The following is a 144,179-nucleotide window of genomic DNA, read 5'->3' as shown; positions in this document are numbered from 1 at the left end:
TTTTTAGTAGAGACGGGGTTTCACCGTGTTAGCCAGGATGGTCTCAATTTCCTGACCTCGTGATCCGCCAGACTCGGCCTCCCAAAGTGCTAGGATTACAAGCGTGAGCCACCGCGCGCGCCTGCGTGCCTGCCTTCCTTCCTTTCTCCCTCTCTTTCTTTCTTTCTTTCTCCCTCTCTTTCTTTCTCTTTCTTTCTTTCTTTCTTTCTTTCTTTTTCTTTTTCTTTCTTTCTTTCTTTCTTTCTGTCTTTCCTTTCTCTCTCTCTCTCTTTCTTTCTTTCTTTTCTTTTCTTTCTCTCCCTCCCTCCTTCCCTCCCTCCCTCCCTCCTCCCTCCCTCCTTCCTTCCTTCCTTCCTTCCTTCCTTCCTTCCTTCCTTCCTTCTTTCCTTCCTTCCTTCTCTTCTTTTCCTTCTCCTTCTTCCTCTTCTTCCTCCTCCTCCTCTTATTCATCTTCTTTTTTTGAGATGGAGTCTCACTCTGTCACTCAGGATGGAGTGCAGTGGTGCTATCTCAGCTACTGCAACCTCCGCTTCCCGGGTTCAAGCGATTCTCCTTCTTCAGTCTCCTAAGTAGCTGGCACTATAGGCACATGCCACCATGCCTGGCTAATTTTAGTATTTTTAGTGGAGATGGGGTTTCATCATGTTGACCAGGCTGGTCTCGAAGTCCTGACCTCAGGTGATCCTCCCGCCTTGGCCTCCCAAAGTTCTGGGATTACAGGTGTGAGCCACCGCACCCGACCCTGAATGGTACCTTCTAAACCTTTAGAGACTCAGTTTTCTCATCTATAAAATGGGAATGATAACAATACCATCCCATTGGATTGTTAATTGAATTAACAATTATAGAATGCTTAGAACAGTGACTGGCACACAGCAGTTAAGCACCATATAAGCATTGGTCAAATATATTTTGCAAAGTTAAGTGTAACATAATGAACAAATTCTAGAACTTCTTTAAATAATTAATGGAATAATTCCCAAAGCCCACTTGACCAATTTCTCCATATTCTAACCTACTACTCTCTCAACCCTACTTCTAGGCTGCCCCTGAGCTTTGCATATAAGCTTCGTGCTTATTAACCCTGCAATGCAATTATTTGTTTATTGTCTGGCACAAGAAGGAGATCAACAAATGCTTATAAAGTAAATGAATAGATATTTGATTTATCATTATTTCCAAATCTTCCTCAAAGCCCAGAAATTTCTTTGTTTTTCTCATGCATTTTCCTCCTTGTATTGTTAAAGACCAGAATATGCCACCCCAAAGTATGACTATGAAGTGATTCAGGATGTGCCACCCAAAAATATGCCACTCTTTGATTATTTTAAGCTGAAGGCATTTGAAAAACAGCAAATTCAGGGAGAGGCTTTCTCTGAACTCCCCTTATCTGCTTAAAGACAGATCTTCCAAAAAGATCTCAATTGTCATAAATCCCCTCTCCAGGAAATTTTATCAATCAGAGAAGATTGACTCTTCTCACAGCAGAGGAGACTAGAAGTTGACACTAAATCCAGAAAAACGTTGTCCCAAATGATCATATCTCCCATTACTTCTTCTAAGGCCCCTCATCTTTCCTAAATATCATTTACTCTCCAAGTGACCTATATCTCCCTCTCCTTCCCCTTTTAAGATAGTATATAAGCTTTCAAATCTCACTGCTTTTCGAGTACTCACTTTCTTTTTCTGTGAAGACCCATGCATATAATATTTAGGATTCATACCTTTGTATATCTTTAAGAAATATTATTTTAGATTCAGGGGGTACATGTGCAGGTTTGTCACATGGATGTATTGCATAATGGTGAGGTTTGGGCTTCTAGTATACCCATCACTCAAATCTCAAATAGTGAACACTGTACACAATAGGTAATTATTATCACTCCCTTCCTGCTCTCCTTGCTTTCGGGGTCTGCAGCATCTATTATTTTCAGCTTTATATCCATGTATACCATTGTTTAGCTTCCTCTTATACGTGAGAACATGCAGTATTTGATTTTCCATTTCTGAGTCATTTCATTTAGGATAATGGCCTCCAGGTTCATTCATGTTGCTGTAAAGGACATTATTTCATTCTTTTTTATGGCTGTCTAGTATTCCATGGTGTACACATACACATTTTCTTTATCCACTTAACCATTGGTGGACACTCAGGTTGATTCCATGACTTTGCTACTGTGAATAGTACTGCAATAAACATATGAGTGTGGGTGTCTCTATATATAATGATTTGTTTTCCTTTGGGTAGATAACTAGCCATGGGGTTGCTGGGTAGAATGGTAGTTCTACTTTTAGTTCCTTGAGAAATCTCTATACTGTTTTCCATAGAGGTCGTACTGATTTAACATTTTTACCACAGTGTATAAGCATTCTCTTTTCTCTACATCCACACCAACATCTGTTGTTTCACTCTGGAAAAAAAATCCAAAAAAATTCAGGCATCTGAAAATAGGTATTGTTAAAGAAAAACATTATTCAATGACACCATGTCATAGCATAGTAAGGCAGACTTTATTCAGGTCCACTGCAACAGGTATAGGGGCCACAGCAATGAGGTATTGCAGTGAAGGAGAGAGACTGGGCTCAACTCCAAGTACAGCGTGGGCAAGTGGGACCTTAGAGCCAAGGAGCAGAGTGGGGTTCAGCAGATGGAAAAATTACTAAGAGGGAACCTCAGGGGTAAGGTGAATTCTGGCTAAACTGATTTAGCAAGGGTCTTGCAAAAACTGGATTTTACATGGAAGTGCACAGATGGGCCTAGAAGAATATTCAGAAGGCTGAGTAGAGTTTGGCCAAGCAAAGATTCTCTGTCTGTATCTATGAGGCCTCTAAAAAGGAAAGCAGAGTAAACTTGGAATAATTTTTAAATGATTCCAAAAAAATAGGTGCACGGAGACTAGATTTTTATAAAGGTCAACAGCTTTGAAAACTTCATTCTGTTAAAATCAAGATAATCAGTTTCCCAAGTGATCTCTAAGAATAATATAGGCAGTCATGGGGCTGAATAATAATAATAAAAATAGTAATAATAAGTGGTCACCCCCAAAAAGGAGGTCCATGGAGCTTGTACGTATCTTTTGTAAAGAGGTGGGAGTCACAGAAAAGAATGATATAAAAATTGTGAGATAGGCAGGAAGTTAGCACTCCTAGGTACTGAGGATGTTCTCTGCACTGGCACACCTTAGCAGACCTTCGGACAGACTTAACGGGGAAGCCAAAGAAGCTTATGCTCAGGGCCCCTCACTTTCACAGGGTACCTTACAAGGCCCTTGGAGAGGCTCTAGCAATTTTATATTCTTTTGAGGAGAGTAATTTTAGTGAAGTATGTTAACATTGTATAAAGAAAAATGGACAATTTTGCATTATTCTGTTATTGAGCAAATGGGCTCGTTGTTTGATGTGCTTAGAAGCCATACTGTGGCATCAGCTTTTGAGATAAAAAAGGATTTATTGAGAGGCTGAGCAGTAAGGATACAGGAGGTACGACTGAAATCTGTCTCCCAAATTTGAGTATGGGGCAAGTTTTAAGGGCTTGGAAGGTGGCAAGCGAAAGGATTTTGGTGTGGTAAGGTCTGATTGGAGAGCTTCAAATGTGATTATTTTTGGTAAGGTACACTGAGGCTGATTTTAGCCCTGGATCTTCCTGGCCATCAGGCCCCCTCACTTTTGAAATGGTTCTGATGTTCAGGTTCCGGTTGTGTCCTGGTCTTCCTGGTTCTATGGGGAGGAATTGTTGGTTTTGGGTGTCAGAGGTCAAATCTTTCCTATTGCACATGCCTGGGCCATAGATTTGCAGTCTTGGCTCTGTTATATCTACAAGGTACTTAGACATTCTATTATCAATAGAGTAGGCCCAGTTTGAGATGCTCCCGTGGTTACAGTTCTTCCTGGAGAGGACCGCTTTCCCCTCAGTTGTGTAAGTTTCCCACAAACCTGCATCAGCCTCGGCTGGATCGGGCTTCTGCAGAGAAACCCTTGTACTCCCTTCTCTCTCCCGCATCCTGGCTGTGAAAGCAAGTTCTGCTTACCAAAGTCCTCTGAGTTCTAAGTGGTTTTGGATTCCGGTTTTTTCTTTGATAAAGACATAAATGACATGACAATTGTTTCCTTGGGCTGGAATAATGAGCTCACATTCTCAACATTAAACTTAAAAGAAATAAATATTTAAAAAGCTAGCATTCATGTTACAAAATAAAAGGCATAAGATACGAGAAACTTGGCTACAGTAGCATCTGTGAAGAAAATAATTAAGTGTTTTGTTTCACTCTATACTTAGAGTGTCAATAGTGCTAATGAGGTTATTAAAAAGCTCTTGAGTTACCATGCATAGAGTCACCAGGCAAGCAGGAAGGATTCACTGCGTTCTGGGAATCCTGTTTCCTGAGGGTTAAAAGTATAATTTTCAAAAAGGTAAAATAACAAAAATAAAATAAATGTGTCAAATATTTTATTTAACTCATTAATTAAAATCCACTTAAAATGAGATTTTGATTTGCAGAGATTTGTATTCTCTGCCGGACAAAATTCATTTGCATTGTCATGTACGGGAATCATTTGCATTGCTATGGGCAGGAAACATTTGCATCGTTATTCATTTTCTATAACTTAAACCCTATTCCTACAGAGTTGTAAAATAGCCTAGTCAATCACAGGCAATTGAAAGTGGAATTAGAGAATCCCAGAGGGTCTGCTAACAATGTCCTGCCCTCCACTGAAAGGACACCAGGAATCACTTTGGTCTATTTCTAAGACTTGGACCATTTTTCCTACATGAGATATATTATGAAGAGAAGAATATTTATCCTAGTGTAACCAGCAGAGCAGAAGCTCTTGAAATCATGTATTAATATTATGTGGACACGTGATAGGACCAGGAATACTTTCAGCCTGGCAAAGATGAGATGCACTGTGGACAGTGATCCAAGTTCTAAATATTAAAGAACTGTCATGAAGCAAAGGGCTGTCCTTACTTTGTGTAGTTCCAGAGGTCAGAAACAGAGTAAATGGGGTTGGAGGCAGGGGTAGGAGGGGATAAGAAGCTACAGCAAAGCAGATCTAAACATATGAAAAACTTGTTAAGAAATGGAAGTTTTGGGCCAGGCATAGTGGCTCACGCCTGTAATCCCAACACTTTGGGAGGCTGAGATGGGCAGATCACTTGAGGTCAAGAGTTCAAGACCAGCTTGGCCAACACAGTGAAACCCTGTCTCTACTAAAACAAACAAACAAAAAAATTAGCCAGGTGTGGTGGCATGTACCTGTAATCCCAGCTATTTGGGAGGCAGGAGAATCACTTGAATCTGGGAGGCGGAGCTTGCAGTGAGCCTAGATCATGCTAAAACACTTCATCCTGGGCGACAGAGTGAGACTCTGTCTCAAAAAAGAAAAAGAAAAAATAAAAAGAAATAGAAGTTTTGATTTGTGGGTTCTCTGTCATTGAAAATGTTCAGGCAGAAGTTATATAATCCTTTATAGGAATGTGAAAGGAAAATATCTTGGGCCCATTATGGGAGGCAGGTAACTCCTTTATGAAGTTTAAGCTCACTTCCAACTGGGAAGATGAGTTGTTTGTTTGTTTGTTTGTTTCCTGCTTCTAGGATGGTAGAGAGCAGTCTTCAGCCTGAAACCCATTCCTAGATAAGTAACTGAATTGGGATTTGGCTTGGCTAAAGTTAAGATTAACAAACAACTGGTCTAAATGTCAGAGACATTTGAACCAGAGCAACTCCATCTTGAGTAGGGGCTGGGTAAAATGAGGCTGAGGGCTGAGACCAACTGGGCTGCATTTCCAGATGGTTGGGTATTCTAAGTCACAAGATGAGATGGGACGTCAGCACAAGACACAGGTCATAAAGGCCTTGCTGATAAAATAAGTTGCAGTAAACAAGCTTGCCAAATCCCACCAAAATCAAGATGGCAACGAAAGTGACCTCTGATTGTCCTCACTGCTACACTCACATCAGCACCATGACAGTTTATAAATGCCATGGCAATGTAAGGAAGTTACCCTATATGGTCTAAAAAGGGGAGGCATGAATAATCCACACTTTGTTTAGCATATAATCAAGAAATAACCATAGAAATGGGCAACCAGCAGCCCTCAGGGCTGCTCTGTTTATGGAGTAGGCATTCTTTTATTCTTTTCTTTTTTTTTTCTTTCTTTCTTTCTTTTTTTTTTTTTTTTTTGAGATAGAATCTCACTCTGTTGCCCAGGCTAGAGTGCAGTGGCATGATCTCAGCTCACTGCAATTTCTGCCTCCCTGATTCAAGCGAGTCTCCTGCCTCAGCCTCCCAAGCAGCTGAGACTACAGGCGCACGCCACCACACCCGGCTAATTTTTGTATTTTTAGTAGAGACAGAGTTTCCCCATATTGGCCAGGCTGGTCTCAAACTCCTGACCTCAGGTGATCTGCCCACCTTGGCCTCCCAAAGTGCTGGGATTATAGGCGTGAGCCACCATGCCTGGCCTACTCCTTTATTTTCTTAATAAACTTGCTTTTACTTTACTCTGTGGACTCACCCTGAATTCTTTCTTGCACGAGATCCAAGAACCTTGTCTTGGAGTCTGGATCTGGCCCCCTTTCCTGTAACATTAATTCCTCCTTACCATTAGCATGCTCAGTGATCATATTGCTGGGGTTTTGTTGTTTGTTCCCATTTGAAGTTGTTGTTTAAAGATCCTAATTCTAGTTTGGAGATGCATTCGAAAGGGTCTTCTCTATTGCTTTTTCTCCCAAATTTTTAATCTTAATTGAGTTTGTCTGTGTGCATTTGCATGAGGAACTAAACTGTTGTTTTCATATGTTAATGAGAGACTGAGGTTTCTTAGCCCTGAAGAGAAGGAACATTTTGCTCCTCCCAGCTGAAAGGCTCCCTTGGGTAACTGGGGGCCTCATGGGAGTGTCTGGGAGGTTGACCACCCCATGATGTGCAGTGGCCCTGCAAGGGAATCCCCAACAAAAATAAATTTAAAAATGGCTCATCTGGGTAACTCATGTAAGGGCTAATCATCTGGTATTTTGAGCCCTCTCTGAGGTCACAGACCTCTGGAGGGACAAACTGAGACATGTAAAAGGGCAGAAACTACTCAGTGGTGACACACTGTGGAGTCCTGCCCACAAACAGCACATGTTGATCCACCACACAAAAACTGTAGACCATAGCTCAGTTCCTCCTTTAAAAAAAAGAAAGAAAGAAAGAGAGTGAGAGACAGAAAGAAAGAAAGAAAGAAAGAAAGAAAGAAAGAAAGAAAGAAAAGTGGGAAACAATCAAAGAATGAGGAGAAAACAAGGAGAATGACCCCCTTTTGAGCAGTCCGTAGGTTTTATGGCACCTCTACTTGCCAAAGTTTATGTAAAACGGAAATAATATGGTCTTTGTGCACATTTACACTAAGGAAAAAAGAGCCCTTGGCTGGGTGTGGTGGCTCACCCCTGTAATCCAAGCACTTTGGGAGGCCAAGGTGGGGTGGATCACCTGAGGTCAGGAGTTCAAGACCACCCTGGCCAACATGGCAAAACCCCATCTCTACTAAAAATACAAAAATTATCTGAGCATGGTGGCTCACGCCTGTAATCCCGGCTACTCAGGAGGTGAGGAAAGACAATCTCTTGAACCTTGGAGGTGGAGGTTGCATTGAGCTGAGAACATGCCACTGCACTGCAGCCTGCACAAGAGTGAGATTCCATCTAAAAAAAAAAAAAAAAAAAAAAAGAAGAGCCCTAAAGAGCCCTAAGTATCCAGTCTCTGAGCCCAGGCTAAGCCATCATATCCCCTGTGACCTGCATGAATACATCCAGATGGCCTGAAGCAAGTGAAGAATCACAAAAGAAGTGAAAATGGCCAATTCCTGCCTTAACTGATAACATTCCACCATTGTGATTTGTTCCTGCCCCACCTTAACTGAGCATTAACCTTGTGAAATTTTCCTTCTCCTGGCTCAGAGGCTCCCCAACTGAGCACCTTGTGACCCCTGCGCCTGCCCGCAAGAGAAAACCCCCTTTGACTGTAATTTTCCACTACCCACCCAAATCCTACAAAATGGCCCCACACCATCTCCCTTCACTGACTCTCTTTTTGGACTCAGCCCACCTGCACCCAGGTGATTAAAAAGTTTTATTGCTCACACAAAGCCTGTTTGGTGGTCTCTTCACACAACTTGCAAACTAGAGAGTTTTAAGTCCTCATTTTCTCAATTTGTTTCTTTTTTGCCTGCTCTAAATCTGCTTATTTTTCTTTTCCTTTTGTTTTGTGCGTACCACCGTGCACAGCTAATTTTTGTATTTTTAGTAGAGACAGGTTTTCACCATGTTGACCAGGCTAGTCTCAATCTCCTGACCTTGTGATCCACCCACCTTGGCCTCCCAAAATGCTAGGATTACAGGCATGAGCCACTGTGCCCGGCCCTATTTTTCTATTAAGATAAAAACCATTGTTTAGATCCAACAAGTTCTTTTTGCAAGCTGGTAATTTGCAATTATCTTATGGCTAAAAGTTCTGAAGTAAAAGCTATAGGATCTGTGTGTGTGTATTTTTAAAAGACCTTTAAAATTTCTATAAATTTGTGTTTAATTGGCAATTAGATCCATTTTAATTTCCCTCTAGCCCAGGCAACTTTTCTCTCTGCACCTTGTAATGTAAATTTTGGTATTTGACTTTCACCTGAGTTGCTTCTTTTAATATGCAAATGTAAGGCTATATAGTTGACAACTGCCCAGGGTTGTAAAACGGGTTATCAAGAATCTGAAATTCTAAGAATGGAAGTAAAGGGTTTTTATGAATCCATCATTCTTTCAGCATGCCTATCTATTTATGTGTTGTGTACACAATGTTTCACTACTAAAAATATGTAAAAGAGCTCTAATTAATTGCTTAAAAAATAAAAGTGCTTAAATCAGATACTAAAAAGGAAAAGACTAGTCAAATACTTTTCCAAGTTTGTGTAACTTAAGTAAAATCTTTAACAAATAAGCTAGCTTTAAAATTTATATTTTAAAATCTATATTAAAAGTAATATTAGAAATGTCTTAAGAATTGCCAGCATACTTTTTTGTTGGCATTCATTAATCAAGCAAGCTCTCTCTCTTTGGCTGCTACCATCCATGTAAGACATGAATTGCTCCTCCTCGCCTTCCACCATGATTGTGAGGCATCCCCAGTCATATGGAACCTCTTTCTTTTGTAAATTGCCCAGTCTTGGGTATGTCTTTACCAGCAGCATGAAAATGGACTAATACATTGGTTATTTTCCAATACATATATAGTAGGAAAGCATTCTTGCTAAAGCAAAACAAAACAAAACTGTGCCCTTATTAAAAAAAAGTGAACAACTTTTGTCCAATTCAAAGCTTATTTAAAGGTTATATATAAAACAAGATAAAAGGAACCAGATAATAAAAGAGGTATTTTTTCGTTGTTGTTGAGGTAAGAAAGCTTAAAGATAAATACTTTTATATGAGAAAGAATCTTGTATGGTAAATTTAGTCCTAAAATAAAATTACTGGTTGTTTAAGAAGGAGGGATGTTCAGGACAAACCAGAAAGTCTGAGCATGTCATGAACAGTTGGTGTAAGTCATAGTAAGAGGATTTATATTAAAAAAAATCCAAAACTTTAATATGATCAAGTTATCATATTAAGTTTTGGTTTGCTTAGGAAGATAGAAACAGATAAAAAATTTAAGGTTATTCCATCCATGTATCTTCCTGTATGTGCTTTTAAAGTCCTTGTGACATTGAGTTACAGGGCTTTGACTCCTGGATCTGAAAAGGACACAAAGTCCTGCTGAATCTTAAACACTAATAGCAATTAAAGCCTCATCTTTGGGCCCTGTAGAAGATGACAAACAAAATAAACTGCGTTCCTGAGACACAGGAGAAGAAATTAAAACTATTCAACTCCTCAAGGCCCAGGGACTATCATGGAAGAGGTGGGCACATATGATTGTAAGGGCCAATTTTGAAAGATAAAGTAAGTTCAGTTTCTCTATAAATTAATCATTAATACCAAAGTCTCACTGATGGAAGACCAGCATATGGGCCCCTGTGAGTATTAAGGTTTTCTTGAAGCATTCACCAACTCCTTAATAAAGGTTAGAAATGTTATAAAAGACTTATGGAAGCTATATCTTATGGTCAAAATTAAAATTTTATAGATTGCTTATAAAATTTTGGAAAACAAATTTAATTGTCTTCATGCTGTTTTTAATACTGTTTGGAAAATGAACACTCCTCTCTCAAAAAATAAAAGTTTTCACCTTTTTAAAAAAATCTTTGAGTTATCCCTTCGGTTAAATGAATGACTTATTTTACAATGACCTGTGATCTTATTTTGTGATATTGAATGTTTGAAACCTTTGATATTTGACAAACTTTCCTAAATCAAATTATAAATTATGTTTTTGTTTCTGACCTAATTAATCCTTTAAGATATTAGGTTCCCTAAAGTCCAAAAAAAAAAAAAAAAGAAAAAACCATAATTTCTCTTATTTGGCACAAAAATTATACAGGAAGCATTGTCAAATATGAAATGGTGATGTGTTTTCTTTGGGCATATGGTATAACTATGTTGTTGGTATATGTTCCAAAATTATGGGAAACTCCTATAATTCTGATATAACTCAGTGTATGTTATCAGTAATAATCATAATTGCTATGTTAAAATTATTGTGTGCCAACAAATGTTTTTGTCAATTGTGTCTTTGACTACAGTTGCCCTAAAACTTTTTGTCATCCATGGACAATTGTTGTCTAGTTTTGGTCCTTTTTAGAAGGAGGTTTTATAATCAGCTGTACAACAGGTGCTCTTGAATGCAGGTTTCTGATAACTTTGGAGACAGTAACATCAGAATAGAGATGAAATTTTCAGGACTCGTGGAGACCTAAAAAGTTCATGAATATCAAGCAGAACAGGAATTAACTGCATGGACTAAACTAATCTTTTTGACTTTTGCTTAAAATGTTTGCTTATCCTTTGTCTATTTTTCAGAGTCTCACAACTTTTCTTTTGAGCTATTGATGGCTTTAACAATTTACTATACTCCCATGAACAAAATTTGGAGCATATTTGTTGCTCTCTACCTGATTTCTCCAGTATTTGGAAACTATTTGTGAGTATTCTTAAATTATGGCAATACAGTTATTTGCATGAGTGCAATAACAATCTGTTTTCTTTTGTAACAGGACACAACTGGAGAAACTGGTTATTTTGCCCAGGCTTTGACTGGAATGATGTACTTTCCTTTGAGGAATCAGACTTATGGAGCCAATAAAGCCTTTGGAAAAACTGGCCTCATATTTTGGGTACACAGTCCCTGTACAGGGTTTCTGATGTGTGGTTAGTAAAGAATGTCATTTACAGACAGGTCTAGAAGCCCCAGGTTATCTTGGAACCTCAAGAGAAGAGGAAATTCACCCAACTCATAGATATTTGATGGCACAAATCCATGGCTAGGTTCAGCTTTAGAAAGTCTTATCTGAGATTCCCTTTAGGGAATAAACTTCCATCAAAGCCAATTTGTCTCTCATCTACCAGTGACCTGGAAGCCCCCAGGGGTCAGGATGGAGGGGGTGGGGTGTTGTGAGGATTTCCTGTGGCTGTGTCACAGGCAAGTCCTCAACCTTGGCAAAATAAACTTTCTGAATTAACTGAGACCTGTCTCAGATTTTCTGGGTTCACAGGAATTTTGTGGAGGGAATTTTTATACTTTTAAGAGGTTTGCAATAGAGCAGTGTTTTCCCATAGAAATATAATGCAAGGCATATGTAACTGTAAATTTTCTTGTAGCCAGATAAAAAAAAAAGTAAAAAGAAATGGAATAAATTGATTTTAGTAATATACTTTGTATAACACCATATATCAATATGTAATCAATATAAAAACATTAATGGAATAGTTTACCTTCTTTTTTTCTGTACTAAGTTTCTGAAATCCAGTGTGTTTCTTACATTTGCCAACATGTTTCAATTTGGACTAGCCATGTTTCAAATATCCCATAAAGACATGTGGCTCCTGGTGACTGTCCTACTGGACAGCACAGATCTAGGTCCATGGTCCTAAACTTTAGCCTCCCCAGAGCTTCTGATTCCCTGGGTCTGGAATGGAGCCCAGGAATTTGCATTTCTAACAATTTCTCAGGTGATGCCTATGCTGCTCATCCAAGGACCACAGTTAAAAAACCCCTGGTTTAGACAAACAAAATGCTTCTTTTTACAATGGATATACACTTTTGATGTTTCTTATTCATTATTGTGAAACAATGGTCTTTGTGCAGTGAAGCTGAGACTTTCTGGATAGACTCCAAATGATCCTGATTTTCTCAGTCTTCATGCAATGTTTCCTCCACATCATTATCTCATTATTGGGCTCCTAATGTTTATTTGCATTTTTCTTTTTTAGGGGAAGAAAGGGTGTGATATATTTCCTCACCCATCGTGAGGGTCACTGCCCATACTCCTGTAACAAAAGACAGAGAGGTAAATGAGAGAAAAGCGTAACAAATTTATCAAAGTTTTATATGACACGTGAGCTTTCAGAATGAAGACCCAAAGACCTGGGGAAAACTCTATTTTTATGCTTGGGTTTGATGAAGAATGGGCAATGGTGTAGAAATGTGACTGGACAAAAGGGTATGACCTAATGGGAACAGACTGATGGGGAAACCCAGCAAAGCCTGTCTGTTCCAAGTCTTCTTGGCCTCTCTATGTAGCATTTCTTTCTCCTGGGTATGGGGCAGGACCTCTCTGGAATGAGTATCTTCCAGGGAGAAGACAGAGAGAGTGCCCTTTCTAGGTTTTATGGCTTCCTTTGGGGGATAGGGGTTCTAGTTTCTATGTGCCCCCTTGGGGAAGAGGAATTCTGGTTTCTACGACCCTTTTTTGGGGGAGAAAGAAGGACAGGAGACAAAAGGACAGGAGAAGGTCAGAGAGAAGCATTCCTTTGGAGGCTGCTTATGAGGCCTCTCAATCTCCTTTAGTTCAATGTACTCAGCAGGCCAAAGCATCATATCTTGGGGTACTATTTTCTGAGTCCCACTGCTTTCAACAAAGGTGCTTCTACAAATTTTACTGAGTGTACATAAATATTAATGTAAGAATAAATCAAAGGTGGTGTTTCAGATTCTTGTGTTATTATAAAGGACATTTTGTGATAGGACACAATTTCCCAATGTGTTAGATCTCAGAGGCATACATATCCTTACATTTTCCTTTTGCAGTGTATCCACTGGCTACTGAACTCATGAATGTATCTAAATCTTTCTTGAAACTATCCATTTGTCAACATGTGACATAATTTTTCTAAACGTATTAATTGCATAAAGTAGAACTTTTCATGTTTCTTAAAATTGCATCTTTTAATCTCCAAGAGGAGCTTTCTTAATTTTATTATTCCAGGATTTGGTAAACACATCTATATCTAATGTACAGACACTGCTAATTTGCCAACTAGAATGTGCCTGGATATCTCCTTGGAAACTTTAATTAGAGTCTGATTTCATTGATGTTTATCCATTGGATTTATCTAGCTATCTCCACAAGGGATTACTTTTCCAACTTACGCCATGAAAACTCACATTTTTTTGCACAAATTGGTTTGGTCCTGTAACAATCATCTGTTAGTACCAAAGCAGTTATGAAAAGAAAAAAAAGAGGGTGGGGGTGGAATTGCATTTCAGTCTGTTGGAAAAGGAGACAGGCCTGGATATTCTTGGAAGCCAAGAAGACAAAAGTTTCTTTTCAATAGACGCAAAGAAAGACAGTTCTTTATTTTTGTGTAACCAAGAAACAAAAGTTTCCCGTTGGTAAGATGTTCTGGAATGCAGCAGGGGCCATTTTCTCACAGTCATCCCCAAGGCACAAGGTTTCTATCAACCCCAAATACAGACGGGCTTGGATGTGTGTGCGAGTCAGGAACACAAGGTCTTCATCAGGCTTCCCTTACAGAAGGGAAGATTATCCAAGCTGGAGCAGTTCCCAAGGAGGACAAAATTAATGGTTTAAAAATATAACATATAAACAGTTTCAAAATGTAAATTAAAAATTTATGATGATGCTTTCCATAAAAAATAATGAATTCAGATCTTTTGTGGTTTAGAGATGGTCTGTAAGAATAGGACTTTGGACTTCAAAATGTGTAGCATATGAAACAATATATTTCAGTTATTTTTTTGCCTGAAAACCTTTTTTTTTTTTTTTCTTTGAGACAGAGTCTCACTCTGTCACCCAGGCTGGAGTGCAGTGGTGCAATCTTGACTCACTGCAACCTCCACCTCATGGGTTAAAGCAATTCTCCTTCCTCAGCTTCCCAAGTAACTGAGACTACAGGTGTGCGCCACCACAACAAGATAATTTTTGTATTTTTAGTAGAGACAGGGTTTTGCCATGTTGGCCAGGCTGGTCTGAAACTCCTGACCTCAAGGGATCCGCCTGCTGCGGCCTCCAAAGTGCTGGGATCACAGGTGTGAGCCACTGTGCCCGACCCTGAAAGCTTTCTAAATGATTCTCGGTAGACCCAGAATTTTCATTTTAGAGAGTCAAACATATGGAGTTTCCCAAACATTTGTTATCAGTTATTTTTTTAAATAGTAAGATCTAGTTACGTGAATTCGTCAATAAGCATTTGCTGAGTGCCTACTATGGGCCTGACTCTTACTAGGTCTTGGGGATTTAAAGATGAATAAAGTGTAGTCGCTGTCTTTGGGAAGTGTATACTCAAGTGCCAGAGAAAGACATATAAGCAATGATTATGAAGTGAATTTTTCAAGAATACCAAATGCTTTGTAAAGTGCGAGAATCAGGGAAGGCTTCATAAGGAGAAATAATTTGAGCAGTGTTTTGTAGGCAATGAGGGATGAAGGTAGGCTGAGGAGGGGAAGAATAGGAAGAGGAGTGAAAAGTGTCCTGCATTTGGGCTGAGGGAACAACATTCTAATTCACATAATTAAAAATAAACAGTTTATCTGGGGACCAGCAAGTTTCTGGCATTGGTTATTATAAGATGTTGGTTCAATCAACTGAGGTAGATCCTGGGTAGAGGGCATGGAAGTTTTGAGAGCATGGGATCTGGGGATGAAAAGAGTCTCAAGAGAGGAAGACAGGTTGGGAGGCAATTGCAATCGTCAAGAATAGAAATGATGAGGTTGAATGAGCTAGCATCCTCATTCTCTACTCAGTATATCAGCAGGGACTTGAAGCATTTTGAATGTCAAATTCATTTAAAAATATATTTTAGCTAGTCAGCAATCAACTGGCAGCTACTTATTGATTGTTCATCATGTTTCTGGAGTCACAACATTCTGTGATTGTAGTAATGGAAGTCACCCATCATTGAAGCTAGACATTTTGTGCATATTCTAATTTTGCCACTTACTGTTTCTGTCATGTTGGGAAAGTTACATAGACTCTCTGAGCCTCAGTTTCCTAATCTCTAAAATGGAGATAATGACATTTACATCACAGAGTTGTTCTGAGGGTTAAGTGAGTAAATAAGCCCAGCAGTACCTGTTGCTGATGTGCTCACCCCTGCACCTGCCCTAACCCCTTGCCATGCCTGGGTGTGAAGTGTGGTTTTTCTATGACTGTTTATAGGCTTTTCATTGAATTTATTTAAATAACCTTTAAAATTCTGTGGCATCTCTGGGGAAATGGGAAACATATGTGGGATGGTTTAGTTGAGGTTTGCTCTATCTAGTTCGTTGATTTCTAGCCCAATGACTCTTAGCCCTATTATATATTGACATCCTTTGGAAGAGCTTTTAAAAATTATGATTCTTCGCTCTCACCACCTCCCACAGCTTAGAATCACTTCTAATTCATTTAAAGAAATTCTTCTTAAGAGCACACTGATTTGGGGCCATTGTGTTAATTTTTCACAGAGACTACAGTCACTGATCTCAGAAAATCTGAATGAGGTCCACAAGATGCCCTTTCATAATCTGTGTTAAATTTGCAGGATCATGTTGAAAATTTGGAATAGCATTTAACTTGCCATTAGACTGTTCCCTCAATACCTTTTAGCCTAAGTCAGGTTCATTGTGAGAGGTTTCTTTTCTGGGTCATAAAATGAGCTAATTTTTTTTTTTTTGACAGAAATCACACACTACAATTATTTAATTTCGTTTACTTGCAATGACTTTAAGAGTTGGTATTGATTAGCTCCTGACCTCAGGTTATCCACCAGCCTCGGCCTCCCAAAGTGCTGGGATTACAGGCGTGAGCCACAATGCCCGGCTGAGATCACACCATTGCACTCCAGCATGGATGACAGAGCAAGACTCCATCTCAAAAAAAAAAAAAAAAGAATTAGTATAGATTAAAATACTCTGTATTTCTGGGCAAGACACAGCTCTGTAGATGTTAGTAAAACACGAGACTGTTAGAAAAACAGATAGTCAAGCTACCGTTATTGCTGGAAGTATTTGGATTTTTCTTTATGTTATAAACATCTAGGGTAGCTCCACAAATTATAAGAGAACTCTTATGGAGTCGCAGTGAAGAGTATCCAAGAAAGTGTATTGTCAGAATAAGCCTTGGAAACCCAGAGAGCATCAATTAGAAAAGGAAAGAAAACTTTGCCAAAATTCAAGGCTGGGAATTTCTAGTTAGGGAAATGCTGAATGGTTCTACAGAGAGTGGAAAAAATGTTAAGCATCAAAAAGAGACCTGAACCTGGTCTTTGTAGGGTCCAGCCCTACGGGGCTTAGCGGGTGTTCTCCCTGTGTGCGGAGATGATAGATTGTAATAAATAAAGACACAAGACAAAGAGATAAAGAGAAAACAGCTGGGCCCGGGGGGACCACTACCATCAAGAAGCAGAGACCAGTAGTGGCCCCGAACGGCTGGGTGTGCTGATATTTATTGCGTACAAGACAAGGCGGGCAGGGTAAGGAGGGTGAATCTTCTAAGTGATTGATAAGGTCAAGCAAGTCACATGATCATAGAACAGGAGGCCCTTCCCTTTGAGGTAGCCAAAGCAGAGAGAGAAGGCAGCATACGTCAGTGTTTTCTTCTATGCACTTATCAAAAAGATCAAAGACTTTTAAGACTTTCACTATTTCTTCTGCCACTATCTACTAAGAACTTCAAAGAGGAACCAGGAGTACGGAAGGAACATGAAAGTGGACAAGGAGCGTGACCACTGAAGCACAGCACCACAGGGAGGGGTTTAGGTCTCCAGATGACTGCAGGCAGGCCTGGATAATATCCAGCCTCCCACAAGAAGCTGGTGGAACAGAGTGTTATCTGACTCCTCCAAGGAAGGGAGATTCCCTTTTACAGTCTGCTAAGTAACGGATGCCTTCCCAGGCACTGGCATTACCGCTTGACCAAGGAGCCCTCAAGAAGCCCTTATGCGGGCATGACAGAAGTCTCACCTCTTGCTTTCTTGGTCACGTCTCACAATGTCCCTTTAGCACCTGATCCTATACCCGCTGGTTATTCCTTGGTTATATTAGTAATGCAACAAAGAGAAATATTAAAAGCTAATGATTAATAATGTCTATACTAATGATTGAAAATGTCCATGATCATCTCTATATCTAATTTGTTTTATGATTATTCTTATTCTAACTATTTTCTTTATTATACTGAAGCAGTTTGTGCCTTCAGTCTCTTGCCTTGGCTCCTGGGTAATCCTCCACCCACAGGTCTTGGCTTTCTACTGGGGTGTAAACTTGGGAAAATCACATGACTTTACTGAGCACTGCCTTTAAAATTAAGGTATCTTCAAGACCTCTTCTGTCAGTAAAAGTCATGATAGACATTTAAAGTAGGCAAAAGAGATGCTTGGGTGTTCTTTCAATAGGAAGTTGGGCATTGTCCAAGGGACCCTCCCAAGGTACTGTGATTCTTTTGGGGCTGTGAATCATTGATTGTCTTTGATCTATTTTGCAACTCTGTAGACATAGACAGAAAGGGTGCCTTCAAGTCATTAGTTTATAACTTTACTGAGTATCTACTACAGGCAGGAACCTACTAGATCTTGGGAATGCAAAGATAAATGATATGGGTTTCTGATCAGCTCCTACCCTAAAAGAGACACATTAATATTGAGTCTTCCTGCACTTATCCCCCTGCCATCCCCCTTCCTATCCAGGAAAAGGGAATGGATCAAAGAAGGAACATTATGCAAAAAGGCATGGTGGGCATGAAAAGAACCTTGGATATTTTGTAGTTAATAAGTCTTGTGTGGTTGGAGTTTTGAGTTACTTATAAAGACCAAATTTGATGAGGTTAAGTGGCAAGATTTGGCTATCGTTTTTTAAGGTCCTTATGTTCTGTACTCGGGGGAGGGGATCTTACATGGTGCATGCAGCAGGAAGTCAGCAGGGATTTTTCAGCAGGAAAGAGACATGATGTGAACTCTACCATTGATATCAAAGATGAGCAACAGAGGATGGAGTGTGGACACACTCATCCAGGTGAGAGTGGATAGATTTTTAACTATGGCAGTAACTGTGAGGATAACAAGAAAGGTAGGGGTTGAGCAACATGTTTTGAAATGGAATTAACAGGGTTGAATTAGAGAGAAACACTGGAGTTGTGAGAGAAAGAAGTACAGGCTGTTTCCATGCTTTCCAGACTGGATGAATGGTAGCTTCCCTAGCTGCAACAAAGAACATAAGAAAAGTAAGGGGTGAAGGCAAGTGGGGTGAGTTGGCAATGAGTTTAGTTTTAGACATGTGATTTGAGCAGCAACTTAGTTGTGAAACTAATTTGCGTTTGCATAATTATTTACAATGTTCAGGAACCCTCATATATATTTGACAGTTGTGAGTTGATGAAAGTGCTAATGTCTTAGTGCATGAATGTGGATGAAGCAACACGTGTTCAGTTCTCAGAATAAAGGCACACAGGTTGTTTTTTGATTTACAGTCAGGGCTTCTGTATATTAGGCTTTCCTTGTTGATGGCTCTGTTTGAAACCCAAAAGCTCCCCATCTATGAGACCTTTTCCAATGGTTATATATGATTTCTAAAGCCCGTTTCTCATGGTTATAACCTTGAGGCATTTCGAGTGTGGGTATACTATTTTCAAAGTTCTATGTTCCTTGAGCACAAAGACCAATTCTATTTATCATGGTATCCCAAGCCTTTAGGACAGTGTCTTTCAGAGTACCTAATCAATAAATATCATCTGGATGAATGGATGTATGATTGAGCATGCTGAAGTCAGTAAAGCTTAGGTAGAACAGTATAGTTGTAGTATTGACAGATTGCCCAGAAGAACCCCAGAACTTAAGTGTTTGTATTCTCATTGTGTCCTTCATTGTGCAGAAAGCTCACATCTCAAAAGATCTTCTTGCCTTCTTCCTATGACCTCAGCCCTGTGATGGACCCGCTGATTACCTCTGTCACTCTTGAAATGTAAATATCATCCCCTATTTATGTGATCATGGGTTAAGGAGGCTTATAGATAACTAGTCCTGAATGCATGTGGGTGTCTAAAACCAGACTACCTTGATGTCAAGTACCTGGAGCTACTGCTGATTACCAGCAGGTCCTGTTTTTATCTGTAGTCTCTAAGGGATATAGATATGTTACTAGGGCACTCAATATGTTTGAAATCCTTAAGTGATAAATGATTCTTGTATTGTCTTACACACTTTGAGCAATCTCACAAATGTATAAATCATCATGACATTCCTGAGTATGAATACAATAACAATATATGAACAGTACTCAAACTCATGATAATAAAAATTAACTCAAACATGAAATTATCTAATATACAGATAATATACGCCAACCATTTCTTATAATAGCTATAAAAATAATAATTACATTATCTTAGTACTTATAACATGCCAGAGACAGTCAGTTTTGCTATAATGTAACACACACTCCCGAAAACTACTGCACTATGCAAAATTGGCAATAACAATCACAAGGTTTATGGGGAAAATGGGTTTAGAGGCACAACAGTCAAAAACCTCACTAGTTACACATTAAAAACAACAACAAAAAAGGAGCATAATAAAATGGCAGTAGTTTGTTACACATGTTCGATGGTTAAGAAAGGCATAAATGCTGAAATAAGTATCCATTTTAACTTGGAAAACAACTGATGCTTGCCTGTGGAAGTGAGTATCACAAGCTGTACCTTGTGAGTTACTGTGAAGGGATAGAAGGAGGGTTAGCTAAAATGTGACGGGAAGTTGTAGCACCTGATGAGGATGGGGGATGGCTCACAGCACACAGTCAACTGAGGTAGTTGGTAGGTGTTTGAGATGTGTGCATGTGTGCATTTTGTGCATTCTCTGCATGACCCAGTTCAACTGGCTGCAGTTTACTATGTTTCCAGCAAATGAAGGTGGCATCAACAAGCATGGAAGTCTCATTGTGCCCAAATTGTTCCCTAATATATCAATCTCATTAGAACAAATTTGCATTTTCAAAACAAGCATTCTAGTAGAACTGATTGTTCTAGTTCAAGTGCTTTATCTATATTCATTCGTGTAATCCTCCCAACAGTTATTTTGGTTTGGTACTATTATGGCCCTCATTTAATTGATGAGGAAATTAAGACAAAGAGAGGTTAAATAACTTGATCAAGATAAAAACTAAGTGACAAAACCAGTGTGCTACTCTGCCTTCCAACATATTGTATTATGCTAATGACATTAATACACTTAATAAGATAAGTGCTTCTCCCAGACTTTTGAAGTTAGATTTATTTTGGAGAGGTTCACTTTAAGTAATTCTTAATATCTGATAATTATCTTACTTAAATCTCTGATGTAGTTTTAGCACATTTTTCTGTTGTTATCTCCACTGTCAAGGTGGGAAATATCAAGCTATCATGTCGTGTTAATGCCCCTTAAATAACTGAGGACCAGTTGAAAGCAGTGTAGTCAGTCTTGTTTAGTGCTCAGCATGTACTCAGCACCAAGCTTGACTGTCTCTTTCATCATTGATAATTATGCTAAAAGTTACATTCGGTGAAGTCTAATCAATGGGGTTCCAATCATAATGTAAACATGCTGTGCTCCATTAGCATTAGAAATGTTTATTGCCTTGTGTATTTCATTAGTGTCCCTGGTTCCTCCTCATTACACAAACTCTTTATGGAATAGAAATATTTAACATAAAACATCTCGAATGCTTTCTGTTTTTGAGGAGTAGCTTTTTAGATTGCTAAGTAGGCACTTAACCATTCATATCCCATGGAGAGTTGGTTGCACATGTGAATGGATGAATAACTAATGATACTTTGAATGGGAGTTTTGGCACAATAGTGAGTAAAAACTGACTGTGAGGTGCCATGTGGGAAATGGTTATGGATCTCTGGCTTTAGAGCTGGTTAGACCTAGGTTCAAATCTTATCTCCTCCATTTGTTAGCTGTGTGATCATGGGAAAAACATTTCTCTGGGTTTCAATTTCATCTATAAATACCTTTATGGTATTGTGAATTAATTAGCTAAATTATGTTACACACATAATATATAACAGGTAATTGGTAAATCAACCCCCTATAAGAGAGGACTCTGCAACCTATCAACAGACTCAATTCCTGGGTTGTTGGTCTGAGCGGTACAAGCCTGAGGTTGAAGGTAAGTGGTGGACAGGTGAGACTCAAGGCAGCAAAGCTAGCGAATGGGCTAAAACTGGCAGGGGCTGCAAGGACTGGCAGGGAGAGGCCAGACTTGTAGCATGCAGAGATCAGCTAAGGTGTGCTGGACAGGAGGGCTAGATTAGGAGCAAATCTCTCCAACATGGGATTCCAGCCACTGATTCTCTTTTCTGTACCTGTGCATAAAATGTACAACACAGGATGGTCTCAATCGCCTGACCTCGTGATTCGCCTGCCTTGACCTCCCAAAGTGCTGGGATTACAGGAATGACCAACATGGTGAAACCCCATTTCTACTAAAATACAAAAAAATTAGCCAGGCGTGGTGGCGCGCACCTGTAGTCTTGGGAGGTTGAGGCAGGAGAATCACTTGAACCCAGGAGGCAGAGGTTGCAGTGAGCCAAGCTTGCACCACTCCACTCCAGTCTGGCGACACAGAGTGAGACTCTGTCTCAAAAAAAAAAAAAAAAAAAAAAAAAAAGATGTACAACACAAACAGTGATCCTTAATGTAAGCTATGGACTTCGGTTAATAATAATGTATAAATATTTGTTATATCAGTTGTAACAAATGTATCACACTAATGTTAATAATAGGGGAAATGGGTGAGGTGAGGGGGTGTATGAGAACTCTGTACTTTCCATTCAATTTTTCTTTAATAAGAAGCTGCTCAAAAAAAAGAAAGTTTGCTGGGCACAGTGGCTCATGCCTGTAATCCCAGCACTTTGGGAGGCCAAGGCGGGTGGATTACTTGAGATCAGGAGTTCTAGACCAGTCTGGCCAACATTGTGAAACCTGTCTCTACTAAAAATATAAAAATTAGCTGGATGTGGTGGCGGGTGCCTGTAATCCCAGCTACTCGGGAGGCTGAGACAGGAGAATCGCTTGAATCCAGGAGTCAGAGGTTACAGTGAGCCGAGATCGCACCCAACGTGGGTGACAGGGCAAGACTCTGTCTAAAAAAAAAAAAAAAAAAAAAGAATAAGAAACTCTGCCAGTTAAAAAAAAAGTTCTCTTGTAGTTTTCCAATCTAGCTTCCTTTATTCCTCCTTTCTGGACCCTTCTAACCATAGCAGCCAAGACTTGTCCAACATATCTCATGGTTTACCCAGGAAGGATGCAATTGGACTGCAGTGTGCTTGTGAGTTGGTGTTTGATTCCCAACAGCATCTGGCAGAGATGGAGCGCACTGGCTGAATTCACCCTCTCTGAAGGCAGTAGGGTTTGGTGGCCAGGAACCCAGATTCTGGAGTGAGACAGACCTCTTAGACCACTCACTGCCTCTACCTATGGTGGTGGACACATCTAAACCTTCATTTTCTCATCTGAATACAGCATGAGATTATTGAGCCTCTTATGAGAATTAAAGACAATAATCTGTGGGAAGCGTGTGGCATAATATCTGGTTCATAGTAAGTGTTGCTTCCTTTATTTATGCTGCGTAATAAGCCACTCCAAAGCTTAGTGACTTAAAACACTGATTTATTATTTCTCATGATTCTGTGGGCCAGGAATTCAGGCAGTACTCTGATGGACATTTTATCTGATCCACATAGTGTCAGCTGCATTCAGCTAGTGGCTAAACTGGGTTGGAAGATCTGAGAGAGCTTTACTCACGTGACTGTGCCTCCACGTTCCTCCTCATGTCTTCTCACTCCCTGTGGCTGGCTTAGGTTGGGTTTCCTCACAGTATAGTGATCTCAGGATTTCTTACATGTTGACTGATTTTTGCGAGCAAAGAGAAATTGTCCAGCCCTCTTAAAGGCTCAGCCCCAAACTGGCATAGTGTCACTCTACGACAGTCCAATGGAGATGAAACAAGTCATAAAACCAGCTGTGATTCCACTTCAAGGGGAAATAGTCACCCCTGTAAATGGGAGGAACAGCACATGCCTACTGAGGGCAGGAAATAGGGCAGCCATCTTTGGAGGTGACCACAGCACTCAAGTTTTTATTTTCCTGTGCTTTGGTTTGCTGTCTTGCCTATCAGGCATAGCAGCATCTTTGACAGCCAACAGCATGCTGTAGGGCAGAGTGAGCTGTGGGAACTAAGGTATAGATGTGACCTTGAGGCTATTCTAACTTGGCACCTTCTCTTAAAGTCAACAAGGTCCAACACATTTTCTCTTCAAGTCAACAAGGGTCCAATACATTTTCAGTATTGCCGTTCTGCCAACAACAGGCACTGACTTAAGCATTCCATCTGCTTTGTATTTTATCTCATGTCATTATTGTTTTGAAACATGTTTTAAAAAAACACTAAAACAAACATAGACATACGATTTCAATATGTTGTTTTCCCTTTTATTAATACCATGGAAAAAAGAAAATTAACTTGATCAAAAGAGTGAACCCACACTGGCTTCTATATGTGAGCTTTTGTTCTTTGTTTTTATTGGAATGCCTTTCTTTTTTTCCTTCTTTTTTCTTATCAGTCTACATCATGCTTTGAGGAATGTGTTTTTTTACCTCCTCCCCTTCCCTTTCTGAGGGTAAAGCAGCACTGATTTATCTTCCAAGGCCCAGCTTCCATGTCACTTCCTTTATGAAGCCCCTATTGACACATCTGCCATGAGGTAAACTTGATCACTCCCCTTTTTTGTGGCTCTACTGTGCCTTGAAAGCTTCCACCTTAGTAACCACAATTTTTATTGCACTAATATATTTATCCAGGCTAATCAGGTCACTGTATGGTTGATGGCACAGGGAAACAAATTCCTAAGTGCCTACCGTGTGCTACATGGGGGCACACAAAGCAGCATCGTTGTTCACACCTGGAATATTATTTGCTCACATGCCACCCACTCAAACTCTACCCTTTCCTTTAGTTTGCCTCAAATGCCATCTTTTCCAAGAAACTTTTCTGAATCATTCACATTAGTATGAAAATCCCATCTTCCTTAAATGTAGTGGTACCTGCATTTCTATTTAACATATTTCTTGCATTATCATTATTTACTTGTATTATAGTTATAATTATTTACTTGTATTATAGCTATAATAATTAAAATTATTTACTCCTCCTCCCACAGAGAACTGTGAATTTCTTGAGTGCAGAAGCAGTATTTTATTCTTTTTTTTTTTTTGGTTCTCGCGCAGTGTCTAGTGCCTTGCTCTTTGGGAGTTCATTGTTTAGAGGAGAAGGTCATAAAATACATATTAAAATATAATCTTAATTTCAGGTTTAGAGATCTATACAGGGCATCATGAAAGCACTAAGAAGAGGTAACTTTAACCTCTGTGGCTTAAACACATAAGGGGTTTTGTTTGGCAGAAGGTGCCCTAGTGCTTTTGGTGACTTAGGAGTCACCAATGTAATAACATTGTAATAACATCTTAAACATTCCTATATCAGCATAAGTCATTTTGGTGCTGAATTGATGTAGGGCCTCAGGCATAACTGGTATGGTCTGAGAGAGGGGAAGAGAGCTGCGGTCCATGTTTCTTAGAGAAGATCGGGATTTTCTATGGATAAGGGCTTTCTCATTCTGCCATGAAGTTGTCAGGGCCCTAGGGCGTCTAAGAAATTTGCAAGGTGAAGATAAGGGCACACTCGGTACTAGACTATTTGGTTTCTTTGCAGGCCAGAGAGGTACTTTTTTTTTTCTTTGAAGAAAAAGATGAAGGCAAACACAGCATTTGAGCAAATAAAAATTACCCTTGAACTTACTTTACCTGATGGGCTACTATGTCTGCTTTTGATAACGCCTAAATCTTTCTTCTAGGAAATGGCGCATGCCACCTCTACTCATATTTAATTGGTCAAAGAAGTCACATGGTCAAGCAGTGAAAGGGCAGCAAATGATAGAGACAATGATGTCATCTCCAATGACTACATGGAGCCCTAGTCATTTGTTTCTGAAGATAAAAGACCAAGAAGAGGTCAAACAAAAAGGAGGCTTGTAAATGTATCTTTAAGCAGGTGAAATAAAAGATTAATCAGTTGAAAAAGTTAATTTAAAAGGAAGAATTAAATTTTTTTATCAACAAAGTTTGAAATCTTCAGAAATCAAAATATATATAATGAAGAAAATTTTGCTGTCTTTTCTGACAGAAGAAAAACTAGACATAAGGAATTAAACAACCATAGGAAAAAGTGCCTTACTTGAGACATAAGTCTAGAGAAGTCATATTTTTAGTGTACCCGAATTGGTTTTGGCAGTCACAGATGGTATTTAAGGGAGCAAATAGATCTGCAATGAGCACTTACATGATTTGGCATCATTATTCACACCTGGAATGTTATTTGCTCACATACTGCCCACCCAAACTCCACCCATTTCCTCTAGTTTGCCCCAAATGCCATCTTGTCCAAGAAACTTTTCTAAATCATTCCCATTAGTATGAAAATTCCATCTTCCTTAGATGTAGTGGTACCTGCATTTCTATTTAACATATTAATATTGCATATTGCCTTGTATTATAGTTATTTACTCCTCTCCTCCCCCCAGAGAACTATGAGTTCCTTGAGAGCAGAAAAGTATTTCATTTTTATTTTTGGTTCTCCCACAGTGCCTAGTGCAGAACAGGGCACATGAAGGAACCCAATTCATTGCTGTTGAAGTTTATGAATTACAGTTTGTATAGGAGCCATGTGACATGCATATGTTAGTTGTACCCTTGAGGTGATCCCAGAGCATAAGGTGCACATGAGAGGAGGTCATATTTATGACTATAGGGCCTAGACTCACTGCCACAATAAGAAAGCTTTGGTACGGTAGACAAGCAGTGAGGAAAGATAGGAGAGGGCTGTCTAGGTTCCGGACTCTGGGAAGCGACCTTAGTACTTCGGTTCCTCTGACATCTAGATTAGTTTGTCCCTTTTAGATATTTCCATTTATATTCTCTTAGTATCAAATGGTAGTTAGTTACATAGGTCTTAGTTTTAATAAATTGTTCTACTAATATAGTTTGGCCTTAGTTATGCAAGCACTAAAAGTGAGCAATATAAAGTTAATTTAAGGGATCAAATATAATATTAGGCTGAAAGCCTATTAAAAATCATAGAGGACTATATGGAGGACTTATATTCATAATACAGAGTATGAATATTTTTAGATTCTCTGGTATTGGATTTAGATTTGCTTGTTCTATTTTGTAAAACAAAGAATTGGCCTATATCTTTGATCTGTGTGTCTAGATTTTTTTTTAGTGACAGACACCTTATAATAACTAGAAATAGAAATTCCATCTTTGGTGGTTATATAGTGCAGGGACCTGAGAAGAGAAGGTCTTAAGGTGCTGTTAATTAGCAAAAATCTGAACCCCATAGTCTCAAAGCAATTAAGGCTATTAATTGAATATTTGGATGCTCAGAGGATTGGCTCATATGTGGCTGGACAGGGAACCCTAGGCTTGCATACAGGAGTTACATTCTACAAATAATCCTGAACAATTCAGAAAGAGCAAATATAGGCCAGTGTATGTTTGTCTAGTAGTCAATTGCATATTTGAATAGTAATACATTGCTATTTATATGCAAAATTGTCTTTTTACTGTAAAGTAAACACTAACAATTCAATCGTTCAGCCTATGTTTTGTAAATATGGCACACTATTGATTCACAGAAAATTCCGTTTTTACCGTGGTGATTGTACCATCCTCTGGTTTGATAAACATCTCTATGATTCACCTGAAACTTTAAACACAGTTGGTGGTCACACAATGGCTACAATGTCACACTTAGGCACATTTGGGGGACAGAGGAGAAAGGCCATTGCTGATGAGCTCAGAGTGGCAGTGCTTTTATTATCCAAGTCCTTCATAGCCTTTGTATGGTCTTCCTTAGCTGTGGCATTTGATTAACATGTGAACATACTTTTAAAAAGAAACTTAAATAGAAGATTATAAAAAAGTTTTCAAGAAAGGAAAAATAAATGTTCCTTTTAGGAGACCTGCAGTGAAAAGTAGTTAATATTTTCGATAGTGCTTATTATTTTTAATAGCTCTGGCTTTGGGGTAGGTTTCTGCGTCTGCCAGACCCAGGCTTGCAAAGATGCAAACGAGTGTCCACTAAAGAACACCCAGAATGCAGTGAGTCAAGAATGAATTTAGTTTCTCACACTGGTTCAGTCCTTTGCACAGTTAAGGAAAAGAGAAATTATATGAATGCTTAAAATCCACGGGTTATCCTCCAAGCTAATGTTGGCCAGTAGCTTTCCATCTATTTGGTTAAACCTTCCAGAAAGTGGCAGAATTGAGTGAGTTGAGGGTTCCCCCAACTTCTTTCCATCTCAGTGTACTTTCTGGAGCAGTCTGTAATAGCTTTTTTTTTTAAACGCTATGAGGTGTTTTTTTAAAAAGTGGAGGTGCTTAGCAGGCAGTAAAGGATATGAGCACAGAACCTAAACATTCCCAAACAAATCATTTCCATCCTTATTTGAGGAATTATGCATTCATAAGGTTGGTGTGATTTAGGAACAGGCCATTCAAACTGCAAATAGACATCTTCATGAATGACCAGAGCATATAAAAAACAAATTGTACTTAAGGTCCTAACCCGATTTTACTGTGCACATATATCTTCTAAAAATGTGGAGTTAACTTACTTAGGGGTTACTGACCAGGGCTTCCAAAAGGCGCAGGAACAGAGGGCTGAAGTCACTAGACTGGGAAGCACGTTTAAGAGTAACAATGCCACCTCTTTGGATCAGAAGAGTTCCTGTTTGTTATGCAATGTGTGCACTTCATTATTTACACAATTTCACTAGGTGACTGGGAGCTGTGCACACAGCCAGGTGAGCCTGCAGCAGCGCCCCAGACTCTGACACCGAACACCCTCTGTCTACTGCCTTCTGCTAGCCCTGCCTTTGAAATAATACCCTTTTCTGAAGAAAAAAAAAAAAAAAAAAGGAAATCCCTAAATCATATTTTACTTCTCCAGATTACAACCATTTTTTTTTCCTTAAACGTTTTTAGGAATTAATAGAACTTTCTTGGAAAAATTTCCATACTCGTTTCCACTATGCTGAACGGACGATTTAAAAAGTAAATACTCCGAAAATACTAAGATTCCGCTGGAGAGCCTCTTTTTATCGTGTTATGGGGTCTCCCAGCCCTCTCCTTTCTCCTACCCATGGCAGCCCATCTCCCTCCTCCAGGACCCCTTCTTTTTGGTATCCTGGAGTACGGATGAAACTAAATAGGTGAGCAGCCTCTGGGCCAGGCCAGGCACACAGGTGTCCCGAGGGCTGACCTTGGGAGACTTGCGGGCTTCTGGAAGGAAGGCGTGGGAGGCCGGGCAGGAGTCGCCGCTGCGAGGAAGCGCCAGGGGCGACCCCGGGGGAAGGGCGAACGGGGATCCGTCGACGTTTCCGTGACTAGGGACTGGTCGCCCAAGGCCCATTCTAACTGTCGGCTCCCGGGCCCCCGCGGCCACAGAGAGAAGGGGGCGGATCCCCGCGTGCCAGACACGCCCCGGCCGGGTATAAAATTCGCCAGGCACTCGCTCCCCAGGCCACTGCGGCTCCCTCACTCCCCAGGCCACCGCGGCTCCCTCGCTCCGCTGGGGCCTCCGGACGCGCTCCCAGCGCGGGTCTCTGGAACACTCGGGCCGAACGCAAGACCGCTTGCACTCACACTGCAGTTCACACCCGTAGGCGCGCTCGCACCCACATTGCGGCTCACGCGCGCTCACACTCCCCCACGCGCGCTCCACTCCCGCTCCAGCCCCGAGCCCCGCGAAGGCGCAGGCACCGCCGCCGAGAGCGCCGAGGGGCCCCGCGGCCTTCCCATGGCGGACCTGAGCTTCATCGAAGATACGGTCGCCTTTCCCGAGAAGGAAGAGGATGAGGAGGAAGAGGAGGAGGGTGTGGAGTGGGGCTACGAGGAAGGTAAGCGGCCACGAGTCGGGGTGTCCAGAGTCCCGCGGCGGCGTCAGTGTCTCGCCGAGCGCGGGACTCGAGTCCTGCTGCTGCCGCGCGCTCCGAGCACTTCCACGTCCCCTCTTTCCCACGGGGGTCTCTGCCACTTTCCCACTCCCCTGGCGCGTTTCGGGCTTGAGGTGTTCCAGGGAGGCGTGCTCGCCGCCTGCCTTCTCCCGCCGCCTGCCTTCTCCCGCCGCCTTAGCTGTGGCCCGGGAGCCTTCCGCAGGGCCGGCGTTCGCACCTGCTGCGGTCCGGAGGGCGGGCTAGCTTCCAAGCCCTGGCTGTACCTTTTATGTCTTCTGAGTAGTCAAGAAGAGCAGCGGTACATTTTACTTAACACCTGAGGAAGACAGTGTTAGTGTTAAGAATTCTTTTTTGACTTGAAGACTTTGGGGAGAAAATGTTTCTGCCTCTGGTCTTTTCGTGAAGCCTGCTAGTAACGCTCGTCTTTCTAAAATACGTCGTGAATTTCAGACTGAGTAATTGGGTTTGTCGAGAAGCGGTTGACTCTGAAAAACTAGAGTTTCCTAGATTTATTAAAGACCTAGGGCTCCTATTAGAGCCAACCAGTAGTGCTGATGTTTACTGCATATGTTGAAACCAATATAGAATACATAATTTTAATTATAAAAAATTTGGAAAGAGTATGGGAATATATATGTACATAGATATATACGTATGCACACTTTAAAATACTACACTTGCATTTCTGATAAGGGGCGTCTATTTACTAGCATGAGAGTTAGGGTTTTTGACTGTCACAAAGTATGTTTAAAGTTACAGCTATTTCCCAAGTACTGAATGTAATTGAACTAATGAGCAGAAGAAATTGTTCTGGTATTCTTTTTTTCTAATCACTTAAAGATGACCCACATTTCCTAGAGTCATAAATTATTATGTCTTTGTTGACAAATACAAATAGAATATTTTGTTAGTCCGGGATTTTGTATATGGTATTTGATAATATCAGATCATTCAAATAATGAATGCAAAAACAGAATTACCATATTTCATCTGTATAGTGATGGTGTCATTACTCTCTTCATAATATCAAGGATTCTAAGTGTTTAGTTTTTACATGTTAAATTTTACTGTAACTTATTTTTTAACCTGTTTTTAATCTATTTCATTTTGTTCTTAGGTGTTGAGTGGGGTCTGGTGTTTCCTGATGCTAATGGGGAATACCAGTCACCTATTAACCTAAACTCAAGAGAGGCTAGGTATGACCCCTCACTGCTGGATGTCCGCCTCTCCCCAAATTATGTGGTCTGCCGAGACTGTGAAGTCACCAATGATGGACATACCATTCAGGTTATCCTGAAGTCAAAATCAGGTATTTTAGAAAATGTGTTTGTGTGGTCTTTTAAACTAGAAGTCAGCATGGAGTTATCGAACTGTGATTTAACTTGCACAATTTAAAAAGTACAACTGACATATCTCTATTTTCAGGATACCTTTATATTATAATATAAAGCATTTTTGGGAATTACCTTCTGAAACAATTTTGAAAGGATAAAAGGGTGAAATTATGAAGATTATTAGTCGGTTGTTCTGCGTCTTACGATGTTACTGGAACAACGTTGGTTTGATCACCTTATACCTTGTGAAATATGAGGACAGGTACATGCGGGTGCACTGATCTACATTTTGTCCAACATTGTTGGTTAGCTTAAATCACTTAGATAATCATAATTCTGTTTTGCTACTTTATGAAACCAAAGATTAGGATTTATTGACGTAATGTGGCTTCGGGGTAGACTTCTCAGGTTAATTTTCTCTACTGTATTAATTTGCCGAAAATAATTTTAACTAGTAACAGTAAAAAAAACCCTTTAAACTCAGTCAGAGATTTAAATGGTAAACAAACCTCTTGCTTTTATTTATTTATTTATTTAAGTTACATCCCATGAAACCTCCCCCACCCCTTGCAAACCTATTTGAGATGGATCTGAAATGTTCTGTGGAAAAGGTGTTAGGTAATTACCAAGGAAATCAGTTTTTGGCTTTATTGTAGGAAAGAGGAAATCAGATTTTTAAAAAATGTAGCATTAATAGCATGCATTTCATAGTGAGTAATAACTATCTTTTTCTTTTGGGAAAAATTAAAGTATGTTGAAATATTAGGATGTGCTTGATAAATAGAGACTGTGCTCAAACATTAATTCCAAGTCAATAAAGTTGATACCTCAAACCATAAAATCTTTAGGTTTGTTATTAATCAAGGCAGCTGTTGATTTCCAACTATGGATTTATTTTATTCATTGTAAATATTTCTAAGCTTTAATTTAGAATCCATGAGATAGTCATAGATTCATGTCGTCTTCCTTGCTGTTGTGAGTTTAGTCAGCATGTGAGCATTGCCCAAAAGAGTTTCTGGGCTTCATATGTACTTAGAGTCAGTTTAAGATGTAAATTTCAACTTTAATTACAATTTTTTTGGGGGTGTGCTTTTAGCTTTGATGGGACATTATGTATTTTTTTGAAAGGATATTGTAAAATTATTGAATGCTGGCTGTTCTGGCATATAGAAAGCAATTTAAAGAAGTACATGTGTGTGGATATGTTGAGATGCTTTGAACTTCTGGAAATGAATGTTTATGTATCTACAAAACAAAAATACATTTCATGTCAGGTGCCATGATGAATATTGGTTGCATATAAATGGATAAGACAGTTCTTGAGGATTTGTAGCCTAGTGAAAACCCAGTTCTTTAAAGTGCTAGTGTACACATGATGTGGCAAGTGTTACAAAGGGTTGTGGGAGCAGAGAGGAATGACTAAGCACATGTACTCCACTGCATCTGTGTGTGACTAGTCTTGCTCTGAGATCAAATTCACTTCATCAAGTTGAATTTACCATTTTCTTCTGCTACCTTCTCAAACACTCACAATTTTCTTTAATCTTCTGCCTCACTCTAAAACAGAGACTGTGGACCAATATCTGGGCCCTCTCACCATGAAGTGTGTTTCTTCCTCACTTAGCATTTTGTGCTTTTCTCTTCCTCCTTTCACCCCTGCCTGCTGAAGAAGAACTGTCTGCATTTCTGTCTAGGCCTGATTTGGACACTCATGATCCAGAGCCCTTTTTTCCTGCCTCCCTGGAGACCTTCCTCTTTCAGATTCCTCTTCTCCTCTCTGTCATGGTAATAATTTCCTCCTTATTGTTCCTTCCCTTCTAATATTTCTGCAAACTCAAGAAAAGTAACCAAAATACCATGTCTTGAGTAGTTGCTTTTTCCCCTAGGATATTTAAGCTCCTCAGAGGAATCGTTTGTAAGCTCTAAATACCCTGTCATTCACTTATTTAAATAATATTTTATCTTTATTGAAATAGAATATAAAAAAAATAGTTAAATAGGCCGGGTGTGATGGCTGACACCTGTAATCCTAGCACTTTGGGAGGCCGAGGTGGGCAGATCACTGGAGATCAGGAGTTCAACACCACCCTGACCAACATGGTGAAACCCCACCTCTACTAAAAATACAAAAAAGAATAAAAAAATAAAAAATAATTTTAAAAAGCTGCTTGCGGGGCTGAGGCAGGAGAATCGCTTGAACCTGGGAGGCGGAGGTTGCAGTGAGCCGAGATTGCGCCATTGCACTCTAGCCTGGGTGACAAAAGCAAAACTGTGTCTCAAAAAAAAAAAAGTTGAATAATACTCTTTCTGCCTGTGGTTATACCCTACTGTTCCCCACCTACAGTTGCTGTTCCCTAGTGACAACTACTTTGAAACTTTCTAGCTGTTTCTTTTGTGGTTACCTCCAAGAATGTAAGAATGTAATAATGCTGTTATGCTTTGATACGTAAGCTATGTGTGAACTCTCTACTGTGGAAGATGAGGCCAATTTTCCTTCTTTCTTTCTTTTTTTTTTTTTTTTTGAGACAGAGTCTCGCTCTGTCACCCAGGCTGGAGTGCAATGGTGTAATCTTGACTCACTGCAATCTCCGCCTCCTGGGTTCAATTGATTCTCTTGCCTCAGCCTCCTAAGTAGCTTGAATTACAGGCGCCTGCCACCACACCCAGCTAATTTTTTTTTTGTATTTTTAGTAGAGACGGGGTTTCACCATGTTGGTCAGGGTGGTCTCGAACTCCTGACCTCAGGTGATCCGCCCACCTCGGCCTCCCAAAGTGCTGGGATTACAGGTGTGAGCCACAGCGCTTGGACGAGGCCAGTTTTCTTATTGTCCTCTTTCTTATGATTTCACTTTCATTATCACAGTGTACTTAATTTTAAAAATCTGTTTAGATTTAAGGGGTACAAGTGCAGTTTTGTTTCTTGGATATATTGCATAGTGGTGGAGTCTGGGCTTTTAGTGTAACTGTCACCCAAATAGTGTACAGTAATTTCTCATGCCTCATTCCCCTGGAGTCTACTTAAATTCATTTTCATTTAAATTAATACTCAGTGTTTTTATTATTACAACTGCAACTATTGTTTCCAGCTGAGATTATATTTTGTCTCACTTATTAAACAATGTTTTGTATTTTCCTGGAGTTAATGCATTTTTGTTAATTGAATTTTTTATCTGTCAGTAATTAATTTCCAAACTCTCAGACATATGACAGATCTTCTCTTAGGACATTTACCTGCATCAGGTTGTCTTCCCTCCCTTGATCCTCCTCGTCCTTTCTTTTTCCCTGTGGAGGTTGCTTTTCCTTTCTGCTCTCCAGGCCTCTCTTACAGCCTCTTCCTGCAGCTCCGTGGACCTCACACCTGGGAGGTCCCCTCATTTGTCTCCTGTGTTAGATCGGATGTTTCCTGGATGCCGTGGAAGTCCCCTCATTTGTCTCCTGTATTAGATTGAATGTTCCTGGAATGCTGTGCCATCCTCTTTTTTGAGTTGCTCCCTCATCTCAGGGAATTTCTTGGTTTATTCGCTTCTACAGTTCATGTTCCAGGAACTTCCTGTGAAAAGGAGCAAGTGAGGGCTACATGCTTGGATGCCTAGGTGTCTATAAGTGTCTTTATTATACTTCACACTTGATTGGAGTTAGGCTGGAGTAGCAGTCTGGGTTAGAAGTATTCTTGATGTCGTTTTATGTTTGACATCATGGTTACAATGCTTCCAGCTTCCAGCGTTGAGGTTGAAAGATCTAGCGCCATTCTGCTTCTCAACCCCCTCTGTGTATCTTTTCTCTTTTTTCCTTTCTGGAACCTTTTACAGTGTTTTCTTTACTGCTGTTGTTTTGAAGTGTTACAACCATATGCCTTGGTGGGATTGTTTCTGCACTATATGCTGGGCACTTGGTAGGATTTTTCAGTCAAGATAATTGTGTCTTTTATTTACCAGAAATTTTCTTGTATTTCTCATATTATTTCATTGGTAAATTTTGTATTTTCGTTTTTTCCTCTTCTTTCGGTAACTCCCACTTTCTTCTTCCTGTTCTCTTCTACTTTCTAGTAGATTTCTGCAATTTTTAATCGTTTAGTCTTTTGATTGACTCTTACTTTTTGCTTTCTTGTTTTTAATTTCAAAACATGGAACTTATGCTGCAATTAAAAACCTTTTTTTAAAAAAATACAACATCCAGTATTTATTTCATGAATTTATGATCTTTCTTCATTCTTTTCTATATTGCTTCTTTTCTATCCCTGCCTGTCTCTGTTTACTCTGGGTTTCTTTTTCTATTTATATTGGTATCCCTCTTTTATTTCGGAGGTTCTCCTCAAATGCCAGTGATCTTTGGCTCTTTGTTCATATTTAAGAATGAGTCTAGGAAGCAGATCAGAAGCTCTGTGCACCTGGGCAGGGGTTTAGGGCTGTTGGGCTTCACAGTACCATGATCAAGAAAGGACCTGGCCATGTTGTTGGAAGAGTCTTTGTAGCTTATATCAGTTTAACTGGAATATGCTTGTTTCCTGTTTGTGTTTTTGTTTTGGGGTTGGGAATGGCTTAAGTTGGCCACCAGCTTTCTGGTTGTTGGCACAGACAGGAGACTATCACCATTTAGCAAGTCCACATTTCCTTCATCTTCTGCCAGGGATCTCATCATCATATCATGCCTGACCATGCATGATGAGGTTTAACTGCTCCTTTTAAAAACTTTAAATCGGTTTTTCTGTTTTCAGTTTCCTACTCTGCACTGCCACATTCAGAAGTATCTCTACTGCTCCCACCTCCTGAGTCCTTTCTGATGTCTTAGTCTGTTTGGCTACTATACTAAAATATTGTGGAGTTATGGGTAATTTATAAATAATAGAAATTTATTTCTCCTGGTTCTGGAGACTCAGAAGTCCATGATCGAGGTGCTGACAGATTCAGTGTCTGGTGAGGGGTCTTCCTCTGCTCTGCACATGGTGCTTCGGTGCTATGTCCTCACATGATGTGAGGCAGAAGGGTCAAACAGGCTCCCTGGAGCCCTTTTATAAGAGCCTCATCCCATTCTTAGAGCAGAGCTCTCATCCCATTTACCCAATCACCTCCTGGACATCTTATACTGTTGCATTGGGTATTCAGTTTCAACATGGATTTTGGAGGGGGATGCAGGCATTCAAACCATAGCATCTGGGTTCTGTGGTAGGAATTGCCTGCCTCTTGTGGCCTTCTTCCTGTACTTACTTAGCTTTTAGCTTTCTCTGTTTTGCTGAATCACTCATTACCTTTCAGTCTGCTTTCCAGCACCACCCCCCACCGCCACCCAATTTTTTGGGCATTCCTCTTTTGCTGTTGTTCTCCAGTCTTGTTGATGTTGCTCTGGCAAGTTGTGCCCTTTCCATTTAGTGAGAATTAAGGAGGGAGGGCGGATAAATATTTGAGTGCAATCTTCCTTGTCTAACTGGAGGTACTCCCTGCAAATACAGCATGCTGTCTTCTTAAATTAAAAAAAAAAAAAAATCCACACAAGAAGCACAGTTCTTTTTAGAAATTAAAGCTGACTTCATAAAACCACTGTGCTAAAACCTCAGCCCTCCCTGAGGCTGTCTTTGACCTGGGTTATTTTGTTTTATTTTTTTATTTTTGCTCTGTTTGTATTAACAAATCATAAAGAATGGCCAAAAAGGTTTAAAACAGTTGTATAATTTAAATGCTTAGACTTATCAAACTAAAACGTTTAACATAATCGTCATGACATTGTTCCTGTATATATAATCCCATCTGGAGTTACTGCCTTAATATAAATTTAAGGCTTTTCAGGGACGTGAGCCCCTGCCCCCATCCCTCTCTGCTGGAACTTCTCAAGCCAAGGTCACTGATGAACTCATCATCATCCCCTAAATCCAATGGGCATTTTTTTTTTTTTTTTTTTTTTTTTTTTTTTGGAGACGGAGTCTCGCTCTGTCGCCCAGGCTGGAGTGCAGTGGCCGATCTCAGCTCACTGCAAGCTCCGCCTCCCGGGTTTACGCCATTCTCCTGCCTCAGCCTCCCGAGTAGCTGGGACTACAGGCGCCCGCCACCTCGCCCGGCTAGGTTTTTTTTAGTAGAGATGGGGTTTCACCGTGTTAGCCAGGATGGTCTCGATCTCCTGACCTCGTGATCCGCCCGTCTCGGCCTCCCAAAGTGCTGGGATTACAGGCTTGAGCCACCGCGCCCGGCCCAATGGGCATTTTTTATTCTTACAGGACTTTAACTTTGCTGCACTGGAAATGGAAATTTTGGAAGTTCTCTCTCCTGTTAGTCTCTGGACCACACAGTTGCCTGACGCTTCTTCCTAATTTTGACTGCCTTTTTTCTGCTGGTGCTTCATGTTCCACTGTGCTTCAGTAACAGGGTTTCTTAAGGTTTCCTCCTGAACCATCTTCTCTTGCATGTACCCCATGAGCAGTGCATCTGCATAGACTGTGTGCTGCTTTGTTCGTCTTCTGTGTTCCATAAGACAGCAAAGGAGCTTAGAAAAGGGGCTGCAGCGACAGGCTCTCGGAGTGGCATGGGCCAGTGCAGCCTCCCATCTCAGACCCCCTGGCAAGTGGGTGGGCAGCTTGAATAGCTCAGGGAAGGAAATCCGTTTCTCACAAGAAAACCCATTTTGCTTTTGAGCAATTCCAAAATTCAGAAAGTTCTATTTTCTCAGCCATTGTTTCTCTTTTAGGTCTCTGGACCTACTTAGAACAAATATAATTATACTTCCACATTGACATCCTTTCAGATACTACAGTGATAACATGCAGTTGCCATTTTTCTTTTCAGACATTCTTAGTTCTTTCAGCTGTTGCTCACATGACAGTCTTTCGTTCCTCAATACTTATTTTATTGAAACTTTACTATGGGAGTTATAGACTCAGTTGTCTTTTAGACCCAGGCATATATAATACTATACATGAGAGCAACCAGGAGAGCAAGAGATTGTAAATAGCTACTGACCCTCTGCTTCATCTGCAGTGTCAGCAGACAAGACAGTAGGGGCTGATGGGGACTGCAGGAACTGGCAAGCTGCAGAGAGCAGGCCTAGTTTGCCAGATGTTTAATCTGTTAGGAGAAGCTGGAGATGTGCACCTGTGAACTCAACGTACATGTTCACTGGTTTCATCTGGCCTGCAGGGTGCGGTTGGTAATCTTTGTTTCATCTTTTGCAAATAGTTACATGCTTTGGATAAGGTAAGTATAAATCAGATCCAAAGCCTGCCCTCAAGGAGGATACAATGGTAGGTCATAGAATATATTATAGCTATACAGGGAGAGATTATTTTTGGTGGAAATTTTTAGGGAAGGATTTGTGGAGGAAAGAGCATTTGAAATAATCCTTGAAGGATGAATAGCATTTGTATATGGGGAGCCTGGGGTGTGTGGGAAGAAGGGACAGCTTGCAAAAAGGACACAGATATAGGAAGTTCTAGAGGTTTGTACAAGGAAAGGTAATCCTTCAGTATGTCTGGAAGAGAAGATTTTGTTCATGATAAAAGTGGTTAACAGGAAGTAGAATAGAGAGGGTATTTTGGAGCAAATTCATGAGGGACCCTGCACAGAGAAGAGTAGAACCTTTCTTTTTTTTTTTTTTTTTTGTAGGATAAAGTCATAATTAGAACATTGCTTTAAGAAAATCAAGCTGGCAGCACTTAATGAGATGGGATCTGGGAGACAGTGTGAGCCAGTTTGAAGGTTAGTACAAAAGACTCAACCAAAACCACAGGTATTGGAGTCAGTGGAAAAAGAGGGGAAGACACAGGAGTGATCTCTGCAATGCAGTCTAGAGAATGTCATGGGTTGGTTATGTGGAGCAAGGGAGTGGAGGAGATCAGTGGAGAGAGATGGCTGGGATGCAGCCCCCAGTTTCGGATCCTGTCACTATTCTTCTACCTCTACTCTGGGCAAATTTCAAGGTAGCAGAGTCCCTCCCTCCTAACACGGAGTCGAAGCAAGCATTGCATTCCAGGGTGATCTGACCAGACTATTGGTTCTGATATCTCCTGGAGTATGGAGAATTTTATTAATGCTGCCACATGTATCATTTAGCTTCTCAGCAGGACAAATGGGTCACTGTCAGGAATCTTAACATTTAGGGTACACAGGCAAATTAAAATTAAACATCTTTGCAGTGGTATAAAGAGGATTGTAAGCATAAAAATTAATTACAGATTTCAGCCCGGTGCGGTGGCTCACACCTGTAATCCCAGCACTTTGGGAGGCTGAGGCGGGCAGATCACGAGGTCAGGAGATAGAGACTATCCTTGCTAACACGGTGAAACCCCGTCGCTATAAAAATACAAAAAATTAGCCAAGCATGGTGTCAGGTGCCTATAGTCCCAGCTACTGGGGAGGCTGAGGCAGGAGAATGGCGTGAACCCGGGAGGTGGAGCCTGGAGTGAGCGGAGATCGTGCCACTGCACTCCAGCCTGGGTGACAGAGTGAGACTCTGTCTCAAAAAAAAAAAAAAAAAATAAATAAATAAAATAAAAACAAATAAATAAAAAATAAAATAGTAATAATAATAATTACAGATTTCTAGCTTGAGTGGTTCGATACTTAAGTAGTGAGAAAATGTGTGAGACTGCCCACACCACTTGTGCAGTAGTGTCACTCCAGCTGACTACAAGCAATGTCTTAAGGGTAATGACATTTTTAATGGACCATCATTATGGGAGAAATTGCTAATCAAGACAGGTCATTTGTGCCCTTCACTGTTACTTATTATAGAAACTTTAATTAGAATATTTTACTTCTGGGTCTCTTATAATTCTCAATACTAATTTTAGGATAGATGGTGATGATTATTAATCCTACTTTTCCCCCACAAACATGACAACTTTTTACAGTGTTTCTTAGCAACCTTGCTGATTTAAAGATGAAATTGTCAAAAATATCTTAAATATTATTTTCACTGAAGAAGAGGCTCCGTATTTTTTGTTTAGTCAGGGCTGACTTTCTTTTTCCTTCTTTCTTTTCTTTTCTCTTTTCTTTTTTTTTTTGACAAGGTCTCATTCTGTTGCCCAGGCTGGAGTACAATTATAGCTCACTGCAGCCTCCAAGTCCCAGGCTCAAGCAATCTGCCCATCTCAGCTTTTCTGGTAGCTGAGACTACAGGCCTGCCACCATGCCCAGATAATTTTTAAATTTTTGGTAGAGGCAGGGGTCTTGCTATGTTACCCAGGCTGGTCATGAACTCCTGGATTCAAGTGATCCTCTCGCATTGGTTTCCCTTAGAACTGGGATTACAGGTGTGAGCTACTGTACCTGGCTGGACTAATTACTGTATTTATTATTGGATAACTTCGGTTCATTTGAATTACCTGGTTAGTTGGTGTCATCTGCATCACTTTGCATGTGCTTCACTTTGCCCGGCCTGCTCTCCGTGCTATTGTTATGATCTTTACCCTTAAGAGCTGAAGATATTTAATAGAGCTATAGGTTAACAGCCAAGGACAGTTTAAAAATATTGAAAAATTTTTGCTTTTAAGGCCTCAAATGCTAAAAAAAGAGCTAAATATTACTATTTTGGGGAAGTTTTAGAGATAAAATTGGAATTTCTTAAAAGTTACTCTGAGGTTATAAAGTCTTTAAACCCATTACGAATGAACCCTTTGGGGCTGGGCATGGTGACTCATGCCTATAATCCCAGCACTTTGGGAGGCCAAGGCAGGTGGCTCACTTGAGGTCAGGAGTTCAAGACCAGTCTGGCCAACATGGTGAAACCCTGTCTCTAACTAAAAATACAAAAATTAGCCAGGCGTGGTGATACACACCTATAATCTCTGCTACTAAGGAGACTGAGGCAGGAGAATCACTTGAACCTGGGAGGCGGAGGTTGCAGTGAGCTGAGATCATACCACTGGACTCCAGCCTGGATGACAGAGCAAGACTCCATCTCAAAAATAAGTAAGTAAGTAAATAAATAAATAAATAAGAATGAATCCTTTGGATCCTTCAGGTGGTGTACCAGGGACCCACTGGTGTGGGGCTTCCTCTGTGCTGGAGGTATGGCTCTGTATGCTTCTCTATCTCCTGGCCTCACCTTCTGTGATTGGGCATGATAGCAGCTTTCTAACTGGGTAGGCTTACCGTTTGTTATTCTGTCATCTGCAGATACTGCATGAATAATACTTCAAATTGCAAAAATGACCATGTTAGTCCCCTGATTAAAAGCCCTCGATGGTTCCGGACAGGAGAAACCCCCGCTCCTAAGCATAGGCTACACGTCTCCTCCTCATGCCTGCCTTGACTGTTGCTAACTTTTGATTTTATTCCCTTGAACACACTTAAACTGCTTCATGTCTAAGATTATTTCTTAGGCTCTTTGCTCTACTCTGCATGCACTTTTCACCTGTTAGCTTATTCAAGACTCAGATGAACTGGTATCTTCTTGGGAACATCTTCCCTGACTTTATGATTCATGCTTGTTACTGGCTTGTCCCTTGCTGGATGCCCTCCTGCTACTCTTTCCTGCTCTTAATATGTTCTATTTAGACTATTCAGTTTACTCTTTCAACCACTGAGACTGCCCAGTCAACACCAAGGCTGGATCTTCCTCGCTTTGTACACTCAGTGGTCAGCACAGGGCCAGGCGTCGAGTTGATCTCAAAACTTAGCATTGAAGTCAAATGAAGAGAAGGAATAAGGCTTGAGTGCTAGCCTTTGAATTATCTGGTAAATTGGTTTTCAGCAAAGGATTGTAGAAGCTTAGATAGATTTAGATAAATGTATATACATCACATCTTTATAGGGTTTTCAAATCTTACAGAAACTTTCTCAGGGAGCTCTTGTTTATGTCTTATAAATGTAATTGCCAAGCATATTAAAGAGCATTAAAGAAAATGGAGGCAATGGCATCAGTTTATTTTATATTCTTTTTATAAGTTCCTTTTCTAAAAATATTCAACATGTCATCAGTAGGAGTTTCATGGTTTTTCATTGTAACTTTATTGAACCAGCTGACATCATAACTAATAAACCTGCCGTGTAGTGACCCAATATCACTCAGCAAAATTTGATTTTGATAAATGTAGGAAAAGGCTACCCCTTCTGAGATGATTTGTTTCTTTATTTAAAAAAATGTAAGCAGTAAAAAGGAAGAATAATGCTGGAAGAGGATGTTACCAGATGGATAAAACAGAGCTGCTATTTATTTTTAGTCCATAAACACAATCATTCTTGGGGGATGAACAGGTAATGCTCTTACCTGGCACCTCATAATACCCTGAATTCAGAGTTTTGTCATTTTTTATGGCATTGTGTGGCTATGTGACTTTAAGGTGGTTTAACTTTGGATTATTCATCTGCAGCAACAGTGAAAAGTACCCAGAGCCTGGTTCCTGGCTGACAGCCACCTCTTTGTCACCTCTCCCTGGAGAACCAGGCTGGGGCAAAACACTTCCCTTCTCAGTGTTCCTTTCATACCATAGAATATAACTACTTTATTGTAATTGTATTGAGTATCATGACATGACAGTTAATAAACCTGCGATGTAGTAACCAGATAGGACTCAGAAAAAATACGATCTTGAAAAATATATGAATTTACACTTCAGCACGATAGAATGTAAGATCTGCAAGGCCAGGGAAGTTTGTCTGTTTTGTCAAAATCAATGTATTGTAAATACTTAATACAGTACCTGGTACAATGTAGTAGATGATCAAAAAAATACCTGTTGGAAGGATGAGTAAACTTCCCTGGATTTTGAAGTTCTCCCTATCAAAACATGGGTCTATGCAGTTTGAATTTCCACAGTGTTTCACTTAAACTGTCTCCAAGTTTAAGTGAAAGGCTTCATTGCTGTTAAGGAAGTTTTGAGCATTGGTCATGCAGGGAATGTGTTTTTGAAGCGTGGATCTCTTTATGGTCCCCTGAAATCACTGTCAAGACTAGCTACAAGCTGTATCATTCATTTCCATATGACAGTACTAGTAGACTGCTGTTTACTAGTAGAACTAGTAAACTGCTCTGTAACAGAACAGTTTTAGAAATACCATGTGTACCCCTGACGACCCTAAGCCGGCGAGCCAAGGGCAGCAACTGCCTAACTGTGGGCTTTTGTTCATGGGAGTGGGGGAAGAATAAGCCCCAGTGTGATTATGCCACTCTAAAACATGGCTTTCGGCTGGGCACAGTGGCTCACGACTGTCATCCCAGCGCTTCGGGAGGCCGAGGCGGGCAGATCACCTGAGGTCAGGAGTTCAAGACCAGCCTGACCAACATGGAGGCACCCCGTCTCTACTAAAAATACAAAATTAGCCGGGTGTAGTTGCACACGCCTGTAATCCCAGCTACTCATGGGGGCGAAGCAAGAGAATCACTTGAACCCAGAAGGTGGAGGTTGCAGTAAGCCGAGAGCAAGCTGTTGCACTCCAACCTGGGCAACGAGAGCAAAAGTGTCTCAAAAAAAAGCAAAATATAACTTGTTTCTCACAGCCAAGAGTTCCTGATACAGCTCTGCCTTAAAGAACTGGCAAATTAGTATGCATTTGTGTGTCAATTTCAAATAAAATATTTAAGGCAAAAAAAAAAAAAAAAAAATAGAAATACCATGTTGCCTTTGTGTGTGTGTGTGTGTGTGTGTGTGTTCTGAGTGTATGTGATAAAGGGGTTTTGGGGAAGGAGTTTTAAAAATCCTCTTTCCCATTTCACATGTGCTTCATTTCATGACGCTCCTCTTTCTTCTTCCTTAGCCATGTGGAGCTGAGCCTTTTCTAGAACAGTTTTATCGCTTTGTTTTAGAAGTGGTGTTATAGAGCTCACCCGCTGAGGCCTTGGGTCCCACTGTTGCTGGGGGTGGCGAGGGGTGTATTTTCTCATTCTCTTTTTCCTTTTTGGTGTGAGAGTTGGGGTACACAGTGGGTAGACTCCTAGTCTCAGTCCTGGTTTTTCTTAAGACCAAATTTGGACAGCCAAGAGAAAGGAATGAGTTGTGAGGTTATTTAGAAAACATTTCATATGTTCTTAAATCCACAGAATGGATGTTTATTGGAGAGGAAGGTGAAGTGAGCTTGCACTGTGGTTCTGAGTATCTACAAACCTTTCTGATCCGTGTATTAAAAGTTTTTAGATTATTCTGGGAAATAGGATGAGGTGCAGTTCTCCAAGGAGCAGCTTCAGTTTATAAATCTAGGCTTAGATAAGTCATTGTTTTTTAGTTCATGCTCACAGATACTGACATTTGGGTTTCCCTATCCCTGCCTCACCCCTGGAATGTGGGTCAGAAGATTCGAGTTCCAGGTCCTGTCCTGGAGCCTGCTAGGTGGCTGACTGTGGCAGGTTACACTTAGCCCCTCTCATCCCACTTTTCTGCCCTGTCTGTGGGGTTGATGATAACACTATCCCCTTGGATTTGTTGTGTGACGTAAGTCAGACCAGTTTTGAGGACAAACACTAAAATCTAAAATCATGCATGACAGTGTGATCCTAAAGGCCATGAATCTCACTTCCCTTCTCCTTGATGTGAAGTGTATCCACTCAAAAAATTAAAGTTAGTTCTTGCTCTGGATGTTGCTTGTCTTTGTTGTTTGAGCTGGTAGAAAGCTTGGGAGCAGATTTGTGGGGCACCTTTATCAAGGACTCCATGACCTCCATTGTGTCTGATAGCCTCATTTCTCCATCTGTTTTCTGCCTCTTTCTTTGCTTCCCCTTGTTCTTTTTCCTAATTTATGCTGTCTGACTGTATTGTATGTACCTTGACATAAGCAGCCTTAAATCCTTTTTGGAACAAGTCATTAAATGAAGAACCAACCAAACAAGTAAATATTGTTGCACCAATTTGCTTTCTTCTCCTTTGAGTTTTAGGATAAGGATGAATGACAGAACTCTTTCTCAAGAGAGGTGTGGAATCTGTTATGTCCTCCTCAGAGGCAACCCAAGTGTGAAGGATGATCTGTTTCAAAAAGTCTATTTCTAGGAAAGGGAAGGTGTTGAATTTTGTTAGCTAAATAACCTAAAATTCTTAGCTGATACTGTTCAGAATTGGGAGTTGCTAGAGGAAAAATGCCCTGAGTTAAACAACTTTTATTTGTATTGAAATTGACCATTTGTTTGTAGGAAACTTTATTTCAAGTTTGTACGTATGCTGTCAGGGAGTTTTTAACTAAAGAATTTTATTGTTTTAAGACAGGTTCTCATGCAAATGTATTTTTCATTATCCTTTAGTGTGCCCTTGTTGGGGACAAAGGTCTTGATCATATCCAACAATAAGAAAAAGAGACATTATCTTGTGGGACTGATGTTAACATTTTGAGTATTGTTAATATTTTGAGTATTGTTAATATTTTATTGCAGTTTTATTTTGTGTCATTTGTGGTAATGAATGTCCATCAGCTATTAAAGTGCAATTTCATTATCGATTGACTTAATGCTAATCAATCCTCTTCATGGATAATTTTGTTAGTCCACGATTGTTCTCTAAATTGGAAGCCTCCTACTACAAGTGGATGATCTGCAAATGTGGTTTAATTTATTTAGATGTCTACAGAATATTGGTCAGTCTGAGAGTTAAACCATATTTTTTGTCTCTTGATCAGTGCTAAGCTTAAATCTCTAAGAGAGGAATTTGTTTTCCTTGTCTACTTCTAGACTTAAAACACATAGGAAATTAAAATATACATATCATTACGAGTTTTTCAGAGGTTTTGAACTTCTACTATGTCTGAATGACCAAGACAAGAATTTCAGCCAAGCCTAGATAGTTTAAATTCACCTCACAGTTGTGGTAAATTTCTCATTTTGGCTTTGTGAATTTAATCTGTAGAACCCATGAAAGCATTTTGGTGAAAAAAAAAAGTCTCTAATGTTTATAATGCTGAGGTAAATGTGTGATGTAATTCAGTAACATATTTTCTTTTTCAGTTCTTTCGGGAGGACCATTGCCTCAAGGGCATGAATTTGAACTGTATGAAGTGAGATTTCACTGGGGAAGAGAAAACCAGCGTGGTTCTGAGCACACGGTTAATTTCAAAGCTTTTCCCATGGAGGTAAGAGGAACGAATCATCTTGTAAAAATCTTGTTTTCTGAATAAAGTATTCAGCGATTTACTGAAAATGATTTAGTTTAAAAGTAGATGCGTAGCTCTTGAATTTTATCAGTTTATACTAAAATTTTAAAAATGCTTAATGCAACAGAAGCCTAGGGCAGCACATGAAGCTTCCCATCTACTCTTGTGGCTTGGCATGTGCCATGAGCATGTGGCCAGAAAGGCAATCTACAGTATTAAATTTGACCCTAGTGTTACTATTCTTGTAAAAATTCTGCCTCTGCAAATTCACTTTTGTGGATGCTATGAATGGGTGATGAGCTGAAGACAAACAACCATTGGAGAAACCCCAACAGTAATGAAAAGTCTAGGTTAGCTAGTTTAAAATTGGTGGATTGGTTTTATTCACCCTAAGCCACTGGGGGAGGGAGGGAGAAAAAGAGATTTTTCGAGAGTGATTCTTTGGTCCAAAGAATTCTTCCCCGACTTACATTCTTAGTTAACTCCTGCTCTTTCTTTGATAGCCATTTGAAATCTTATGTCTTCTGTGGGACTTTTCTCTAGTTTCTTCTCTAGGCAGAATTCATCTGTCTCTCTATGCTCCCTGTATGCTTGATAGGGCACTGCCATGGCGCTGGCCCCATGGGTTGTACCATTTAGTCTTCACAGTGTCTTTCTCACTGCCTGTGAGCTCCTGAGGAACCGAACTCCCTCTTGCCCCCCTTTTACTCCCATCATTTGCCCACTGCCAGGCACAGTGGAGACAGACAGTCCACACTGGTGAAAGTGAGGGGATGTTGGATTCAGTCCAGGTCTTGATGATATTTCTAGAAGGAACCTCAGTTTACCCCAGAAAATAGCCCTTTGGTGTCATGTAAGAGTATGTTTTGGGGGCTGCTGGTCTTCCAGTCTTTTCTCTGACATTCCCAACTGTGCGTGTGCTTAATATTAAATATAAAATTGTTCATGACCAGACACGATATCCAGTGCCACTTCAGAGGCTGGAAATCATGGCTGTATAATTTTATGTCAGTGATACATGTATGTTAGAAGATACTGTTGAAGTATTTTGCAGCATTACTTTAATTATAATTAAAAAATCTCTGGAAGCTCAGGATATCTCTTTCATTATAAATAAAAGACGTGAACTTTAGAAGTGAAATGTTCCATGTTTTAAGACTGGAGAGAAAAAACCCAAACCAGCATATTGAAGAGTGGAGGAGGTGTGCAGTGGTGTGGACAGTAAGGAGAAGCACTTTCTCAAAGGCCTTGATGGGGAAGGCCCTCAGAGCTTACCTGTCTAGGAGCTGTTTGCTCAGTGCCTATAGATATCCTCTCCTTTCTACTGCCTGTGACACTTCTGTGTCACCTCTGGCTCCTGTCCCATCCTTAGCCAACCTGACAAGGAAAAATTCACACCAGAATGCATCAGAAAGGAAAGAAGACACAAAACAATCCAAGACAGTTAACCCCACTGGGTCGTGTGTCACAAAGTGAGGGGCAGGACCACCCTGGACTGTCAAGGTCTTTGCCCTGCCTCCTTTGGGCTTGAAAGGCCATTTATTCATTTCGTCTCAGCCCTCAAAGACAGACTCGAGTAACAAAAGTTCTGGGGAGAGGTAGCTGTAAATGGGGAGGCAAGAACTTCTGGTTGAGAATTCCATAGCTCTGCTCGTGACATGAAGAAGTTAAAAGCTGTGGGAAGCATAATTAGCAAGCTGCGCTCTTTGCTCTGTACTCAGATAGCATTTCTGGACCGAATATCCAGACTGGTTCGGTTACTTGATGGCGTTTCAACAGCTCCGGTCCGTTAAACACAGGTAATGGTTTGTTTTGAATGAAGATTAAATCCTGGTAGTGAGGCTTTGTTTCTGCAGAAATATTTGTATTTCTGTATTTAATATCCTAAATACATTTGTATTTGTATTTAGGATAATGGAATTGCTGACTATGATTTTTCCAAAATACGTGGCGAATAATATTTATATTCTTTTTTAATCCCAGATTATCCCTGATCCAATTCCAGAGAAAACACTTGTATCAGTCATCCAGTGTTCACTTAGTGCTCTATCCTGTTGAGTGCGTAAATGCTGTGGTTATGCAGAACTAGGAGGAGATCTCTGCAAGCCAGGATTGTTTATTGATTTATTTTTGTGGAGACTGTGAAAACTGAGGTGGGTTCTGAGGAGGGTTCTGAGGAGAGTGCTCTTGTGTTATGGTGAAAGAGAGGAGAGAGAGTTTCCATGTGGAAGAATGTCCTGGGAGTGGAGATGAGTTGGCTCATACAGATTTAGGTATGAGTTGGCTCATACAGGGGACTATAGGTCCCCTGGTTCTGAACTGCCACCAAGAGCCACCTCAAGCACAGGGACGTGGCCAACCGCACAGTGTAGAGTAAGACCAGGTACGCTTTTGGGAACGTGTTTTTTTTTCGTGTGTGTGTGTGTGTGTGTGTGTGTGTTTTAAAGGTCACTTTCCATATTTTACTTACATTTTAAGACTTTTTTTTTTTTCTCAAAATCACATATCCACGCACCTTTTTCTTTTTTGTTGATTTCATTGAAAATTAAATGGCTGGCTTGTTAAACAGATAGACACTGTAAGCAAATACTCTGTCTGTTACATGGAACACACAGGAGTGACTTTTTTTTTTTTTTTTTTGAGAGGGAGTCTTGCCCTGTCACCCAGGCTAGAGTGCAACGGCACAGTCTCAGCTCATTGCAGCCTCCGCCTCCCAGTTTCAGGCCATTCTGTGCCTCAGCCTCCATGGTAGCTGGGATAATAGGTGCATGCCATCACGCATTATCTACTAAAAATACAAACATTTTTGTATTTTTAGTAAAGAAGGGGTTTCACCATGTTGACCAGGCTGGTCTCGAACTCCTGACCTCGGGTGATCCGCCCGTCTCAGCCTCCCAAAGTGCTGGGATTACTGGCGTGAGCCACCTCGCCTGGCCAGGAACAGCTTTTAATAGAAATCCATCTAGCTGTCTTCCCTCACCGTTTAGAAATTATAAATATAACAACAGCCCTAAAGAGATTTTTGATACTCCCAGTAGTCAGCACTGACACGGTTTCAAAAATTAACACAGTTTGGGACTTTAAACGGTTTAAACTGCAGCTCTACACTAAACAAGATGTATTTATGTTTTTCCTTCTTGATACCTGTAGGTTTCAGAAACACATATCTTTCCACAGCCATCTGACACTGCTTATCATGCTCTCATCTGGTAAATCTGAATTCTATTGTGAATACTCCAGGTTTATACTTAAATGACAGTGCCTTATAACAAGAGAATGATATAATCATGCTGCATTTTTCCTCCTGTTACCTGAAAGGGTCTCACTATGTTGCCCAAGGTACATTTGAGCTGGTCTCAAGGGACCCTCCTGCCTCAGCTTCCTGAGTAGCTGGGACTATCCGTGTGTGCCACTGCACCCAGCGGTGCTGGAATCCTTTTCCGTATGTGTGCGTGTTTTGCATTGTGATATTCAGTCAAGACAGTAATGTGAGTAGGAGATTATTGATTTAAGACAAGTCTGAGTTCAACTAAAATTAATTCTTGTGTGTTTGTTCTGGTGGCTGTGGAAGCTCCTTATTTTCTTTGAACTTTGTTAGATGTCTTAGCTTGTGAAGTCCAACTTTAATGCTATATGATTTTTTTTTTTGCCATTTTGCTAACACACTAGTTAGCAAAATGCATTCACTCTGTGCATTCACCATTCCACTGGAACTGTTTATTCCCTTCACATTAACTTCTGTTACAGATTTAAGGCTCCTGGGTATTTAGGCTCACAGGTTCACATTCTACATTCAGGCTGTATATTCTATGTGTGTCATTTGTCTGTGGACACTGCCATCTTTGCTGCTTCAAAGTAGCCTAACTCTGTGGTCTGTGTAATTTTTGGTAAATTATGGTGAATTTTTATACATGAATAGCTACTCTCATAATTCCAGGGAAGAGAGCTTCTCAGGCATTTAGATTTTTCTGGATCAATACAATTTACAAAAAAGTGGGGCTGGGCGTGGTGGTTCACACCTGTAATCCCAGCACTTTGGGAGGCTGAGGCGAGTGGATCACGAGGTCGGGAGATCGAGACCATTAACATGGTGGAACCCCGTCTTTACTAAAAATGCAAAAAATTAGCCAGGCGTGGTTGTGGGCACCTGTAGTCCCAGCTGCTTGGGAGGCTGAGGCAGGAGAATGGCGTGAACCCGAGAGGCGGAGCTTGCAGTGAGCTGAGATCGCACCACTGTGCTCCAGCCCGGGTGAAAGTGATGGGGAGACCCACAGTGTGTCAAGTTTTAATTTTTCCAATTAAGAACATTGATGTCTGCTGTCCTCATCATTTTATAAAGAGAGGATCTTTAATAGCCAAATGTAGGAAGGATGTGATCTCAAAATAAGTCATGGACCCATAAATTGAATAGATTTAGGTTTTTAAAAATGTACATTATTTCAGTTTTTCTTGCATCACTACAGATGAATGATAATTTTGTCAGGGATAGGCACTGATCCTGCCCACAGACTAGCAAGAGATCGTGTATAGTGAGCCTGACTTTCTTGCCTTTCGGGCCTAAAAGCCTATGATTGAAGAGTGAATTGCCAAGAAGGAGGTCTAGCCATATTGTATGCTGGACCCTTATCTTTCTTTATATTGTATTTAAAGAGTAGCTGCTGCTCTGTGTACTCTGAAGGGACTTAGTGACGATAGTGCCACATACCAGCTATTGATGGAAAGTTGGGTGCATTAGGTAAATAGAAAAAAAATTCATTGTACAGAGCAGGATGCTTTAATTGTGAAGAGTCCAGGCCTTGGTTGCAAAATAGGCCAACAAAAATATTCTGAAGACTTTATCTCATAATATAGCACTAATCCTTAAACTACATTTGCCCCCGTACCAGGTCACCAGATATCCCACATTTCTTCTTCTCTTTCCAGGTGGCACATGGTAGCGTCTAGTATTTAGTGTTCTCATAGTAAAAGTGAATGGTCTTTAAGATTGCTGCTCCCCAAGTCATTTGCATGTCCACCTCACAGAAAGATTTATTTTTATTCATGTATTTTGCTATTCTAAGGAGATCCCAGGAAGAGTTTGCCTGGTTAATAGTGAAATTATGACCTTTCAAGTTATTTTACTTTCAGGAACATCTCAAATAGAGCTTCATGTTTATTGAACCTTTTCTAAAATAGGGGTTTCCATTGATTTTCCAAGGAAATGTAATGGGATGACTTTAGTTTGAGAGTGAACATTCTGAAGATTAGATACAAGATGTATCACTAAAGAAATACAGATTTAAAAGGAACTTTCACGGTCATCTAGTCCAAACTCCTATCTAGCATAGAAGAAATCTAAGAATTCAAAAGATTAAATTGCACAGGATCATTTGTAGGAAACCATATGTATGGCCTGGATGAAGAAGAGTATCATCTGGTTAATGAAATATTCCATGTAAGGATTATCCTCTACTGGTGCTCTTTTTGCTTATGGTTTAGTTGCAGAGAGACAACACAATGGGCTTTGTCCTTGCACCCCCTACCAATATAAGGAGCTTTGATGTCTGTAAGCACCCCACATTCAGAGGGGAACTGCTTTCACCTTCTACAGGAGGGTGGTAGTGAGGCTGTGGCACCCTGCCCCTGTCTTATAGGCTGTGAAGTTAGAGTGGCTTTGTGACAGCAGAAGAGGGGTGTGTGTTGCAAAGGTCGAATCCCTGCTACCTCCAAGAGTGGTGTTGAGGGAGTGATGGATTTAGCCTACTTCTGCCCACTTTACAGAGGTGTTCATTGAGGTCTGTGGAGGAGGGAGGTTAGCTCAGGGCCACAACCTCAGAAATGGCCTATGAACTGACTTCTGCTCTAGGCGGTGCTTTTTTTCACCTTCCACCGCCAGTTATTACCAGGAAAATCAACTCTAGTTTGAGATTTTATTTTGCAGCTGTAGTTAATACTTTGGATTGAGGTTGCTTTGGCAGTAAAAAGAAAGGTTTGTATTAAGAGGAGTTAGGACTGACACTAAAGGAAATAATTTGAAATTTGAATGTTGAGCTTTTCTGGCAAGTCTTATTATTTTGGTCGACCAGAAAAAAGGAACAACTTGTCTCTAAATGTAATAATTATTACGATGATGATTATTTGGTATCCTGGAATCTCCCATAGAGCTACCAGATTGAGCCTGTGTATAAACAGATGAAGGCGTTAGAGCCTTGTGCAGTGGCCTCTCCAGAAGTCATGATTACAGAATCTCCCTCTCACATCTTGGCAAAAAAAAAAAAAAAAAAAGCAAACAAATTTCATGTTTCCTGAATTCTAATGAACACTTGCATTTTTACTTCATAAAAATCATGGTTTCTGCTTTGATTCAGCATATTTGTTTTTACATTTCATGGAGAAACCTCACAGTTTACTGAGTAGAAAATAAATTACAATGTTGAACAAACAGAAATGTTCTTTTAGCTGTATTCCCACTCAGAAGTGAATAAGGCCAACTTGAACTTTGAGAAGCCAGTTTGAAGCTACCTTTGATTTTATACTTGTTAGTATTTCTTTTAGTAGTTCATTCTTTGCCATTGTTTGAGGATGTACAAAAGGTTGTTTTGGCAAACTAAATTTGCTAAAAAGCATTTATGTTATAGCTGATTTTATGATAGAAGGCAACTTTGTAGAAAAACTAAAAATTAGTTCCTATAAATGAGTATAATATGTAATTAATGTATGGGTAAGGTTATAGATACTGCAGGTAGAAAATATTTTCAATTGGGTTCTGACAGACCTAAATTCTGCAGTAAAATACATTTCCTGTCAATGTGTTTTCAGATAATAAGTACCCTCTGATTTGAATATATAGTCCATAACCGGGTGGCCATCTAAATCACTCATATCCATCCATTCATTCTTTTATTTGTCCATCCATCCATCCATCCATCCATCCATCCATCCAAAGTATGTCATGTTCAGGCCCTGGACTAAGTGCTAAGGAGACAGCTATGAGTACAATAGACAACTCAGGGAGTTTTTCATACAGTGGGAAAGTTCGAATGCAGTTTGTGATTTTTCTCCTACTTGCTTTTTATCTAAATGGGTGAGTCTTTAGAACAGAGGTCCTCAAGTCCTGGGCCATGGACTGGTACCTGGCCTATTAGGAACCTGACTGCACAGCAGGAGGTGAGTAGTGGGCCAGTGAGCCTTACCTCCTGAGTCCACCTCCTGTTGGATCAGCAGTGGCATTAAATTTTCATAGGAGCATGAACCCTAATGTAAACTGTGCATGCGAGGGATCTACGTTGCACACTCCTGATGAGAATCTAATGTCTGATGATCTGTTACTGTCTCCCATCACCCCCAGATGGGACCATCTAGTTGCAGGAAAACAAGCTCAGGCTCTCACTGATTCTACGTTACGGTGAGTTGTATAATTATTTATTTATATATTACTATGTAATAATAATAGAAATATAGTGCACAATAAATGTAATGTGCTTGAATCATCCCAAAACCATCCCCTGCCCCCAGTCTGTGGAAAAACTGTCTTCCATGAAACTGGTCCCTGGTGCCAAAATGGTTGGGCACTGCTGCTTTAGAAGATGCAGTAGTCCCCGCTTCACTCTGGAGAATACATTTCAAGACCCCCAGTAGGTGCTTGAAACTGTAGCTAGTACCAAACCTATGTATATTAATACTTCGTTTTTTCCTGTACATACATATCTGTGATAAAGTTTAATTTAGGCCGGGCGCGGTGGCTCAAGCCTGTAATCCCAGCACTTTGGGAGGCCGAGACGGGCGGATCACGAGGTCAGGAGATCGAGACCATCCTGGCTAACACGGTGAAACCCCGTCTCTACTAAAAAAATATAAAAAATTAGCCAGGCGAGATGGCGGGCGCCTGTAGTCCCAGCTACTCGGGAGGCTGAGGCAGGAGAATGGCGTAAACCCGGGAGGCGGAGCTTGCAGGGAGCTGAGATCCGGCCACTGCACTCCATCCTGGGTGACAGAGTGAGACTCCGTCTCAAAAAAAAAAAAGTTTAATTTATATACTAGGCACAGTAGGAGATTAACAAGAACCAATAATAAAATAGAACAATTATAACAATATGCCAACATCACTACTTTTACACTTTAGTACCATTATTAAGTAAAATAAGGATTACTTGAACATGAGCACTGCAGTACCATGACAGTGAATCTGATCTCCGAGAAGACTCTTAACTGGCTGATGGGCAGGGAGCGTGCACAGTGTGGAGATGCTGGACGGAGGAAGGATTCACACCTTGGGTGAGATGTAGCTGCATGATGTGCGATTTCATCACACTACTCAGAATTTAAAACATATGAACTGTTTGTTTCTGCAATTTTCCATTTAATATTTTTGGACCACAGTTAACTGAAACCACAGAAAGCAAAATTGTGTTTTTGTAACATTGAAAAGACCTCACTCCCCTAACCTGTCTCTGCAGTATGCAAATTTAGGTCATCAGAAGCTCATTAGAGGAAGATTTTGAAGACATTTCTTCGAATACAAATATGTTGTTTGAGATGTGAATACGTCTGCAGTAAAATACATTTCCTGTCAATATGTTTTCAGATAATAAGTACCCTCTGATTTGAATATATAGTCCATAATTGGGTAGCCATCTGAATAACTCATATCTGTCCATTCATTCTTTTATTTGTCCATCCATCCATCCATCCATCCATCCATCCAAAGTATGTCATGTTCAGTCCCTGGACTAAGTGCTAAGGAGACAGCTATGAGTACAATAGACAACTCAGGGAGTTTTTCATACAGTGGGGGAGTTCGAATGCAGTTTGTGATTTTTCTCCTACTTGCTTTTTTTCTAAATGGGCGAGTCTTTAGAACAGGGGTCCTCAAGTCCTGGGCCATGGACTGGTACCTGGCCTGTTAGTTGGTACACAAAATATTCACTAACTACTGTGTGAAAGGTATTGTGCTAGATATAACCAGTCATGGGTCATTATAGGCTAGGCTAACTTCTGTTACCCATCAAAATGAGAATCAGTGAGACACAGTAGGAAAATGTTCTTGATGGGGAAGAGTTAAGAAAGGTGTAGGTTCTGAAAAGTCACTAGAGAACCTGGGACCCCTGTGGCTTCCTCCCTGAGGACTCTGTGGCAGTGTGGGAGGAAGTCTGAATGATGTAGTTGGCGAATTCAGGCTCCAAAGTTGAAAAAAACCTAGATTTACATCTAACCTCTGCAATCTCAGGCCAGCTAGTAAACCTCTTCCAACCTGTCTGTAAAACTCATTTATGAAAAAGGGCTAGACATTAGTTCAGAGGTCAGCGAAGAGTAAACCCTGCTTTGTTTCTTATTTTTAGGAAGAGACGGGGAACATCAAAGGTGGGATTGTGATTGTGTTGATAAAAATCTTCTCAAAACATCTTGAGGGAGATGCAAAAAGCTTTTTGTGCTGGACGCAGTGGCTCATGCCTTTAATCCCAGCACTTTGGGAGGCTGAAGCAGGCAGATTACCTGAGGTCAGGAGTTCGAGACCAGCCTGGCCAAAATGGCAAAATCCTGTCTCTGCTAAAAATACAAAAATTAGCTGGGCATGGTGGCGGGCGCCTGTAGTCCCAGCTACTGGAGACTAAGGCATGAGAATCGCTTGAACTAGGAAGCGGAGGTTGCAGTGAGCCGAGATTGCACCACTGTACTCCAGGCTGGGTGACAGAGCAAGACTCTATGTCTGAAAAAAAGAAAAAAAAAGGGCAGAGTATGAGTGGAGAAAATAATGTAAAGTCTTCTTTTTTCTTTAAAACTTCTTCCCTGTTTAGTTGAATATATTGTATTTTTTTTATAAGTCTAACCAAAGGACATTTCCAGGTCATTTTTCCTGACACACTTTTTTATTATGATGATTATGCATGCATATCCAGTAAAATTTATATTATCACTGTATTTTGCGAGGAAAATAAATATTGCCTTGAGAAGGATAATTGGGCAACAGTATGATAAAACTTCTAGTTGAGTCAAATGATAGGAGATTTTAACTCTGTAAGTTTTTAACCTGTATAGAAACCATATGTTTTGCTTTTGTTGTTTTTTCTGGTATTTAAGATTGACAGCTTAAAATGGTGCAGGGATGTTAGTAAGATAATTGTGCCCTTGCTACTGCTTTGCTGTACTTGAATACATTTTCGCTTTTAGCTTTGTAGGGCTCCACACAACAAAAATTCATTACGGAAGCCTAGAACAACATACTGTGAGTCCTCCGAGACACTGGATCTTTTTGTGACATAGTTCCCTAGGCAGCAGCCTACTCTGGCAATGTAAATTCTTAGTCAGGGAGAGTGGCATTTTGCTGCAGTTCACCATGACATTTGTTTTCTGACTGTTTAACCTCAATTCCTTCATTAGTACATAAGGATAATAAAATTCTACCTACCCTTATACAACTCAGGAAGAGACTGTAAAAATTAATAGTTTAGGCCTAGTGTGGTGGCTCATGCCTGTAATCCAAGCACTTTGGGAGGCTGAGGTGGGCGGATCACCTGAGGTCAGGAGTTCAAAACCAGCCTGACCAACATGGTGAAACCCTGTCTCTACTAAAAGATGCAAAAAACTAGCCAGGTGTATAGGCACGTGCCTATAATCCCAACTACTAGGGAAGCCGAGGCAGAAGATTTGCTTGAACCTGGGAGGCAGAGGTTGCAGTCGCCTGAGATCGCGCCATTGTACTCCAGCTTGGACAACAAGCACGAAACTCTGTCTCAAAAAAACAAAACAAAACAAAAAATTAATAGTGTAATGTTGGAAGCACCTTGGACTGAATTTCTCATGTAGTGGTGAAAAATGTTAAATAAAAGCCGATATTCACTTGAAGTGCTTTCTAAAAACATTTTAAGAGCAGTATTAGGTATATTGGATGTAATGTTATACCATAGGGGAATATAGTTTTGTTCTTTAAGAAACTGAAATGAATAGAAGAACTTGAGTTTAAGTTGTTGAAATATAAACATTAAGTATAGAAAGAAGACATTTATTCTAAGGCCTGACAAATGAAAGGTAGACCCTTTTTCATCAATTAATGTCTTCACTTGGGAACCCAAAGGCAAGTAAATTCTCCAAACTCAGCTTAATGAATCACTTAAACCTCTGGATGAGAGTTTATTCAGTGCAACCAATGTATTTGGCTCCAGAGTTAATGCATTTTCCGGGAATATTCCTTGGGAACTATAAATTGGTGAGTTCTCAGAGGAGATCCAATAGAGAGATCCCTTCTCCCTAGCCTGAGTTCTGAACAAATTGGGAAAGAAGGTATTTTTAGAGTCATCAGATGAAGAACAAAACATCACCTCTATTGTGGCCAAAACGATACTGGAGACATAGCTTAATTCCAGAGAAGAGTGTCTGCCCAGAATTAGGCAGGGGTGGGGAAGGTAGGGCGGTGGGGGGCGGGGGGTGTTCCAGGTAGGATTTATGAGTCTGCTCCCTAACAGTAGCTCAGATTTCACAACAGTTAAAACAGAAAAAAGGAGGAGGAGTTGGCTGAAGGAGCGGAGAGGAGAGCCAGCTTTGTTCAGGGAAAACTCCTTCTTATAGAAACCAGGAATAGGGAAGTAGCATTCCCGTTAGTAAGACTGACGACTCTCTCAAATTCTGCCACTTACCCCTTAAAGCTCATTGGCACTGGACACTAGCAAGAATCTTGAACAAAGCGCTGAGAATCAGTAAAGGAAAGGTTTCCTTTCACTGCAGGTTTGTTCATTTTAGCCATCTGGGATTATGTACACCCCTTTTTGCTTGCTACATTGTATTTAAGAGTAACATAGTTATCTACTTTCTAAAAGGATTTAGGAGTAGAGTTTGGTAAAGAGGGATTTTGAATCATCCAGGGCTTATTCGTTTTTTCTTTTCTAATTTACTTGGGTGGCTTTTTGTGCAATTTACCATCTTGGCCTGAGCTGATCACCGTTTGAACCATGGATATAACTGAGGGTGGTTTATGGATGATTCACTTTTCAAAGACTGTGACCCTGGTCCAGGGCTTAACTCACTAATCCTCTTTCAAATTTGGGTTGTACAGCACTGGAAATATTTTGCAGTGATTTTTAAAAACAAGTATCACTTATCCAACTTGTTATGGAGAACAAACATTGCAGATTTCTATCAGTGGGCATTATTCCTAATCAGCTTACCAGCCCTGACGTGATTTGTTTAACTGTGTTCCCAATCTTGCCGTTTTCTGTTCTAGCTGATCTAGAGCCTGACTGTATTAAAGGGGTCTACCTACAGGCAGTGGCATGGGTCATAGCGGAATCAAGGCTGTACCGTTGGCCATGGTCTGTCACCTTCTCCTCATCTGAGCTGCGATGGGATGTTCTGTGGTAACTCTTTGTCTTCCAAGGGCTGTTTACTGAGTTTTGAGCCTGTTAGGGAGGGAGATGGTAGAGTGGCATATACCATTCAGCAAACAAGTGTTTAAGTGCCTGTATTTAAAGCCAAACCCTGTGAGAAATATAGAATGTAAAAAAACCCAGCATTTGTGTTTAATGATTCTACGGTCTGGTTTAGAGAGGTAGAAGACAGAAACATGTGAAAAGATAACAACTAAAGATTAAGTGACAATGTAAGTCAGTTCAAAACACACTCAGGAAGCCACTGCTGTGTGTTTGCCACTGTGACTGGTGCTGCGGGTATGAGCGTGAGAGATAATCTGGGCCAGCAGTTCACATTCCCATGGTGTGGCAGGCCTATTCAAAAACTACTGTGGCTGCTATATATGAAAAAAGCTCTAGGGAATGGGATATAAAGAACACAGATCAGAGAACAACTGATTTTTACTGGGCTCAGAGAATATTCTAGAAAGGAATGAATGTTGGAGCTGGGCCTCGGTGACTGAGTAGGAGTTCGCTGGGTAAACAAGGCTGGGGAGTCCCATTTCAGAATGGGAAAGTAGCATGAGGCAGGGCAGAAATGCTGGGCTCCTCACGGTGTGTGGGAAAGGGCACTAGAGGGCTTTGATGACTGAGTAGAAGTTCGCTGGGTAAACAATTCTGGGGAGTCCATTTCAGGATGGGAAAGTAGCATGAGGCAGAGCAGAAATGCTGGGCTTCTCACGCTGTGTGGGAAAGGGCACTAGAGGTAATCCCAGAGGGTTCTGGAGTCAAGTTGAGGAGGGCCTAACTCCTTCCTGAGAATGAGATGCTACCTTCATGAGGCAACCGAGAACTACTAGCACTTTTAAGCAGGTAGATGATGTCAGCGAGTGGAGTAGGGTGGTGGAAGGCGAATAGGAAAAAAAGATGTGGATGGCAAAAGAAGAGGGTGTGAGAGATGCCATTGAGGATAAAAGGATTCGGCTTGAGGAGAATTCAGAAAAAGCCAAAAGGATGCTGAGAAATGAAACTTGAGAAATGGAATATTATTGGAATGAAATTATTGGAATAATCATGGTACACTTAATAGGAAAAAAGGGAGTTGGAAAGTGAGGTACCATTATGAAGGAAACTGATGAATTTTAACTATTTTAACAATAGTGTCACTTTCATTACTATCCATATTGCTTTTATTTTTATTTATTTTTTTGAAATAGGGTCGTACTCTATCACTCAGACTGGAGTGCAGTGAAGTGATCTTGGCTCACTGCAGCCTCCACCTGTTGGGCTGAAGCCATCCTCAGACATCAGTCTCCTGAGTAGCTGGGACTATAGGTGTGTGCCACTATGCATGGCTAATTTTTTTTATTTTTGTGTGGAGATGGGATTTTGCCATGTTGCCCAGGCTGGTCTCAAACTCCTGACCTCAAGTGACATGCCTCCCTCAGCCTCCCAAAGTGCTGGGATTATAGGTGTGTACCACCACCGTGGGCCATGTTGCTTTTAATTCCATCCACTTTCAAGTTAGTTAAAGAACCATATAGGTTGAATATCCCTTATTTGCAATGCTTGGGACCAGAAGTGTTTTGGATTTTGAATGTTTTTTTTCAGAGTTTGGAATATTTGCAATATATTCATATATTCACTAGTTCAGCATCCCAAATCTGAATATCTGAACTCTAGAAAGCTTCCAAATCTGAAACTTTTTAGTACCAACATGATACTCAAAAGAAATGCTCACCGGAATATTTTGGATAGAGAATTTTGGATTGGGGATGCTCAACCTGTAGTAGTTGGGGTCACAGTTCCTTGAAAAGTTATAGAGATGTCCTTAGCTCTAGGGAGGGTGAGGAGATCACAATGTTTGAAGCTATACTACACCTTATATAATTTGAGTCCTACTCAGAACAGTGCTGATCTCCTGTCCCACAACAGGAGAGTGAGTTAAACTAAGGATTAGTAGATTTTAGCTTGTATTTATTGCTAATTGGAGTTGGTTTGTATTCTCAAGGAAAAGAATTCAGCTTTGGAATTTCTATCCCCATTTAAAGTCCGATGGTCTTAACGTATTGATTTTCACAGGGTAATATATGCCTCTGCCTGAGTTTGTTAGGCAACACCAGCAGAACTTCCCCTTTTGGGATGTCTTTTTGAGGGACTTTGTCTTGATATCTGTACTCCTTGGAATCGCTACAGCTTGCTGTTGTCAATTGATGGTCCTGAAATCTCTCCCTTTCTGTCACACCGTTCTCGTTGTTCATGCTATTTTTCAAAGTAGATGTACATATCCCATCAGTGCACCTGGGGACACTTATAACTTTCTATATCTTTATAAATTTTAAAAAATAGAATATAAAGATAAGGAATATTGAGTATGAAACCCATAAATGAAGATGCATCAAATTACATGGATATTTTACATTTACCCGTATCTAAATTTGAAGAGACTTAACTTTGACATTGATGTGATAGCCAGTATTGTCTAAGCACTACATAATTCTAATTTAGACTATTAGGATTTGTCCTACTGGCATTACTGATGTGAAGGGAGCTAAAAAGCCTTGGGACAACTAGACTTTTGTTTCTTGATTCCATTTAAATTTGAGCCTTCCTTGTAGGAAGAATTATACTTGATTGCTCTAGTCTAATTTCAGAAGCATTTTGAATGCGTTTTTGTATAATTATTGAGTTTTATGGCGGGCGGGGGTATTGGGCAAAGATTTGAAAAATGGCAGATGACTTTGCCCTTCTCTTCTAACCTTCTTCTTTGGGGTATGGACAAAGATAGGAGGTATGAAATTGGGCTGACCAAATACGATATTATTTTTCAGAATAATATTCGGTGAGCATGTACACAGTGTTAGGCAGGAACTAAGATTTTGAGCATGAGGCTCAGGAGACCCATCTATTGTTAAATGACATGGCAGTGCCAGGAGGGGAAGGGAATTGGGAGAAAGTTGTCCAGGTCAAATATGGTCATGCTGAATGTGTGAGTGGTTGAGGTTTTTATGTAATTAAACTCAAAGCTACATTCTAGGAATTTTATATTTGAAAGTTTGACTTGTAATAGAATTTTAGTTCCTGGCATATAGTGGGCTATACATAAGGTGGGCAAAAGAATAAAGCTTCTAGGCATAGTGACAGGTGTTGAGGATGTAAAGAGGGCAGAGACGTCCTTCTCCCACCTAGGGAACTTTGCCTTTGCTGTGTCCTGTGTCTGGAAGATTGCCTCCTCCTACCTTGCCCCCAGATAGCCACATGGCTTGCTTCTTTAGCATCTTTATATCTCTGTTCAAATTCCAGATAATCTGTGAGGCCAACCTAAACTTTCCTTAATCTACTTGGAACCTGTGTCAGCCTTCTCTAATTTGTTTTTCTCCATAGCATTTTATAGTAATTTAATGGCATATAAATATATATAGAGCTATTATTACATATATAATATATATGTATAAAATTAAATATAACTGTTTTATAAGTCTATTTTGGCTGGAGTTTGGAGAATCTAGAAATTTGTTAGAGATAAATTTAGAATGGTAGGTTGGGGACAAAGAATGGAAGCTCTTGAATGAAGTTGGTCAGATGTATGATGTCCATGTGTTATTTGACCAAGAGCAGTGGAGCATCACTGTTCAACATTGCACAGTTATGAAATTTATTTTATTCACTAAATATTTATTGAGCACCTTCTGTGTATGCTCTAGGCAGTTTTAGGTATTAGGATAACACAGTGAAAAAAATATGCAGAAACCACTTCCCTTACAAACTTTTCCTTCTAATGAAGTGAAATGTAATCAATTACTTTGGTCATAAGAAGTTGATGCCCTTTAGGAAATCATGACTAAAAATCAGATCTGATGTTCAGATAACCTGAAATGGGATGATGGCCTTGACAAAAAGAAAAAGAACGAGTGTTAGAACCAGCATGGGGAGAGAAGAATGTTGAGAGCTTACTGAGCTTTGATAGTTTGTTTGGAGATCAGGGAAAAGAGGAGCTTTTGGTTCCTCTAAGATTTGAGTCTTGGTAACTGAAAGGATGGCAGAGCTCCTAAGGGTTGTCAGAAGTGGGGACTGTTTTGTTGGGAAACTGGTATATAATTTGATATGTTTTGAATTTGACAGTTGCCATTTATCTTGTGGAAATGCCCAGGAAAGGGCTGGAAAAGTGCATCTGTAACTCAGAAGAGAGGTCAGAGAATGGGATTTATTGCAGTAGCTGATATTTACTTATTTATCTATTTAAAAATAGTCTAGCTCTAAGTAAATGAGTTAATAGAAGAACACACAGTATCTGTTCTTTGTTCAATGTCATGGGGTACAGTTGCAATTTTAATTTGGTATCTTATCATCAATGCTTACAGGTGTCACAGGAATATGTAATATTTCTGAGCAAGTCTAATCATGCAGCACTCCACCAAAGGGAAATTATATTTCTGATGCTAGGTAATGGCTATTTTATGCCCCCACTTTGCATATTATGATTGTAGCTAAAATAGTAGCATATGTTGTCCTTATCCACATCAATAATCAATCCATTCTTGAAACTTATTAAGCTACTCACAATAATAAACTACTACTAATAAGATCTGCTGCTTGATTATTAGGAAATATTGATGTGAATATAAAAGATTTGAGATTACATTTAGACTCTTAAAATTGCTTTAGTTGATAATACATTTTATGGTCATTCATAGCAGTTTATATTCTTCATGTCTTTATTTTTGGGGATACTATAAAATGATACAGAAAATACCTTTTAGATTTTCCTGTGTGAAAAATCTCTATATCAGAGCACAAAGCTCAATTTACTTATCCTTAGACACAATTTTATTTTTAAGAAATACTACATTTCTGTCAGAAGCCAACATTTGGATTGTAATGAAAATGCACAATGAAAATGTTATTTTATTTATTTATGTTTGCTATGCATACACCTAAAGGATTTGATATAAGTAACCAATGGAGTGTTTTTGCTCAGCATCCTATTTCTCTGTTGTATGAGTGCATTGGTTTTAGGTAAACAATGGAAGACACAACTAAGAAATAATAGGAAATATTTCCTCTCACATTACAGGAACTACTGAATGGTGGTACCACTGTTGGTTTATGTGGCCAATCAGCCATATTTCCACGGGCCAATTTCTTTCTGTTTTTCTGCTAAGCTATTTCAGCATTTTAGCTTTTCCTCTTTGCTTTGTTTACTCATGATTGCCAGATGGCTACATTACCTCTAAGCATCAGATTCTCACAAATTAATGGTTAAATGTAAGGGAGGGATTTTACTCTCTTGCATTAAAAAAATAGCTTTATTCAGATGTAATTTGCCATAACAGTTATTCATTTAAAGTAAGCTAGTCATTGGGCCAAATCTTGAATAAACTCCCATTCACAATTGCTACAAAGAGAATAAAATAGCTGGGAATACAACTAACAAGGGAAGTGAAGGACCTCTTCAAGGAGAACTACAAACCACTGCTCAAGGAAATAAGAGAGGACACAAACAAATGGAAAAACACTCCATGTTCATGGATTGGAAGAATCAATATCGTGAAAATGGCTATACTGCCCAAAGTAATTTATAGATTAAATGCTATTCCCATTAAACTACCATTGACATTCTTCTCAGAATTAGAAAAAACTACTTTAAATTTCATATGGAACCAAAAAAGAGCCCATATAGACAAGACAATTCTAAGCCAAAAGAAAAAAGCTGGAGACATCACGCTACCTGACTTCAAACTGTACTACAAGACTACAGTAATCAAAACAGTATGGTACTGGTACCAAACCAGACATATAGATTGATGGAGCAGAACAGAGATCTCAGAAACAACACCACACATCTACAGCCACCTGACCTTTGACACATCTGACAAAGACAAGCAATAGGGAAAGGATCCCCTGTTTAATAAATGGTGCTGGGAAAACTGGCTAGCCATATGCAGAAAACTGAAACTGGACCCCTTCCTTAAACTTTATACAAAAATTAGCTCAAGATGGATTAAAGGCTTAAATGTAAAACTGAAAACAATAAAATCCATAGAAGAAAACCTAGGCAGTACCATTCAGGACATAGGCAAGGGCAAAGATTTCATGACGAAAACACCAAAAGCAATTGCAACAAAAGCAAAAATTGACAAATGGTATCTAATTAAACTAAAGAGCTTCTGTACAGGAAAAGAAACTATCATCAGAGTGAACAGGCAGCCTACAGAAATGGGAGAAAATTTGTGAAATCTACACATCCGACAAAGGTCTAATATCCACAATCTACAAGGAACTTTGTTGGGGTCCATGTGTTTCCTAAACAAAGGAATGAACACACAAGATAACACAAGACAAGACAAACATGGCGCCCGCCTCGAATGGTGTGCTCTGCTTTATTTTATACAGTCGTTTGTGGAATGTTGCCGAGTCACAAGACACATTGTTGTTTTTCTGACCTTTCCCTGACTTTCTGGATTTTCAAGATGTTTACACATAAACAAGCCCCCAGGGTCTGCTGTTAGCAGCTGGCTCCTTTGTCCTCCCTGTTTGTGGGGAAGGAACGCCCTGCTTTGTTTGCAAGAGCAGGACTTATTGGGAACGTCTTGTTTGGGAGCACGTAGTCCTCTACAAACTTAAACAAATTTACAAGAAAAAAAAATCAAAAAGTGGGCAAAGTATATGAACAGACACTTCTCAAAAGAAGACAGTTTTCTGACTAACAAACATATGAAAAAAAACTTGACAGCACTGATCATTAGAGAAAGCAAATCAAAAACATAATGAGATACCATCTCACATCAGTCAGAATGGCAATTATTAAAAAGTCAAGAAACAATAGATGTTGGCGAGGCTGTGGAGAAACGGGAATGCTTTTATACTGTTGGTGGGAATGTAAATTAGTTCAACCACTGTGGAAGACAGTGCGGCGATTCCTCAAGGATATAGAACCGGAAATACCGTTTGACATGGCAGTCCCATTACTGGGTATATACCTAAAGGAATATAAATCATTCGACTATCAAGATACATGCACATGTATGTTTATTACAGCATTATTCACAATGGCAAAGACATGAAATCAACCCAAATGCCCATCAATGAAAGACTGGATAAAGAAAATGTGGTACATATACACCATGGAACACTATGCAACCATAAAAAAGAGTGAGAACATGTCCTCTGCAGGGACATGGATGAAGCTAGAAACCATTATTCTCAGCAAACTAACACAGGAACAGAAAACCAAACACCGCATGTTCTCACTCATAAGTGGAAGTTGAATGATGAGAACACATGGACACAGGGAGGGGAACAACACACACTGTTGGGGGGTGGAGAGGAAGGGGAGGGAGAGCATTAGAACAGATACCTAATGCATGTGGGGCTTAAAACCTAGATTATGGGTTGATAGGTGCAGCAAACCACCATGGCATATGTATACCTATGTAACAATCCTGCACATTCTGCGTATATATCCGGTAACTTAAAAGAAAAAAGAAAATATGCCGTGAAGTGATCACTGTAAAGTGGTTATTATTTTTACACAGAAACAATGTTTTTATTGCACATTCTATCCTTTTAAAGGCTGAACAGGAAATTAATTAAAAATATCGAATAGTTTTATCTAAAAGCAAAGATAATGACTGTACCTCTGTAATAACTTTACATAGTAAAATTTTCTTCTGAGTTACACTATGTACAGCAAAGATGGTGCTTGGCATTTTTAAGAGGCATTTCTCAGTAAGTACATATACATATACAAATAAAGTTTTAAAATTGATATTATTTCTATCACAAATGTGTGGCTGGGCACAGTGGCTCACATCTGCAATCCCAGCATTTTGGGAGGCCAGAGCAGGTGGATCACTTGAGGAGTTCGAGACCATCCTGAGCAACATGGCAAAACCCATCTCTACTAAAAGTACAAAAAAAAAAAAAAAAAAAAGCCAGACATGGTGGCGCACACCTGTAATCCCAGCTACTCAGGTGCCCGAGGCACAAGAATCTCTTGAACCTGAGATGCGGAGGTTACAGTGAGCCGAGATCATGCAGTGCATTCTGGCCTGAGCAACAGAGTAAGACTGTCTCAAAACAAAACAAAGCAAACCCAAAACCCCCCAGAAATACGTTATTCATAATAAAAACTTTGAGAAAAAATAATTTTGTTTTTGTTATTTGAATTTACATAGGTTTTTGAGAATGCTTTGGATGGCTAGGATGATAAAGACATTGAGCAGTACAGTGTTTGTACTTGTTAGGCACCTGTGACTATGCAGACCAGGGGAATGAGCAGTGCTGGGAAGTCAAGTCTCTAGTCAGTCTTGGAGAAAGAGGCTCACGGTTAGGTAAGATTGGGTGTAAGGGAAGTCCTCACTGCCTAACTGGAGCTCCCATATCTGCTCTCAGCATTTAAAAGCACTCTGACCATTGAAGATTGTTCACTTTGGATTATGTTCAAAATGTAATAATCTTGTTTTAAAAATCCCACTCCCTCCTGACCCAGCCCAGTCAGAATGAGCTGTACTGAACTGAAGTGCATTTCCATGTAAACATAGGTAAAATTTCCTATCTGAATTGTTGCGCTTTTTTGGTTCACACCCATTGATGCCTTTCCTGTTCCTAATTGACCTTTTTACAAAACTCACAAGCTGTTTTGGTACAAGTTCCACCTCAGTCAAGGAAAGTGATACTTCACCTTGTTACAACATTGAAAGGGAACTTGGGCTCTGTATTTCAGGTCACTAGTGTGTTAAAAGTTCTAGAATGTCCTTTAAAATAAGTTGATTGCCTATAGCACTGTTATTGTATTAACAGGAGAGTCTTACACAAATCTCAGCGAAGCATAATTCCCTTTAATTAACACTAGAAATAATGTGGTTTATGATGAGTTTGCTAAAGAATGGTTCTTTGTGCAACTCCATTGTGCAACAAGTGAGTTGGATTAGTTTGTTATGATTTTAAAGTAAATTACAAAACTTATATAAATAAGGAAGTACTTTGGGGGAAAAGCATAGGTGTAGATTTTCACAGGGCTGTTTGTCTTTCAGATTAGGGCAGTTTCATTTAGTTGTAGAGCAAGAAAAATTCCTCCACTTCAGAGAATTTTTTTTGTAGAATTCTGGTTATATGTGTCTCTATGTATATATTTGTTTTTTTTTAGCGTGTCAAAATTTACTTTTCTCACAGTAGTTTGAAGATATAGGGTGTTTATATTGTTGGAAAGTTTTGTATTCTTTGCATTTTCTTATGGCCATGGAGTTAATACAAGATGCATTGTATCATAATCCCCAGGGAATGGTGGGAATGCTTATGAAGACTCTCTGTTTGCCAGACACATGCCATATCTTATTTCATCATTAAAATATTCCTTAGAAATAGATGTTATATCTGTTTTTCAGCTGAATAATCAGGTCATGAGACATTAGTTGCTCAAGGTCACTTAGGTAATGACTGAGACTTGGACCAGCTACCATTCTCTTCCCTATACACTGTATGCCTTCCCCTATTTCTAATAAACAGGTTCTGATTTTGGCTTTAGATAATTGCTTTTCAAAAAGTGAAAGACCCTGAGTAAGCAGTGTTAACAGACAAGTACCTTTCCAGGTGTAGTGGGAATTAAAATAGAGTGATTTTAAAAAACACTTTCAGATAAATGCATTTTATTGTAAATTGTAGTATTTTGAATTGTAATTGGATTTAAAAAATACTCTTTCTGAAAACTAGGTTATTAGACAATCTATTAGCTATGTAAAGTTGGAATGTGCAAATTGACAGTGGTATTTCACAGAGAAATGAAAGAGAAATGAAATAGTGCTGAATTTTAAACCCAATTAAAATTGCTGTATGTGCATGCTTATTACTAAAAAGACCTTATTACTCTAATCTCACCAACACACCTGAAATAGTTAATACATAATAAACCAAATTTGCCATACTTACCAAGATTGTAAAACGATATATTCATTTAGTGAGTGCATTGCATGTGAAGGAGGATGAACTATACCCCGTGCATAGTAAGGAGCACCTGAGGAGCAGGCTTGCAGTGTATAATTGCAGGGTAGAGAATGAATCGAAGCCAGCTTTGGAGGCATGGAGACAGTTAAGAGATGGGCATAAGTCTAGCAATAGATTATGGATCTTGAAATGAAGGCACTGGTGATGGGAATCAGCCAAGTGGATGCATTTGGGAGATTTTTCGAGAGGTGAGAATAGCAAGACATAGCGCTTGGTTGTTTGTAAGGGAAGAGGATAATGGAAGCGATTTCTGGCTTGGGTTCCATCACCAGAGGTGGGAAATGAAGACAAAGACACTGTCCGAGGGGCGGTGGAGGGAACTCAGCTGTTAAATGCTAACTTTAAAATATCCCACAGGAGATATTTCACTGGGCAGTTTAATAAAGGGATATAGTCTCAGGACAGAGATTTTGATTTAAAATGCTGATTTTGGAGTCATGAGCATTCAGGTGAGGATTGACAACATGTGAGTAGGTAAGAACAGCCATCAAGAACATGCTCAGAGAGAAGAGATGTTAGGGTGGAACCCTGTCATGGGGAGAGAACCAGTAACGGAACCTGCAGTGGAACCACCGTCAAAGAAGAAGGAGACCAGGAGAGTGTGGCACTGCGAAACCCATGGGAAGGGGCCGTGTGAGAAGTACAGGCAAGGCTATCAGCTGCTGCAGAGCAGGTGATCTGGTCTCCCAGGCCAAAAACGTGATTTAGTGGGAAACGTGGTGAGCAGTTTCACTAAACTGATGGGACGCGAGACAGATTTCAGTAGATTGCAGAGGAAATGGGCAGGGAGGAGGTGGTGATGGGAGTGGAGATAAGTTTTTGAAACAGTTTACTGTAAAGATAAAGTAAGAGGATATGTGAGGTCAAGCGATTTTTTTTTTTTAAGAGGAGAAAAATCTATGCATATTTAAATAGTGTTAAGAAGGAGCTAAGGAGAGAGAGGTTAAAGGCTCAGAAAAGAGCTGGTGGATGAAAACCCTTGAGTGGTGGTGGCAGAAAGGAGCAGATGTTTACTCTTGGAAAAGAGGCGGCGGGAGGAAAGACTGGCAGGAAGTCCCAGCAGGAAGCAGAGACAGTTCCTTCTGACGGTTTTACCTTTTCTGGGAGGCAGGTGACCTTGGCGTTAGAATATTAATGATGTGTATGCAGGGATGCTGACTGGTGGGCCTTTGGGCTGGATTTAAGGACAGCTCCAGCTGGCACTGTGTTTCGTAAATTGTGGAGTTTAAACACATGGAGGCATGGCCCCAATGATTCAGTTTTTCGCAGCTCTGCTGTCCTCACTTCTGGAGACATTTGAGGTTGCGTCTCTGTGGCGGTGATCTGGCCTTCTATAATGGAACGCATTATTAGTTTTCTTTAAACTGTAAGAAAGTAAGTGGGTGAGTTCAGGCGGCATAATGAGAAGATAGCCCTGCTGAAGGTAAGTGACCATACTTGTGTTTTCCAAAGTGGGGCGCTAGACCTTTCAGCACTGCCGACCTTTCTGTCATCACCTCCCGCTTCTCTGACTCGGATTCTGCTCTGGCCAGCGCTTACTCTGTATTTTCTAAAACCTTTCCAGAGACGATTCCTTGCCCTTGTAGGAGCATCACACGATAGACAGTCTGGTCTCCCTTTTACAGAGGAGACTCAGCTCAGGTAGCTTTCCCAGGAGCTGGAGTGAGAGTGCTCACTAACACCAGGTGTGCGGCTGGTGTGCCAGCAGTGTCTTGGGTTGCACACTCTCGCTTCCTTTCCCTGGTTTTTCTTGTCTCTGCAGAGAATGTTGCCATTCTTCCATGCTTTGTGTGAATACTCACACTGTGCATTCTACCCCGCTCAGTCTTCTCCACGCCCCCCTCTTGGGATCAGAGGTGGCATAGGTGGTGGAGCCACACTCCCTGTGTCCACAGTTTGGCTGTGTCACTTGTTTGCTATGTAATCCTGGACAGGTTACTGTGCCTCCATTTCCTTCTTGTTAAACTGGGGTGTTGATGATGGTCATAGAATCTACCATTATAAAGATGCTAATGAGGATGGAATGAAGTAATATTTGTAAAGAACAGTGCTTGGCAGAAAATGTAACATCAGTGCCTATTAAATCAACAAAAATACCCACAGCATCCTTTAACATTTTTATTGTGCACTAATTGTTTTCACTCATCCTTTTCTTCTATTGGGCTACAAATTTCATATTTTTATTTATTTACACCCTGGATTCTTTTACAACAAGATTTGAGGTCTTTGCATTTCCAGTGTCAGAAGCAGTGAACACAAACCCTAGATACTGTCTGTACTCAATAAATGTTGAGATGAATGCTGCCATTATTTCAGAACTCGTTCATTATCGTGGCTCTCATTCAGGGATGAGCAGGGAGAGGATTGCAGCCATTAGTCACTGATTCACTGTATAGAATGAACAGATCCAATCTATAAATGACTTACATTCTATAACAAGACCCATTGACAGTCTCTTTGCTTTCTTTATTTTATAAAATAGTAAATGAAGTAGGGAAGTTATAACAATTTAATTGCAGCTATAGCCTACAATTCAGGATTTTGTTTGTTTTGTTTTGTTTTGTTTTTTAAGAAAATAAAATGTAGGATATTTCCTGGAAATGAAGAAACCAGTGTTAAAGAATCAGTTTTCATTGCTTCTGATTTTACATTAAGTATAAAACATAAAAATGATGCAGTTTTTCTTTCTTTGATGCATGACTGTGCCAACAAGCTTTTCCCAACCTTTTGTAGTGAATTTCATAAAGGAAGCTTCATTTCTGGGAGAGGAGTCCAATGGTGTTATGATGCCCTGTTCCTAAGGCGGCAGGAAATCAGTCAGTATTTAAAGAGGCAGTCATTCTGCTTTGAAATAAGATCTTCTTTTTATAAATTACATAGCACCAGTGCCTTTTAAATGGAAGATTCTGAATCCTAAGAACACTGTAAATACCTTTTGATATTAATGTCTTCATGGGGGAAGTTGGTCTGAAGCCCTCTGTCACATTCTCCTATTTCTCTTCTACCTATCTGTGTAAGACAAGACATAGTTAGGTTTCGGCAGACATAACAAGTAGGTGATAGCTAGAGATAGAATTTCAAATGATTTATGTTCCATTCCATGCTTTACAGTATTTTGTCACTGTTATATCTGTCTATACCTTGAATGTCCTTCTCTGAATAATAGCCGCATAATATATTGACAATGATGACTTAAAGCGTAACAGCGTCTGAAAATAATACACACTAAACCTTGATTTATCTGCTGATGAATGGGCTGCTTAATATAATTATGAGTGGATCTAGAGAGAGATGGTGCTTTCTCTGTTAACTATTTTTCAGTTATTTAATAACCTATTTTGTGACTCAAATGTTTCACTTCCCATTTCTTTTCCCCCTTTTTCCTTTTTTTTCCAGTGCTTACTATCTTCTTTCTTTCAATTTCCAGTATCATAAGAACAGCTGAGATATAACCCTTGTTTTTTTCTTTTTCAAAATTTTATAGCCCCCTCTGAGTGCTCTGAGAAGGGCTGTTTTGAGTGTGGTAGAGTATGGGTGGATGAGATACTTGGCTTCTGGAACTCAGAATCTATTGGGACCTGCTACCGTTTTCTGTAGTTGGATTTTTTGGGGGCTGAGGAAGGCAATTAAGCAAAATCAAGATACAGAAATGAACATCTGTGCTTGATGATTTTTTCCCTCTGTGAAGCTATACTCTATAGCGTCTTAGCTCAGAGGAAAGTTCTTAACCACTATACATTGGGTAGAAAGTGGTTTTCAGGTCCAGTTGCATCTGAGTTCATGGGCTGCATTGAATGTTTATTATTTGTCAAAACTTAACAGCAACCTGTTATTTCTCTCCAGTTTTACTTTTAACCATTAAGAAAATAGATAGGAATATTAAAAAGTCAAAGGTGAACTTTGCTCACTCTCAAACAGTGATTTCAGCTGACTTCTAATGTTTGTTTTCTGATAATCCTGCCCACCTTATAGGCTGATTGGCCTTGCTCCACTTGTTTTATCCTGATGTCTCTGTGTTCTGCCTTTTTGCCTTTCACTGTCTGGAAACTGCCATCTCAGTAACCTAAAAAACAGTAAGTCCAAAGTATCTTTCTGTCCTCATCTTTCCTTGTTTCTTTGCAGCTGTCATAGCTTTGCTGCTAGTATCTCATTGACACTATTGATGCCCACACTGTCTTCTAGAAAGTCTGTTCTCTTTTAATGGCACTTTGGAATTTTCTGAGTTCCCCCTGCGTATTTGATAGTCCCTCTTTCATTATCTCACCATTTTCCAAAGCTCAGTCTTTGGCCCCCCATCAGTTTCTCTCAAGACTTGATCCATGTATTAGTCTGTTTTCATGCTGCTGATAAAGACATAGCCAACACTGGGTAATTTATAAAGAAAAAGAGGTTTAATGGACTCCCAGTTCCACATGGCTGAGGAGGCCTCACAGTCGTAGTGGAAGGTGAAAGGCACATCTTACATGGCAGCAGGCAAGAGAGAGAATGAGAGCCAAGTGAAAGGAGAAACACCTTGTAAAACCATCAGATCTTGTGAGATTTGTTCACTACCACAAGGACAGTATGGGGGGAACTGCCCCCAAGATTTGATTATCTTCCACAGAGTCCCTCCCACAACATGGGAGAATTACGGAAGCTGCAATTCAAAATGAGATTTGGGTGGGTACACAGCCAAACCATATTAGTACATGAGTGAACCAACTGTACAAGGTCACATTTCTCCAGGGCAGGCTTGTTCAACCCATGGCCCATGGGCCACATGCAGCCCAGGATGGCTTTGAATGCGGCCCAACACAAATTTGTAAATTTTCTTAAAACTTTATGAGATTTTCTTGCAATTTTTTTTTTTCTCATCAGCTATTATTAGTGTTAGTATATTTTATGTGTGGCCTAAGACAATTCTTCTTCTTCCATTGTGGCCCAGGGAAGCCAAAAGATTGAACACTCCTGCTCTAGGGGTATCTGCTCCCTGTACCTTTAGCCCTTTCTCAAGGCAGCAGGAGTTCTGCATCTCTCACTAATGGGGCACTAGTTTGATGGTTCTGAAGTGGTTGTACACTCATATCTAAAACTGAATTCAGTTGTGGCTCACATCTATAATGCTAGCTCCTCTGGAGGCTGAGGTGGATCGTCTGAGCCCAGGAGTTCATGGCTGCGGTGAGCTGTGATTTTGTCACTGCACTGTAGCCTGGATGAGAGCAAGACCAAACCCTCAAAACACCCCTGAATTTATCTCCCTTTCGATAAAATGATTCTAGTGAAAATCCCGGTTTTCTCCCCTCTTTCTCTTCCTTTTTCTTCCTGTCTGTTGGTTGAAGTTACCGTCTCTGTCTCCCTTCCCACTGTACCCCCTCCTCCCTGCACCCTTTATTTCTGCATCTCCAGCCTCCACCTTTCTGTCAAATGCCCATCTGTGCCTAGGAGGACAGGTAGGATTCTGGTGGGTATCAGGGCAGATTGGGGAAAGGCATTCCAGGTGAGTGGGCATAAGCAGAATGGGGAGGCTGTTGTGAGGAGTCAGGGTCACGCTTGGTTTGAGCGTGTGGGGAGAGTTAGGGTGGGGAAGGATGTGGTTTGAGACATGTAAGCCTGATATGGATAGGAAATAAAGGAAATCAGAGATTTTCAACAGAGGAAATGTGGTGAAAGTTGTGTTAAAAGAGATTAGTTGGGCTTTGTAATGTAAATACCAGGGCCCGGAGAGGTCTAGATGAGCTCTGGAGATAAAGGCTCAGGGGTCCCAGGTCTCAAACCCGGCAAGCGGGGTGGAAGGGGGACTTCTATGAAGAGTGTGTGGGTGGGAAGCTCCTTTGAAGAAAGTCAATGTCAGTTGTAGAAATGTTCATGTTAAGGTGGCAAGAAGACATCTGAAAGGAAAGGTCCCTGCATTTGCAGTTAGGAGATGTCACAGAATTTGTATGAGCGCCCAGGGCTGGGGAAAAGGAAATTTGTGAGTCATAATTGCCTTTTCAGTGTTTACTACTTTTTCCATTCCTCCTGATTCATTCTTTGGTACTTTACTGCCATCGTGTTATTTATGCTAATAATAAATCTCATTTATCGTGAAGATAGCTTTCTGTTAAGCCGCCATGAAATCTTCAAACTTATTTTTCTCAGTGACAAATGATGATAAGGCTGTGGCATGTTGCAGTTTCATAACTTTGGACAAATTTATCTATTCTGTGAGTTAAGTACATTAAGATGAATGTTTGAACATTTCACAGGTGCTAATGGTAAGGCAGCATAATCAGTTGGGGGAATATGAAGTTTTGAGTCCTGTAGCAAAAGCTTGGTCCAAGATTTTCCCTGAAGCTGTAAAAGGATGCTTTATGGTTGTTTTCCTGTGGTCCGATTTTTTAACAGAAGACATAGTGGTCATGATGCTGCCAGAGTAATAATGGATCTTGGCTGTTTTATGTCTTTGTAACCCTGCCTCCTTTTGATGGGGTGGGGGGAAGAGTTATAAGGAGTGAGGAAGGACTCAGCTTTGATTGTTACAGAAAACCACTTTCTTCTACCCTGATGTGCGCAAGCATAGGAGGAGGCCAAACCTTTTGCCTTTTGAGGGAGAATGGCTAAAGGGAGCCTCGAGGCAGATTCTTTCGGTAGGAGGAATTCTGCTATTGTTGTTGGTAGCCATAGTAGGCTTTGGGTTCAGGCTGCAAGAGGCAGCCCCTCAGCCACCTGCTGTGCAGTGTGTTTACCAGGCAGAGCAGGTCCAGGTTCTTGCAGGCCTATGGGGCAGGGTACTGTCTGGGGTCATCTTTAGTCCAGTGGACCCTTGAGGAGTAAGTGACCCTATGCAGTAGCCCGTCTATCTCTAAACAACAGATGCAGTGCTAATGCCGCCAACCCTTGCTCTCCTTAGAAATGGTAAGTGACATTTACATACTTGGTCTATACTATAATCCAGTTGGCTGCTCTTCATTGTCAAAATCCATCATCCTGCTTCCCTTCCTTTGCTGGCTATATATAACTAATGCTAATAACAGTAAAACATGATAAGCATATAGGAAAAATAGTACTATGGGAAGATAAAGGCGTGAATAATCCAGGCTTTTAAGATACAGTCTACTGTGTTACAGAGACTGATGCTGAAAGAAGTTAGTGACTAGTGAAGTTCACAGAGCTAAAGTTGTAGAACTGAAACAAGAATCTTAAGACGAGATTCCTAGCTGAGGTCTTTTATGAGAGCACATTGCCTCTCAGAATTTATCAATGGAGTTGGAGAAGTGCACAGGGTTGCTGCCTCTGTATCCTGCCCTCTCCATAGACCAGACACACCCCAGAGCATATCCGGGCTCTTAGGCTTTGAAGTGAGTCTTGTGTGTCCTCTCTGCTGCTAATAGCTGTCTACTTGGACTTTAATAAGACAGTTCATAAGATGTACTGCGGGCTGTTTCATTATTTCTTGAGCCATATCTGTAGTATCATATGCTTTTCCATTCAAACCTGTTTGTTTCCAGATGTCTTTAGCCACTGCATTAGAACAAACTTTGGAGCATGTATCCGTAATATGTGTATATTTGTTAATAAATTATATTCATGTACTGATATGTATTTATATTATATATTTTATGAAGCATAGAAAAAGTTGCAATAAAAAGCCATTCAATAAAAATAAATATAAGTAGAAGTTATAATATGTTATTTCTGATCATCAGAGGATTGTTTAGTCACTTCATCCCCCCTCCCCAAGGGGACTATGTTTTGTCTTAGAAGAATAAATCCCAAATGTTGTCATGGCTGAATGTTAGGGCCATTTTTCTTTATTCCCATTGGCATTAGTCATCATCAGATTTAAACTTCTATTGGTTACCATACTTTTTTTTTTTGTTTGCATGATCCGTATTAGGGTTCTCCAGAGAAACAGGGAAAGGGAGAAAGAGAGAGAAACTAGAGGGAGAAAGAAGCGATTGGGATTTAATTTAAGGGATTGGTTCATGTGGTTGTGGGGGCTGGCAAATCTGAAATCTGCAAGGTAGGCTGAAAGCTGGAAATTCATCTAAGAGTTGATGTTGCAGCTTGAGTTTGAAGGCTGGAAACTCAGGCCAATTTTTATCCAGAGCACTGGGAGGCAGAATTTCTTCTCCCTTGGGGGACCTCAGTCTGTGCTCTTAAGCGCTTTAACTGATTGTATGGCAGAGGCCTGCTCATATAGTGGAGGGCATTCAGCTTTACTCAAAGTCTGTTGATTTAAATGTCAATCACATCTAAAGAGCACCTTCACTGCAACATCTCTACTGGTGTTTGATCAAACAGTTGGGCACCATAGCCTAGCCAGGTTGACACATAAAATTAACTGTCCTGCATTCCTGTCATCATTTTTTAGCTGGGACTTTTGTGGTATCCTCCTAGCTTATATTCCAGCTTTCAATGTCTGCTACTTCCAATCCAGCCCCTGTACTATCAAAAAGACCTTTGAAAGAAAGAGGTTATTATGGGGGAGTTTGATTCCAGACTGCATACATAATATTCATTGAAATAATATATTGGTTTAGTGTTTTCCAGAATACAGCTATGATAACATTTAAAACTCTGTGCAGTCTGACCCCTCTAGCTCTCTAGCCTCAACTGTTGTCATTGCCAGACTTATGTACCCTCTAGCTACCCACCAAGGTACCGTTAGTCCTTTAAATGCACTTATAATTTTCCTGCCTCTGTGGCTTTGCTTTGTGAAACAGAACCAGCACTAATTAATATAAGGCACAATATGATAATATTATTGGAATAAAGAAGGGGCAGTGGCAGAACAGATGTCAATGTGAATAATTCAAGCTTTTCAGATTTGAAAAGACTTTCTTAAGGTGAGCAGAAAGCAAAGGGTGAGATAGCTGGTATCATGGGCAGAATTGTGGCTCTGCCAAATTCATGTTGAAATGCCAATTACTAGCACATCAGACTGACCGTATTTGGACATAGGGTCATTGCAGAAATAAATAGGTTAAAAGGAAGTCATTAGGCAGGCCCTTATCCACTATGACTGGTATCCTTACAAGAAGAGGAAATTTGGACAAGACTCCTAGAGAGGCAAGACCATGTGAAGACAAAGGGAAAAGGTGGCCATCTATAAGCCAAGGAGACAGTGCTCAAAAGGAACCAGCCCTGCCCACACCTTGATCTCAGACTTCCACCCTCCAGAAATGTGAGAACATAAATGTTTAAGCCACCCAGTCAGTGCCACCTTGTGATGACAACCTTAGCAGACTCATACAGATGGAGAGGAAAGGCGTGTGGGGAGCAGAGCGAGCTAACTTGAGAGGCAACGCAGGTGCAGAGTGCTGTGCCTGTGGGCCACGCATCTAGGTTACCACTACTAGGTTACAGCCGAAGGTTGGCTGAGTTCCAGAACGGGGTGGACATTTGCCTGGTACTTGAGTTAGCCGACCTCTACTGGTGTAGAAAGGGCGTCTGTCGTGATTTGTTTGGTCTGAAAATGAGAGAAAGGACCTTTAAGAGAAGGTTTATCAGAAGCAGGACAGAGCTTTGTTTTTTAAAGCTTGGGTCCCTTGTTATTGTGAAGGGAGAATCTCTCCTGCCCTGGAACCGCCAAGACTCAGGTGATTATTGAAGACACAGAAGGTAGAGTGAAGGATGTGTGGGAGAGCTGCTGTTGCTGCTTTCATTTTGTGTTATTTTGCTAGACATGCGGGGGTCATAGCAACCTTCTGTTATCCTTGTTAGCTTGGGTTGACTGAAGTGCCAACATTTCTCTTAATTTTTGTCTTTTGTTAAAAAGAATATTTTTTAGAGCAGTTTAACATTTATAGGAAAATTATAAAGACAGTACAGAAATTCCCATGTACTCCAATCCAGTTTCTTCTATTAGTAACATTTTACATTAGCATGGTTACATTTGTTACAATTAATGGACCAATACTGATATGTTACTAATCCATATTTTATTTAGGTTTCCTTAGTGTTTACCTAATGTCCTTCTTCTGTTCTGGGATCTCACCTATGACACCATATTGCATTTAGTTCTCATGTCTTCTTAGACTTCTTTTGGCTGTGACATTTTTCTCAGGCTTTCCTTGTTTCTGATGACCTTGACAGTTCTGAGGAGTACTTACTGGTGAGGTATTTTGTGGAGTGTCTGTCACTGAGATTTGTCTGATGTTTTTCTTGTGGCTAGATTGGGTTATGGGTCATTGAGAGAAAACATAGCAGTAAAGTGCCATTTTCTTCACATATAAGGATACATACACCCTATCAACATGACTAACCACTGTTGATGTTGACCTTGATCATATAGTGTTTATTAGGTTTATCTACTGTAAAGTCACTATTTTTATCCCCGTTCCATACTTTACTGTTTGAAACAAAGTCATCACCCACGGTGCACACTTAAGGAGTGGGGACCCTTAGCTTTTTAAACACACAAAAAATGTGCAGCAACTTTTGAAGGGCAGGTGTGAGTGATGATGTTGCTGAATTGTGGGGAGTAGGGAAAAAGAAAAACCCATGCTTTTGTGGTTTATTCATGTTTTGTTTAAAAAAAGTCCCAAAATATTGCTGTGAGAAGTAAGAAAAATGTCAGTTGGAATTTTGCAATTTGTGGAATAAAAATTTATTTTAACCTTGGGCCTAGACCTGCTTTGTTGGTGGTTTAATTAAGGCAATCAGTTCTTACCTCTACCACTAGGACTCCTATGCTGTTGTTGCAGCCAGAGAAGGGAAGATTAAAATTGTCTTTTATTATTGAGAGATTATAGAACATGGTTTTCTTAAAAGCAGTGCCTTTCAGTTGCATTTACTGGATAGTCACAGCCTCTGTGGGTTTTTCACAGCCTCACAGCCTGACCTGGCTGAGTGAGCCATGGGGCAGGCAGTCTTTTCCTAGTTACCTGTTCTATTATTGGTAGAGGATTTCATTACCTCCCTCTAGTGGTCAGTTTTATAATATCAGATTCTACTTGGATTAATTCAGCAGTGGTCCAATTTGTGGCCATCTTTATGATAGTTTTCTTGAATATTTTAATATAAATGCTAAAATAAATAGTGGTTGAATTTTAAGTATGTCTTTTGGTATTAGAACTAATTTTAAAATGAGGCAATGTTGTAAGGCGGTAATTATAACTTGATGAAAAGCTGTAGTGATGAAGGTAACATTTACCTACTATTATACTAAGCAGTATTTAGTATACTAAATACTTCGTATACTAAAGGTTTACCTACCTACTATTAGACTAAGAGCCTCAGTGGACATTTGGTTTTTAATCAGGAATTGACTTTGGCTTCTTGCAAGTGTTTTATCAGTGCTGTAGGAGCAAGTGCTTATTCTAGATAAGGTTGAAAGCTGCAAAGCTTTATGAGGCTAGGAGTGAGGGAGGCCTCTGAGCATTGTTTGTCATTTCTTCACAGATAAAATTTTATCTCCAGTGCAGGAAATAGCCTTCTTTTAGAGATTTACATCAGCATTTATTATTTTACCATGACTTTAAATATGCAGCTTTTTTGTTCTTTTCTCCAGGATGCTATCTCTGGATATTCTTAGAAAGTTAAAATAATTTACTAGAACTACAGACTGGCTTTGTACATTTCCTGATGGAAATACTGGGTGATGTAGGATTTGATTATGCAGGTATTCAGCCTTTGAATCAGTTCTAGTGTTTGTGCCCAGACTGGGAGTTTTCTTTCATGGAGATTCAAAAGGATGACATCCCAGGAAAGGTAACTGAATCCATGTGAAGTCTGTGAGTCCCTTTAGTCATCTTCCTCCTCATCAGGACGAAAACTGGACTTAAGAGGCAGCGATCCACTAAGCACTGCTTCTGCTCAGAAATAATAAGGAAGGAATTCATACAGAGAACTCGTATTAAGCCAGTAGTTTATTTGTGTCTACTTGTGATCCTCTTGCTGTGTGTGATACCATATAGAAATTGTAAAGAAATGGCTATATCTTTGCTTTTATGACTAGAAGTAGCACATTAAATGATGTCGTCTGTCTGTTGCCACTCACCCAGCTCCATCTGATCCACTGGAACTCCACTCTGTTTGGCAGCATTGATGAGGCTGTGGGGAAGCCGCACGGGATCGCCATCATTGCTCTGTTTGTTCAGGTAAACTCTCTGCTGTGATTATCGTATTGTTTAGAGATGCTAATCTCTAAATCATTTTGTAAAATACTTTTTATTCTCAATTTTATTGCTTAGAGATGAAATTACACACATACAGAGAACACATGATAAAAATAGAAAACTTGATCCTTGTGGTTCATCAGAATTCAGCCATATTCGTTGGTAGAAAATAGTTCCTTTATTTAAAGTTAGAAATTTTCTTCAGAGAAGCATTCAGGATCTTTGGAGAAATGATTGAGAAAATGACTCCTGAAGGTAGATTTTATTTTATGAAAAAGGTTTTCAGAAAATGTCTTTAGACCTTGGTTTACAGAAAAATCTAAAAAAAAAAAAAAAAAAAAAAAAAAACCTTTGCAGATATAGTCAATATAACGTTTAGATTTGAGCACTGTGGTAGGCAAAGGATAGTATATACAATGTACCTAAACATATGAAAGCAGGTCTTGTGCTTTCAGAGGTGAAAACTTAATTCAGTTTTTAAGGTGAATCTTCTAAATTTTGTCTTAATACCTATTTGACATCGTAAAAGATTTAGAGGTGAAAGATTACTTGGAAATTTTAGCTTTAAAGCTGCCATTAGGACCAGAAACCAGAGTTCCTGCTCTGCGTGGCTCTGGGCTGCCTGTTGGATAACCTGGGATTAGAGCATGTTAGCACAGTGTTCTTCAAAAACTTAATTTTCCAAAGAGAGTTCGATAATGGGCCCTTTTAAACTTGTTTTTTATGGCATATATATCACAAATTAATTACAATAATTTTTAATACATATCTCCTAGATGTTTCTTTATTGATGTTTGAAGGTAGCCATCCAGTTTAGGCTCTTAATATTTTAAAATCAGCATCTTGCAAATATGACACATCGTAGAAATTTAAAGGAAATCCTTACATTTTTCAGTGAGTCCTCTTACTATTTATTTCACAGCTTTGTCACAGGTGGGACCTACATTCCTTGTGTTTTATAATTGCATTATATAACTAGAAAGAAATCATAAAATATTAATGAAAAAAATTTTTTCATTATAGAAATATATTTTGATAATTTTTAGTATATTGAAGTAATAATTATGAAAGACTACTCTTATAACCCAAAAAAGTTAAAGTATCCAAATCTGAGAAATTCAGACAGTAGAAGGTACTAAAAGTGAGAATAAAAAATAGTAAAATAAAAATAAGAATGCAAATAACCGTATAGTCATACATAGAAGGGAAAGGAACATGTCAGTTTCATCTTTGGAATTGGTACTCAAATTTTTGTGGATGGAATTAGGTGTGATAACTTAGTATTTTCACTTCCTGATTCTTACCATGTAACAGGTGACCTGGATTTGTAGAGCCCTGGACTGAAAACCCAGCCCCTTAGAACTAATGCGAGTATTTCCAAGAACAAGCTGCATTATTGCAGGCAAGAGAAAGCCTGGAGAGCAAGTACACTTTTTCTAACTTTTTATAAGTTTCTGTGAGGAAAAATTCAGGTTATCTGTGTGCAAATTCTCAGGAGAGAGTAAAATTGCAAAACTGAGAGCAAAATTTCAGGAAGGAGGGAAGGAGAGGGGAAGGGAAGGATGGGCTGAAATCCATCCAGGGAGTCTGGCCCTCGGGCTGGAGGAAAGAAATTTGGTGGGAGGGAAGTTGAAGGCATTGAGTAGACTTTCCTTCCAAGAAGTTTGGCCAAAGAAAGGAAGGAAGGACAGATGGGCAATAACTAGCGATGATGTCCAGTGAATCTTTTGAGATTTGAGATCTGCCTGTAGTTTTTGTTCTTGTTTTTTTTTCCCTGAGCAATAAGAGCTATTGCAGAGATAGAGATTAAAAATGCTGGAAAGAGAGGGTGTCACTGATGTGGAAAAGTCCTGGAGGAGGCAAGAGGGCATGGGACGGAGAGCTTATGCAGTGGACTAATCTCAGATAGGAGCAGACCCACCCCTTCTCCAAAATAGAGGGCCAGGAGGAAAGGGTGGGCACACATGGGGCCGATTTGTAGGTGGAGAAAGGCAGGACATTAAGGGAGTTCATGCCTGATGACCTTCATTATCTCTGAGACACACAAAGCATAACTATTTATAGAACAAAGAAAACGTGGGTGTGGGATTGAGTCTTGAAATAGACCAGAAGGGGATGATAATAGACTTGGCAGTCACTGAAGGATTGGACCCCTTTGGGATTGGACACTCCAGATCATAAGGACAGGGTATGATGGGTTGTTCTTTATCCAGGTAAAGGAGTAGAGAGTTCTAGTAAGTTGTTGTGTTGATCCATCACAGAGCAGATGATTTAGGAGGTAAAAGGATCAAAGAATGGAGAGTGGTTGGAGAGACATCATTCTGTCTAACCAGTCCCACACCATGTCTAGGCAGGACGGGGAAGGAGAAGAAGCCACAGGGACCTCCCAGCCTTGGCTCCTGGTGATCAGTGAAGGGGAGAAAGGAAAGAGCAGGAGAGCTGGATGACCCAGGGCATCTGGTCAGAGAGGCTAGTCTTTCAGGATTGAAGTTTTCGGAATGAGAGCACGGGGTTGGTTTGCTGAGGTGGAATGGGGCAGAAGGCCACAGACTGAAGGGTGAAAAGACTTAGGCCAGGGAGGGGCCTCCACCCCTGGGTGGAGCATCCACCCCTGGATGCTGAAGCTGTCCAGGGTGGTGGCAGGAGGTGATGCCTGGGAGAGATTGTCTAGTGGGTCAGTAAGGGAGAAAGAAGGAGGCCTTGATAGCCTTAGAGGATGGTTCCCTCGGGAGGATGACTTGAGCACGTGGGTCAGAGAGTTCCACACTGAAGGGAGCAAGAGTGACTGGATCCCAGTCTGTCTCCCTGAGGGACTGCATGGCGTCTACTCAAAGGGCCTGCAAAAGAGCCGTGCCCTTGGGCAGACCCAAGGGGTTCAGGTAGATCAGGAAGTGGTGGGAGATGTTGGCAGAAATGCAGAGTTGTTCTGTTCTAGAGAGTGCAGTGGAAGATAAGGAGAGATTGAGTTAGAAGTGAAAAAATCAGGTGATTCAGGGCTGAGATGCCAGGCAAAGAGAACGGACCAAAGTGGTTTGCATATCCAGTGGTGGTGAAAGAAGGCAAAGGTGAGAGCTGAGATATGAGTTTTTTTCAAGGTTCCTAGTGGGCTCTTCGTACCAGGTTGTGTTATCTGAACAGTTGCTTACACGGTTTTAGCAGTTGGGGTGTGGAGATTATCATCAGTACCTTTTTGCTGGTCATCATTTCTTCATACAAAAATTTGGCAAGGAAGGAAAAGAAAGAGATAGCGTAATAACAGAGTTTATAGAATTTGCAAGATATAAAGTTTTGCCCATAAAGTAGAGTCTTTATGGGCAAATAGTAGAGTCTATAGATAGAAGGAGTTAGTAATAGTTCTTAAGTGCTACTGTATGGAAAAACTATATTTGATGCTGTAGGGCATCCAGATTAAGAATAATAATGGACATTAAGTGAATTATGATGACCCAAACCTGTTCTACAGTTTTTGTTTGATTTAATCTTATCTACAAACCTATCATTTTTATCCTCCTCAGCAAATAGCTGAGGAAGTGGAATGATGTAGAGGTTAAGTACACTTGCTTAAGGCCACACAGCTAAGAGGTGGCAGAGTCAGGATTGGAATCCCGGCAGTCCATTGCAAAGTGAGCCTGCTCCTGAGCTGCCACATTGAGTGGCCTTAGTGTTCATATGTGGACTCTTCAAAGAGTTTACAACCCGACAGGAGATGCCTGAGATGAAAGCAGACACCAAGTGCAGATGTAGGCCTTCCAGTGCTATAGCAAGGTTAAACCAGTAAGACAAAGAGAGGTCCATTTCTCCTGAAGAATGGATAATGATTTCTGCCTAAAAATTCAGGCTGCTGTACCCACAGGTACAAATGCATTAGGTTTTAATTTTTTGTTTGTTTGTTTTTAACTTTAGAAAATTTACTTTCTGTTTTTAGAGCCTATCTCAGGAATAATTGTAGACTCTTGGAAAGTAGTTCACATCTTGATTGTTTAGAGCTGACTGGCCTACCTTAGGTGGAGCATTTCTTGTATCTCTCCTGTCCCTTTGGATGCTCTTTCATCTGCATGTTTTGCAGTTGGTTAACATTGGGAGAAACAGAGAATGTGAACATATCGACAGCTACTCTTGCTTCTCTTAGGTCATTCTCCAAATATCTATGTAGAAGGAGAAAAGCTGACAAAAGCAGTGATTGTTTATTTGAGGTTCTAAATGACCTCCATTACTCTCCTCCATTATCATGGACCATTGGAAATTGGTCAGATTTCACTTAAAGGTTTTAAAGCCAAAGTCAAGAATATTAAGTGTTAGAATTTTTTTGTCTCAATTTTTTGGGGAGCATTTTATACACTAATAATATATGGTGATATGTTTTTAAAAATAAGGCTATAAAAAGCACATTCTTATTTATTTAAAAATTGGTAGTTATAAAATTGTGTCTAGTAGTAATCAAGAAGGGTCTTGATTTTGGTGAATTTAACATACAAAATCACATACCTGCTTTTCTAAGTTAATATAATTTTTCAGTATTGTTAAAATCTTTATAGCAATGACCTATAGATGCCAGAGTTAAACATGGAAGGGTTTGAACATGTACTGAGTAGTTTTAATTCAAAAATATCCTTTATATTTTTATGTAACAGTATTTTATAATTTGATATATTATATGTAGCAAAATGAGTGATTCCTATACATAGTAAGAAGAATTTAGAATGATAGAATGAGTTCTTGGACATTTACATATCTAATACTTTATTATACTAGCTTCATTACAACTTTAATTACCTTTAGTAGACATTGACCTAGTTATTAATAAAAGGCCATTTAAGTGTTCCTCCAAAAGGACATTCAGATGGACTGGAACCGAGTTCTGTTAGTTTTTTTTTTTTTTTTTTGGAGGTAGAGTCTCACACTGTCACCCAGGCTGGAGTGCAGTGGCATGATCTTGGCTCACTGCAACCTCTCTGCCTTCTGGGATCAAGTGATTCTTCTTCCTCAGCCTCCTGAGTAGCTGGGACTATAGGTGCGTGCCACCACACCCAGCTAATTTTTTGTATTTTTAGTAAAGACAGGGTTTCACTGTGTTAACCAGAATGGCCTGGATCTCCTAACCTCATGATCCACCCAACTCGGCATCCCAAAGTGCTGGGATTAGAGGCATGAGCCAGTACTCTCGGCCCTGTTAGTTTTTTTTTGAGTTAAAGCTAAACACTGAAAAATGTTGTGGTTGTGGTTTATGCTTTATATTTTTCAGATAGGAAAGGAACATGTTGGCTTGAAGGCTGTGACTGAAATCCTCCAGGATATTCAGTATAAGGTAAGTCATTATTTAAAATAATACAGAAATACTGGTTGTGTAGGAGGTCCCTGTGACCACCTGCAGGCTCGATGCTTTGTTAGAAGGACTCACAGATCTCAGAAAGGCTGTTATCCTTGTGGTTATGGTTTATTACAGTGAAAAGAAACAGATCAAAAAGCAGAGGGAAAAGGTGCACGGAATGAAGTCCAGGGGAAACCAGGCACAAGCTTCCAGGTTTCCCCTCCCAGTGGAGTCATGTGAGGAGGCCCCTAATTCTCCTAGCAATGATGTGTCATAACATGTGTGAAGTGTTGACAACTACAGAAGCTCACTCTAGCCTTAGTGTCCAAAGATTTATTAGGGGTCAGTCATTGAAGCACAAAATGCCTGCAACATAACTGTCCTCAGCTACTCACTCTCTAGCAGCAACCCTCTCCCTGCCCTCTTCACCATAAGTCACATTGTTAGCATCAGCTTATCTGTTGCAATTGGTACAGTATATCTGAAGGCCTCAGACATAACAACAGGAGTTCACCATAAATACAGCATGGCCCAAGGCTGCAGGCACACAGAAACACTCTTATCAGGTAGAATATTCCAAGCTCAGAGTTTATATCCCAGGAGCCAAGAGTTAGTCCTAAAGGCAGGCGTTTATATGGGATGTGCAGGATTTGAGCAACTCAGACCTGCTGAGTTAACCCTTTCCTACCTGCATGCTATTGGAAAGTTGTATAAATGAAGCAAATAAAAACTTGGGGACTCATATTTCAAAGTATTTACGTTAAATAAATTTAAAGAAAGAAAACAAGTACACATATGCGGTAAGATAACATCCAAGAGAAGGTGATCAACATGACCCTGCAATGATACGGCCTAGCATTGCTAGGAAGCCAATGCCACCACCAGGCTCAGCTAATTTTTGTATTTTTAGTAGAGACAGGGTTTCACCATGTTGGCCAGGGTGGTCTTGATCTCTTGACCTCGTGATCCACCTGCCTCCGCCTCCCAAAGTGCTGGGACTACAGGCGTGAGCCACCGCGCCCGGCCCAATGCCAGTCTCTCTTATAAGCAGTGCCTTCTTGGCTCACTCTTAGTCAGTTGAATGTGAGTGGCCTGGGGGAGGGGAAGTAGTCCAGTCTTGTAGGGCTGCTGGAGATACAGAACAAGAGTTGAACTGTTTAATTACAGGAGATCCAGAGACCCAAAGCCAGTTTTAAGAAAGATCAATTTGGGAATCAAGTTTGATTAGGTTTATACTAGCACAGCCCAGGGTATCCTGAACCAGGCAGAATCTCCACTGAAGATCTCCTGAGTAGGTTTGGAATGAACCCAGCTTCCAAGGGAAGCCCAGTCCAGACAAAAGAAGCTGATAAAAAGACGGTGAGGGCACATTTTTGACTTATATTTGTACAACTGCAATGGGCTGTGGGCTGTGAAAGTTTCCTTTATTTCATCACCTCATAGGACACCAGTCATTATGGAATTCAGGAGGATTGGGGAGGCAAGTAAGCTAGATTCTTTAATGTATAAAATAGTCCCAGGAAGTCAGGAAGGGACTTGGAGGTTATGCAATAACTTTCCCTATTGCATCTGTATCGATAAAGAAAAATCTTTTAAGAAACATCTGATTCACATGACAGAATTATTTGCCTCTAAAGTCTAAATAATTTAAATGACATGATTTAAAATGATGATCTTAAATGTGAATTGTTGAATAAGGGCACAAATGATTCCCTTGAAATTTAAATCTAGCTTTGATAAACACTGATTGGAACAGAATATTTCCATCTGTTTCAGATCTCCCTTTCCAGATGAGGAGAGCATCTAATATAGATCCCAGAGCTGAATTACCAAATCCAAATAGGACAAAACAAGAAGTTGCAAGCCAGGTTGTAGTGCCGAAAAGGTTAGGAGCTGAAATGAAAGCAAGCAGGAGGAAAGGCATTTTGAAAATTCCCCCATCCAGGGTTCAGGCATTTTACAATGAGAATTTAGCCCAAGTCTCTGGTATGAATGTTCTCAGAGCAGAAAAAGTAACTGACATGGGGCAGATGGGACCCCATGTGTAGGTTCCACACCAGGACTTACAGGGAGAATTGAACTGTGGTATCAAAGAAAATAGCCATAGAATTAAAGCAGGAACCAGACAATGTTACTCCAGTGAGAAGGTGGAAGGAGATACCCACAAGTCTGTGGGACCTGATGAGGCCATTCAGAAAAGACTTCATTCTAATTTTTTAGTTCTAATAGATATTTATTCTAAAATCTAGAAATATTACATTAACAGTGGGTAAACATTTTTTCTTTTCAGGGGAAGTCCAAAACAATACCTTGCTTTAATCCTAACACTTTATTACCAGGTGAGTATTTATCTGATTGCATAAAATGAATTTTAACAGTGGCTATAGTCACATTGTTTTCTTCAGACTATGTAAAACTATATATTGTTAATTAATAAAATTTATTTGCAATTTATATTCTCTTTAGCAGATATAATTTCCATGGAATATGGAAGTAAACCTTTTAAAATAATAAAGAGACACTTTGCCACTAGTTCCATTGATCCACGAAGAGCTTTCATAGGATTGTCATTTGTAAAAGTTGCTACCTCTGTGTAAAGCACCAGTATAATAAAATAACTTTGGCCGGGTGTGGTGGCTCACGCCTGTAATTCCAGCTACTCAGGAGGCTGAAGCAGGAGAATCGCTTGAACTCAGGAGATGGAGGTTGCAGTGAGCCGAGATCATGTGACTGCACTCAGCCTGGGTGACAGAGTGAAACTGTCTCAAACAAACAAACAAACAAACAAACAGAAAAAACCTTGATGTACCTCTAAGACTGATCAGTGGAGTTCTTAATCCTTAGAGTAGAATAGACTTTGTATCTAATTTTATAAGGTTACTTCTCTGTAGTAATACTATTATTATATATTACTCTAATTGTATTTGTGTAGAGGTAACAATTATACATCAAATACTCAGAATATGATTTAAAGGTTGTTGTATATAAAATTTTGATCTTCACATTTCTCTGCACAAATTATGTGCTGTCTCTTAGTGTTTTAAACAAAACCAAACAGTTGGTGCATTGTATCTTCTGTTTTCTACATTTAATTAATCTACAACAAACCAATTTCTATCATATGTTAAACATTTATCCATCATATTAATCATAAATTCCTCTAATGCAGAGCTAAAGGATTTCATAAGAATGACCCATTTTGTTCTATTGTAATATTTTAATATTTTGCTGTTGCAGAAGCAGTATAGTAGTAGCTAGAACTGAATGGTTAAAAATACAGGCTTTCAGACAGACGTGGTGGCTCACACCTATGTAATCCCAACACTTTGGGAGGCAGATGTGAGAGGATTGCTTGTGACCAAGAGTTTGAGACTAGCCATAGCCAGACCTCGCTCTCAAAATAAGAAGAAATAATTGCTGGCTGTGGTGGTGTGCACCCATAGTCCTAGCCACTTGGGAGGCTGAGGTGAGATGATTGCTTGAGCCCAGGAGTTTGAGGCTGCAGTGATTCATGATCACATCACCACACTCCAGCAGCCTGGGTGATAGAGCCAGACCCTGTCTCTTAAAAACGATAATACGGGTTATGAAGCCAGACTGCCTGAATTCGAATCCTGTCTCTGCCAATGATTATTAGCTGAGTGACCTTCGGCAAACTACTACTCTTTTGAGATTCAGTTTCCCCATCTGAAAAATAATGTTAATATTACTACCTATCTCACCGGTTTGTTGTGAAGGTTAAATGAATTAAAGTAAATTGCTGGCATGTCATAAGCATTCAATAAATATTAGATATGAAATAGTCAGGTAAGTCCTTTAGTAAAGTGAAAAAACCCAAAATATAGATACACTTCTAAAGTGATTAAACTTAACAGGTATGTCTAGTAATCCATTGATAGAAATCACTGTAAATAATAGAGAATTCATCATGTTTTTTATCAATTATTTTTTCCACAATGAGTACTGTAAGAATGTGGAGCTCTAGTTTAAAAATGACGTCCATCTTAGAAGCATCATTTGGACAGTTTGTAATTTTGAAAATTGTTGTTGGAGTCATCAGGATTGTTATTAATTCACTTGCCTTTTCCATGACATATCCATGTGGCTGTGCAGACCCTCTACTGCGGGATTACTGGGTGTATGAAGGCTCTCTCACCATCCCACCTTGCAGTGAAGGTGTCACCTGGATATTATTCCGATACCCTTTAACTATATCCCAGCTACAGGTGAGTGTGCTGCTTTGAATCTTTCAGAGTAAAGTTACGAGTTAAACATTGTTTCTGAGAAAGGAAAGCATCTGTTTTATGTTTTAGCTCCTTTTAGATCAGTCATACCTCTTAAGATGAAAGTTAAGTGGCTTGAACTAGTGAAAGTGATTGAAAGGTCAAGGATGGACAGAGCCCAACACTAATTTATGGTCTGTATTTTAAATGTTAGTTTTTAGAGAGTTAATCGAGATCACTGAAAGGCAAAACTTTTTATTAGTTATTTCCTTATGTGAATTTCCCCAGGTGTGGAGAATAGAAAGTCTGGAAGTAAAGTGGGGATGCTGGTTATTTCTGTAAGTCACTCATAGGCTTTGAAATCGTTTTGCCTTGGTGTGTACAGGAAAATTCTGCATGTGTGGGGTGAAGGACCCAGAAGGAGTGCCCTAGAAAATTCTGGATTGTTTGCTAGCTCCACTTTTGGTCACCCACCCCCGGCCTTGGGCTCTTCATAGGTGCCCTAAATGCTACTGCACAGTGGGTGGGAGCACCCAAGTGAATTGTCACTGGGATGTTAGCTGGTGGAACATGAGGCAGTATCACTCGAATCTATTTAAACCATGATTTTGATATTACAAAAGGGGGCTTTAAATATCTCCTGTCTTTCAGGGATCTGTCTAAGGGATGGATATGTTCTGGAAAGCTGTATTGTTTCTTCATGATCAACCTCAAAATACTTGGGAAATACTCTCAGCAAACCCAAGTTTTCTTTGGTAGCTTTTAAATATTCGCCATTATTTCTTGAAGTTAAAAAGCTCAAGTTCACTAACTTCTCAGTAAAGCTTTCTTTAGTTTGTCCTTAAATCTTAAAAAAATCCTTCTTCCAACATTTAATAATTTTATTTATTTATGTTTTGCTAGGGATTAATTTAATAATTTCCCCACTCAGCCTCTCTTCCCCATACCCTTCATTATTTTATGAACTTTGATCATATCACTTTTGAATCTTATATTTTTACGACAAATTCTAATTCCTATATTTAGTCATTCATGTATTTGTTTTTATAATAGACTCTTCTGCACATGATTAGACTAGGGGTATGGGTTTGAGAAAAACAACTGTGGAGGTGAAGGGCTCTTCTCATCACACTGAACAGGGGTATAAGTATATGCCAGCACTCACTTATCACTGGTGATGTGTTCTTGTTTTTTAGTACCACTAAATGCACTTTGCTTTTAATTTAAAAATGAAGAACAAAAAGAAACCGTTCCTGAATGCCAACTGGACACAGAGGATGATGAGATTAAAACAGTTTTTACTCTCAAAAAGTTCACCAAAGAGTTGGGGAGGCAGATGACTAAACAATTAATGTGATAATAAGTAAGGTGCTCTGGAAACACATGTGGAAGAAACCCAACCCAGTCCAAGAGGTTTAGGGAATAATTTCTGCAAAATATTAGAAATTAGTCCAGTGAAGGACAGGAAAGAAGTTAGAAATTTGGGTCCAATGTTAAGCCTAGAGTTTTGGACTCACGATATCTAGATTTGGTACTTAACAGCGAAGATGACGGCTGCTACAACAGATAAACCTCAAATGTCAGTGGCTTAACACAGTAGAAATTTATTTCATACTCACATAAAATCCAACATATGTGTTTCTGATTCGCAGTGAAGGCTTTTCTCTGTGTAGTCATTCAGGGAACCAGGTTGAAAGAAACACTTCCATCTTCTCTGCCCTCCTCCCACAGTCGCCCTCAATGAGAATAGGGTGAAGGATCTCAACAGAGGTCTTTTGAGGGCCAGTGGTATAAACAGGGAGCTCCACTTGTACTTACTTTCTGTTAGCTAGAACTGGTCACATAACTACCCTAACTGCAGGGGAAGCTGAGAAGTGCATTCTAGCTTTATGCCCAAGAAGAAGAAAAAAACAGATTCGGTGATCAGATGAGCAAGAATTCCTGGCACCGTAGCTCAAGCTGAGTAGGAAGACAAGAAGATAGCTCCCACTCTATGCAACCCCGCAGTGCAGATGGGGGAGATGATGCCTCCTTAGGAACTAAGGACCAGGGGTCTTGAGAAGAATAGGGAGGGAGAGTTGCCAAGATGTGGAGGAGGAGGGGATTAATACTGAGAAATGCTGCGGACAAGTGCTGCCAACCCTAGCATCAAATAACTACAGCACCTTTTAAAAATGGGCCCGGGCCAGGCACGGTGGCTCATGCCTGTAATCGCAGCACTTTGGGAGGCTGAGGCGGGCGGATCACAAGGTCGGGAGATCAAGACCTTCCTGGCTAACACAGTGAAACCCCATCTCTACTAAAAATACAAAAAATTAGCCGGATGTGGTGGCGGGGGCCTGTAGTCCCAGCTACTTGGGAGGCTGAGGCAGGAGAATGGCGTGAACCTGGGAGGTGGAGCTTGCAGTGAGCCGAGACCGCCCACTGCACTCCAGCCTGGGCGACAGAGCAAGACTGCGTCTCAAAAAAAAAAAAAAAAAAAAAAATTGGCCCAGGTGCTTGGAGTTCTGAACTTCTGGCTTCCATCTGGCTTACATTCTGGATCTCAACTTGTTCTTGTCCTTTGATACGTAACTCTTTCCCTGGCCAGGCATGCTCACTGCTTGATTCTGGTTTTAGTATCCTCCTTTGTTGCTGAGTTTTGGCTTCCCTTCTCCAATACGATTCCTCCTCCATCCCTTCCACTGCGCTGTTTCTGGTTCCTCTAGGTAAGGAAACACCTTAGCCCATCTAAGCAGTTTGCCGTGAGGCCCCTACCATGATGAAAGCCTTCTTTTCTTTTCTGATTTGCCTCATCATTGCAAACAAGATGCATGAACAGGAGCTCTAACCGCCAGTTAGGCCATTGTTAACCCAAAGGAGATGTTTCTGTAGAATGTTGAGCTAAACGTAGAGGGACCAAGCATAAATATGGACCGTATATAGACCATCTTTCCAGAAGTTTTATGGGAAAGGCAAGGAGGGATTTAGGGACAATGTTTAGAGAATAGTCAAGTATTTTTTGTTTTGTTTTGTTTTTTTAAGTTAAGATTTAGGAACCACTAGAGGTTTTGTAGGCATATTGAAAATAATCTGTGAATAGAACAGTTGATTCCTTGATGTGGTGACTGCTGTTATCATTCCCAGGTTTCAGATGAGGTGACTGAGGCCTGTGGAGATTAAGAAACCTTTGCCTGATTGACACAGGTAGTACGGGTAGATTTGGGGATCCAGCCAGTCATGTGTGATGTCAGTGCTCGGTGCTTAACTACTGCCCCTTTTGGTGTGCCCTCTTCAATACTGCAGTTCGTTTGAGACCTTCTTTCTGCATGAGGCCTTGTCAGGAAGCCCACAGCAGTGTTAGAGGAGGTTTCTGCCTTTTCTGTGTTATGCTCTGTATCCCCAGTTGGAGGAGTTTTGTTTCTCTCAGGCAGTTGGAAACACATAACAAGAACTTCGGAGGCTGAGGCCTAACGTGCATATTTAGGGATCTTTAGCATCAAAAAAAGAGTAGAATAGGCCGGGCGCGGTGGCTCACGCCTGTAATCCCAGTACTTTGGGAGGCCCAGGCGGGCAGATCATGAGGTTGGGAGTTCGAGACTAGGCTGGCCAATATGGTGAAACCTCATCTCTACTAAAAATACAAAAATTAGCCGGGTGTGGTGGTGGGCGCCTATAATCCAAGCTACTCAGGAGGCTGAGGCAGGAGAATTGCTTGAACCCGGAAGGTGGAGGTTGCAGTGAGCCAAGATTGTGCCACTGCACTCCAGGCTGGGCAGTGGAGCAAGACTCCATCTCAAAAAAAAAAAAAAAAAAAACAGAATAACAAAACAAACGAGACACCCAAGAAAAGAATATGAACAGAGGAGAATCAAGTAGTGAGGATGGGAGGAGGAGATAGTCCCCTGAGGTCCTGAGGTACTTTCCTGAGGCTGATACTTCCTGGGGTATCCTTCCTAAGACTCTTCTAAACTGGGAGGACCCTGTGTGATTCACTCTTTTCCGTTTGCCATCTGGTTGCTCCAGGTCCCTTCTCTTGCTGACTTTGTATTTCTGAAGCAGAGAAGGGGTCTGGGGTTAGCAGGTGTGTGAGGGCCATGCTCACTGCCGGTTGCCCTATCCAGGTCAAACTCAGGGATTGCAACCCGAGCAGGGGCCATGGGTCATACAGTCACTGTTGTTCTATGAATGGCACATGTAAAACATCAAACTTGCCTCTGCATTTACTTTTCTTACAATTTGACTTGAGGATACATATGCATTTCTTTGTTGTTGTTGCAGATAGCCCAAAATCTTAGATGCCCAAATTTCAAAGCCCTAAGGCTTAACATACAGCTTGTTTTATGATACTGGGATGCATTCATTTGCTTTTACTTGTCATTGACCCTGTTAATACAAGCAGTGTATTGATATGGTAAGGTAATTATTGCATAGTCCTAGCTTCCTTTTCTTTATCTTTCTCATAGGCAGTTTTTAGCATGCAAAATTGCTCCTTTGAGGCTGATGTGGAGTCTGAAGGAATGCATGCATTCATTCCTTCATTTATTTGGCAGTTATTTGACATTTGCTATGTGCCAGTTACTGTAATCAGCACTGACAAGGGGAGAGCCAGTAAGACACTCTCAAAGAATTCACTATCTAGGAGGAAAGGCCAGCTGATACATAGGTGTACATTTAAAAACAAACAAACAAACAAAAACCCAGTCATTTGCTGTGTCCAGCGCTATGGGATGGTATGGACATAGTCTTGAGGTAGCACATAGGAAAGGTGCCTGGATGAGAGTTAGTTATCTAGAAGGCCTTCCCCAAACCAGGTCAAGAGGTGTTGCCTGAGTATTTGTGAGAATTGCCAACGGGAAAAGTGTATGTATGCTTGTGTCTGGCAGGGAGGCCAGAGAACAGGGTGCATTTGGGGAAAGCTTGTGGTAAGTGTGGAGAGCCTATGATATGAGGGGGTTGGAGAGGGGAGCAGGAGACTTCCTCATTGAGCCTCAGGGCTGTGCCATGGAGATTGGTTTTTTTCCTGAAGGTGGCAAAGAATCACGGAAATGTTGTAAGGAGGAGGGAGATATGACCAAGTTTGAATTCAAGAAGCGTACTCTGTAGCTGCAGTATGAAGATGTAGGTCACATGGCAATGAGATGGAGGGAAGGGAGTAACTTTAGAAATAATAAAGAAGCAGAAGCAGAACCTGGTGGCTGATGACATAGGAAGGATTTTGGGAAGGAAAGACCCCCTTGTCACTGGACCTCCCCTGGATTTGGCTTGGTTGACTGGCAAGTGTAAGGTGTTGCTTTCTGCCATGACAGGGAATCAAGGAGGAAGAGCAGCCTTCATGGAGAAGATGCCAAGTTTATGGTTACATATTGACAGTTTGAGATGCCTTTAAACATCCAAGAAAGGAGTATGGTGGGTGAAGCTGTTAGTGTAGAAGAGGAGATCATTCAGGGAGAGAAAAGAAGTGATTCAGAGAACAAGGGATGTGTAACCAGGGGTGTGTACTGTAAGAGTGTCCCCAGGGAATGGCTTGAGAAGTGGAAAAAGTCAGGAGACTCATGTGATGGTTAGAGAAGCCATGGGAGAGGCAAGTTTCAAGGAGTAGAGAGATCATGAGTGTCAGATTCTGTACACACATTCAGTTAAGGACTAAACAGTGTTAACTGGATTTAGCCACAAGGAGAGATTATAGACCAGAGAACAAAGTAGATGAGCTGAGTGTCTATAGTCACATTTGTTCAGCATTACTTTATCGAGGGTAATTTCCTAAAAGTAGATCAGATCTTTTAGTGAAACTTTTTTTTCTCGGCCAGATGCGGTGGTTCATGCCTGTAATCCAAGCACTGCGGGAGGCTGAGGTGGACGGATCACCTGAGGTCAGGAGTTTGAGACCAGCCTGGCCAACATGGTGAAACCCTGTCTCTACTAAAGATACAAAAATTAGCCAGGTGTGGTGGCAGGTGCCTGTAGTTCCAGCTACTTGGGAGGCTGAGGCAGGAGAATCACTTGAACCCAGGAGGCGGAGATTGCGGTGAGCCGAGGTTGCACCACTGCACTCCAGCCTGGGCAGCAAGAACGAAACTCCATCTAAAAAAAAAAAAAAATTCTTTATAATCACAACAAATCTTAATTTATTGAAAGGTTTATTGGGCCTTGTTGAGTGCCCAATATTCCCATTTCCACCTAGAATTCCTTTAAGGATTCCCTTGCCAGCATTCACAATATTAATGCTGAACTATATTGAGAATGTTAACTGATCCTGTAGATAAGATACAATATTTTACTACTATACTGGCCAGTGTGTTATGCTAAAATCCAGAGACAGACCATTGTGCCTTAGGCTCTCTGGCTTCAAAGGGAACCTAGCTTTGTATTTTTCCTTGAAATAGGCCAGTGACAAAGTCTAACCCTAACCTACTAAAGTCATGCTCCCTGATTATTGGGAGATAAACCATCTCTTACCACAGGGGAGCCAAAGCTGAATGAATGCATATTGGAAGGAATAATCTCGGCTGCCCTTGAAAATAAATGACTTTTCAATTAGCTGTACTTCTCAAGGAGAAGATTTAGGTGCTACTAGCACAGAGCTCCATCACAGCATCTGTTCAGAGGGCAGCAGAGTTAAAATGTAGACACACACAGACACACATTTACGTATATTATAATGCTATTTAGAGTGATTTAGAAAAAAATTATAATCTTAGGGGAATATAAATCAGTCTGAATGTTTTACTTGGTGCTGCTCATAGAATTTCACAGGAAGCAGAGCAAAAATGGAAAAGGTCCAAAGAAGGCAGCAAAAGTGAGAGGAATCAAAGGAAGAGGATGTGATTCTAGGAGTTAGACCAAGAAAAATTGAGAAGCCTCAAAAATTGAAAAGGGGAGGAGAGAGATGCTTGACATATAAAATAGCAAAAGGAACAATGAATGGCAGGTGGAGTTTCCACATAGCTGATTATATTGAGAAATTTAAAAATTTGCATTAAATTAAAGAATGTTTTCTATATCATAAGGTTTATGTATGCAATTAAGCTGCTGAATATTATTATGCAAAGAATTGGTATCTTGACATGCATCACCTGCCACAGGATAATAGTATTGGCACCAGCAACATTGAAGAAGTTCTAAATCATAATGGTTTCCTATTAAATGCATAGTAGCTATGATTCAGGGAGGTGTAGACTTCAGCTGAAGTGTAGTGTGGGCTGTTAAGCCCATCATACATTGTCCTGAGTACTATTAATTGGAATTCTAGAATATGGGTCTGGAAGCCCTTTCTTAGTTGAATTTTTCGTATTATTCCTGGTTAGCATGCCTTATGTAGGGAGAAAAAAAACAATTGGATGGATCTGAATGAGTATATATTTCCTTTTAAAAGCGATCTCTATCTCTAACCATTAAAAAACTTTATTAAATTTTTTTTATTTCCATAGGTTTTTAGGGAACAGGTGGTATTTGGTTACACGAGTAAGTCCTTTAGTGGTGATTTGTGAGATTTTGGTGCACCGATCACCCTGGCAGTATACACTGAACCCAATTTGTAGTCTTTTATCCCTCACCCCCTTCCCACCCTTTCCCCCTGGGTCCCCAAAGTGGGGACTCAGTGTGTGTGCATGTGTATACACATATATAAATATATAACACACATATATACACACACACATATATATATACACACACACACGCACACACATACCACAGTTTCTTTATCCACTCATTGATTATGGGCATTTTAACCATTAAATAACTTTAATATAAATGATGGTCTAAGCATTCGGAAGCCAAAGTAAAAGAAAAAATTTTTTTTCAGCTGGATTGTCATGTTTGGAAATGAGATTCCAAGAACAGAATACAAATACCAAAACATTACCAAATCTAACAACAGAAATTTTAAGACATATTCTGATTTCACAGAGTCATTAAAATGTGAATACATATTAATCTTAGAACTGATAAAACAGGGCATTATGGTATAGTGGCATCTGTGCAAATATGTATGTACACATACAGAAATGGGTTGATAATTAAGTTTTACTGTCCTTTTCCTGCCCTTTTCTTCCTCCTTTTTCTGCATTCCCTCCCTACTTACCTATTTCTTAGCTTATCTACATTTTCATATTAAATGTCTTTGTTTTTTCCTTTCTCTTTCAACTTAAAGTAACACCAGTGAAATGAAAGAATATGAACGTGTTTATTGTTTTTTCACCCTGTGGATACATGACATGTCTTCTAGAATATTGAAAACTGCTTTAAACATTCTTTTCTTCAGTCTTTCCTCCTCTTCATTCCTTCTGCATTCCATGTTTCCTATGGGTTGGAAAGTAGGACTCTTTACATCCTGACAGCCCGAGTTAGTGCCTGGCATGTGCTCAGCCTGTGGGATCTAGAAGCACATCTGGCCCTGGACAATCAAGGAAGTCTGACCCCATTCACGAAGCAGCAAGCCTTTCTCAGGGGTCTTCATGCTCCCTATGGAATCAAAGGGGCTGTTTCCCTGAAGTCCAGGTTGCCATAGGGCCACAGCATGGTTATGTTTCAAAATAACTTCAAATGATTGGGGACATTTGTTGTAGGTTTTCAGTGATTGGGAACATTTGTTGTAGATTTTCTTCTATCCCCATCGCTGTGGTTTCAATGTGTCCCCTCCAAAATTCGGGTGCTGCCAATGTGATGTATTAAGAGGTAGGACCTTTAAGAGGTGTTTAGGCCATGAGGGCCCTTCCCTTGTTAATGGATTAAGACCCTTAAGAAAAAGGCTTCACACAGCATTTTTTCTTGTTGGCTCGCTTGTCCTTCTGCCTTCTGCTACATAAGGACGTATCAAGAATGCCTTCACCAAATACCAAATGTCTTGATTCTGGGCTTCCAGCCTCCAGAACTGTGAGAAAATACATTTCTGTTCTTTATGTATTATCCAGTCTCAGGTATCCTGTTATAGCAGCACAAAACAGATGAAGACATCCATGGTTCTCAGACTTGAGCATGTGTCAGATCTCCTGGAAGGCTTGTTAAAGCACACCTTGCTGGGTTCCACCCCTATGTTGCTGATTCAGTAGATCTAGGGTAGTTGCTGACAACTTACACTTTTATTCTGGGAGGATACTTTGAGAACCACTGTTTCATATGTACCTGCATTCGTCTCTACATGTAACTGACATCAGCGCTCTAACCGGAGAAGGCTGAGGTCCTGAAGGTTAGTGTGAAGGGCAGCACTAGGCGAGCCCTGTCCAGTGGGAACATGATGTGAGCTACATATTAAACTTTCTAGTAGCCATGGTAAAAAAAAAAAAAAAAGAAAAGAAAAAAAAGTCAAAAGAAACAGGTGAAATTAAGGAATTAATTCAAATAGTGTATGTAACCCAGTACTTGCAAAATACTGTCATTTTAGTGTGTAGTCAAGGTAAGAAGTCATTGATGAGATTTCTCCCATTCTTATTTTCATACTGAGTCTTTGGCTTGCAGTGTATATTCTGCACTTCTGGCATGTCTCAGATTGGACAAACCACATTTCAAGTGCTTGTTGGCCATGTGGGGCAGGTGGCTGCCATCCTGGACAGTGCAAATCGAGGATCTTCTCTCTGGGGAGACACTTTCTTCACTTTCTTAAAATGTGTCATTTTTAATTGCTTGTAGATATTTTTATATGTATTTTCTCAGTGTCTTAAGTGATAGGCAGCACTTTCCCTGTGGTTGTGAGCTCTCTAATCTTTAATTCTTGAGTATGTTTAAATCTGTGTGGCTCAGAAGCTCTCTCGACAGTGGTCGAGGCTGGGGCTCCTTTAGGCTGGGGATGGCATCAGGATGGTTGACGTTGGTGTTACCAGGGAGTGAATGTTCTTCCTATTCTCTTACTCAAAAAAATTGAAAAGATCGATTAAGGAGTTATGACAGAGTGAGAGATGGTTTATGAATGAGAGGTTGGTAAGGAGGAGGGAGCATTGATTTTAGATGGAACATTTTATAATGGGGTAGAAGAGAAACGAGGCAAAAACAAGGCTGCAGTACTTGAAAGGTGGAAAGTCCTCTCTCTATGTTTGTCTATATCTGTCTTTGTATACATATATGGACGTTTAAGTACAATTTGCTTTTAATTTTTTAATTTGATTAGTACCATGTGGAATTATGTTATTCTGACTCTTGTATTGTTATTGATAATAAAAGAAAATGAGAGCACTAACTTTGATAAAGAACCATTTTATCAAGGTCGTAAAATATCTGTCACCTCCCAAAGTTTCCTCCCATGTACTTTGTTGTTATAATATTTTGCTGGGTCAGAACACTTAACATAAGATCTACCATCTTAGCAATTTGAAGTATACAATTCAGTATTGTTAACTATAGGCACTGTGCTGTATAGGAGACCTCGAGGACTTATTTATCTTGCATAACTGAGACTTTGTACCCTGTAACTATTATATCCCCATTTCTGCTTCCTGCCAGCTGCCATTCTTCTCTCTGCTTCTAAGAGTTTGATTGTTTTAGATTCCACATATAAGTGAGTTCATACAATACTTGTGTTTCCATGTCTGGCTGATTTCCACTTGTGGATACAGATTGAAAGGAATTGAAGTCAGTATCTTGAAGAGATATCTGCACTCCCGTGTTCATGACAGCCAAGACAGGGAAACCACATGAATGTCCATAGATGGGTTAATGGATGGAGCATACCGACTTTTACGTGTTGTATTTCTCTTTTAACATGATGACACATGAAATGCAAGTCAAAATAAATCTATTAGAACTTAGTAACTCCTGAAAGTTAACTAGCACTAAACCGCAAACCCTGGAAATTAGCTCTTTGAATCCATTAATAAAGAAGCAATTTTAAAGCTGAACTTTTAGTGGATAATTTGGTTTGTGAGGCAGTGAAGATTGGAATAAACGTCTTAGACCAATTGGAGTGCATATGTAGTTCAAAGAACAGTGGCTGTTGAATCTAATACCTTCAGAAGATGGAGACTTCTCCATGAAATGTTCAATGTTGGTGCCGCACATTCAGTTTTCTCTTAAATTGGTTAAAAACAAATACCATGTTTAAGTAGAGTAGCATTAAAAATACATGCAGTCATACATTCAGATATATGTGATGATAGTGGTCCTGGAAGGCCCTGACATTTGAGTTTCATTAAAGATTTCTATCCTGAAATATTATTCTATTATTCTGTTCATTTATCACAATCTCTCATTTCAGTGTGGCTGACTCAGTATGCACTTGAAACCATTTGAAGTGACTAAAGGGTTTGGGGGTGGTTGCTTTAGAAAAATTGGCATTGCAGTAAGACACATTTTCCCCTCCATCTCTGTTGATGTTTGAAGTCTTCAGAGTGTTGCTGTGATCAGAGAAAAACATTTCTTGTGAAATAATTTTCTCTGAGAGTACAGTGATTTGAGACTGGCTGGCTGTTGATTCAGATCATCTCTTCTGGAAGAAGTTGTTTTCACAGAATGTGCTTTAGGGTGAGGCCTGGGGCTTGAAAGATTTTTCTCCAGTTCAGAATACATAAATATAAAATTAACCCAGCTTTAAAATAATCTTCAAAGTCAATAAAAAATGGAGTCTTTCATATGTTGAGGCAGTAAAGTTCCTAGCCCACATTGCTCCTCAGTGACCTGTGCATGCTTCATAGGTTCAGGTTGCAGGTATTAAGTATGATTACATGGAAAGTGAGTGCTAGAAGAGACGACTTTAAATTTCCTCAGTGAATGATTGGTTTATTATAAATACTTTCTGCATGTAAAACTACAGCTAAATATTTATCTCAAAATGCTAAAGGTTTCACTTCAAAAGAAGTTGTGCAATAGAAGTGCTAGTATTTGTCAGACACTTCCTATGTGCTTGGAACTATGCTGATTGATTTTCATGAATGTTCTTTCTTATTTCATAGGCTATCCTTGTGAATACTGTTATTATCTATGTTATACACGTGTGGAAACTGAGGCTTGAGGAGGTGCAGTCATTTGATCATTTGGGTCTTAAGTGGCAGAACAGTGCAAGAATTGGCCTTTGGGTGCAGAGTTCACTGCCCTCACTGTCATATTCTTCTTTTTGAAAAAGCATAAGATTCTCTCACTGACCAGGTTCCTTTTCACTCTCTACTTAGGGAAAACTTCAAGGTGAAAGCAAATATTAGGGGATTATCATGCAGCTTCGTCTCTAGAAGTTTTTCAGATGCAACAAGCAATAGATGCTACTCATATTTTCATTCTAATACCTGAAGAAGATCTAGTGAAAAACCATCAAGTAGATTAAACAGCTGATTGCTTATCTGACTGGCTCCTCTATGTAAATACAACATATAGGTATAATAAAAAACTAAACAGGACAATCCCGGTTGGGTCAGACTTAATCCCATTAAGGGAAATCAGTCATACATTCAGCGACATGGAAAAATAAGACATTCGAAGTGCATGTAAGTACAGAGAAAAGAAAAGAACAAAAACCCACAGAAAAGAAGCTGGATTTCTGACCTGGATTCTAATCGAACTAGCCATTTAATTTTTTCTACAACTCTATGTATGAGTTATTGAGTTAAAATGTTGTGTGATTCAACTCTTGGAGTCAGGGAGCCTCTCCTGAGGAAAATGCACATGTAACAATTTGCATATCATCCAGGGCTTTCGTGGGCCCCCTAAAGTCTCTAGGTGTCTCTTGACTTTTGTTGAAACCCCTGAATTAGTTGCTCTCTTGTGTTTCATTTCTCTTCGTGAATGACAGAATTCTATAGCTATGTAATGTTAAGGATCTTCGTAGATATAATCCCTTGATACACAGATGGTGAACTTTTGGTGTATTGATGCTGCCCAGATCACATATGCTCAATACCTTGGGGTGTATGAAGGAGATAGATTATACTGAATTGACTAGAATTCCTAAAGAGATGGCTGTGGAGCTGAGAAAAGAGCAGGTAGACTTGGAATTGTCAGACTTACCCACTAGCTAATCTGGTAATTTTCAAAACTGTTCCAGCCTCAATTTCCCCTTCTGTGTATGGAATGAAGAATGTGTCATGATTATCTGGCACTTAAGTGAATTAACAGTGAACGCTGTAGTTAAATAGATAAATGGAAATAAGTCTGGGGAGCGCTCATCACTTTTGCTTGTTGCTTAAACATTAATATTTCCCAGAGAGTCATGTCTGGCAGGCTCTGGGTTCTTAGAGAAACTGTAGGGCAGCTGATGGGCAAGGTCCCTGAGGACTCTGAGAACCTCTTCACTTACAGTGGGGAAGCCATGGGACCTGGAGAGCCCACCCAAGAAAGGAAAATGAACTTGAAAATCAATATTGTGAAGACAGGAAGTTGGGCTCAGGCTTTTAGAAAATCATTTCTTGGACCTGTGCTCTCCAGAGGGCTAGAAAAGTGGCAAAAGTCTTTTGATGAAAGGAAATCTCGAATCCATCTGATAAATCTAAGATCTAATCAGTGTTTACATACAGTAACATAATAATTCATTAATTAAAATGTACTTGGAAAGCATTTAAGAGCACATTTATTTGTTCACTCTTTCTTATTATGCTATGGATAGGCATAAAACCTTTTTGGGAGAGGTATGTATCATTGTTTTTTTGAGATGGAGTCTGGCTCTGTTGCTCAGGCTGGAGTGCAATGGTGTGTTCTCAGCTTACTGCAACCTCTCCCTCATGGGTCAAAGTGATTCTCCTGCCTCAACCTCCTGAGTAGCTGGGATTACAGGCGCGCACCACCTTGTCCGGCTAATTTTTATATTTTTAGTAGAGATAGGGTTTCACCATGTTGGTCAGGCTGGTCTTGAACTCTTGACTTCATGACCCGCCCACCTCAGCCACCCAAAGTGATGGGATTACAGGTGTGAGCCACTGCGCCCAGCCTGTATCATTTTTACATTAACAAATGGAGCAGATTTCTGTGTCTATTTGAGTTGTTCAGAGACCTTGATATGTCTACTTCTGTTGCCATCTCTTGAAGGGGTCCTGTCTAATGTCTTAGGTCTGGAAGAATTAAGTCTGTTTTTTTTTTTTGGAAGCTTAATTTTAATTTTCTCTTTAATAATTGTTGTAATTTATGCATATGTTATGCATGCCATTTATGAAACTCCAATCTTGTTCATGTCTGATAATTGATTAATCTGTTTTCTTCTGCTTTTATTTTCAGATAGAAGAATTTCGAAGGCTGAGGACGCATGTTAAGGGGGCAGAACTTGTAGAAGGCTGTGATGGGATTTTGGGAGACAACTTTCGGCCCACTCAGCCTCTTAGTGACAGAGTCATTAGAGCTGCATTTCAGTAGCCAAAGAGGACAGGAACAAGTCTGTCTTCATGAGGGTATGTCCAGATTAAGTAAGGAAAATGAGGTGCACAGCTACTTAAACCTAGCATGCCAAAGGTACACTTATGGTGATACTGGTAATTTAGTAATAAAAGCATATGTACTTCATCTTGATAAAATTTATGACACATTCTTGAGCTCTGTTAATTACAGGTCAAGTAGTTATTTTAATCTTATGCAGTATTGAAGAAAAACTATGATTATATTTTCCTATCAGAGTAGCCTTTAATTCCAAGTTTTGGTGGCTTTCATAAGGAAAGACACCCTGAGGCCCAGAAAAGGTGACATGCATACCTCTTTAGTAACTTACCATGTTGTCCCCTTGAAGCAGCACGAGTCATGTCCCAGTGACCAAGGAGCACACAGGAGGGGGCTTGGGGAACATGTGAGCCTCAGTGTGGATCCTACTTGTCTCCTGCACAATTGATCCTCTTGTTTCTCAGGGTAGGGAGCATATCTGGCATGCATTGAAATACTTCTTCTATGGAAGTGCTTTTTATTTGATAAATTGAGAAGCAGTTGTTAATTATCTGAATATGGTACACTGTTGGTTGAAACATTATGTATTTTAATATACTGAATTCAATGTATGTATTCCTTACTCTTAAGGAACTAACAAAATAAAATATCGCAAACGTGTAAGAGATAAAATACAAAAAAAAGGACTATATATTGGATTATTTCTTTACCTTGTAAATTAACTAAGAGTGTATAGGTCATTGTACATCACTGGCAAACCACAGCTTCCCAAGGGGAAAGCATCTGTTGGAATGGAACCTAGGGAAGCAGCGAAATCTCATCTCTATAAACAATTTAAAAATTAGCTGGGTGTGGTAGCATACACCTGTAGTCCCAGCTACTCAGGAGGCTGAGGTGAGAGGATCACTTGAGCCTGGCAGGTGGAGGCTGCAATCAGCTGAGATCGCACCACTGCACTCCAGCCTGTGTGACAGAGTGAGACCGTGTCTCAAACAAGATAAAACAAAACAAAAAAACAAAGAAGTCTGTCAGGTAGCCGAGGTGACAGACGCGGAGGCTCGGACACTAGAATAGAAACAGTGGAGGTGGAGAGAAGTTGATGTATATGAAATAGAAATTACAGGTTCTAGCTCATGATGAGTTGGATGAGGGGTGGAAGGAGATGGAAGTGTCAAAGATAACTTCTGGGGTTTTACACTTTGGAAACCCTGGATGGAGTGTCACTGAGTGGCAGTGGGAAAGCTGCGGGGAGGCCCTGTTTGGTTGAAGATTAAGAGTTGAGTTGCAGCACAGTGAGTGAGAGATGCCTGTCAACCACAAACTGCAATGGTGGACTCTGGTCGTGAAGGTCATTAGAATTTCCAGAGTAGAGAACAGAAAACAAGTCTGGGTTGAAATAGGGAAGTATTGGGCGTAGACATTGTATATGTTCATATAATGCTCTGATGGATCTAATGGAGTTACTTAATTAAGTGTGTATAAAATCTTGTGGGAGGCTTTACAGGCAAGTTAGACAAGACACAGAGAAGTTAGGCTATGGCCCAAAGTAATACAGTTATTAAGCAGTGGAGCCAAAGCAGATCCAGGTAGCTTGACTGGCAGACCCCTTTTTCTTCACCACGACATGGGCAGAGGTTAAAGAGTTCTGCCACACTGGCGTTCGAGTGGCACATCAAGGAGGGATTCTGTTGCAGCAGGCTGAAGGACATAGGAAGGGAGGAGCTGGAGACTCCAGGTCGCAGCCACCTTGGTAGGCTGGGCTGGGGTGGGGCAGGAGGCCACAGCAGCAAAGAGGGGGTGGGATTGAGGAAATCTTTTTTTTTTTCTTTTTTAAACAAAAGAAATGGAACTTGTCTATATGCTGGGGCATGGAAAAGGAGCAAGTCGATGGAAAGAGGCTGAAGGTGCTGCTTCTGGGAGGAGCTGGAGCAGTGAAGTCTGAAAAGTGGAAAGGGATGAAATCCTAAGCACACAGGGAGCCTGGCTTTTGCTGAGAGGATGGGCACTCTCTGTGCTGCAATGGGAAGGAAGAAAGAAGGAGGTGGAAGTTTACAGCTGCTGTGTACCCATGACTTGCTCTTATCATTTAATGATGAATGCGGCAGGAGCTAGGAGCAAGAGAACAGCAGGGAAGATAGGATAGGAGCAGAGGAAAAGGGAAGGATGTGTTCATAGGAGAGGCCAAGAGGTAGCGGGGGTGGGATGAGCATTGCAAAGCGTGAATGTGTGCATTTATCCAGTCTAGGTTTAGTTAGTATACTCCCTGTGAATGTGAATAACTGTAAATGATACTTTTAATGAGGGGAGATTATTCCCTTGAATGTTTGGTTTGTATCTGGTCCTAGATCAGAGTTGCCATTCTCTAAATATCTACATGACTATTATTGTTTTCTGTCTTTTACACACACACACACACACACACACACACACACACAGAGAGAGAGAGAGAGAGAGAGAGAGAGAAATGTTGTTTATGAGATTTTGTATATTTCACATCGTATTCTTTATATGATAGATGAATAATGTGCAGTTTTTCAAAGTTTTGAGTTAATTACAATTTAGGTGCTATATCTAACAGGAGGATGGATTTGTATTCTTATCTTGGTGGCTGAGATTACTTAAAGGGCATAATTTGCTCCCAAATTCCTAAGAATGGTACAGGAATTCTAAGGTGACTCTAATTCTGATTTCATTTTTTTATGAATACATTTTTTATCCTTTTATCTCGAAATGTGTAATACAAATCTAGTCAGAGTTCTATATAAAAATTATATTGGGAATCAGACTTATGTGTGTGTACTTTTTATTTGATATTTAATAATGCCCTAAGGCAGGTAATTCAAATTTTTATTAAAGTGAAATGATTTGACAGTCACACTTTGAATTTAATGCATGAATGTTTCATTTAAGCTCTTGGAACTGAAAAGGAAAAGACATTTCTCTGGTAGTTGCTCTCTAAAAAATGTTTAAAATAATTCAGATTTATTTTAGCTATGTTTTACTGAAATAACTTTAGTTTTTAGACTTAAAATGACAGATTTCTTAAAAAAATGGCATGTGTGGGCACCTGGAAGACTTTGATAACCAAGCTTTATTATTCCCATGAGTAATCTGTGACTTTTTATATTACCATTTAAGAAGTATGAACTATGATTTTGTATTATACTTGTTTAAAGAATTAGTATGTAATTTATCCAGGTGCTGGAAAATCTTTGGTTCAGCAGTGCTAGTTCAGATTTATGGGGGCCTATTGATATTAAATGATCCTTTACACATTGAATTTTCTATATGATGCAGGAGAACTAAATGTATTTTAATAACAATGAACAAATGATATAACAAGTTTAAGGTCCAGTTTACTTGTTACTTTTGCTATCATGACATTGGTACTAATCTTCCAACAAAATGATTATTTGATTATTTGCCTTTTTATTTCATTAAGTGTTCACCCATTTTTAAAAGACTATTCTGACTGCTCAAAGACTGCCTCGCTTGTGACCTAAATATTGTTAAGCTGTATACATGTTTATAGTAACTATAATGAATTATAATTATTTTCTGTGAAAAGCAATGCCACACGGCTCTTTAAATAGTTTCTCTTTTTTTCCCCCCTTAAAGGCGAAAAAATAAGAATGCCCTAAATAGGTTAAAAAAGAAACAAAGCCAGAAAAATGGGGTTATTCAGCAAGCATCTCCAAATAGTCCCATTGTCAAACTTGCCCTTATTTTTCTTTTGGGATCTTTGAAGTTATCCTTGACTATTGAACTCTTCCCTACTTGTACTTTTGCAGTTAATAATATTGTCTTCTTAGCTTTAGTAAAGCTATAGCAAGCATCAATTTCATATCAGTCTTCTTTGATAACCTAAAAGAGTTATAGGTTAGAAAAGGATAAGGTATTATAGAGAAGGGTGTGCCTGTATGGGGAAAGTGAGAATGTTCACTTTGAATGACCAAGTAGGTGAAAGCTATCATCCTTCGAGATTAAATGGAAAGCTCAAAGCCATATTTTCAGTCAGTGGAACTTGGACTCTCCTCACTCTGATAATTTAACATGGCACACAGCATTAGGGTGAGAATTGAAGGCTCTGTAGATATAGCTGTTTTCTATTTATTATATCTCATAGAATTTCCTGCAACTGGAATGGATTTCCTACCTGATCTCAAAATGATTTCAGTAAAATGCCAAAACACCAAGGATACTCAAAATACCTATTATATTTTGATTATGTGATATAAAAATTATTAACCCACCAATGAAAAATTCAAGAGCTGTAAGAGCTGCCTTCAAGATTACTAAACAAAGAGAATAATTCCTGCTTTAAAATATGTCTCTTCCTTTTTATGTTTTAGAAATGTTAATAATTTATCATGGATAAAAATTTCAGAATGATTTTCTTCCCCTCCCACTATGAATTAAAGCAAAATTGTGTTTGGGAGGAAGAATGTTTTGCATTCATGGGCCAACTTGTATGTTGAATGTTAATATGTTCTGACACCCTCAATATAGTAGATTTCATGATTTTAAACCTAAAGAATATATTTTTCCACAAGGAAATCACTGTGACCATTTCGTCATCTAAACATGTTCCTTCATGCCTTTTACCTCATGGATGCTCAAAAGGTAGAAGCGGACATAAAAAAAATTGTTTTTATGTCTCAGCAAATGGCTTTGAATTAGCTAAGGAAAGAATTTATTTCTAGAGGCTATAAGAAAGACCTTTCCTGTAAGTAGATGGTCTAAATCTTGGAGTGGGTTTTCAAGGAAGACTAAGGCATTAAATACTTGAGGTTCCTCAGTGGTTTAAGTGGGACCCTGCCTGGACGGGGCTTGGGGAAATGTTCCAACAGACCTCACAAGGGCCGTTCGAGCACTGGATATTATAGTTCCCTGGTTTATGATGAATATGGTTTCCTATGTCTCTATTAAATTTGTCATGGAAAAGAGAAACCAGAGGGAACAGGAAGCAGGTAAATGAGGAGGAAAACGAAATGAATGCTTCTTTATGAATGAGGTTTTGTTAGTAAGTCTCCAACTGGAAACATAAAGCTTAAAAATTCATCTGAAGAAATTACCAAAAATACTAAAAAAACAAGTGCAGAAATCATTGGAAATCACCTATACTTTAATCAGGAGTATAAGGAGATACTTTTTTAAAAAAGCATTGAATAAATTTGATTTTATATTTTCTGTACCGCTTAAAAGAGGGTATTACAGAAGCAATAGTATCAAATAAAACTTTTATGTCAGCATTTCATTATGATTAAAAATCTTAAAAATAGAGGGAAAATAGAATCAAAATAGGATTTATACTGAGATTACCATTTTTTCAATTGGAAAAACTGAGAGCATTGCCTAAAAATCTACCTCAGTCAGATTAAAATAAGGGGTAAAGGAATTGAGCCTCTATTAAAAACTAGATTGTTACTAGGTAGATACAAAGAGTTCATATTAGACTGTGTAAGAGTAGTGACAATCAGGGAAGTTATCCTTTTTCTTTCAGTACAATTTTACCTGACCTTCAGCTTGCTGGTTGTAAGTATCTCATTTTTCTTTTTTGTATCTCTAATCTTAGCACCTTGACAATTTGTTTTAGCTGTCTGCCTTTTTTGGGTCACTCCTAGGAATCTACCAACCTAAAGTCTAGAATATTCTCCTCTCTGTTCTCTATTTAAATGCTGTTGATATTTGAAGGACCAGGTTTTACTTCCATGAAGTCTTTTTCCCAAGTAAACTGGCCTTACTAATCTTTCTTTGCTTTCTAAATTTAGTACCATGTTAGTTTAGTTTTTAATTATTGTTTTTTATTTTCTAATGCACTTAGCAGTGTTTGTTTCACTTACTCCACCAGACTATAAATGTCTATGTAGTAGCGTCAAACAAGTTTGTAACATACTGCATTAAGCAGGTTTTCTTCATGCAAGACTTCTGAGAACCTTTAATATGCCAGGGACGTATGTGAATCTCCAAGAGGGTATGGTATAGTATACAGCATTTCACAAATTTATTTAACCAGAGAACAATACGAGACTGCAGAGTATGTTTTGGTAAGTGCTTTGGAATGACCAAAGCATTCGTTGTGATCTGGGAGGACCTGAAATAGGGAGTATGGTAGAGTCTACAGGTGGGGGCCAGAGCCCATAGATGCCCCAGCCTCTCCTCCACATGCCCTTTAGGGATGGCAGGTTGAATCCTGGATGTGTCCTGAGATCTTATTAAGCTATGTTAGACACAGCATGAAGTAAGAATAAATTTAAAAATATTTTTTAAATTTTATACTTAAATTAAAGACTAACAAACCCTTCATGGAAACCCTCCAGTAGTAATAATAATCTGTAATAAATTGTAGTGGTCTGTGCCAAGCACTATGAGAGGTGTTTCATGTATGTCTAATTTCACCTCAGAACAATTCTTCAAGATGGACATTGCTTTTTGAAAATTTTATCAACGAAGAAACGGAGTCCTGGCCAGGTACAGTGGCTCATGCGTGTAATCCCAGCACTTTGGGAGGCCACGGCGGGTGGATCATGAGGTCAGGAGGTCGAGGCCATCCTGGCTAACACAGTGAAACACCGTCTCTCCTAAAAATAAAAATAAAAATAAAAATAAAAATAAATTAGCTGGACATGGTGGTGGGCGCCTTTAGTCCCAGCTACTTGGGAGGTTGAGGCAGGAGAATAGCATGAACCCGGGAGGCGGAGCTTGCGGTGATCCGAGATCGTGCCACTGCACTCCAACCTGGGTAACAGAGCGACACTCCGTCTCAAAAAAATAAAAAATAAAAAAAAAGAAATACAACCAATGAAACTGATGGAAACAGTCATTTAAAAATAATGCCCTTAAAATTCAGATATTTATTTTGTTATGTTGGTCAATTCTGATTCTGAACAGCTTTCAGCTTTCAAGGAGATGATTATACTTGCATTAAAGTACAACATGAAATTTAAAACTTCTAGGTTAGGAAATAATGAAGTAAAGTTAGTTGACCAATCTAGAACCTCATCTAGTACCTTACAAATAAATACTTGTCAATTAAATAAAAGTGAACCTCATATTGAGCTTGGAATTATTTGGAAATTATGAAAGTGTGACTGTTTGTATGTTGTCTTTTACATATTTTAGATATTTTATTGTTATATAATGACATGACAAAAGGAATGTTCATTTTTTTCTCACCAAAAAATAATAAATTTTTTTTAATTTTTTTTTATTTTTTATTTTTTTTATTTTTTATTATACTTTAAGTTCTAGGGTACATGTGCATAACGTTTATATCGTGTATAACACCCCAATGCAATCCCTCCCTCCTCCCCCCTCCCCCTGATAGGCCCCAGTGTGTGATGTTCCCCTTCCCGAGTCCAAGTGATCTCATTGTTCAGTTCCCACCTATGAGTGAGAACATGTGGTGTTTGGTTTTCTCTTCTTGTGATAGTTTGCTAAGAATGATGGTTTCCAGCTGCATCCATGTCCCTACAAAGGACGCAAACTCATCCTTTTTTATGGCTGCATAGTATTCCATGGTGTATATGTGCCACATTTTCTTAATCCAGTCTGTCACAGATGGACATTTGGGTTGATTCCAAGTCTTTGCTATTGTGAATAGTGCCGCAATAAACATACGTGTGCATGTGTCTTTGTAGTAGAGTAATTTATAATCCTTTGGGTATATACCCAGTAGTGGGATGGCTGGGTCATATGGTACATCTAGTTCTAGATCCTTGAGGAATCGCCATACTGTTTTCCATAATTGTTGAACTAGTTTACAATCCCACCAACAGTGTAAAAGTGTTCCTATTTCTCCACATCCTCTCCAACATCTATTGTTTCCTGACTTCTTAATGATTGCCATTCTAACTGGTGTGAGATGGTATCTCATTGTGGTTTTGATTTGCATTTCTCTGATGGCGAGTGATGATGAGCATTTTTTCATGTGTCTGTTGGCTGTATGGATGTCTTCTTTTGAGAAATGTCTGTTCATATCCTTTCCCCACTTTTTGATGGGGTTGTTTTTTTCTTGTATATTTGTTTGAGTTCTTTGTAGATTCTGGATATTAGCCCTTTGTCAGATGAGTAGATTGCAAAAATTTTCTCCCATTCTGTAGGTTGCCTGTTCACTCTGATGGTAGTTTCTTTTGCTGTGCAAAAGCTCTTTAGTTTAATTAGATCCCATTTGTCAATTTTGGCTTTTGCTGCCATTGCTTTTGGTGTTTTAGACATGAAGTCCTTGCCCATGCCTATGTCCTGAATGGTACTACCTAGATTTTCTTCTAGGGTTTTTATGGTATTAGGTCTAACATTTAAGTCTCTAATCCATCTTGAATTAATTTTCGTATAAGGGGTAAGGAAAGGATCCAGTTTCAGCTTTCTACTTATGGCTAGCCAATTTTCCCAGCACCATTTATTAAATAGGGAATCCTTTCCCCATTTCTTGTTTCTCTCAGGTTTGTCAAAGATCAGATGGCTGTAGATGTGTGGTATTATTTCTGAGGACTCTGTTCTGTTCCATTGGTCTATTTCTCTGTTGTGGTACCAGTACCATGCTGTTTTGGTTACTGTAGCCTTGTAGTATAGTTTGAAGTCAGGTAGCGTGATGCCTCCAGCTTTGTCCTTTTGACCTGGGATTGTCTTGGCAATGCGGGCTCTTTTTTGGTTCCATATGAACTTTAAAGCCGTTTTTTCCAATTCTGTGAAGAAAGTCATTGGTAGCTTGATGGGGATGGCATTGAATCTATAAATAACCTTGGGCAGTATGGCCATTTTCACGATATTGATTCTTCCCATCCATGAGCATGGTATGTTCTTCCATTTGTTTGTGTCCTCTTTGATTTCACTGAGCAGTGGTTTGTAGTTCTCCTTGAAGAGGTCCTTTACATCCCTTGTAAGCTGGATTCCTAGGTATTTTATTCTCTTTGAAGCAATTGTGAATGGAAGTTCATTCCTGATTTGGCTCTCTGCTTGTCTGTTACTGGTGTATAAGAATGCTTGTGATTTTTGCACATTAATTTTGTATCCTGAGACTTTGCTGAAGTTGCTTATCAGCTTAAGGAGATTTTGGGCTGAGACGATGGGGTTTTCTAAATATACAATCATGTCATCTGCAAACAGGGACAATTTGACTTCTTCTTTTCCTAACTGGATACCCTTGATTTCTTTCTCTTGCCTGATTGCCCTAGCCAGAACTTCCAACACTATGTTGAATAGGAGTGGTGAGAGAGGGCATCCCTGTCTTGTGCCAGTTTTCAAAGGGAATTTTTCCAGTTTTTGCCCATTCAGTATGATATTAGCTGTGGGTTTGTCGTAAATAGCTCTTATTATTTTGAGGTACGTTCCATCAATACCGAATTTATTGAGTGTTTTTAGCATAAAGGGCTGTTGAATTTTGTCAAAAGCCTTTTCTGCATCTATTGAGATAATCATGTGGTTCTTGTCTTTGGTTCTGTTTATATGCTGGATTACATTTATTGATTTGCGAATGTTGAACCAGCCTTGCATCCCAGGGATGAAGCCCACTTGATCATGGTGGATAAGCTTTTTGATGTGCTGCTGAATCCGGTTTGCCAGTATTTTATTGAGGATTTTTACATCGATGTTCATCAGGGATATTGGTCTAAAATTCTCTTTTTTTGTTGTGTCTCTGCCAGGCTTTGGTATCAGGATGATGTTGGCCTCATAAAATGAGTTAGGGAGGATTCCCTCTTTTTCTATTGATTGGAATAGTTTCAGAAGGAATGGTACCAGCTCCTCCTTGTACCTCTGGTAGAATTCAGCTGTGAATCCATCTGGTCCTGGACTTTTTTGGTGGGTAGGCTATTAATTGTTGCCTCAATTTCAGAGCCTGTTATTGGTCTATTCAGGGATTCAACTTCTTCCTGGTTCAGCCTTGGGAGAGTGTAAGTGTCCAGGAAATTATCCATTTCTTCTAGATTTTCTAGTTGATTTGCGTAGAGGCATTTATAGTATTCTCTGATGGTTGTTTGTATTTCTGTGGGGTCGGTGGTGATATCCCCTTTATCATTTTTTATTGCGTCTATTTGATTCCTCTCTCTTTTCTTCTTTATTAGTCTTGCTAGCGGTCTGTCAATTTGGTTGATCTTTTCAAAAAACCAACTCCTGGATTCATTGATCTTTTGGAGGGTTTTTTGTGACTCTATCTCCTTCAGTTCTGCTCTGATCTTAGTTATTTCTTGCCTTCTGCTAGCTTTTGAATGTGTTTGCTCTTGCCTCTCTAGTTCTTTTAATTGTGATGTTAAAGTGTCAATTTTAGATCTTTCCTGCTTTCTCTTGTGGGCATTTAGTGCTATAAATTTCCCTCTACACACTGCTTTAAATGTGTCCCAGAGATTCTGGTATGTTGTATCTTTGTTCTCATTGGTTTCAAAGAACATCTTTATTTCTGCTTTCATTTCGTTATGTACCCAGTAGTCATTCAGGAGCAGGTTGTTCAGTTTCCATGTAGTTGAGTGGTTTTGATTGAGTTTCTTAGTCCTGAGTTCTAGTTTGATTGCACTGTGGTCTGAGAGACAGTTTGTTATAATTTCTGTTCTTGTACATTTGCTGAGGAGTGCTTTACTTCCATTATGTGGTCAATTTTGGAATAAGTGCGATGTGGTGCTGAGAAGAATGTATATTCTGTTGATTTGGGGTGGAGAGTTCTATAGATGTCTATTAGGTCCGCTTGGTGCAGAGATGAGTTCAATTCCTGGATATCCTTGTTAACTTTCTGTCTCGTTGATCTGTCTAATGTTGACAGTGGAGTGTTGAAGTCTCCCATTATTATTGTATGGGAGTCTAAGTCTCTTTGTAGGTCTCTAAGGACTTGCTTTATGAATCTGGGTGCTCCTGTATTGGGTGCATATATATTTAGGAGAGTTAGCTCTTCCTGTTGAATTGATCCCTTTACCATTATGTAATGGCCTTCTTTGTCTCTTTTGATCTTTGATGGTTTAAAGTCTGTTTTATCAGAGACTAGGATTGCAACCCCTGCTTTTTTTTGTTCTCCATTTGCTTGGTAGATCTTCCTCCATCCCTTATTTTGAGCCTATGTATGTCTCTGCATGTGAAATGGGTCTCCTGAATACAGCAGACTGATGGGTCTTGACTCTTTATCCAGTTTGCCAGTCTGTGTCTTTTAATTGGAGCATTTAGTCCATTTACATTTAAGGTTAATATTGTTATGTGTGAACTTGATCCTGTCATTATGATATTAACTGGTTATTTTGCTCATTAGTTGATGCAGTTTCTTCCTAGCCTCGATGGTCTTTACATTTTGGCATGTTTTTGCAATGGCTGGTATGGGTTGTTCCTTTCCATGTTTAGGGCTTCCTTCAGGGTCTCTTGTAAGGCAGGCCTGGTGGTGACAAAATCTCTAAGCATTTGCTTATCTGTAAAGGATTTTATTTCTCCTTCACTGATGAAACTTAGTTTGGCTGGATATGAAATTCTGGGTTGAAAATTCTTTTCTTTAAGAACGTTGAATATTGGCCCCCACTCTCTTCTGGCTTGTAGAGTTTCTGCCGAGAGATCTGCTGTTAGTCTGATGGGCTTCCCTTTGTGGGTAACCCGACCTTTCTCTCTGGCTGCCCTTAAGATTTTTTCCTTCATTTCAACTTTGGTGAATCTGGCAATTATGTGTCTTGGAGTTGCTCTTCTGGAGGAGTATCTTTGTGGCGTTCTCTGTATTTCCTGAATTTGAATGTTGGCCTGCCCTACTAGGTTGGGGAAGTTCTCCTGGATGATATCCTGAAGAGTGTTTTCCAACTTGGTTCCATTTTCCCCCTCACTTTCAGGCACCCCAATCAGACGTAGATTTGGTCTTTTTACATAATCCCATACTTCTTGCAGGCTTTGTTCATTTCTTTTTCTTCTTTTTTCTTTTGGTTTCTCTTCTCGCTTCATTTCATTCATTTGATCCTCAATCGCTGATACTCTTTCTTCCAGTTGATCGAGTCGGTTACTGAAGCTTGTGCATTTGTCACGTATTTCTCGTGTCATGGTTTTCATCTCTGTCAGTTCGTTTATGATCTTCTCTGCATTAATTAGTCTAGCTGTCAATTCTTCCACTCTTTTTTCAAGATTTTTAGTTTGTTTGCGCTGGGTACGTAATTCCTCCTTTAGCTCTGAGAAGTTTGATGGGCTGAAGCCTTCTTCTCTCATCTCGTCAAAGTCATTCTCTGACCAGCTTTGATCCGTTGCTGGCGATGGGCTGCGCTCCTTTGCAGGGGGAGATGCGCTCTTATTTTTTGAATTTCCAGCTTTTCTGCCCTGCTTCTTCCCCATCTTTGTGGTTTTATCTGTCCCTGGTCTTTGATGACGGTGACGTACTGATGGGGTTTTGGTGTAGGTGTCCTTCCTTTTTGATAGTTTTCCGTCTGACAGAAGGACTGTCTGTTGGTCTGTTGGAGATTGCTTGAGGTCCACTCCAGACCCTGTTTGCCTGGGTATCAGCAGCAGAGGTTGCCGAAGATAGAATATTGCTGAACAGCGAGTGTACCTGTCTGATTCTTCCTTTGGAAGTTTCCTCTCAGGGATGACTCCACCCTGTGAGGTGTGGGGTGTCAGACTGCCCCTAGTGGGGGATGTCTCCCAGCTAGGCTACTCAGGGGTCAGGGACCCACCTGAGCAGGCAGTCTGTCCGTTCTCGGATCTCAACCTCCGCGTTGGGAGATCCAAGGCTCTCCCCAAAGCTGTCAGACAGAGTAGTTCGCCTCTGCACCGGCCCCCGCTGCTTTCCCTATTGGACCTCAGCTGTGGGCTGTCCCCAGAGGTGGAGTCTACAGAGACAGGCAGGTTTCCTTGAGCTGCTGTGAGCTCCACCCAGTTCGAGCTTCCCAGCGGCTTTGTTTACCTACTTAAGCCTCAGCAATGGCGGACGCCCCTCCCCCAGCCTCGCTGCTACCTTGCGGATAGATCGCGGCAGACTGCTGTGTTAGCAGTGAGGGAGGCTCCGTGGGCGTGGGACCCTCCCGGCCAGGTGTGGGATATATTCTCCTGGTGTGCCTGTTTCCTTAAAGCGCAGTATTGGGGTGGGAGTTACCCGATTTTCCAGGTGTTATGTGTCTCAGTTCCCCTGGCTAGGAAAACGGATTTCCTTCCCCCTTGCGCTTCCAGGTGAGGCGATGCCTTGCCCTGCTTCAGCTCACGCTGGTCAGGCTGCAGCAGTTGACCAGCACCGATTGTCCGGCACTCCCTAGAGAGATGACCCCAGTACCTCAGTTGAAAATGCAGAAATCACCGGTCTTCTGTGTCACTGGCGCTGGGAGTTGGAGACTGGAGCTGTTCCTATTCGGCCATCTTGCTCCGCCCCCCCCCCCCCCCCCCCGGATAAATTTTTTAAGGGCAGTAACTTTTAAGGGGCATTTTTAGACCTCATTTTACTGGATCTCTTAGCAGCTTCTGAAACTGCCTGCCTTCTTGCCACACTCTTATTTTGGTGTCCATATACCCAGTTTTCTTTCTATCTGCACCACCTTTCATCCTCTGCATGCTGCACAAATGTTCTTTTAGGAGGCTACTTAATGTTGGAGTCCTCATGGTTCAGCCCTTGGGACTGTCTTTGTAAGTGAACTCATCCATACTCACAGCTTGTCACCACTAACTGCACGTGACTCATTTACATTCCTAGACTAGGTCTCTTAATTAACTTCCAGAATTGAATGCCCAACTGTCTGTAGAACTTTTCTTTTGGATGTGTCAAAGACATCTCAAACTCAACATATACTATATTGAATTTCTGATCTTCCTTCACAGACCTGCCTCTCTTCCAGTTTTCTTTGAAACCTGAGTCGTGCAGGACACCTCTCTTCTTTACCTTACCCCATATTTCCAATTTATCATCAAGTTCTGCAGATTTGCCTTCTGATAGCTCTCAAAGCCGTATATGTGTTTCCACGTTTGTCATCACAACCCATAAAGTTAGCATCATCTCCTCTTGACTGTTGCAAGAGCATCTCCCCTCTCTTCTAAATAGGACTGTTATGGCAAGATTAAATACAAGATAATAAATACAAGATTAAGTACAAGATAAAATAAAAATTATAAAATAGTAATAAAATAAAAGACAAGATGACATATAGCACTCAAACTTGCATGCCAGCTCTGGTTGATTGGTACCAGCTGTCTGGAGAGTGTTGAGAAGGATTCTGAATCCACATCTGAGCACAGTGGGAGTGATGAAATTGATGGGGAGGAGTGTGGTGGTCTGTTATTGACATCCACAAAATAAGGTGGTATTATTGGCATTTGATTTAAATATCTGAGCTAGTTAGTATGAAGTATTTTGAAAATGGGCCCTGGAAAACTGATCTACATTAGATCTACTGATATGTAGCTAGGTGTTACCAATTATCGAGGAAACACAGAAACATGATAAAATTACTGACATCTCCTGATGCACTTTCTTGTTAATATTTTTATCTCATTTATATATAGGTTATGGTTCTGATGCTTATTATGGCAAATTGCTTACATACAGCAAAAACTAGAGAATCTAAAATCTCAGCATGGAAATGAAATTACATAAGGGTGAGGAAAGGATTATGGTAGTGTGGAGTAGTTTACCCAGACACTCTTATTGGGGGTAGAAGCCATCTCCCAAAGAAGGAAAAGGGTTACATGTTTTCCATTTGGGCTTCTATAGCAAAATACCATAAACTAGTATCTAAGCAACAGACGTTTATTTCTCACAGTTCTAGAGGCTAGGAAGCCCAAGATCGAGGCTCCAGCAGGTTTGGTATCTGGTGAGGGCCCTTTTCTTGTTTTGTAGAATGCTGCCTTCTCACTGTGTCCTCACATGGTAGAAGAGGCCCACTGGTTTCCTGGGTCTCTTTTATAAGGGCAGTAATTCCAGTCATGAAGGCTCTGCCCACATGATTGATATAATCACCTCTCTCAGGCTCACCCCATCACCTTAGTAGTTAAGATTTCAACATAGGAGTTCTGGTTAGAGAAGAAACCATGTAAGAGAAAGGTAAACACTGACAACCCTCAGAAGGGTGAGAAACATGCTATTTAAAAATATTTTTAACAAGAATATACTAGAAACAAAAATTTTCGTTTTAACTAAAGGTCTTTGAGATATTTTTATGTTGGTACATATAGATTGGCCTCATCCTTTGGGCTACTTCAGTTTTACTTAAACATTGCAGTTAAAACTTGTTTTCATTACATACAAAGCTAAAATAATCTAGATAATGCCCAGTACTAGATAATGCCCAGATTATCTAAAATAGTCTAGATAATGCCCAGAATCTGAAATATGTGTTGGATAATGTGGAGATTTCTCCAATCAAGAAGTTTGCCACCAGGTAACACCAGGTAATAAATCAATTGTTAAAACTATAAAACCACATTGGTTTCAGATGGGTCTGTTCTCCATTTCAGTGCTGCTTTTTACCCTTCAGAATCTCTGAGTTCTTACTGCTTTTATTGCTCTGAATTCTTAATGGTCATTCTTTTATGAGTTTTATTAGGAACTCATAAATGTCTTTAGGGCTTGTCCAGAGAATGTATTTTCAGAGACATCTTAGGAGCATGGAGTGGAATTGTATCTCAAGAAGTTCCTTAATCTAGTTTTTGCCTGAAGAGGTCTTCAACTAAATTATTCCAGATGGTTGCTCCGCATACCTAGAAAAAAAAAAGAAAACTGAACCAATAAACCTTTGTTGTCTGATAATATCTCCTTCAGCATTTACTCCTGCCTAATGCCCAAAGGGGAAAAAAATCTTTTATGAGATATTCTACCTGTAAAGTGTTAACTGAGTTGGAATACTATTTTGTTGGTAATATTTTTAGTTTTTTGTAAATAAACATTTTTTCATGAATACAACTGGATTTATTTGAAGCATTCCAAGATTTTTGTTTTCCTTCTGTTAGCAGCTTGTGAAAATTCCTATAACCTTTATGTTGCAGAGAAACTTAGGCAGTTTTTTGCAGATATGAATGTTCATTCAGGTTTTAGTATGGGTACAACCAGTGGTTCTCTAATGGCATCTTTTCTTTAAACAATAATTGTATTTAGTGGATCTTAGCAATAAAATCACTGTAATGAGGAATAAAGGATGACAAATAAGAATAACAGTGTTATTAATCATCTAAATTAGTTGTGTATGGAACATTCCTGTACCTGAAATATTTCCATAGGAAATAAGGCTAAAACACACATTTACTTATAATTAGATATAATACAAACCTTCTCTCATTATAATAGTTGCCCAAATCCCAAATCAACTTAATTTCATTGACTTTGATTTCTGGACTAAAAACATTAAGCTTGAACTAGTGAAAAATGTATAATATGTGCATTCAATTAAGAAGTAATTAGATAGTCAATCACCCTTACAACTCACCAGGGATTAGAGAAGAGGGAAGAAAAATGTGACTCACTGTAGTGTATAAAACAGTTTTGCTAATTAGTTTAGTGCTAACTGAGATTGAGAAAGTGTCAAAGTATCCTAACACAGATTTACTTCTGAATAACTTTAAAAGCTAAGTTTAGTGTTTTAAAATATTACCGACTTCTATGATTTATCCTTGAGTTTTGATCAAAGCTTATTTATTCATTCTAAGTTACACATATTAGTGAGTGATGAAAACAAAAAGAATAAATGCTTTTTTATATTTCAGACATGATGCTGTATTTTGTCTTATTTAATCCTCACAACAATCCTGTGAGGCCCGTATTTTTATTTTCATTTTAGAGATAAAGAAACTGAGGCTGAGAGGTGTTGAGTAACTTGCTGAAGGTCACAGCCAGTAAAGTACAGAGAGAATTCAGACCCAAGTGGGCCCCACTCCCAACGCTGAGCTCTTCACTATGCCACATTGCACAACAGCAAAGTGCAGAACATTATGCACTGTGTTTGTCTTTGCCTTTTAATCTCTTGTGGATAAGTTCCTAGGAATTACATTCCTGGGAAGAAAGAACACATCTGTTTTCATTTTTTCATAACATATTGCTGAAGTACCCTCTACAAAGGTTATGCTAATTTGTGCTTGCACTGTTGATTGGGTATTTTATAGAAGGCATTTTTGCCATTTTTTAAACCAGTCTTTCAATATACCCTACATCTCTTTCTCATCTTTTTATTCTTCAGTTTACATCTCCTTCTACCTATTGAAATTGCTGTGGCAAAGGTCACCTTTGATTTCTGTTTGCTTTTTGTTTCCTTGTCTCTGCATATAGCACATGTTCATAGTAGAATATTCAAACAGTACAGAATAAAATGGAGCAGCAGCAAACGTCTCTCAAACTCTCCTCTTAGTGATAGCATCCCCAGCACTGTGGGTTGTAATGGATATGGAGGCCGTGGAGCACAGTGGGGATGGCTCCAGTTCCACTGTGATTCCACCAGTAATTAGTTGTGTGACCTTAAAAACCTTAACTGATAAGTGTCTCTTGTTTCATCACTTAAAAGAAGGCTATAATGGTATTTACCTCATAGAGTGGTTGTGAAGATAACAATGAGATAATGCAATTAAAGTGCTTAACGTTTTTTTTTTTTTTGTCCACAGTGTAAGGATTCAAAAATGTTACCTTTATCATCATAATTATCCGTTGACCTCTCTTTATATATGTATCTCATATGGTTATGTAGATATGAAATATTCCTTATGAGATTATACTGTGCATGCTATTTTTCAATCAGCTTGATGATATATCTTTTCATGTCATTGAAGTTATTTTTTAAATGGTTTTACATACATTGCTTTTAAGTATATGCCAAAATTTGATGAGTTGTAATCAATAATATTGTGGTTAACTTACTTATTTCCTTTAAAAAAATTCTTAGAAATGATATAACTGGTCAAAGAGTTTTATTGTAATACATATGCAGATTGCTTTTCCCAAGAGTTCTATGTTTATGTTCCCAGTAACTATGTGTCAGACTATACTTTTCACCTTCATCAGTGTTGAATATTTTAAATTTTTCATCCTTGCCAATTTCATTAAAAATGGCTCCTTACATTATATCATGTCCTGTAAATACTTGGTTCTATTCTTGATTTCCCTATTCTGTTCCATTTATCTGTCTATTCATGTGCATTGACCACAATGTATGTGGCATTAGTGTATATTTCAGTGTATGGCCAGACAAGACCCTCTTTACTAGTATCTTCTGCAGGATTTTTCTGGCTATTTTTACATGTTTAATTTTTTCAGATAAACCATAAAATCGTTTTCTCAGAAGGATAGAAATAAAGAGCAAAAGAAAGAGAGGTTGAGAAAAAGAAAACAAAAGACAAAAATAAAAGAGAAAAAGGAATCCTATTAGGATTTGTAATTTGCATTATATGCATAGAGTGATTAAGGAGAATTAATACCTTACAATATTGAATCTTTATATCAAGGAAAAATGCATGGGTCTATGCTTATTAAAGTTTTTTATGTCTGTCATACATTTTATAATTCTCTGTTCTCACAATATTTATACCAACTTGCATATTTGGGCTCTGGAGTCAGCTGGAGTATGCCTTGATGGGGAACACAACACCTCTATTTGCTATTCCACAACTTGGGCAAACTATTGATTCTCTTTCAGCCCTAGTTTCCTCATCTATGAAGTGGATATACTAAGAGTTATAACTTCCCAGGGATGTTGTGAGGATTTCATGAGCTATGGTAAAATGCACATCACAGTGCTTTGTAGAGGATTAGCATTAAATATGAGCAATTACTATTATCATTATAGATTTTGACTAACGATAGATTTTTCCATTAGTTAATTTTTTTATTGAGAAAACATTGGATTAGATTTGACCCTGGCTTGCTTATTAACCTTTATATAGTTTTCAGTAAGATTTCTGCTGATTATTTTGAATTTTCCAGATAGACACTGATAACACCCAATGATGATGAAAGTTTTATCTCCTTCTTTCTGATTTTATTTCATTTCATTATCTAGTACTCCAGAATAACATTAAATAGTTAACAGTGATATCTGGCACTCTTTTAAAAATGTCTGATGTGCTTGGATTTCTGTTTCCAAATCCAGTGGCATGTTTCCCTCTCTCTTTTGAATCTTCAAAAGTGTTTGACACTCCTGACCTCTTCCTGTTTCTCCTTTCTCTATTTCCTTCTCATGACCTGATGCTGTCTTGAGTGAGAATGTTGAAAAAGAAGGTGTCTATACGCCCTTGCTTGTAATGGAAGGGCATTTATTTTAAACGTTCTGTTTGGTGTATGGCAGTATTCTAGGGGCTGAGTGAAAATAACCAGAGATCAGCTTTCCCCTGAAATAGCTCACAGCCTAGTGTCAGGGGTAAATCAGACACACAGCTAACTCCAGGTCAGAGCAGCGTATGCAAACTGCCTGACGAAGTGTTCCACTAGTGTACAGGAGAAAGAGCCCCTTCTGAAGAGGAAAGTTCTTATTTCTAGCATATTGCTGTTTCTTAAACGACTCTATTTTGGAGATTTTACACTGAAAACTGTACTTAAAGAGGGATACTTTAGTTAGTTATCAATGAGCTGAGCCAAAATTACTGGAACTTACATTAGTACTGTGACCTGCAGCAGCCTCTGAGGAGTACGGTGCGTGTGTGCACGTGATTTTTTTTATTTTTGGTAGCATTTCAGGAAATTCTCCAGTAGTGATTTGCTTTGCATTCATTCCCTTGGGCTTCTTCGTAAAAGATAATTCAAGATTAAGAAAAAGTCATGTGAAAGATGGCATCTGCTATAATTTTATTGAAATAGCTGATGGTTTAGAAGACTCCTTAGGATGTAGGCATACTTTGAGGTCATCATTATGAACAATGATCATAAATAATAGAAAATTTCTCTTTATGAGTAAGCTTCCTTGTTATTTAGATGTAAATAAATGAATATTTGGAGAAAATCTCAAAGGGAGAAGGCCAGCTTTACCTTTATATATACAAAGTATTACTTCTTTAGGTTGTTTTATCAAATAAATTTGTATTCTGATTACTAAGTAATGTGGTTATTGTACGAACTTTAGAAAGTACACAAAGGCATAAAAATGAACTTCTGTTTCAAATAACGACCATCAATTGAAGATAGGCAATTAATTTTGTTTCCACCACAGACTGCATTAAAATAACAGGAAAGATTTTTTTTTTTTTAAGTGCATTGACTCACAAGGATACAGAAAACAAGATAGGAGACAACAGCCACAATACTTTGGAAGCTGGAAGCAGATGGTCTTGTAACAGATTTAGCAGATGTGAGGAACAAACCCGTTAGCTTGATAGAATCTCTCAAATTCCCAGGAACTGGTGGCAACAGATATCATCTGGAAGCTGGAGTAAAAGGAGGCTAAAGTCATCTGTATCGGTTGAAAGCTATTTAAGAAGCACTTACATCTCTCAGTCCCCTCCAAAGCCTTGGCAGACCAGAGATACTTGTCTTCTGGAGATGATGAAGAGAGAGACTCTATACCAGGGGACAGAGACACAACTGAGTGAGTAAATAACATCCTCAGACCTCATGTCATCCTCCCATACACTGGCAGAAAGGCCCCTGCTTTCCAGATGAAGCTGGAAGTATCTTCTGGGGATGGTCTGACCAGCCCAGTTGACTTCTCTGCAGAAGTGGACCAACAGGCTCATCCGGTGGTGATTGTGTAATAAAGAGGCCTCCACTGTGCCCTCAGCCTCCACTCTGGTTTTGTTGTAGTGGTTGTTTGCCAGTCCCAGATATGAACAGTTATAGATATTTGAAGAAGAACTATAAATGAAAGAACCCAAATCAGACAATAAAGTGAGTTAAAAGACATAAATACTTTGTAAGAAGAGAAAAACTGTCAAGAAATTGTCACTCATATATTTGGAGAGGTAAGGAAAGAAATTGCATCCACAAAAAGAAAAAAAAAAAAACCAACAACAACAGGATACCATTAAGAAAAGGAATATTTAGAAAATAGAACTTTTGGAAACTGAAATTGAAAACATGAAAACAGAAATGAGAACTTCTACAGAAGAATCAGAAGGCAGAATTGAAAATTCTCAGAAATCAGAGCAAAAGGCAAAAAGATGAAAAATACAGTAATGTAAGCAAATTAGAGGACCAGTCTAAGAGGTCCATCATCCACATAATAAGCTAGAGAGAGAACAGAGAGAGTGAAGGAGAGGGATCAGGCAACAAAATTATCCAAAGCATTTCCCCAGAACTCGTGAGCATAAAGTTACAAATTGAAAGAATCCACTGAATTCCCAGCACAGTAGATCAAAACACACTCACACCAAGACACCATCATTGTGAAAGTTCAGAACATGGAGGGAGAAATTCCAGAATGGCAAAAACCAAAGCAACAAACATGTCAAAATCAAGGAATCTGGAATTTGAATACCAGACTTCTCAAAAGCAACGCTGGAAGCTAAGGCAATGAGCATGACCTTCAGAATTCTGAGAGAAAATTACAGTCCACCAAATTCCTTACCTAGTCAAACTTTTAACCCAGTGTTGGTTACAGTAGTCATTTTTAGATATCAAAGCCATCACAAATTTATTTCCCGGAAGCTACTTGATAATGCCACACCAAAATGGAGTAAGCCAAGGAAAAAAGATGTGGGATCCAGGAAACAGGAGAGCCAGCAAAGGAGAAAAACCAAGGGGATGAATAAATGCCCAGAATGGCAGTGGAATGAGATTGTAGGCAAACCAGGCAGTCAGTCCAGATGTGAGCAGGTGAGAAGGTTCTAGATGAGCTTTCTTCAGGAATGGTGAAGTTGATACAATACATGATATATCTTCACTTCTTGAGAGGAGAGTTAGGTAATGGGTAGGTATTTGTGCATTGAATTAGTTATGAGTACATAGAATACATAGGTGGAAAAACCCAAGGTGTTTATCACTCCAGAGAAAACAAAATGTTGTGCAGAAAAGAAAAATTAACACATGTAGTTCACCTCTGAATACTTTAACATCATTACAACAATAGAAGTTTTTCTATATAGCCATATTTGGAGGATGGGGTGATGGGAAGATAGGAAAGAAATGGGGTTGGGTGTGTGTGCGCATGATGTTGACAGGAGGATAGAGGGTCAAATCTTCATTCTCCATAGGAAAAATTATACTGAAACAGAAAATTGAAAGGTAGCAATACAATCATGCCATTTAGCTCTCTAGTGTTAATCAACTGAAAGAGTTAAGGAGAAGGAAATTGGTGACACATAGGAGAAGTGACTGATAGCTTCATAATAAACATTTAAAAACTTTATATGCATGCATAATTTTGATACAAATAAAATTAGCAATTGCTACTGTTATTTTGTTGCACTTTATGCATGTACGCACACGTTTTCTGAGTGGTTTGGGTCAGGTGGGAATACAGAACAGGTGAGACCAAGCATTACTTTATCCTGTGCAAACTTTCTCTAAAACACTGAAAAGTAAATCTCCAACACATGGCATAAAAATGATGGGCCATACTTCACATTTATGTTGGGGTACAGTGTTGTAGTTTAATTTTTAGTGAGATGGTTTTAAAATCAACCAAAATTATTACTCATAGTACTATGCTCAGCACATGATATCTGCTGTCATTACAGTCTCACACATTCCCTAAGAAGTAGATATTATCGTGAGTCTCAGAAGGGGCAAGTAAATTGCTTAAAATCTTACAGCAATTGGATAGAAGAGCTGGGATTTGGATTTGGTTCTACTTCATTCCACATCCATACCCCAGATTGTGATTGATTGAAACAGTTTTTCAGTTAATCTGATATTTGCAGTAAACAAGATCAAGTGTACATTTTTGAGGAAGGTAAAGCTAATATAAAGACCATCTTCAGAGAGCCTTGGCATGGGGAGGTGTCATTTCTTTGAAAAATATATAAGTAAGAAAAACTCAATAGCATAGGGTATTGAGTTTCCCCTGTGAGGGAAATTTCAGCTGAGTGAGTGTGCAAATTCACCAGCAGATTCTACATGTAGGTAAATTAGAATTCATTCAGCATTTACCAAGAACCCCCTGAATCATGCTCTGAGAGCTTCAAAAATGAATAGGACACCAACATGTATGTGCATCTGTTGCACTGTGGATGTATATGAAATGTTAAATTCTGCTTTGGCTTGAGACCTGGCCTCGTATGATTAGAATGACTGTGTATTTACCTACCCATCTTTTATTCGTGTTTTGGGCCATGGTAGCTTAATATTTAGAAGGCTAGATATATTCTTTATAATGAAATTTCATAAACTTAGGATACATGCTTCTAGACCAGCCTCTCCCAGATGAGTTCTGCAGTGCACTGGTCCTCCAAAATGTGTGTTAAATCAAGAGGTGACTGTTCATGTATGTCTGGAGAATCCTGGATGTACTAATATCCTCCTTTTGGAGATTTGCAATTCACATCAGCATATTAGAACCTCTGAGATGGCTTTGAATTAAAGAACCATATTTTAACAGAGTTGATACAATATTTTTTAACATGGATTCATTGTAGTTTTTTATGGAACACAGTTTGGGAAACACTGGACCCCAGGTTGTTTCCTTTTGCAGAAAACTCATCTGTTGTGACCTTTAGGCCCCATTGACTCTGAATTGCTGTGATTTTGTGGTTTGATAATCAGTTTCATGTCACTTTCTTGAAAAGCGCTAGAAGAGTAGATTTTTAACTATGTGAGGTAATATACATGCTAATTAGCTTGATGTAGCCATTTCACAATGTGTATATATTTTAAAATATTTTGTTGACGTGATAAATATCTACAATTTTATCTGTCAATTTAAAAAGATTAAAAATTTAAGAATATTTTATTGTGACTATCATATTTGAAATGTAGTTTGGTCCTGGTAGAGTGGGAGCAGAAATAAAATAGATGGTTTGGAAATACATAACCCAGCATTATAAATAATTTCTAATAAATTGTTCCAGACATTCTATATATTTATATGCATCTGTTTATATATGTACGCATATGTAGAAATGTGTGTGTGTATATATATATATGTTGTGTGTGTGCAGGTGTGTCCAGAGATACATATATACTATATATGCATAATCCTGAAATATTGCATAGTAATATATCTTATTAAGGAAAGGAGGCTATTTATTTTGTTGTATTATTTTGTTCTTTTTTTCCAAAGGACATTGCCCAGAAGGAGATCATTTAGATTGATCCAGTTTCTTTTTGCAGTGAGTATCCTTACACATAGACTCTGTGTATCCTGACTGGATAATTATATGTCTATTATAAGTTCCTAGATTTCCAAGTCCAAAAGTATATGCATTCTAAATTTTAATAGAGATTTATTACCTACCTTAGGCAACTAATAAGACTGCAGGTTTCCCACTGCCATTGCTAGCAATGCTAGTTCAACATCGAAAAGTTCAATATCATTGAACTAAAGTCTTAGCTGATGTTGTTTTCCTATATGAGAAGCACGTTATTTGTTATCTCAAACAAGTACTATTGTCATATATATATATTCTGCAGTTCTTATTTATTTAATAGAATTGTAAGTCACTTGGGAATTAGGAATGAAGGGGTCTGTGTGCTCTTGAGTTACCATCCATCTGTGATTATTATATGCGAAATGAATGACAAGAATTTAAAGCTTTATTTTTATTTATTATTTGACATGATATACAAATTTTTTGTTTGTAAAATAGTTCAAGCATTATTTATTTTGGATGAAAGTATTTGTTTCTATGAAATTCTGCATTAATAGGTCTGCCATAGAAATAAAATTATGGTAAATTTTGTGGAAAAATTGCAGAGATAACAAACGAGCATGAAGATATGTTTGAAATTTCCACATTTTCGTATGAAATTTTTAGTTTTTACTGTCTTGTACTGTAAAAAGACTTTCAGTCTGCTGTGGAAGAATATCAGTAACATAATTGATTCTTTTTTTTTTTTTTGCCTAAAGGAGGAAGACAATGGTCCTATAGTGCCCTTGGATGAGAAAAGAAAACTTTTGAGCTGCATCTTCAGTTTATCCTCAAAGCCTGCATTGTCTTCATCTAATCCAGCTTTGATGGACGTCTGTGATGGTTGCCTGTACACTTGCTGAAATGAAATATTAGAAATGCTGTATATTCCAAAGAAACCCTATATTATATATCCACATTACTGCTGCTAGGATTGATATTTGCACATACTGTTTATTGCTTATGTGTAGAGAGAATGAAACTAGTTTCCAGAGTTGTTATTAATCTGAATATATATCATGTGTTAATATTGAGAAAGGAAAAATACATTCCCAGTGTTAGTAGTTCTTCATTTCCTGTCTCCAACAGAAAATTAACTCATTTTAAAACTAGTATAATTTTTGATAATAAATTAAGAGTTTTGATTAAGAACAGCAGAGAGCTTCAAAATGCAAAGTGAATGATTAGTAAAATTATATCTCATTTTATTTTTTCAGCACCCATACCACAATTAATGTTAGGCTGGATTGCCATGGGAAACATTTTTTTGGTGTTAATGCAGCAACATAATACTCACTTTATGTATTACTACATAGTTAAAGGATTTAACTGAATGTATGAATCAAATTATATTTATTTGACCTATTCAAAGCTGTGGTTTTTAGGAATTTGAGAAAGGTATAAGAAATAGGATAAAAAGAAGGTCACCACCATGTACCAGGAATAGCTTTACTTTCCATAAATAGAAATATAAATTTAATGGTATCATATATTACTTTAGTGTTGTATACTTTGTAAGACTTAAAAATATTTTCTTCTATTGATTCCACTTCTTTGGTATGTTAAGACGTTTCTTGAAAGATGACCAACAATATCCTTATTTTAGGTGCTACTAGCAAATGTAAGCATATACTTAGTTGCAGTTAGATGTGACAGAATGAGATGATTTATGTAAAGTAGTAGAGTGCCTGGCACAAAGCAAACAATAAATGTTATTGTTGTTATAATTGTAAAATGAATGACTTCAAAAACATAGTACTAGTTTGGAGGGATTTTGTGATGAAGAATATCTAAGTTATAGAAATAGAAGACAGGTGGAATAAGTATATGTTCAGAGTTTTTAGATGTGTTGAGTAGAGATGGTAATAATGGAAGCATTAATTACAAATGAAAATCACACCAGATATCCCTGAAATGGAAGCAAAGAAGGTTCATCGTCTAGTCTTGGGCAGCAAGAGAAAGGACTAAGGCTATGGCAGTGTGAGGAAAACTCGGGGCTTGGTAAGGGTTGAGATCTATTGGTAGCCCTGGATCACATGGGGGCAGCACCAGGCAATGCCTCTGAAAGCAAAGCGAGGTCCTGGACTTCCCTTGTGTATCACAGTTCCTAGTGTCCGACAATGAGGAAATGGCGAAGCGTGGTTACAAAACTGTGACAAAAATGTTTACATCTGGCACTGTTACCACTCACTTGCCAAACATTGGCTGCACCGGTGTAGCCTTACTTGTAATTAACATCAAAAGACTAGATCTGAAGCCTTCCATGAATGAGAGGCCGTTCGTAGGGCATTTCTGAAACAAAACAGTGTACAGGTATCAGCCTCTCCACTCCTGATCGGGTTGGTGCTGAACAGTCAGGGATTGTTCTTGGACTAGCCTTCTGATGCTTCTTGCAGTCTCCTTTCATCTTTCCCTGAAATACACAAAATAAACAAATATAATAACAAATAGTAATTAAATGAATTTCAGGATAACGTCTAGTTTGGATTTCACCCTTCACAGGTGTGTGTGTGTGTGTGTGTGTGTGTGTGTCTGTGTATTGAAGCAATTTGAATTTATTTACTGTATGTTTTCTGAGTAAAAGACTGAAATGACCTACTTGGTTCAGATCATGGTGTCCATTGGTGAGATTGTTTGGAGGCTTAATATTGTTTTATGGAAAATCCTTTAATTCCACAGTGACCTCAGATTCAGAATATGAATACTGTTTATAATATGCTTTTGTAGGAATGAATTTGAAATGTAGTTTGTCAGTAAACAAAAGTACAACAACTAATCTCAAATCTGTTTTGATGGTGTGATAGGAAAGAAAAGTAAAACCTATGTGATGGACCCTGTAACTGGGGAAGGAATCTCCCAAAGAAAAAGTAGGGGAGAATTAATGACAAATGCCATAGATCTTGAAATTTAATTTAGGGTGTGTTTTGTTTATGAAACAATTTAATAAGGCAACAAACTGAAATGATTTTTCCTGTAGCCTATACACATGTAAGTGCCTCTGATTCATGGTAACTAATGTACCTGATGGTGTGTAAAGTAATACTGTTGTCAGAAGGTTTGCAATTCAGATCATTTGAGTTTACTCTTTTTTTGTTTGTCAGTTTAGCTAAAGGCTTATCAATTTTATTGACATTTTCGAGGAACCAAAGTGGATTTTGGGGTTTTCTCTATTGTGTTTCTATTCTCTATGTCATCAGTCTCTGCTCTAATCTTATTATTTTCTAACTTCTGCTTGCTTTGTATTTAGTTTGTGTCTTTTCCAGTATCTTAAGGTGGAAGGTTAGGTTATTGATTTGAATTCTTTTTTGAATAAAGGCATTAACAGTTATAAATTTTCCTCTGAGCATTGCTTTAGCTGCATCCAATAAGTTTTGGTATGCTATGTTTTGTTTTCATTCATCTCAAGGTCTTAGAAAATACTTTGCCTTTTAATTTCTTTGTGATGCAATAGTTACTTGGGAGTGCATTGTTTGATTTCCACATATTTATGAATTCCCAAATTTGTTGTTGACTTACATTTTTTTTCTGTTGTTGTCAGAAAACATACTTTATATGATCTCAGTCTTAAATTTACTGAGGTTTGCTTTCTGGCTTAGCATATGGTTTATCCTGCAGAATATTCCATGTGTACTTAAGAGTATATTGTACTGTTGTTGGATGATGTGTTCTGTAGATGGCTGTTAGGTCTATAGTATTGGCCTGTTGTATTGTTCAAGTCTTCTATTTCCTTGTTGATCTGCCTATTTCTGTCTATTATGAAAGCAGCTTATTGGATTCTCTGACTGTTGTTGAATGATCTCTTCCTTCAATTCTGTCAGTTTTTTTCTACATTCATTTTGGGACACTTGTCCTTCTTTATCTCTAGTAACATTTTTTAATTTTAATATATACCTTGTCAGATATTAATATAGCTACTCCAGCTTTCTTATAGTTGCTGTTTGTATGATGTATCCTTTTTCATCTTTTCACTTTCAACTGATTTATATTTTTGAATCTAAAATGTGTCTCTTGTAGACAGCTGGATCTTGTTTTTGTGTTTTTGAAATCCAGTCTGACAGTCTCTCTGCCTTTTAATTGGATTATTTAACCCATTTGCATTTAACGTTATTGTTGATATAGTTGGATTTGTGTCTGCCATTTTACTTTTTTTCCCTACATGTCTTGTGTCTTTTTGTTGTTGTTTGTCTATTCCTCTTCTATTGCTTTTTTTTTAGTTAAGTGAATATTTTCTAGTATAATATTTCAATTTCTTTAATGATTTTTTCACTTTTTTGAGTTTATTTTCTCAGTGGTTGCTAAAGGGCACATAATATACTTGTTAATTTATCAGAATCTATTTCAGATTTATAATATATTACAGTGAGTTATTTAGTTACTACTAAATAGCTGTGAACTCTCTTCTCCCTTTTTGTGCTATTATTGTTATACATATTACATGTATACATGCTGTAAGCCCAACAATACTTGTAAAATTTTTATTTTATATACTTGTATGTATATTAAAGAAGCAAAGAAAGGAGAACAAATTATATTTATGGTCTTCTAGTAAGCTTTTAATTTACCATTTCTGGTTATATTCATTTTGTCTTGTAAATTTGAGTTACCATCTCGTGTCATTTCTTACTTCACTACTTCTTTGTTCTTATTTACCTCCTTGTGTTGTCATTGTCAAATATGTCACGTTTGTATATGTTCTGGCTCTAAAGTGCTGTTACATGATATTTTATACAGTTGCTCTTTGAATAAGAGAAGGAAGAAATATGCATTTATACTGTCTTTTATAATTACATAATTACATTTACCAGTGCCCTTTGTTTTTATGGGATGGATTCAAATTATATCTGGGGTCACTTTGTTCCAGGCAGAAGTCCTTTTTTTAAGTATATTTTTATATAAGGCAAATCTGATATGGACAAATCTTTAGTTTTTGTTTATATGGACTATCTTTATTTTACCTTATTTGAGATAGTTTTGCTAAATATAAAACTCCTAGTGAAAAGTTTCTGTTTTTGGTTTTGCTTTCCTAGCATTTGCTGAGATGCCAGCTATTGAAAGCTTAATGAGGTTTCCTTCTACAAGACAAATCCTTTTTCTGTTTCTGCTTTCCAAAAAACAAAAAAAAATGTTTCCCCCTCCAGAATTCGTACTATGATGTATCTGGGTGTGAGTGTGTGTTTATTCTGCTCGGAATTTGTTGAGCTTCTTGGGTATGTAGATGAGTGATTTTTTTTTTAGAAAAACATTAAATTTGGGATGTTTGAACCATTGTTTCCTTGAATATTCATTTCCACTTCTTTCTCCTTTTCTTCTGGTACTCCCATTGTGCATGTATTAATGCACTTAATAGAGTCTCATATTTCTCCGATCTGCTGTTCATTTTTGCCGCATTTTACATCACCCCTCTGGGGCTTTTGTTGTTTTTGATTATTTGTTCAGTGACTTGTCTGTACTATGTTATTTTTATTTTATTTTATTTATTTATTTTTGAGGCAGAGTCACACTTTGTTTCCCAGGCTGAAGTGCAGCGGCATGATCTCGGCTCACTGCAACCTCCTCTACCTGGGTTCAAGCAATTTCTCCTGCCTCAGACCCCCGAGTAGCTGGGATTACAGGTGCACGTCATCGCACCCAGCTACTTTTTTTGTATTTTTAGTAGAGATGGGGTTTCGCCATGTTGGCCAGGCTGGTCTTGAACTCCTGACCTCGTGATCCACCCACCTCAGCCTCACAAAGGGCCGAAATTACAGGTATGAGCCGCCGTGCCCAGTGGCTGTACTATTTTAATTGAGTCTGTTACTCTTGTAGTGTGAACTGTATAATGTGGTTTCTTAGAGAGCACTGCCCTGGGCATGTGCACAGTCACTCTGGGATGACAGTAAATTAGTAGGGCTCTCTTTGTCTCTTTCCTTGATTTCTCTGCCTAGCTCTTTGCTTCCATTGGTATTACACCTACGTGTTAGGTTTCACTGGTTGCTAGTTACTCTATTGTTTTTGGCAATGCCTTGGGACATAAATCACTCCCCAACTGATCCAGTTATACTTGGGCTCTTTTGCAGGATTAGTTTTGAGGCCAGGCTTTAAGGTTTGTTCTGACCCTAGGGGGGTTCTTCTTGGTTGTAGCTTTCCTTAGTTATCTCTGATAAACTACCTGGCCTACAGTTTAACTTGTTTTCCTTATTTAGCTAATAAGCCTCTTCTTAATTACTTGTCTCAAAAATCCTCATTGTTTTCCAGAGAACCTATAGGCTTAAACTTTCCATATGCTATTACTAATAAAGTCAGTTCATTTGGGTAGAGCTTTGGTGCTCTTTTTTATTGACTGCCTCTTGCCCTTGGCAAAATCTTTGAGCCACACCTTGGTAGCTGTGGTTGGAATAGTCGCTTGCTTCTCTTGGAGTGACATTCCTCTCTGCACATAGGGCTCTGAGTATCTACTGCCTCGGGTCTTTATGGTTTGCCTCTCCCAGTATGGATCCTCCACCATATGAGTGAGTCAGGGTCAGAGTGATCAAGGCCCCAACATTCTTAGCCTGCTCTGCAAAGTCACTCTGGAATGAGGGTAGGTTAAGGACTCTCTTTGTCTTTTTCCTTGATTTCTCTGCTAAACTCTTTGCTTCCGTTGGTATTACACCTACCTGTGAGGTTTCACTGGTTGCTTGTTAATTACTCTGTTGTTTTTGGCAATGCCTTGGGACATAAATTGCTCCACATATGATTCACTTGTATTTGGGCCCTTTTGCAGGATTAGACATAGAACTTCTGCTCTTAGTGGGGATTGGGTAAAGGAAAAGGACTCATGACCTCTGGGTCACAGCCCTAAGAGATTTAGCCTCTGCAACCTATTAGTATCCCTCGACTGGGAGCTGAGGAAAGAGGGAGCCCCATCTTCTTGATCATATTTCCCAAAGAGTGGAATTTTAATCATACTAAGCTGGGGTAGAAGAAAGGAGGCAGTGAATTTGTGGCTCAGATGAAATACTCTCACTCTTCCTACTGAAATTTAGTAGATTTTCTTGAGTAAATGTTTCTCCATTTGCTATATACCCTTAGGACAGTTTTCAGACATTTATTTATTTATTTATTTATTTTCCATGGTTTTTTTCACTGGGGAGCAAGTCCGTGGAGATCCTCACACAGCTATCTTGGATGTAGTTTTCTGTCATTCAAGATAGTACACTACTCAAAATGTCAGGCTATCACTCCTTTTTTGGAATTTTCTCTTCAGTAAGCATATTTCTCAAAATTTTGTATCATAATTAAGGATAGGCTCATGCTTTTTGATAGCTTAAAGTTTAAAAGGGAATGTTTCTTAATAGGAAAATGAAATTGACATTACCTAATATTAGTCATTAACTTATTGAGTTAATTACTCTGAAATTTTATTTCTATATTTTGACTAAAGACAATTAATTAGAATGTGCCAATTAATGATTTTTAAGTCTTCATGAACAACTCCAACATGGCACAGTTATAAAATAGACACCTAGAAAAACCTCATTTTCCTTAGAATGCTGTCCACTTGTTTCTATTAAAACATACTAATATAGCAAATATTGATTGATGAAAAGCAGGCTATTAAATATAGCTTATAATCTTGGGTTGTAAAGAATTGTGAAGAAGATGAGGCATTATCCACCAATGATGTAATGCAGCCCTAAGGATATGTACAAGGAAATAGCTTTTTCTTTTTTTTATGTTTCCTTCCTTTGTGTGGAGCTGTTTTCCTGTGGTACTTTTGTATGAAACTCTTACCTGGCACTCACTGAGGATGTGAGGTGGTGAGACGTGACTGACCCTTCAAACATTTTTAGGAAACAAAAACAACACAGATGCAGAGGTTTTTAATTGGAAATTTGTGCTATATCAGATTTAGATCAAATTTTAATAAAGCATACTAGAGATTTTACACTTCAGGTTATACAGAATGCCCATTTGGAAATGATGCTATTGAATTTGAAGAAATTTTTCCATGTCTGAAACTTGAGTGGAGCTTGTGATACAGCTTTTTCCTGCACTGGAACAGTGACTGTAGCGAGTCAGTAGAACTTAAGAAAATTCTTAGAGCCGCTCCAAAGATCTAGACTAGCTTGTTTTACACTTTTTGGATCTGAGTCATTTCCAGGATAACTGTACTGCCATTCCTTTGATGGACTTTAATTGCTTTCAAATTACACTGGAATTCAGTCAGCTTCAACAGGAACTTTCCTGTGAAAATATAATAGAATCTGGCCCAAAGGGACTTTGCAAAAATGCAGATCGAGGTCTATGCATTGCATGAAAACATTTTCTTTTATAACATGAAGATACTTCTTTATGGCATACAGGAAATCTATTGTATTATAGCACAAGACTGAGATGAAAGCTGACCCCTTGTAATTTTAGTCATATTAAATAAATTTTCTTGCAAATGCTTTTTGAACGAATCTCATTTGAATGAAATAATCTCTTAATATGAAACTATAATATACATGATTTCTTTTTCATTTTTTTACTCACTTATGGAAATTATCTTCGTGTGAAATAGTTCCAGATACCAAGAAAAATATTTGGAACTCTTAAAAAAATCACGTTCAAGTCTAGTGAAGTCTCTTATGATGGCTTTGCAGAAAGGGAACTGCCTCTGCTCTTTGGCTCAGTAGTCATGATGGCCAAACTCAGCCTCATACATATTTAGAAACAGGAAGAAGTTTAAGAAGGACAGGGAGGAAGCAAGTATGAAGCCTGTAATTCCAAAGATTATTTTCTGAGTCCACAGAGAGGAAATGTGAGCACAGTTCTCGTAGGTAAATTGGTCTTCCCAGGAAGAGGAGCTAATGCTTCTAGTGCGCAAGGAGATTATTTTCTCTTTTTTAAAATTTTTATTTTTAGAATTAGTATCTTGCTTTGTCTCCCACACTGCAGTGTAGTGGTATGATCATAGCGCATGACAGCCTTCAAGTCCACACCTGGCTACATTTTTAAAAGATTTTTTAGAAACGGGGTCTTGCTATATTGCCCAGGGTGGTCTTGCAGTCCTGGCCCCAAGCAATCCTCCCTCCTCAGTCTTCCAAACTGCTGGGGTTACAGGTGTGAGCCACCACCCCTGGCTGACTTTCTCATTTATACAAATATAAGGTAATGTCTAAGTGGCGCTGTACTGGAGAGACGAATAGCAAGTGAGCGGTTAACTCCAAGGAACAGTACACCTCACCTAGGTTAGGACTGTTATTACTGTTAGTGCTTGCACAAAACTATGTATTTGGAGCATTTCATGGATATTGATTACACCTGTTAGTTATGACCCTCGGGCTCCAGCCTTGTGTTCCTCTGTTATCAGAGCTTCCTTGAGAAAGCTATTAAGTCCATTGCTAACTTTTACATCTTTGGCAAGAGAACACATATTTTCAGTGCCACCCTGGGAGGCCTTACTTATGTTTACCATCACATGCATTTGTATTTGTCAAATACATGCTTATTATCAAATCATTATACTGTAGAAATGAGTTCAAAGGAGATAGACAATGTTTGAGCCAGTAATGTTTTTTTTTTCTTTCTTTCTAAATTGTCTTTTAAAAACCAGCCAGATAAGATGACACACTTGATATCTGGGTTTCTTTTCTGCAACTTTTAAGTTCAGGGGTGCATGTACAGGATGTGCAATTTTGTTACAGAGGTAAATGTGTGCCATGATGGTCTGCTGCACAGAACATCCCATCACCTAGGTATGAAGCCCCACATCCATTAGCTGTTCTTCCTGATGTTCTTTTATGGCTGTGTAATATTCTGTGGTGTATATGTACCACATTTTCTTTATCCAGTCTACCATTGATGGGCATTTAGGTTGATTCCATGTCTTTGCTACTGTGAATAGTGCTGCAAAGAACATACATACACATGCATGTACCATTATAATAGAATGGTTTATATTCCTTTGGGTATATACCCAGTAATGGGATTGCTGGGTCAAATGGTATTTCTGCCTCTAGATCTTTGAGGAATCGCCACACTGTCTTCCACAATGGTTAAAGTACACTCCTACCAACAGTGTAAAAGCATTCCTTTTTCTCCACAACCTCCTCAGTATCTGTTGTTTTTTGACTTTTTAATAATAGCCATTCTGACTGGTGTGAGATGGTTAACTCATTGTGGTTTTGATTTGCATTTCTCTAACAGGTACATGGATTTCTTAATTGTGTACTCCCTCTAATTTAGCCAAAGGAAATCTTCTACTTCTTTTGACCAGAAAGAAAAATGTGTTAAGTGTGTCTGTGGTTAAAGGACAATTATTTAGATTTTGAATTCATTTAGGATCTTTCCTATGACTTGCACAATACTGGTAAAAACGAAACAAAACAAAAACCAAACTTCCCACAACATCACCAGTTCCTCCATCACCTTGAGAGGCAGGAAAATCAGTAACAGGAAGCTGTGGCACATCTCCTGCAGCTGAAATGTGAAAGGGGTGTCTCATCACAACCAAGTGGAGGGCAAAGAGTGCCTCTAAGCAGGAGCTGATGTATTACAAGAGAATGCGCCTGGGGTAGGTGCAGAAATGAAAGCGGCAAGAGTGATGAGAGATGTCACAAAAGGAGTAGAGGGTTTCAATGCAGCCAGATCACCAGTGGAGTAACAACTGGGGAAGATACAGGTCAGTACTTTAGGTGAATCCAGTTGATATTTGTAACACTGTTCTCTGGACACAGTTTTGTGACTAACTCCAAGTAATGCAATCGTGTGGTCACATTGTGTCATATGGTCCTAGAGGCAGACAATATAGAGGTTCAGGGTATAGACTGGAGCCAGACTCCTTGTATGAAATCCTGGCTCCGAGTCCTCCCAGCAATGTGTGCCTTGGGCAATGTACTTAATTTCATTGGGCCTCAGTTTCTTCATCTTTAACCTCAAGATGTGAATCTTAAGATGTTTGTATTTTAGTACTGATGGGAATGTATTTGAATGAGTGTTTGCTGTTATTACTCCATCACCCGTAGGAATATCTAAAACATTAGAAAAGCCCTTTTATCCTACAATTATGCTTTAGTAGTTTACAAAAATACTGATTCCACAACTGTTTATTGAGCATTTTTAAAAGTTCCAGGCACTGTGCTAGGATACAGTACGTGTATCCTAGGGATGAAAGAGACCGATGTAATCTCTACCCTCATGGAGTTGATAGACTTTAAGTGGGTAGGCTACCTGATGACCTAAGCTTGCCAACCCATTCTGCACTCTTCCTGGAAACTTGACAAACTATATACCTCTGTGTTTAGCCTGCCAGCATCCCAGGCTCCACTGCACCAAAGGGCCTGATCCCTTTTATCTTCCCAGATCTCATTTCCTATCCAAGATGACTGACAAGGATGACATCCAATTACAGCTTCTCATTCTTCAGTCAGAACACCAAAAGGTGGGTTTTCTCTGATCTTTAATAGTAACACGACAAAACATTAAACATGAAAAACTCATGACCTTAAGTAGGGCCTAAAGACTGAGGAACTTTGTGGTGCTTTCATTACCTCACTTTCTATGACCTGTGTTAATTCTATCATGAGAATGGAAGGGACCAGCCTTGTGGTTCTGTGCTCTCCTAGTGATGGTTGGCAGGCCCACATGTTTGGGGATAGAGGAAGCACCGCCACATGCCAGTGGCTAAGAGCCCTGGGCTGCTGAAATAAGACTGCCCAAGGTCCTACTGATACAACCACTGTCTTGCTTCTCTTCTTTCTCACTCACTTTTTCTTTTTGAAAGGATAATCATTCCAGGGCCCATCAGCTCCACAAGAGCTCTCTGCACAGACAGTCATGGATCGCTCTCTGCAACCTATGCCTGTATTGATACATGCTCAGGTACCAGGAGAGGAATATCAAACTCATCAAGGCAGAGACACCTGAGGTGCCTCTCACCCTGTTTTTTTTTTTTTTTTTTCTTTTTTTTCTGCACACTAGGCACCAAAAGTAACTGCATTGCTTAGGAAGGATCAACCTAGAATAGGTGCTGGATATCAGAATTCTTGAAGGAAGATGAAATAATTCATGAAGGATGAGTAAAAACTTGGGAGTTCACTATGTGGGAAGGGCACGACAAAGCAATGCATTCACAGGAAGGGGCAGGTCCTCTGGAGCGGTAGAGGGGACTGGGAACAGCTTGGGGAGAGAGACTCCCCAAGAGGGTGCTTAGGCCTCCTATTAATAAGAGTATGTGTGCCAGGCACATTGGCCCACACCTGTAATCCAGCACTTTGGGAGACTGAGGCAGAAGGATCACTTGAGGCCAGGACTTTGAGACCAGCCTGGGAAGCATAGGGAGACTCCATCTCTACATAAAATGAAAATAGTTGGGTATGGTGGCACATGCCTATAGTCCTAGCTACTAGGGAGGATGAGGTGGGGGGATCACCTGAACAAAGTTTGAGACTCCAGTGAGCTATGATGGAATCACTGCACTTCAGCATGGGAAACAGAGTGACTCGGTCTCTTAAAAATAATAAAAGCGTATGTGGAGGTACAAGTGCTTCATTTAAAAAAAGTAAGAGCTATGCGACCTTTTTTGATGCACAAGCTAATAAAGGAAGTCATATCCATTATTTACACACAACAAACTGTAAAGAAGATGCAGTGAGTTTGAATGCACATCTGCAGCTCTTCCTCCGGAAGGTCGTGTCACTGGCCCTGAGCCACGTGGCAAGGAGAACACGCGCACCTCCTCTGGCGCCCTTCCTTGTGTTGCACATTGTTCTCTTCCAAGCCAACTCTTCTGATCTTTTCCTCAGTGAGGGATCTCAGCTCACTGCAAGCTCCACCTCCCGGGTTCACGCCATTCTCCTGTCTCAGCCTCCCCAGTAGCTGGGACTACAGGCGCCTGCCAACGCGCTTGGCTAATTTTTTGTATTTTTAGCAGAGACGGGGTTTCACCGTGTTAGCCAAGATGGTCTCAATCTCCTGACCTTGTGATCCGCCCGCCTTGGCCTCCCAAAGTGCTGGGATTACAGGCGTGAGCCACCGCGCCCGGCCCATCACAGATAATTCTTTGGTCTCTTTTTATGTACTTGCCCCAAAGTGCGGTCTTGAAGTCCTGAGTCTTTTTCAAGAGATTTCTCCGGGAGACGTCTTTCCTCCAGAATGTTCTGTGAGGTGATGGTGCCTCATGGACTTGTTGATGAGAATGGCTGCAGGAGGCCCCACTCTCCACCTTTCTTTGTCCTGTGGCTGCATCACTGTTCTCTATAGCAGTTTCTTTCTCCACAGTGACATCAGCCTTCTTTACAATGTAATGATAGATGATGAAACACTTATCACCTGTTTGATCAGAAAGAGTCATTTTTTGCTTGGATCTGACTGTAATAATCTCCCACATTTCCTCACAACACACTAGAGTTCCTATGCAATAACATGAAATCTGGGTGGGTGATGTGGGCTTTCTTTTTTCATCAGTTAATTCCAAGTGTTGTACATGTTATAGAATTACTGGATTAAGTAAGAAAGAATGAAATCATGTTCTTTACAGAAATATGGATGCAGCTGGAGGTCATTATCCTACGCAAATCGATGCAGAAACAGAAAACCAAATACTGCATGTCGTCACTTATAAGCAGGAGCTAAAGACTAGATATACACAGACATAAAGATGGGAACAAAAGACACAGGGGACTACAAGAAGGGGGAGCAATGGCTGAGAAACTTCCTGTTGGGTACTGTGCTCACCACCTGGGTGACAGGATCATTTGTATCCCAAACCTCAGCATCATGCAGTATACTCAAGTAACAAACCTCCATGTGTACCCCCAAATCTCAAAGTTGAAAAAATTTATTAGGTTAAGAATTCCTAGCTTTTCCTATCTTTAATGAGAATAGAAAGAATAGTTTCCATGACACACTTAAATAAGGAATTGAAAACACTGTGGAGATAAATGGAATTATTCCTATGTTCACCAAATATCAACACTCATTGCTTTTACTTCCAATGAAGAGTTAGCATTTAGACCTCATCTGTGGCCTGTTCATCGCCCACAGTAAAGAAGCATCTCTTAGGGCCAGGTGGCTGAATGAAAGGAAGCACCTCAATTGCCCATCTACCTTTATAATTAGTTGTTGTTGTTTATATATAACAATGGAGCTGCAAAGGCAAACAAAGACAATGCATGGGCCACTTGCTTCATCTTGGTGTGTACACAAAACCCCTTCAACCCACACAGACAGATTCTCAGCAGCCCTTTAGCCGCCAAGCAAATATATGACATTAACAGAGCTTTCCGGAGTTTCTGCCTGAAAACATTTGGTCTGTATGGTGAAAATAAGGAGATGATCAAGGTATGATATGATTTCATGAATCACATGGTATCTGGTCAAAGAGAAACTTTTTTCTTAGGTTCATAATGTTTAAAGAGGAGGAGAATAACATGAAGAAAACTCGCCAGGAATACACTGGCTAGATGAGGTGTATTAACCACACAGGAATGGGCTCCAAACTTTATAAAGTCAAGTTACTCAATTAGGATAGAAGCAGACTTTTAGGGAAAGTGAAGTCTAATTAGTGGTTCAGGGTCAATAACTCACATGGGGGGTCTGAGAAGGTCTGAAGTCATAGTCCTGAAGAGAAGGGGGAGTTCACTCCAAGTTCTCACATATGGGATCTGTTAAGAGGTCACATTCTCAAAGGGAGGAGGGGATACACTCCAAGTTCTTATTATGGCAAAACATACATCATTCACGGAGCAATGTTAGTGTTTGGAATCATTTCACAGCTACATAACAACACTCTAGCAAGAGAATCTCAAGCAGATAAATGGTCTTTTGATTCATATAAACCATAGACTAATGAATTTGATCTAGTTCTAATATTAATACATTAAAATGCTAATAGTTTTGTTTAAACTAGATTTTAGATGAGGTTCTTTCACTTCTTAAAAAATCAACAATTACTGTATGATTGAATTGCATAGTTAGGAAATGGGCAGGGTTCTTCTAGTGGGACATTGAGTAGAGAATTAAGTGACAAGGAGACTTGAGGGTCACTCAGGGACTAAAACTCTCATTCACTTACACAATGGGCAAATCCTTTCTTGGACAGGATGTTGGTTTGTGGGAGGTGATCCAGAACATAAGTGTGATTAACAGTAGTACCTTTAATTCTATTCCCCCACATTCCTAATTAATACCACCCCATTGGACCACTGCCTTATTTTATGTTCCTTTATACACTTATGCCACAAAACCCCAATTTAGTCACCACTGATGTTTTCTCAGTGTACACCTTCCATTTATTTCCGTACCCAGCCTCCACTCAGGACAATTTTTTTGGTAGCAATATGTTCTTTGCCTTTCAATTTCAACCCATCAGAAATCCTCAACAAATGTCCCGATATAATAATTGAAACAATTCCTGAAGAAAGTATTTTTTAGAATGCATTGAATCAATGCATTGTCCTTTTTTAGAAATTCCAAGATTTCTGAAGAATAGTCCCACTATCAGGTGTCCCTAAATCCAAGCATGTAAGCATTATTGCTTACTGAGATGCCTCCTGGAATGATGGTGAGCTCACTTACAGGCAAAAAATAGAATAAAATCAGATCTGCAGGTTGCTTGGGATCAGAAAATCCATTAGGATGATTTCACTTAGTGCTTGCCATGAACTTTGTTGTTGTCTTTAATATGCATATCCTGATGTGCATTTTATGTCTGGTGAGCAGGTGTCTGTATCCATCAGTGCAGAAGCTGTTGGACAGGAGAAGGGTGTGCAAGGGATGGCTGTGGATGGTATGGAAAAATGGGTAAAGCCAAGTGCAGTCATTAAGCTCCCCCATCTGACTTGTTTCTCTTCTTCCTTTTCTATTGCTGTAAGTTACACATGATTGCTAACATTCTGATATTTCTTTCTTGGCAGAGAGGGGGACAGGATGCTATGCTGTCATGTATTTATTCAACAAATGCTTATTGAATTCTTATTGTGTGTAATTACTGCATTGGGACTAAGGAAAATGCAATCCTCGCCCTACACACACCTAATTATAATTCAGAGTATCTTGTAGAAGCCATGTGGATGGCACACGTGTGGGTTCAAAAAAGAACAAAGAATATGCTGAGGTGATCAGGGAAGGTGACATATGACTTTAAGGTT

General features: G+C 39.5%; 1 protein-coding gene across 3 annotated transcripts; it reads left to right on the top strand.

Annotated features, from left to right (window-relative positions):
• Nucleotides 1-29,033: 29,033 nt before the first annotated feature.
• CA8 (carbonic anhydrase 8) lies at nt 29,034-131,413 on the top strand. 3 transcript variants are annotated; one of them, XM_033202536.1, is made up of 10 exons: nt 29,034-29,398; nt 30,573-30,764; nt 45,637-45,761; nt 80,068-80,163; nt 85,424-85,486; nt 87,780-87,828; nt 89,603-89,715; nt 103,819-103,988; nt 128,019-128,067; nt 128,805-131,413. In XM_033202536.1, exons 1-8 carry the CDS (start codon nt 29,299-29,301, stop codon nt 103,951-103,953), a joined length of 873 nt encoding a protein of 290 aa, XP_033058427.1. In that variant the 5' UTR covers nt 29,034-29,298; the 3' UTR covers nt 103,954-103,988; nt 128,019-128,067; nt 128,805-131,413. The 3 variants fall into 3 exon arrangements, with proteins under 3 accessions (XP_033058427.1, XP_033058428.1, XP_033058429.1); XM_033202537.1 differs by lacking the exon at nt 103,819-103,988 and having other exon boundaries at nt 29,042-29,398; XM_033202538.1 differs by lacking the exons at nt 103,819-103,988; nt 128,019-128,067; nt 128,805-131,413 and adding an exon at nt 90,001-90,069 and having other exon boundaries at nt 29,042-29,398.
• Nucleotides 131,414-144,179: the final 12,766 nt, after the last annotated feature.

Source organism: Trachypithecus francoisi, unplaced genomic scaffold, assembly GCF_009764315.1.
Source record: "Trachypithecus francoisi isolate TF-2019V2 unplaced genomic scaffold, Tfra_2.0 Lachesis_group7, whole genome shotgun sequence".
Classification (NCBI taxonomy): Eukaryota; Metazoa; Chordata; class Mammalia; order Primates; family Cercopithecidae; genus Trachypithecus; species Trachypithecus francoisi.
The sequence above is the reverse complement of the archived record's forward strand: the minus strand, read 5'-3'. Positions and strand labels throughout refer to the sequence as shown.

Excerpts from the sequence above, each read along its gene's own strand:
- CA8 (XM_033202536.1), top strand. The coding sequence starts at position 29,299 with ATGGCGGACCTGAGCTTCATCGAAGATACGGTCGCCTTTCCCGAGAAG. Across the intron at positions 30,765-45,636 it reads TATCCTGAAGTCAAAATCAG|TTCTTTCGGGAGGACCATTG; the intron begins GTATTTTAGAAA and ends TTTCTTTTTCAG. Across the intron at positions 87,829-89,602 it reads TCCTAACACTTTATTACCAG|ACCCTCTACTGCGGGATTAC; the intron begins GTGAGTATTTAT and ends GTGGCTGTGCAG.